The 144,179-nt window shown below is 44.3% G+C and overlaps 2 protein-coding genes and 2 pseudogenes across 2 annotated transcripts; 2 read left to right on the top strand and 2 right to left on the bottom strand.

The window, feature by feature from the left end:
• Positions 1-40,557: 40,557 nt before the first annotated feature.
• STYXL2 (serine/threonine/tyrosine interacting like 2) lies at positions 40,558-75,168 on the bottom strand. The gene is made up of 6 exons (XM_067728525.1): positions 75,035-75,168; positions 74,322-74,447; positions 55,143-55,237; positions 51,781-52,012; positions 49,464-49,681; positions 40,558-43,906 (listed from the first exon to the last, which is right to left on the bottom strand). Exons 2-6 carry the CDS (start codon positions 74,429-74,431, stop codon positions 41,088-41,090), a joined length of 3,474 nt encoding a protein of 1,157 aa, XP_067584626.1. The 5' UTR covers positions 74,432-74,447; positions 75,035-75,168; the 3' UTR covers positions 40,558-41,087.
• Positions 65,585-70,309, bottom strand: LOC137219640 (dnaJ homolog subfamily C member 14 pseudogene; annotated as a pseudogene).
• An 11,272-nt stretch (positions 75,169-86,440) lies between the features above and the next one.
• GPA33 (glycoprotein A33) lies at positions 86,441-124,746 on the top strand. Its single transcript, XM_067710830.1, has 7 exons — positions 86,441-86,537; positions 94,113-94,267; positions 97,705-97,921; positions 106,905-107,057; positions 121,622-121,741; positions 122,467-122,599; positions 123,124-124,746. The coding sequence occupies exons 1-7, from the start codon at positions 86,441-86,443 to the stop codon at positions 123,257-123,259; spliced, it is 1,011 nt and encodes a 336-aa protein (XP_067566931.1). The 3' UTR covers positions 123,260-124,746.
• LOC137209295 (elongation factor 1-alpha 1 pseudogene) lies at positions 123,375-136,418 on the top strand (annotated as a pseudogene).
• The last annotated feature ends 7,761 nt before the right edge of the window (positions 136,419-144,179 follow it).

Here is a 144,179-nt window from a genome sequence, read left to right as displayed (position 1 = left end):
TGAAAAGAAGAGAACCTTGCCATTTGCAACAATATGGATGGACCTTGAGGGCATTGTGCTAAGTGAAATCAGTCAGACAGAGAAAGACAGATACTGTATGATCTCACTTACATGTGGAATCTTAAAAAAAAAACAAAAAAAAAACTGAACTCATCAGAGCTGCAGAGAATAGATTGGTGGTGGCCAGAGGCAGGGTGTAATGGGGTGGGCAAAATGGATGAAGGGGGTCAAAGGTACAAACTTCCAGTTATAAAATAAATAAGTCATGAGAATGTAATGTACAGCATGGTGACTATAGTTAATAATACTATAGCAAGTATATTTGAAAGTCGCTAAGAGAGTAAAAGTTTCACCACAAGAAAAACATTTTTTGTAACTATGTGTGGTAAGGGATGTGAACTAGACTTTGTGGTGATCATTTCACAATGTATATAATATTGAATCATTATGTTGTACACGTGAAACTAATATAATGTTGTATGTCAATTATACCACAAGAAAAAAAAAAGCAGGCAGTATACTTTAATAATTTCCAAGATGTTATACGAATGCCCTAGACAGAGCTGAGATAATCACTGACAAGTTAACAAAAAACAAGACAAAGAGTTTCAGATGTTTCTATTAGTTAAGTGAAATAATCTTATGAAAAATGTTGTTTCTCACAAGATGTTGCTCTTACTTTGCAGTAATTAGTTTTGGAAATGCTTAAGCTTCCTTTTTTTGAAGTTGAACTAAAAATTGATAGCAATGTTTAAAAAAAGAAGAAGAAAAGAAAAAGTCCTTGTGCTGGTGAAGTTTACAGTTCTTTTGAGGGAAGGAAAACAAACCGATAAATATATAATATGGCAGATGGTAATAATTGCTGTGAAGAAAAATAGAACCGGTTAAGCAATTAGAGAGTGATGTAAGGGAGGGGATTTTACGTAAGGACATCAAGGACGAAGCACTGCAAGGTGACATTTGAAGTGAAACGAGAAAGTGAGAACACTGAGGAGAGAGTTTTCGGTAGAGGCAACAAGTACAAAGACCTTTAGGAGCAGTCTTTAATTCTCACAACAACCCTAAAAGTCAGTACTATTGTTATCCCTTTTTTTAACTCTGCTTTTCCAATTTCCTCTTACTCCTCCCCTTTCTCCAATCTCTCCTCCAACTTTTCCTCCTTCCTTTCCGTCCCTGAGTTTCTCCCTCTTGACAGCCTTATCTAGCACTACCTTGGGGTAAGCCCAATCTTGTCCAGAAAATGCTAAATTATTTTTTTAAAATGGGGGAGAAGGGTAGAAAGAGAAAGTCTGTCTCAGTGAGTGACACTCAGTCTACATGTAGCTGCCATGTGACCAGGGCACACTGCTGAGAAAGGTCTTCACTGGTTTGGGGCCACCTGTGGAGCAAACCTCAGCTCTTCAAACCCTGGGGTGAAGACGTTCTGTCAGTTTCTACTGCCAGCTCTGAGGAATATGGACAGCAGGACAGGGGATGGAGAGGAAGGGACTGTAGAAAACACATTTCTCTATCTGTCAGCAGCCAAACTGAAAACTCACCAGGATTTGCCAGGAAAGATGTCCTGTTTCATGAATTAAAATCAGAATGCTGGGCTTCCCTGGTGGCGCAGCGGTTGAGAGTCCGCCTGCCGATGCAGGGGATACAGGTTCGTGCCCCAGTCCGGGAAGATCCCACATGCCGCAGAGCGGCTGGGCCCGTAAGCCATGGCTGCCACTTCTGCAATAGAGGAAATAGAAGCTGTTCAGCTTGTATAAATTTTCAGAACATGCATTATGTTTTTTAAAACAAAGTGAAAAATCTCTCTTAACAATGACATGATTTCCACAAACTCTTCTCTTTAACCTTATACCAAAAGATATGCAATGACTAAATCTCTTGACCTCTGAAGAAAATTCCCATTCATATGTGCCAAGATCAACATTGCCACATATATGAAGTTTAGGATGTCTTTCAAGACTCTTAAGGAGAGAACTGCCTGGTGCAGGTAGTGTCTGCCTCAGACAGAGACTCACGATGGATTGAGAAACAGTCTCTCTCTAATTTGTGTCCTCTTTTCTGTTCTCATATTCCTAAGTTCCTCTCCTCTCTCTCGTCTCCACTGTACAAAACCTACACTGAGGAATGTAAATTGGTGCAGCCACTATGGAAAACAGTATGGAAGTGCCTCAAAAAACTAAAAATAGAGTTGCCCTATGATCCTGCAATCCCACTCCTGGGCTTATATCCAGAGAAAATGGTCATTCAAAAAGACACATGCACCCCAATGTTCACTGCACTATTTACAATAGCCAAGACATGGAAGCAACCTAAATGTCCATCAACAAACGAATGGGTTAAAGATGTGGTACATATATACAATGGAATACTACTCAGCCATAAAAAAGAATGAAATAATGCCATTTGCAGCAACACAGATGGACCTAGAGATTATCATACTAAGCAAAGTAAGTGAGACAGAGAAAAACAGATACCATATGATATCACTTATATGTGGAATCTAAAATATGACACAAGTGAACTTATCTACAAAACAGAAACAGACTCACTGACATAGAGAACAGACTTGTGGTTGCCAAGGATGGTGGCAGGGGAAGGATGGATTGGGAGTTTGGGATTAACAGATGCAAACTATTATATATAGAATGGATAAACAACAAGGTCCTACTGTATAGCACAGGGAACTGTATTCAATATCCTGTGATAAACCATAATGGAAAAGAATATGAAAGAGGATGTATATATATGTGTGTGTGTGTGTGTGTGTGTGTGTATAACTGAATCACTTTGCTGTACAGCAGAAATTAACACAACATTGTAAATCAACTATACTCCAATAAAATAAATTGTAAAAAACCCCACATGCCATTCTTGCTTACAATCTCTCTACTACCTCCTCTGTACCATCTGCACTTTATGTCTCAGCTGTAGTTCTCGCCACGTTGTAGGGTGACAGTTCATTTCCACATGGCCTCCTCTATGAGCCTGCAGACCCCCCTCTGGCAGCCTTCTGGTCTCATTCATCTCTGCATGGTCCAGGCCACTTTGCAGGCACAGGAATATCGTATGAACGGCTGAGCAAGTGAGTGAGCGGGGGCTAAATTCTGAAGAGGATTTGTAGCCCTGCCTGGGTTTTACTCTGACATTGATATTGGAGCCATTGCAACGGCTTTTCTTGAGACTCTTCTGAACCTTGAAGACTACACTTGGTGCTCATGTTCATTCACCTCCTGGCTACATCATGATCCTGTCCTCATCTTTGTGTTTTGTCTGATTTAGATTAAGAGGTCACTGGTTTGATGCATTTCAAATGGCAAAACCCAACTCTGAGTGTATGTAGTCAGTGGCAAGCTGTTAACTCCCAGCATGTGCCAGAATCATCTGCCCAATTTGGAATGATGCCCTGAGAGTCGTAGATTATTTGTATATCATAGAAAAAAAGGGGGGAAGAGTGCGGAGAGGAAGGTAGACAGGGACGAAGGAAGAAATGAAAAAAGAATGGAGACTGTTTAGAAAGGAAAGAGCTGGAAAATGACTTCATTTATTCATTCACTCATTCATGTATTGAATAAGAAAATTTATTGAATAAATGTGTGAACTATTAATTGAGCCCCCATTATTCCAGGCAGTCCTGGCTATAAAAAATACGAGAGTGAACATGGTATATGTGGTTGTAGGCCTCGTTGTGTTTATGGTTTAGCACTCCTGGGGAGCCTGGGGAAATACATGGCCCAGGTCATAGCTGGAATACCTAGCAGCTTCCCCCAGTTGCCATGGAGACCCCAGAGCGAAGAGGAAGGAGGTGCCCTCTAGTATCATCCAGCAGCTTCCAATGTTCTTTCTTCTTGGCCTGAGCCGTGGCCTTTTCTCCAGCTGCAAACACCACCTACACTGGGCCTGGGGGAGAGGGAAAAGGAGAAGCTGACCTCTGGTAGCTTCAGGCTACAGGTGATATACACCATGGAGGAGGAAGAACTTGGGTCTGTCTCAAGGCTGGCCAAGCAGAGCTGCCAATGAAGAAAATTATGAGGTGAATTAAACTTTAATTTGATTTTTATTTGGTTTCAGCAACCAATAATACGACAGCAATTTTCCAAGTTCTGTCACTGGTTGGAGGAATACTTTGAGAACATCTGTTTTACTAACAGCAGCGACAATGAAAAGCCAATCCTATATTTGTCGAGGGGCTGCCTTCTAAGCACTTTCACTGATCTTATGTGCTCTCCCTTCCCGCAGCAGTGCCAGAGAAATGGTGTTGACTGGTAATTAAGCTTCACTGCTGGCCTCTTTTGCAGCTCTCCCCACTGCTGCCTACTCGGCCACCTGCACTGCAGAGAGGAAGACCAGCATGGCTAAGGTAGGAGTGGGGCGAGCGAGCAGAGGGAAAGAGCAGGGGGATAGCATTCATTCATTCATCGTCTTTTGTTCGGCACTGGCTGGGAGCTCAGCACCCAGCTGGCTTAGCACCATGTGCTCTGAGCTTTCAGGGCTTAGGAAAGTATATAGAGAAGTGTAAGCAACAGGAAAAAAAGGGGAAAGCATTTCTGGTTGACAGAGAATTCCATTTTTCTGAAAAAGTAGAAAAATACAGAAATTTCCTATTTTTCCCCAAATCTTTTCCCTCCTTTTTCCCCTTCCTCTTGCTGAGATGCTTAAATTGTTTAAAAAAACAGACAATTTTTTCTAATTACTCGACAGAAAGTATACAATAAAACAAGGTCCAAATTGACTGTATTTTAGGCACTAGAAGTGATGCACTTTAAATTCTAGAGGTCAAATGGAGAAATAAAATACTGAATATCCATGTAATGGAATATTATTCAGCCAGTGAAAGGAATAAAATACTGATACATGCTTTATTATGGGTGAACCTTGAAAACATTATGCTAAGTGAAAAAAGCCAGTCACAAATGACAACACGTTATATGATTTCACTTACATGAAATGTCCAGAATAAGCAAATTCATAGAGACAGAGAGTAGATTAGTGGTTGCCAAGGTCTGGGGGGAGAGGGGAATAGAGAATAACTGCTAATGGATATGGGGTTTCTTTTTATTGAAATTTTTATTGGCGTATAGTTGATTTACAATGTTGTGTTAGTTTCAGGTGTACAGAAAAGTGAATCAGTTATACATATACATATATCTACTCTTTTTTAGATTCTTTTCCCATATAGGCCATTACAGAGTATTGAACTCCCTGTGCTATACAGTAGGTCTGAGGTTTCTTTTTGGAGTGATGAAGGTGTTCTGGAATTAGATAGAGGTGATAGTTGCACAACTTTGTGAATATTCTAAAACCACTCAATTGTGCTTTTTTTTTTTTTTTTTTTTGCGGTACACGGGCCTCTCACTGTTGTGGCCTCTCCCATTGCGGAGCACAGGTTCCGGACACGCAGGCTCCGGACGCGCAGGCTCAGCGGCCATGGCTCACGGGCCCAGCCGCTCCGCGGTATGTGGGATCTTCCCGGACCGGAGCACGAACCGGTGTCCCCTGCATCGGCAGGCGGACTCTCAACCACTGCGCCACCAGGGAAGCCCAACTGTGCATTTTAAATAGGTGAATTTTGTACTATGGGAAATATACCTCAATAAAGCTATAAAAAAATTTTTATAGCCCTGGTAACTGAGTGTGATCTCAGGGTCTGGGTCACCTCACAATTAAATTCCTGACCTTTCACGGTCTATGTAAGTGATTTGAGATGCCTAACTGTCCTCTGAGATAGGAAACAAGAAGTGTTTAATAGAGGCGGTAGGGGAGGGAAGGATTGGGAGTTTGGGATTAGCAGATACAAACTACTATGTATAGAATGGATAAACAACAAGGTCCTACAGTATAGCACAGGGAATTATATTCAATATTCTGTGATAAACCACAATGGAAAAGAATATGAAAAAAGAATGTATACATGTATAACTGAATCACTTTGCTGTACAGCAGAAACTAACAACATTGCAAATCAACTATACTTCAATAAAATAAAATTTTTTTAAAAAGTGTTTAATAATGGGATAAATAATGGGTAAATCTTTAAAACACTGCATTGGGAGGACTTCCCTGGTGGTCCAGTGGTAAAGAGTCCAATGCAAGGGACGCGGGTTCGATCCCTGGTTGGGGAACGAAGATCCCACATACCATGGGGCAGCTAAGCCCGTGTGCCACAACTAGAGAGAGGAAAAACCTGTACACCACAGCTAGAGAGAAGCCCGTGAGCCACAACTAAGACCCAATGCAGCCAAAAATAATAATAAATAAAAATTTTTAAATACTTTATAAAAAATAAATAAAACACTGCATTGGATGAGAAAAGTAAGAGACTGCATGGCATAGAACAGCACTTTGCAAATTGGAAGCACGTTACACACGCATTAGCACTGTGTATGCAGTGTGTGGGCATACATACATATTCCCAGACATGTGGCAAATATGGGTACCTGGAAGCTGGACTGGAATGATGATCAGGTGTAAGGAGATGGGTCTTAAATGGGTTGATGATGATAATAATGTACCAAAATCGAAGGGTTTGATGACTTTCTGCAGTTATTCAAATATTGCAGAAAAGATACTTATAAAAGAAGCTGGGGAGATACATCACCTAAAGAACAATGTAAGGCAAAAACATAACAAAGAGTAATGTGTTGCTCAAGTTATAAGTCAATTGGGAAATTCATTCCCTTTTAAAAATAAAGCAAAATTATCTTCTCCATTAAAGAATGTTATATAAATCAAAAATATGAATAGATGTATTTATTTCTATTGTTTTTAGCTAGCCTTTTTGGGGTTATATTTGAAGTTATTCTCACACCGTAACCCAATATTGTAACCCACTTTTTTCAGTTCATGTCATCAGAAGTATTTATTCATATCATTATAAGTTCTTAATAAACATCATGTAGGTCAGACAACTTTCTGCCTATGTATGTTGTTAGAAGAAAACAGATTCAAAATGACTAACAGTCCAAAGGGGAAGTGGGTTGGGGGAAGGATACCTTAGGAGTTTTGGGGATCAAAATATACATACCACTGTATATAAAATAGGTAACCAACAACGACCTATAGCACAGGGAACTATACTCAATATCTTGTAATAACCTAATGGAAAAGAACCTAAAAAAGAATATGTGTGTGTGTGTGTGTGTGTGTGTGTGTGTATAATGGAATCACTTTGCTGTACACCTGAAACTAACACAACGTTGTACTGAATAAATCACTATATTTCAATAAAAATTTTAAAAAATGACTAACAAAAAATCACCTACACAAAAAGCTAGGCAAATTTTGATTAATCTGAATACTTAGAGAATGAATTCTCATTCATAGAATAAGTCTTTACCTTAAAAACCATGCAGTGTTTTAATGGGGAAAACAGGAAATACAGTTGAAAAGCTCAACAGCCCAAGTTAGAAAGACTAGCTTTTCCCCAGTAGTCTCTTAGCAATGATTTTTTAAAAACTATTCTCAGGATGAGGGCAGATACAGGATGGAATTAAGAGGTCAATTGGATGGTTGAATGGGGTTGTTTTAAACTCATAGCTGAAACAATCGTCTTGAAAGACTAGGTACCAGAAAGTGGAAACGTTTTTTAAATTACAGAAGCTGACTTTGAACATCAAAAGTCAACTCCAGAAGGAAGCTGGGCATAACATTTATCCACAAACCACAGAATAGGGAGGAATGCACCCAAATAAACTACCTCCTGAGAACCGTTTATTACTGAGATAAGGAGCTCATAACAGAATGTAAACCACCTTTATTACTGTGAACACTGTTTAGTTCAGTTGGCACTTTTGTTTTGGGTAGCCAGCCTTTCTTGATGAAGGAAGCAACATGTTGATTTATGTGCTGGCACAATGTCCTTCTCTTGTTGCAAACCAGCACTCTGAAGAGCCCTGACAAAACAGATGGTTTTCTATCCCGAAGGAGGAGGGAAGAGAGAATTGGGAAAGGAGAGCAAGAGAGGGCAACACTGTTGAGCTCCCTTGTGAGAAGATGTAGAGCCCTGGCCACTACCCCTACTCCCCTCTCCTTGGGTTTAATTCCCGCAGCTGAGTGTAGGACAAGATTGACAGAAACCTCAAATAGTTGAGGGGGGAATGGGTCCGGAGATAAGCAGGCCCTTATGCCTTGCTCCCCAAGGTGTAGCCTAGGGGAATGGCATGACTCTTAAAGAGAGAACCCTCCCACCCCCAAAATGTGGCATGGTACCAGCAATGGTCACTGTAGATGAATGAATTACTTAGGGACTACTTCACAGCATCTTAAAGGTCTTGAGGTCCAAATATCTGTGTGGAGGGAGAAGAAATGTCGTGAGATGGCTAGTAGACCACAGAGGCCTTGGTTGGGATGAGTGGGCAAAGTGGTCTATCTGGTGTTCAGAGGTCATGGCAGTACTGGACATCTACTGCAAAGGCCAAGAGGAAAGTCACATGGCTGTGATCGCCTGCAGAGGAGAAGACGACCTTAGGACAAATGTCCCATCCTGTACCTCTTGCTGTAGGGCCCTTAACTACACCTCTTACTCTCTGCATTCCGCAAAACTTAGATGTACTCCTTCCAGCCCCCACTGGACAAGGAAGACAAGGGGCAGACCTAGAGCTGACCAAGTATTCCTTCCTTAAAACGTGGCTGAGGGACTTCCCTGGTGGTCCAGTAGTTAAGACTTTGCCTTCCAATGCAGGGGGTGCGGGTTCAATCACTGGTTGGAGAGCTAAGGTCCCACATGCCTTGCGGCCAAAAAAAACCCAAACCAAAACATAAAACAAAAGCAATATTGTAACAAATTCAATAAAGACTTTTAAAATGGTCCACATCGACAAATTAATCTTTAAAAAAAAAATGGCTGAGCATTCAATTGAAAAGTGGATTGAATGGGCAAGACTAGACTTTTTTTTTTTTTTAAGAGACTTTTTTTTACATTGGTAGAAGTGCGGGCTTGATAAGTTCAGTTAAAGGGAAATAAAGCTATATTTTGTACTCTCTAGGTTGTGAGCGTATCAGTCAGGGTAGGCTAGATTATGCTGCAGCATCAAATAGCCTCCAAATTTCAGGCACACAACACGTCTACCTTGGGTCAGCTGGGTCCTCACATCAGGACCTGTGCTAATGGAGCTGGAGCGTGGCCATTCACGGAAGGGAAGAGAGCCGTGGGGTCTCCCGTCAGTGATTAAAATGCCCTCGTCCACAGGGGACACACATCGCTTCTATTAGTCGCTCTCACAACTCACTGGCCTGAGTCAGTCACAGCGCCCCACCCAACCAGGAGCACCCAGGAAGTATTTTCCTTTTCTGTGTCCCAAAAGTGGGGATCTGAAAATATTTGGTGAACAGCACTAATGACTCCCTTAGCAGGTGTAAAATTCTTACCTACAACATGATTTGGGACTTAAAAAAAACCCAAAGGTGAAAAAAACAACAAAAAACAAGATAAATACAGCATAGCGATTAGATCATAGAACCTGGGGTTGAATTTTGATTCTGCCACTTGAAAACAGTGGTGTGATCTTGGCTAGGCTACTTAACCTCTTTAACACCTAGGTTTCCCTAGGGTTGGTGTACATATTATAGAAAATAACTTCCTGGCACATGGAAGCGACACAATAAATAGCTATAATTTTACTCTTTTAAAAAAATCATTTTGCTTCTTTCTTTTCTTTATAGTTGACAATCCTAACTAAGTAAGAGTTCTAGTTAGTTGGATTCCAACTAACTGAAGTGTTTTATTTTAAGTTCATTTGTTTTTTAAAAATATAGTCAAGGGAAGTTTAGGATTAGCAGATATAAACTACTATATATAAAATAGTTAAACAACAAGGTCCTACTGTATAGCACAGGGAACTATATTCAGTATCTTGTAATGGAATATATATATATATATATATATATATATATGTATAACTGAATCACTTTGCTGTACACCAGAAACTAACACAACATTGTAAATCAACTATACTTCAATTAAAAAAAAAGATAAAAGAATATAGTTGACACTCACATATATACTCACATATATTTACAGTGGCGACTTTCCGGGGGTTACTTTGAATGATGGGTATCTTGACCCCCATTCTGAAATGGCCCGAGATTGTTGGGTAGAAGCAGTGTTCCATGACTGACGTGGTCTGCGTTCAGTTTTGTGTGCTTATGGTTGGTAGTGATTGGAAACGACTGCTTTCCCACCTCTCCCCCACCTCCACCATGACTGACAAATGTGAAATTAAGAAGATAACAATGGGAGACAGATGTGAGGGAAACAGAGCAAGAGAGCAGGCACACACCCATCTCCAGTGTGTGCACCTCAAGCCAGCATCAACATGATTCACATTTAACCCTGTCAGATTAACATGAGTAAATGGTCCTACCATTTCTTTAGAATGAACCCAGAGCATAGGGTCTTATATTCTATGTTTTGGTTTCAGCATGGAAATGTCCCCAACAGAAACCTGGAAATAGCAGAACTCTCTTTTCCTCTTCCTACCTCTCTAAGGAATTTTAGCATCTGCTCTCTACAGAGTAGAGAGAGTGTGAAGTGCTTCTCCCACAGCAGGTGTTTCCATAGCTGTCTCCTCTCCTCTGACTGCTTCCTTCTCCCATCCAACTCCAGACCCCCTCCAGAGAGGTGGAGGAAACACAGGTACCACTCAGAGGTGTGTTCACATATCACTATATACCCTCCCTACTTTTGTCTTTCTCTTCTCAAGGGAGAGGTTCAGGTTTGGGCAGCAATGAAAGGAACACTTTCAGAAGGCACACTTCTCCCAGAGTGTGTGTGTGTGTGTGTGTGTGTGTGTGTGTGTATGTGTGTGTTCTTTTTAATCACTGGGGGACCAAGTACTGCAGTTGAGAGCAAGATGCTAGAGGAACCAGCCAGGTAAATAGGCCTGGCCTGAGGGAGAAGGATTTTTTTATAGCCATGGTTCTTAGCATTTCAGAATATCCACTGTGCACCCTGATTATGTGGTAAATTAAGCTCAGAGAGTGAGAACTCCCTTCGCTTAGTTGTGTTGCCAGGTCACCTATCCCCCAAACAACCCAGGGAATAAAACAAAACAAAGGCCCTGAAAGAATTTTTTTCTGTAGACCAAACAATCCCCAGTGCACATTTTGCAGAGGGAATAAAAAAATGTCCTTCAAGGAAGGACAGCCTCAGAAATTGTGCTCCCTTTTTAAATTAATATTAAAACCCAGTGGCAAGGATGCGGAGAAAATCCCTTAGCATTACCTTACAAAACACAGGATAAGGTCAACCATAAATAGCAGAGTCCCTCTCTTAACTTGGTTTGAAGGAAGGGTGAGACTGAGAGAAAGACACATGGAATAAAGGAAAGATTTCACACGAAAGGGAAAACAGAATGCTGAAATAGATTAGAGGTACCTGCAGAATGAGAATTCAGACTTCCCATAGGACACAGATGTCCTCCGTGAATCCTGTCTGGAAATGATGGTGGAAAGCTGAGATTCCAGGCTGCAGCAGAGCAGAACCAGGGAAAATTCTTTAATTTACAAGGTGAAGCCTGGAGTGAGCAACTTTTAATCAGGAAATCAGCACCAGGGTTGACCAGCAGCCTTGGAAATCACCTGGATGGAGAGCAAAATGTGTGTACGTGTGTATGCTTGTGTGTATGTGCACCTGATCATTTGTAGATACATAATGAGGGAGGGAATGGTTGAAAAATCATTGATCCCAGAAATACAACCTGGGCAGTCCTGGGCAGGACTAATCCCACTGAGGTCCCATTCTGAAGGTGCGGGAAAAGGGACAGGAATGTGGGAAGCTTTACCTGGCCTGGATGGAATGGATGCAACAATTAGGTGGGTCCAGTTAGATATGGTGTCTTTCTACGCCACCTGAAGGGTTTGTTCCCCTGTGACTTTACAGAGACAGCAAAACGATTCACTGAGAGTGACAGTACCCACATTATCGGGACCTCTGACGGCAGTTTGTATCCATGACTGTCATCATCACACTAAGGAAGCGAATGGATTATTTTATTGCAATCATGGTTTGAAATGTTATCTTTTAAAAAAATGATTATAGGGAATTCCCTGGCGGTTCAGTGGTTAGGACTCTGCACTTTTTTTTGTTTTTATTTTTTTTTGAGGTACACGGGCCTCTCACTGCTGTGGTCTCTCCCGTTGCAGAGCACAGGCACCGGACGCTCAGGCTCAGCGGCCATGGCTCACGGGCCCAGCCGCTCCGTGGCATGTGGGATCTTCCCGGACCGGGGCACGAACCCGTGTCCCCTGCATGGGCTGGCAGACTCCCAACCACTGCGCCACCAGGGAAGCCCAGGACTCTGCACTTTGACTGCTGTGGCCCGGGCTCCATCCCTGGTCTGGGAACTAAGATCCCGCAAGCCGTGCAGTGCGACCAAGAAAAAAAAAATGATTACAAAAGTGACCTATGTTCTTCCATGTGGTTTTGATGGTAATTCTTACTTTCATCTCCCTCCAGATTGGGCAGGACAGACCCCATCTCTACCCTGTTGCCAACACTCCACGCCCCCCCCTTCTTTGGTTGGGTGATTCTGCATCGCTTCCCGATTCTCTGCTGCACCTGAGTTTGTTTACATTCCAGTTCTGCATAGCAATGGTCACTCCCTTTTCTAGGTGGGCCTAGGATGGGACTTATCTGGGCCTTATCTCTGTGGACTGTTGTGACAACTCTTTGGAAACAAGAGGCAGGACTGCAGGGTCCTGTGTCCACTGTGACACAGAGGAGAAGAGAGAGATACTCGTCACCCACCCTTCAGTGCAGAAGGTGTCAAGGTGAGGATAGCAGCAAGTTAAGGCCAGCTTCATCACCGGGAGGACCCGGAGTATTCCCACAGCCCTGGCTCCAGATGGGGAAGCAGAAGGAAGAGACCCAGCAGCAGAAGGCTGCCTTTCAGGGCCGGCGCTGGCCCTGGGCTTCACGGGAAAGTACCGGGGCCGCAGATGTAATTGACGGGAGCAGAGCAGAGCGGGGCAATGGCAGAGATAGCTCAGAGGGCCTCTTCATCAGCACACAAGGACCCCTTGGGAGCCCCCCTAAATAACTGGTGGGGCTGTGGGAGGTGCGGGGGGTGAAGCATGGAGAGATGCAAGGCCCACAGTGGTAGGTTGAAGCTAGATCCAGAGAAATGCTGTTTATTTCTGTTAACTTGACCCTGTCTTTGACTCTAGGCTGATGGGACTTTGGATACACAGGCTATCACTTCAGCGTTTTTATATAAAATATATAATAAAAATATTTTCTCCTGTCTACAATGATTTTAAGTCTACTTTTAAAATGTAGAGTCTTCCTGAACTATGTTTTAAAGATTACAGAAACATAAAATAAACCTGCAGAGCCAAGTGGATGAATTCAGAATAGACCTGGCCATTACTCACAGACATTGTGAAAAATTAATCTTGCCAAGGTCCTGGGAGTGATCAGACTCTGTGGCGTTGACCCCCACTTACAAAGCTCATAAAATACAAATGTAAAAACAAAGATGCCCATTTATTAATGCACATTTAGATTTATATCCACCAAGGTGACTAGGTGTTCCTGACCCTTGGCCTACAGATTCTCTCTCTGAAGAAAAACTACTGTGGATGCTCATCTATAATCAGAAACATTCCAGGTGAGTGTGGAATCAGGAAGAATTGGTTATGTGATTCAGCGGATCCTGGCAGCAGGCTGAGCTAGCCTGAGGCGTCTGTCTCCACAGTGGGGATATATGTGCAGGCCAGAATGGAGAATAGGACGTGATCATTAGTGGGCCCTCCCCACACTTGCTTTTGTCACTCTTTTGTTTCCAACTCCCCTTCTGCCTATCACATCAGGTTTTGAGGGAAGCAAACTAACTTTCCAAAAGGCAATATTTCTGTTTATTCAAAAGAAATGTTCTAGGTCATCAATATGTCGAATGACCAACTGACCAAATTCTTGTTTCATCAAAGTGCTGCTTTTGTTAACTACTTATGGAGCTTATAACAGATTTATTGTATGATACTGCTTCAATATTCTTTAAAAAAATTTTTTTATTGGAGTATAGTTGATTTACAATGTTGTGTTAGTTTCAGGTGTACAGCAAAGTGAATCAGTTATACATATATATTTATTCACTCTTTTTTAGATTCTTTTCCCATTTAGGTCATTACAGAGTATTGAGTAGAGTTCCCTGTGCTATACAGTAGGTCCTTGTTAATTATCTATTTCATATACTGTAGTGTGTATATGTCAATCCCAATCTCCCAATTTATCCCTCCCTCCTTTCCCTCCTGGTAACCGTAGTTTGTTTTCTACATCTGTGACTCTATTTCTGCTTTGTAAATAAGTTCATCTGCACCATTTTTTTAAATTCCACATATTCATATGATATTGCTTATATGTGGAAACTTCAATACTCTTTGAAGATTTATTTTTGGTTTTGTTTGGTGCAACTCATGGGAACTGCTTCACCACAGCTCTTTCACTGAGAATTTATCAGGCTAGCTCGGTTGAATGCCTGTTTTATGTTTTTCACCTTTTAGATCCTGTACTTCTCTAACGTACAACATTTTATACGTTAATGGGTGAGCTCACCTTTCAAACAGATTATTGCCTTCTCTAGTTTTGAGTCCTTATGCCTAACTTAGATTTTATAGGCCACATGCCTAAATTTATACATAGACCTCATTTCATGCGAATAATTTTGCCAGATTCCACATTTGTTGTGGATATGTAAAACTAACAAGCAGGTAAAAATCTTTGTTCAAAAGACTGATAAAGTCAGCAAAAATAGGGAAGGGCAAATTGGTATAAAATTGTGTTTAAAGGGCAAACGATTCTTTCATGTATATGACATTAAAGTGAAAGGAGTCTGAAGTCTGAAACATGCACAAAATATTTATTTGATTGAACTTATTCATGAGGCTGTGATTAAGAGTAGTAGGAAAGGAAGTGGGCTAAATGCATTTGCAGAGAAAAACCTACCTTATTATTTATAAAACCCTCGACACTGGATTTGCGCACAATGTGTGAAATTTGAAATACACAAGATCCGCTCATTACTTAATCACAGAGACACAAATACCCTAGAAACTAGCCAGCCTCAGTAACATGACTATAACAAACCAGCTTGTGGTGGGATCCAGACAGTAAACTGTTCTAGACCTGTTTTAAGGTACCAGACTTGGCAGTTTTGGGTGAATTAATCATTCAGCAAATTAATTTTCAACACACTGGCTTTTGGTGAAATGGTCAGTGAGGGACCTGACCTTTGGCAAATTCATCTTTGACCAATTGATTTTCATCAAATTTACCTGAAGTTCTTTGGATCTATTACCACCATCAGTTAGCTTAGCATTAAATCTCCGGTTGTAGGCATTCCCAGCTCACTAAGATGATTTAGTAAATCCCCAGTTGAACCCTAGTGTGTTGATTTTATAGTTTACTCTGAAGGCAAGCATATTTTTGACTTCTTGGAAAACATGTTAGTAACCTATGTCCATGTTTTTGATCAGTATTTAGCTCTCACTTTCTATTATGCTACTGAAATATTCATGCCATACACAGAGTTAGGGTGTGTGATCGTCCCGCAAGTCATTTCCTGGGGGTGTCCCCAGACATTGATTCTCAATGAGGGTAATACCATTGGAAGTATTTTGGAAATTTATAGGGTCAGTTTTGTTTGTCACAATGATTGGAAGGTACAGCTGACTAGGGATGCTATACTTGCTGAAATGCACAAAGTAATTCCCCATAACAGTAGCTGTCTTGGGGTCTCATATGACTTTGGAAAGTTACACTCAACCTTTATGTAGTTGAAAATCCTACAGATAATTATCTGAGCCTAGAGTGTAACTGTGTGAATCAAGGGAAGATAGTATTTTGTTTTTACCAAAAGTTGTTCACAATTTCAGAAACGCATGTTTCTGACAACAATACTTCACATGATATTGAATCACCAATTTAACCCCAACTATATTAATCTGTATTTGTAGCTGTGGCATTCACAATGATTTTAAGTAAAGGTGCAAGCATCTGGCTCTTTGCTATTTCTTCTAGTGTAACTGTGTATTAGTATTCACATATTTAAATTATTTTACCTTATTATGTATTCTTTTCTTTTTATTTTTTCTTTATATTATAGGTAGGACATTATATTGATTTTAAAAATTATATGTGTAAATTGGTTATATTATCTAAAATTTTCATTTCTAGGCAGTAAAGGGATATTACTAAATATTTCTTATAAAAGGGAAGTACTGTGTCTGAGAGGGCTGTCTGAGACTTTCTCCCCGCCCTGCTCCATTTTCAGATCCTGGCGCTCTTCCTTCTGTCTCTCTAATTGTGCTCTGGGAGTGGAAGACACTCTGTAGTCAGCCTTGGCTTTTAGGCAGTAAAGAACAGCCTTCAAGATGAATTGACCTCACAGAGTCCTCAGGGGCTCCGAGGTCATCAACTTCCTGAGACTTCCTGTGTTGCAGCATGAAACGTCTTCCTCCACCCCCACCAAACCTCCCCATCACAACCTGGCAGCCAGAGGTTTCACTGTGAAAACACTTCTCACTCACTGACAAGACAGCAAAGTAGGAATGGTATGCTTTAAGAGAACACCAAAAGCCTGCACGAGGTTAATGTAACTCTACTTTGGACTTCTAGCTAAAATCTACAGCATCTCTCAAAAATTCCTGTCCACTTAGAAACATGTCACCTGCCAGGAGTAGCCTACTATAGCTTCAGTGCATATTACCCGAGATTAGGTTAGCCAGATATTATGCAAGTGAGGGCAGGTCTCTGCAGAAACAGGACCCTGGTGTGGGAAGGGAGAGAGGGTCAGGTCTCGGGTCTGGTTAGCAGCTGGCATGGGCCCTGCAGGTGAAACTGCACACCTCAGATGGGACTTAAACCCATGGGTCGGGACTTGAACCCAGACAAAACTCAGACTGGGACTTGAACCCACTGTCTTTTATTTGAAATCACACACCTGGTCTCAGGACTTAATGAAGCTCAGGTTCTTTATGTCTTGTCACAGAAAGAATTCAGTGAGAGACAAAGTGATAGGTAAGAAGTAGATTTATTGAGAGAAGTACACATTCCATAGACAGAGCATGGGCATTCCCAGAAGGTGAGAGGCCCTGAAATATGGGTGGTTAGTTTTTACAGGCTGGTTAATTTCATAGGCTGACGAGTGGAGGGTTATTCCAACTATTTTGGAGAAGAGGCAGAGATTTCCAGGATATGGGCCACCACCCATTTTTTGGCCTTTTATGGTCAGCCTTGGAACTGTCATAGCACCTGTGGGTGTCACTTAGCATATGCTAATATATTACAATGAACATATAATGAGGCTCAAGGTCCCCTGGAAGTTGAATCTTCTGCCATCTTGCACCTAACTTGTTCTAACCAGTCTTTGTCGTAACCTCAAGAGCTATGTCATTCTTTTAGAGGTGGTGTCCTGCCCCCTTCCCTCCTATTTCACAGGGGTTCCCTGGAGAGGGCAAGGGCACAGATTCTACCAAGGGATTTTCAAAGGCTAGTCTCAAGATATGTCACTGACAGGGAGGAAGAGAGACCGTTTCCCAGGAATATGCCTGGAAAGCCAACATTACTGCTACATAAAGGTGAGGTTTACAATAAGGGTAGCAGGTAGGAAGCAAAACAAATAGTTATCTGTGTGGCTAAAATCACAGGCGATTTTGAGTCTCTTCCTTTTCCGTTTCTATATTTCATAGAAAACAGTGAATAATAGTACCCTGGCTGGAGTCTGGCTCCTCAGTCACACTGGGTGTGACTTCCAGAGCTACCACTTAGGAACTGTGATCTGGGCAAATGAATTAACCTGTATAAGTTTGTTGCCTCAAATGCAAAATGGGCACAATGGTAGAACTGACTTCATAGAGTAGGTCAGGGTATTAATTAGCTAACACACACAGAGAACTGTGGTACTCAGTAGCTAAAATAACTATCGTGACCAATGCTTTGGAAGAGTGGGCTTCTCTGGGGTTGGTCTGGACCAGCCATGAGTAGAGCCTCTGAGACGGTCACTGCCTGGGTCACCTTGGGTCTGACTCTCCCGCGTGAGGGAGCCACAGGCATTTGGTGCCATGGACATCCTGGTCAAGTCCACTTCTGACCTGAATAAACATATTAAGAGGGACCAGACCCGCACTAAGAGAGTCCAGGAGGTGGGGGCAGAAGCAAAGCAGGACAGAATGAAAGCTGGCCTGGAGAGGGGTCATCCAGGAGAGAAATGACAACTGTGGTCAAACCATGGCTTGGACAAACTTGTGACTCAGGGATATTGATCATCAGTGTGCTCTCACTTCCCTTTCAACCCCACCTCCCTCCTTGTTTCTTTCAAAGTGATGATATCATGGGCCAGAGCAACAGAATATCTTTACATGGGATTTTCCCTTACCTTCCATCAACTACCAACACAAATTCCAACTATAAATTGCCTACATTTATTTTAAAATACATTTCCTCAACCTTTTCAACCACGCTTGGAAATTCCAGCCACTTTCACTTTGGTGATTCTTTTTTTTGTCCTCCGTTAATCAACCAATATTTACCAAGCATGGGTTATGCATGCTAGACAACAGTCAAGTCCTAGAACTGACCAGTATGGGCTCTCAGGGTTACTTTAGGCACAACAAAGGCTCGTTTTGGGTGGCAGGATAGGAAACTTGCTTCCCATTGGGAAAGTCATTGGTGGCTGTGTTACCCCAAAACTGGGTTTGCCTCTTGGTTGGTGTCAAGTCAAAAGACACAACCAAGGGCTTCCCTGGTGGCGCAGTGGTTGAGAGTCTGCCTGCCGAAGCAGGGGACACGGGTTCGTGCCCCGGTCCAGGAAGATCCCACATTACGCGGAGCGGCTGGGCCCGTGAGCCATGGCCGCTGAGCCTGCGCGTCCGGAGCCTGTGCTCCACAACAGGAGAGGCCACAACAGTGAGAGGCCCGCGTACCGCAAAAAAAAAAAAAAGACACAACCAAATCAAAGATAAGGAGAAGGAAGGATTTATGACTACTTGCAGCAAGTAAGGAAAACACTGGAAATCTTTCCCAAAGCAGTGTCCCACTGAACAGCAAAATTGGGGAAGTTTTAAGCTAAGGATACATGCATATTCATGAAAGGGCTTGGGCAGAGGAGAATTCAGCATAGAATTGGGGCAAAGGTCGGCAGAATCCAAGCTTTAGTTGACTGAAGTCTGGAGGGTCGACATCATCATTCCCTCTTCCACCTGGGTGGGGGGTCCTTAGTTCCTGCAGAACTCAAAGTATCAGATTGTTATGTACATTCCTTGAGGAGGAACTAGGGCTCCGTTATATTGCTGAACTACTATTTCTTGACTGCTTTTCCTTTTTTCCAGCATTCTCTCATTTCCCCTAAGATCATTAATTACTGAGACCCATCCAAGGGCAAGCGTTGTGGCCAGGCTTAGATCACAAAATGGCTTAGGCCAAAATGGCTTCTCTCCTATCAAGCAAGCCATTCCTGTTTCTCTTTCTCCAGGGACCACTTACCTTATCTGCTTACAGCTGCATTACCAATGCCTGAAACTAGGGACCATGAATGAATTCATGGAACCTAAGGGATGATGATGTCGACCTTATCTGACCCTCATGACCTCAATCAACTAAAGCTTGAACTCTGTTGACCTCCCAAGCCCCTTCATGAATATGCATGTACACTTAGCTCAGAACTTCCCCGATTTTGCTATTCGGAGAGTCTCTGCTTTGGGAAAGATCCCCGATGTTCTCCTTACTTACTGCAAGTAATAAATCCTTCCTCCTCCCACTCTTTGGCTTGGTTGTATCTTTTGGCTCAACACCCACGGAGAGGAGAACCTGGTATTCAGGTAACATTGTCTCATATTTATTCCATGCACCACGGGATCCAGAAATTCAACTTTGTAGTTCACTGGAAACACAGAGGTCTCTGGGAGTTTGTTTCCTACTAACCAAACTTACAGAAGATTGGTGTATAAATCTGTTATCACCAATTTTCCTTTGCAAAGGGAAATACACTTAACCAGGGACATCCCGCCTATCACATAGGGTGTTAGGAATTGTTCCACTGTTAGCAACAGAGCTCTGGAATAACAGTGACTTAAAAAAGATAGAAGTTTATTTTTCTCTCATGTAAATGAAGTTTGGAGGTGGGTAATTCAGGGATGATCTGCTGGCTCTGTCTAGTCATCAATGCTCCTGACTCCTAGAAGCCAAACTTGTTGTGTGGTTACCATTCACAGGTCACTTTAAGGCTACAAGTTGGACATTGCATGTCCAGCCATCGAATCCACAGTTCAGGCAGGAAGGAAAGGAAGGGGAAGGCCAACGGGGACTCCCGACTGATTCAACAGTCCTTTTTAAGGGGCTTTTCCCAAAGGCCCAATGTATTAGAAGCTAGAGCTTAGTCACAGAGTTACTTAATCTCTGTAAGAGAAGCTGGGAAATTCAGGTTTTTGCCTGGGCATTTCATCACTCCCCCTCCTCCCCAAATCAGAATTATGTTATAAAGAAAAAGAGGAGAGAATGAATATTGGGCAGACAGCTAGCAATCTCTGCCATTATTGAGGAAACAAGATTGGACTATATCACAGCAGCTACAGAATCAAAGATTAGCCAATTAGGTAATTTCGAGTGATATTTCATCTGGGCTATGGAAAAGATGCATCCCAGCCCCACCCAGGGTTATTTGTTCCTGGAATGCACTGCCCATTTCCCTTTTGTGGAATTGAATAAACACAGATAGAATCTTAATAACATTCTTCTCCTCATACTGTCCATGCAGACCACACTGCAGTAGCATGGCAGGAAAGAAAGTGGGGCACAAGAGGATGGTCACATCCCAGGGACTCACCTGAGCCTTGGTGAGTCCCTGGGATGGCCGCCAAGTGTGGGTTCTTGGCTTTGTGCAGGAAAGAATTCAAGAGCAAGCCGTAGTAAAGCGAAAGAAGGTTTATTCAGGGAGATACACACTCCATAGAAAGAGTGTGGGCCATCTCAGAAGGCAAGAGGCACCAGGGTATGGGGTTGTCAGTTTTTATAAGGGTGTGTAATTTCATAGGCTAATGAATACAAGGATTATTCCAACTATTTTAGGGAGGGGTGGGATTTCCAGGAATTGGGTCACTGCCCATTTTTTGGTCTCTTGTGGTCAGCCTCAGAACTGTCATGGCTCCTGTGGCTGTGTCATTTAGCTTGCTAATATATTACAATGAGCATACACTGAGGCTCAAGATCTAGTGGAAGTCAATGGTCCACCATCTTGGACCTAGTTGGTTCTAATCAGTTTATGTCGTGTCCTCAAAGGCTGTCATTCTTTTAAAGGTTGTGCTCTGTCCCCTTCCTGTAGGACTGTTCAGCTTACACTGGCATTGCTGCTCAAACATTTCCACTGAAGTACTCATGATGATTATGAGTACAATGTTGAATTTTTTCCTCTCTAGCTAATCATTTCATTCTAGGAAAGGGGAGGAAAAAATCAGAGACTTGTGACTCTCTGAGGAAGTTTTATTCTCTCTTCTCTCTATACCATTTAACTCAGAGACAAGAAGAAAATGGAAGAAAAAAATACCAAGAAGAAGGGAAGGTGCTGGAGAATTCTGGCTTCCTGGGATCAGCTAACAGAAGGAACACTCTCTGTGGTCCTTCGAGATGGAAATTGGGAAGATGCTCAGAGCTTCAGAGCTTTTGTCCCTTCACTTGAGGTGGGTGTGATATAATTGACAGCTATAGGTCCCAGCAGTTTGACCCTGCACCCAGGATGGGGTCCTGTCATTCCTGCCTGTCCTGTGGAGGTTCTCTACCTGCCCTTTCAGTACTCTGAACTCTGCCTTGACATGAAGTTTTTACTTAGTATTAGATCGAATTTTCTTTGGCTTCTATCCAGATTGCCAATTTCTGCTTCAACTGCAGAATGTTTTAAGTTTCATGCTTTCTGGGCCAACCTCTTAGGTATTGAACAGAGAGGAATTGAGTACTTCACACATCCACATAAACACACACTGATAATTATTACAAAGAACATCCTGCTTTTGTACCACAATTCTGCAGCGACTTGCCAAGGCAGTGTGAGTAAAGGAATCCTCCTAGGGGTCTAGGGTGCAGCTTAATTAAACTACTACAATCAAGGATAAAGTTGTTTTATCTCAGAAATGCATACAAATTCTACATTTTACTCCTCGGCATCAATGTATTTACATTTACATTTAATATTTTATTACATTTACATTTAATTACATTTTATTACATTTACATTTAATATTACATTTAACATGTATTTACATTTAATATTTTTAACTTAATAATCATTGCGTAATATTGATATTCCAGAAAGTTGGCAAGTGTGACTTTTCATATTATTTGTGTACTTCCAGGGTATGCATGATCCAATCTGAGCTTTCTTTGGTTACGTTTTAGTATGGAATAATTGTTGCCTGAATTGGATTGAGACGCTTCCCAAGATTTCTTGCAGCAACATACTCACTTCTGTGCTAGTCGATGCTTTCATTGTGTTTTATTTATTTATTAAATTATTTTGTATAGCTGTAATTTATATTCACTTAGAAACAAAAATGTTTTAGTTAAAAGCTATCTTGTTAGTGTTTATACTATACATACTCAGTTCCTCTGTAGAGACTGGCAACCTTTTTCTGTGAAGGGCCAAATAGAAAACATTTTTGGCTTCACAGGACATTCAGTCTGTATCAAAACTAGTCAGCTCTGCAGTTGTAGCATGAAAGCAGCTCTAAACAATGAATAAATGGGCTTGGTATGGATATGTTTCAATAACATTTTATTTACAAAACAGGTAGTGGGTAGGATTTGGCTCTAGTTTGCTGATCCCTACTTCTAACCTATAGACATTGACTGTTTACAAAAACTTTCCCACATATTCAGCCACAAAAAATTAACAAAAAAAATGAACACCCAAACAATGGGAATTTTAAAATACTCTCTTAAGTAATTCCTGGGTCAAAGAGGAAATCAAAATTACAATGCAAAATATTTAGAAAATCATGGTAGTAAGAATAGTAAATGGCAAAACCTATGAGGGGTAGCCAAAGCCATACTCAGAGTAAAGTTTGTGAACTTGAAGTTTATCCTGAAATAAATAGAAATATAAACTAAATGTACTAAGTGTTCTCCTGAAGATGTTAGCAAATGAACAATAGAACAAACCCAAGGAAAGTAGGAATTAATAAAGATAAAAGCAGACATTTATTAATTAGAAAACAAATGGTAAAAACGCAGTTGTTACTTTTGACAAAATGCAAGAGAGTAGAAAATCTACTATCCAATTGAAAACAAAAATGAATAAACAAATATAAAACATTAGGAATGAGAACGAAAGCCTAGCCACAAATATAGAAGAAATGTTAAGATTTACAAAAATATGCTTCATACAATAAACTTGAAAATTTGCATTACATAATTTTCTAAGAAAATAGAAACAATTAAAATTACCTCAGAAAAAGGTAAAAAGTAACAAGCCAAAACTCATGGAAGTTTCAATACTACACAGACTATCTGTAGGCAGGAGATCACCAAGGAAACAGAAAACTTGAACAACACTATAAGCCCATTAGAACTAATGGACAGCTATAGAGAACTATACTGAACAAAAGCAGAATACACATTCTTTTCAAGGGCACATAGGATATCTCCTGGATAGACCACATGCTAAGTCATAAAACAAGACTCAGTAAATTCAAAAAGATCAAAGTCATACAAAATATGCTCTCTGACCAAAGTGGTATTGAATTGGAAATCAATAACAGATGGACAGAGGAAGAAATTAAATGACACATTCTTAAGAAAATAATCCACAGGTCAAAGAAGAAATCACAAGGGATATTAGAAAACACTTTAAGATGGATGAAAATGAAAACACAACATGCCAAAACATAGGATGCAGCTAAAGTAGTACTTAGAGGGAAATTTATAACTGTAAACACCTATATTAAAAAAGAATAACTTCAAATCAATAACCTAACCTTCCACTTTAAGAAACTAAAAATTTAAAAAGTTGAAGAAAGGAAAAAATAAATATCAGAGTAGAAATAAATGAAATACATAAACAAATGAGATGTAATTAAACTTAAAACCTTTTGCACAACAAAGGAAACCATAAACAAAACCAAAAGGCAACCCACCGAATGGGAGAAAATACTTGTAAATGATGTGACCGACAAGGGATTAATCTCCAAAATATACAAACAGCTCATGCAGCTCAATATAAAAAAAAAAAAAACCCAATTAAAAACTGGGCAGAAGGGGCTTCCCTGGTGGTGCAGTGATTGAGAATCCGTCTGCCAATGCAGGGGACACGGATTTGATCCCTGGTCCTGGAAGATCCCACATGCCACGGAATAACTAAGCCCGTGGGCCACAACTACTGAATCTGTGCTCTAGAGCCCGTGAGCCACAACTACTGAGCCCACGTGCCACCACTACTGAAGCCTGCGCGCCTAGAGCCCCTGCTCCGCAATGAGAAGCCACCACAATGAGAAGCCTGCGCACTGCAACGAAGAGTAGCCCCCACTCGCTGCAACTAGAGAAAGCCCGCGTACAGCAGCGAAGACCCAAAACAGCCAAAAAATAAATAAATAAAATGAATAAATTTAAAAAAAAAACTGGGCAGAAGATCTAAATAGACATTTCTCCAAAGAAGACATACAGATGGCCAAAAAGCACATGAAAAGATTCTCAACATCGCTAACAATTAGAGAAATGTAAATCAAAACTACAATGAGGTAACACCTTACACTGGTCAGATGGCCATCATCAAAAAGTCTACAAACAATAAAGGAGAGGGTGTGGAGAAAAGGGAACCCTCCTACACTGTTGGTGGGAATGTAAATTGGTACAGCCATTATGGAGAAGAGTATGGAGGTTCCTTAAAAAACTAAAAACAGAGCTACCATTTGATCCAGCAATCCCACTCCTGGGCATATATTTGAAGAAAACCATAATTTGAAAAGATACATGCACCTCAATGTTCATTGCAGCACTATTTCCAATAGCCAAGACATGGAAGCAACCTAAATGTCCATCAACAGAAGAACGGATAAAGAAGACGTGGTACATATATACAATGGAATATTACTCAGCAATAAAAAAAGAATGAAATAATACCATTTGCAGCAACATGGATGGACATAGAGGTTATCATACTAAGTGAAGTAAGTCAGAGAAAGACAAATATCATGTGATATCACTTATATGTGGAATCTAAAAAAATGCTGCAAGTGAACTTATTTACAGAACAGAAACTGACTTGCAGGCTTAGAGGGCAGACTTGTAGATGCCAAGGGGGAAAGGTGGCAGGGAGGGATGAATTGGGAGGTTGGGATTGACGTATATGTAAAACAGATAAACAACGACCTGCTGTACAGCACAGGGAACTATACTCAATGCTCTGTAATAGCCTATGTGGGAAAAGAATCTAAAAAAGAAGAAATATATGAATATGTATAACTAAATCACTTTGCTGTACACCTGAAACTAACACAATATTGTGACTCAACTATACTCCAATATAAAATTAAAAAATTTTTAAAAATAAATAAATGAAATAGAAAAACAATAGAGAAAATCAATAAAAAGTTGGTTCTTTGAAGAAAACCAACACAAGTGACAAATCTTTAGCTAGACTGAGCAAGACAAAAAAAAAGAAAAAAGACAGAAATTACTAAAGTCAAGAATGAAAAAGGGGACATCATTACCAACCTTCCAAAAATACAGAGGGTTGTGAGGGAATACTATGAAAAACTATATGTATAAATATAAATGGGTATGTATGAACTATTGAATAAGAAAGACTTTTCAAAGCAGAAACTATAAAGAAAAAGACTGAAAAATTTGTATGAAAACATAAAACTTCTATATATCTGGAAAATAGCATTAATAAAACTATAACAAAGGAAATGATTTACAAGACATACGAGTCAAAGTGCATAATAACTGAAGAGTGTATATAAATTAGTCAAAAGATAAACATCCCAAAATAAAAAGATGAGTGATGCAATTTATAAACTATGACAATACCAACAGTTGGTAAAAACATACCGAAAAAAAGTCAAATTCAGCAGTAATAATAAAAATAAAGCAAAACAATGAGATAACATTTTATTATGTGATTTTGGGTAAGTTACTGTTACTTTCTATTCTTTGAAATTTAATTTTTATTTTTTATCAGACTAATGCATGTGTGTTGTTTTACATGTATGTCATTTTTCAAGTTAAACAAAACAATAAAGATAATAACAAAAATCAGCAGCCACCTGCCTCTGCTCTCCTCACTGTGGATTTCTGCCTTCTCTGGGCAACCACCCTCAGCTGTTTCTTCTAGCAAATAGGACATGCGGCCCTGAGGTATGTGATGAGTAAAGGAATAAATAGTCACTGCTTGAGAGGGCTGCCACTGAAGCCGTGTCCTGAATGAAGGTTTCTTTTAAGGCTAGGCAAGGATGGGAGCACCCAGAGAAGAGGGTGGATCTGTAAGGGCGTGTAAGCTGTAAGCTGTTCCTGCAAAAGGAGGGTGTGCAGGTGTAGCCAGGAAGTACAGAGCATCCTGGGGCTAATGCGCAGAGAACCGGTGGCCAGAGTGGCTGACTCGTGAGCATTATCAGATGAAAGAGGGAATCGAAGGTGTTGGGGTTTTAGTTTCCAGTCTTTTTTTTTTTTTTTTTTTTTTTTTTTTTGCGGTACGCGGGCCTCTCACTGTTGTGGTCTCTCCCGTTGCAGAGCACAGGCTCTGGACGCGCAGGCTCAGCGGCCATGGCTCACGGGCCCAGCCCCTCCGCGGCATGTGCGATCTTCCCGGACCGAGGCACGAACCCGCGTCCCTTGCATCGGCAGACGGACTCCCAACCACTGCGCCACCAGGGAAGCCCCTCCAGTCTCTTTGAGAGCAGTGGATAAAGCATAGCCTGGGACTAGAAGGTTGATCTCACTTGGTTGGGCTGATGGAGGACCTAAACATAGCAGACTCACACGAGCTCTTAGTAAGGCATTAGCCCAGCACATGGCAGCAGGAAGCATTTGTTAATGTTAGCTATAATTAGCGTTCAAATTATTTTACTGGCAAAAGTGCGTGTATTTGATAATACCAAGCATAGGTGGGAGTGTGAGAGCTAGGTACTGTTGCTGATACTGAATTAATACAAATTTTCTAGAAGGCAACTTGGCAATATATTACAAAGAGGTTTTGGGTTTTGCTTTTTAGGTATGTATGCATTGAGGTAGTAACTTCATAGGAATTTATTCTAAAGAAACAACTAGATAGATACACAACCAGGTGTGTATAAGGTGATTCATTTCAATGTCGTTTATAATAGGAAAAGCCAGAAAACATAACTAACTAATCAACGATAGAAATTGGTAAAATGAGTCCCAGACCAAAGATAGAAATACTATAAAGTTATTAGAAATGTCTTGTATGGGAAAACTATTAAGTGAAAATTAAGTTTAAAAGTAGTCTGTATAATGTGATCTCAAATATATAAAGTACATATTCATACATGTATAGAAAAATATCAAAAGAGTGATTATCTCCAGGTGGTATGATTTTTTATGTATGTTTTTCTGTATGTTACAGATTTGCTTCACTGAAATTTTCTTTTCTGTTTTTTCCTTTTTTGGTTATGGAGGGAAAAAAACCTCAATAATGTTGAAAAAAGTATAAAGGTCTGTGTCACTCAAGTTTATGCTTCATTATCTACTCTTTTAATTCTTTAATTTATTCTCTAATCGATCAATGAGTATAGTTTTGTCTTTTCCAATCTAGAAACTGTATGTCTTACAGAAAACACTTTTGACATGGAGGAGTTTCCTATTATTCTCAATGTTTCTTTCAGACCAGAGCAATTAACCCCTCTTTAAACAGTGCCTCTACTCTAGTGACAGCAGAAGTCTGCCAAAGTCACTAAACTCACCAATGTCCTATAGCCCCCCATAATTCCATAGTGGAAATACTGATTGTCTGTAATAGATGCAGATCTCTTTTATTGGCACTGTGAAGAGGGTATTTCTGCTTCAGAACGGCATTAACAGGGGCTCCATTTCTCTTCTGTCTTTTTCAGAGTATCTAGAACATAACGTATCAGCAACTTAATTAAGAAAGCTGATAGTGGCATTACTAACAAAGGCCATTCTCACTTTACCAGAATATTCTCAAGCAGTAGGTCTTAATAATGTTTGTGGTGTGAACCAACAAATCTGGGGAAGCACATCGGATACCTACAGCAAACTCAAAGCCAAATGAGAAAATTGTTCCAGAAAATAACAGATGCTCTCAGATCAAATATATCTCCCCAGAGGAAAAAGGAACAAACATAGAAAATAACTCCAGACATGATCAGGACATCCAACTGAGGAAACATCAATATATAGACCATTCAATTAAAAATTATCTGCCCAGGGTTTGTTGTGATATCCGTCTTTGATTTGGAGGTCTGGAAATGATAGATAAAATAAATTAGGAGAATCCGAACAGCCGTTGGGCTTCCAAAATCCTATGCCATACCTGTTAGAGCATTTTGTAATTGGGAAGTCAAGTAAAGTATGGGAGACAGTGTTGGCTTAAGAGTCAAGCAGAAATGTGTTTTAAGGCCAGTTTTGGCAATCTAGATGTGTGAGCTTAGGCAAGTAACTGAATTTCTCTAAATCTACTTCATCTGTAAAATGGGTGTAGATTATCTACCTCATAGGATTGATGTGAATATGAGTAAAACAATTTATAAAAAATGTCTGGTATAGGTCCTGTAGACACTCCACCAATGGTGGCACTGAACATTATTGGTAACATTCTGAAACCAACACACAACACCATATAGAGAAGCAAAACAGACTTTGATAAACAGAAATGATCAAGTGCTTTAAAGAGGCATCCAGTTCTTCACTGGAGAAAATAACAGAACACTTTAGTTTAAGACTAATCATGGGGCTAGCCCACTGAGTGACCATGTGATGTAGCAATATCTAATCAAATGGACATTTACTTGTTTATGGGAATCTTGAGTTAAACTCTTCCATATTAAAGTACACACTCAGAATGTGGCCAAAAGATATCACCACCCCAGAAAAAGTCTTGGGGAAAAAAATGTATTGTCTAGAAATTTTAAAGATACTCTTGAGGAAAACCAGAATTTCATTTAATGAGGAAATTTTAAAAATCACCCCAAGGAAATTGATAATTTTCTAGAAAGTTCCTAGTGGCTAGAGAGTTGGTATGGAAGTGAAAAAATGTGGAAGGTCATATTGCTGACACCTAATGTTAAAAAAAGTCTACGATGTTGTAATAGACACATTTTATTATTACTTTTTATCAAAAATTTGAAATGCCTTCACATCTTGCTTTGGGTCTAGAACAAAAATCTATCAAGGTGCACAGGAGAGAAATCATGGGATCCAGGGTTAGGGTTATAAGATAGGTCCCCTACTCTGTCTTTCCTAGTTGACTGACCTTGAGGGATTTATTTAACTCCTACAGCTGTTTTTCCATCTGTAAAATGGTGATTAAAATGCCTATCTTTGGCTGTTGCTTCATCACTGAGCTTCTGTGGAGTCACACAAGCTGAGATATACTGGCTGTAGTTTACATAAAGTTCTCAGTGAGTCCTGAAAACCTGGATGGAGTCATCTCAAAGGTGAGTTGGGAGATTTTGTGGTAATATGGGAGGAGAGTTTGGGGTACAACCAATACAGCTAAGTCCTTGGGGAAGTCTAGGGGGAAATTTCTGAAAATTGACTTAAAACTTCAGACTTGGGGAAACATAATTTTATTTAACAACAAAAAAGATAAAAGTGTAATGTCTGATGCCATTTTTATTCTAAAATTTTCTTGATCGTTTCTTAACTTCATCATAATGAAATAAACACAGCACGACAGTCATCTTATGTAGATAGATGCACAAGTTAATGAAATGGCATTTTCTGGGCTGAAGGGAAGGATATTTTGAATGTTTCCATGGAATTAAATTGATCTGTTCACATGTTTCCATGGTAAGAACTGCTGGCTTTGCCAGGTATGTTGGACACACTTGGGGGTATTGTGGGAATCTGGTGGCCAACCCAGTCACAGTCATATGGCATTCATCTGGACAGAACTCAGCTTTTTTTGTATAGTTAATTTACAATGTTGTGTTGGTTTCAAGTGTACAGGAAAGTTGGACAGAACTCAGTCTTAAAGCTGAGATTTCGAACCCTCCTACACTATTGGTGGGAATGTAAATTGGTACAGCCACTATGGAGAACAGTATGGAGGTTCCTTAAAAAACTAAAAATAGAACTACCATACGACCCAGCAATCCCACTCCTGGGCATATACCCTGAGAAAACCATAATTCGAAAACATACGTGTACTCCAGTGTTCACTGCAGCCCTAGTTACAATAGCCAGGACATGGAAGCACTCTAAATGTCCATCAACAGAGGAATGGATAAAGAGGACATGGTACATATATACTATGGAATATTACTCAGCCATAAAAAAGAACAAAATAATGCCATTTGCAGCAACATGGATGGGCCTAGAGATTGTCATACTGAATGAAGTAAGTCAGACACAGAAATACAAATATCATATGATATCGCTTATATGTGGAAAAAGGGTACAAATGAACTTATTTACAAAACAGAAGTGGAGTCACAGATGTAGAAAACAAACTATGATTACCAAGGGATGGGGGGGGATAAATTGGGAGATTGGGATTGACATATACACACTACTATATATAAAATAGATAATTAGGACTTCCCTGGTGGTGCAGTGGTTGAGAGTCCGCCTGCCGATGCAGGGGACACAGGTTCGTGCCCCGGTCTGGGAAGATCCCACATGCCGCAGAGCGGCTGGGCCCGTGAGCCATGGCCGCTGAGCCTGCGCGTCCGGAGCCTGTGTTCCGCAACGGGAGAGGCCACAACAGTGAGAGGCCCACGTACCGAAAAAAAAAAAAAAAAAAGATAATTAATAAGAACCTGCTGTATAGCACAGGGAACTCTATTCAATACTCTATGATGGCCTAAATGGGAAAAGAATCCAAAAAAAAAAAAAGAGTGGATATATGTATATGTATAACTGATTCACTTTGCTGTACACCTGAAACTAACACAGCATTGTAAATCAAATATACCCCAATAAAAAAAAGACTGTAGACTCTTAAAAAAAAAAAAAAAGCTGAGATTTCATTGAGGGTCAGGCCTACAAGGCCAGGTTTACAGTGCCTAGTTTATATTGTTTACTGATATGGGGCGGTGAAAATATTTTATAATAGTAAACCCAATTTAAAAAATCATCCAGTTTGCAATCATACTGGAAAAAATATTTTTGTGTCCAGGAAACATTATGACCTAAAATTCCACAATTTTCATCATCAAATAAAAAGCCTTGATCGGCTCGGCTGAACTGCTGAAACACACAGACTTTTAAAAAAAGGAAAATGTTTTTGTAGTGGAGTACCAGTAGGTCGAAAGTGAGCTGTGCTCCATCTTGTAATTCACTGCAGCGTGTGCAGAGATGTGTGTATCTTAAGAGGCGTAAAACAACGGAGAAGAAAGGCAGAAAGGAGGTCCTCTTCTTGATTTGCAAAAGGCCTCATGTTGCCCTTGTTTTTCTACTGACACAATTTATAGGCTCCTGGACCTTTTGATATTCCTCCATCAAAACTTTCTTAGTGTCTGTCTCACTTCAAAGGGACACTAGCTAGTCCATGCCACTGAGTTACCCCTAATTCACAGACATTTTAACTGTAGCTGGTGCTTTAATTCAAAGGAAAGAGTCTAATGCTGGGATTTCAAGCCAAAGTAGCCTCTGGGCTCTAAGTGCCTTTTGTTAAACAATCTGCTAGACTGTATTCAAACTCTTCAGAGAAAGACATCGTGTTTCATGCATCTTTGCATTTCCAGCACCCAGAACAATTCTTGTCCCCTAGTAAGAACTCCATATATGCTCGTTGAATGAAAGAAGGAATGAATGAATGAAACCAACAAGGGAGATCTTTTATAGCAGGTCCCAATTATTGTTGATTAATAAATATAATGTTTGTCTACTGAATAGGTCTAGTATTAAACCTCTTTGGCTGAATTTTGGTCATATTGTTGATCCCAAGTTTGGGTGCCTCACGCACAGTGAGGCCAAACAAACTGAAACATCGGAGTTTGGAGCAGAGAAAGATTTATTGCAAGGGTCAAGCAAGAAGAATGGGCAGCCCCTGCTCAAAAAGCCCAAAATTCCTGATGGTTTTCAGGGAAGAGTTTTTATAGGCAACATTTGGGGGAGAAAGACTGCAGGGTGTGTGACCTTCCTCTGATTGGTTGGTGGTGAGGTAACAGGGTCAAATCTTCAGCCATCTGACCCCAACCAATCTGGGGGTCCAAGTACTTGTGCTCAGCCTGAAGTTACCATCCTCCACCTGGGTGGGTAGCCTTAGTTCCAGTAGAAGAACTCAGAGATATATTGTTACATATACCCCTTCAAGAGGAACCAGGACCCTGCTCTGTGCTGCACTGTTGTTTCCTGAATGCTCCTTTGTTTCTGCATTCCCTCCCTTTCCTAATTAGTAACTGTCTGAATCTGCCCTTTGGAATTCAGAGAAGGTCTAGGAGGCTGAAGACTTTTTCCTACAAACAAGAAACCGGGGACACGGAAAGGCTTTGTATCCTCAGGGTCCTGCTCAGTTTCAATCCTCCCTTTTCTGGTAATCTTCAGTCTGGAGGGGAACAGGTGTTGGAATCATAAACTCAGCCGAGGAACGTGGTTTTAGGGGAACTCAGTTTCAATAATTGAAATCCTTATTCATCTTGACTCCACTGCTATCAAAGAGGGAGCATGTTTCTTCTGTTTGAGGGACCGTGAGGATGAGTGATTTGCCTAATATCTCTGTCTCTGTTTCTCTGCCTCTGTCTCTCTTTCCCTCTGTCTCTGCCTCCCTCTCACACACACACACTCCAGCTCTCTGTCATCTCCCCCAGCAGCCTTTGTAATAAATCAAGAGCTCCACAACTGCCTGTGCTGTGCAGCTTTAAAAAGAGAAAGCTGTCTGAAAGACGCACAGATATTGTGACTCCCTGGAATGAAAGCTTCTCTCCCAGGAGTCGGAAGAGAGTGCGTGTGGAAATCTCAGCCTCTTTGAACATCCCATCCTTTAAGTAAAGCTCCTATTTAAGAGTGGTCCCTGGGGGTTCTGGGCTTGTCATCTTCCTGGCACTCTTTCGCACTGGACTGATTATTAGTGAGACAGCTAACACGCAGGATGGAGGAAGGCCAGCCCGAGCATGGGCTTTGTTCAGGGACTGCATCTTCTGGATGGCCAATCTGTCAGCAGCCTGCAGTCAGATTTCTCTGCAATTGCGGGTTTAATCCCTCCCTGGGCATAGATCTTTTTAAAAGCAAAATGGTGTGGTAGAAAAAAGTAGCTTTAAGATCAGACATATCTAGGTTCAAATCCCTGCTTCCCTACTTACATTGTGATTCTGAGCACATCACTTAATCCCTCTCAGTCTGACTTTTCCTATCTGTAAAATGGGGATATTAACACTGGCTTTGCAGAATTGTTACATCTGCCAGCAGGCTAAATGGAATGTGGCTGAGAGGTGGTCAGCAGGCTTTCCAAATGGGATTCCGTAAGGAAGAGCAACAGAACTCTGGGGCCTCTCTTGGTCTGTGCTCTCCGGGACCACTGGAGTGGGAGCAGGAAGCCATTGCGTTGCTTCCTGTTGGAGCGCTTGTTTGCACGGTCTTCTAGTTTGAGATATGCTAATAAGGCAATGATCCATTTAAGCCACAGGGTCTCAACGTCCAGCAAATGGCAGTGAGTCATGCCTGCTGTCTGCCCTTTTGCCTGTTACAGGGGCCTTCCTTGTTCTGTGTTCCTTTGAGGAATGCCTGCTTCTCTCCAAACAGCTCTTAGCAGCCCCATGTGAACGGGGACAGAGCAGGCTGGTGGCAGCTGGCACAGAGCGGAGGCCAGGAGCGGTTATTACTCTGATGGCTTTCGTTTCCCCTCCCAGCCCCTCCTCCCCAGTAGTCCCTGCTCTGCCTTGGAAAGCATGGACATTTGTCAAAACTGGGCTCTGCTGAAGCACCTGCAGAGTTACTGCGGCTTGGAGAGAAATGCTTCCAGCAACTCCGGTCCAGCAGTCAATGTTGGTGAAGAGGGGTTGCTCTCCCAAGCAGCTGGCTGAACTGCTGTGCCTCCCACAGACACCTGGAATTCCCTCCAACCCTCAGTATCCTGTGACATTCTCTCTCCCATCACCCGCTAAGCATCTTGCCCACTTATTAGAGGGGAAACAAAGAGGAAAGAAAAAGGAAAAGTATCAGTAAACAGAAACAAACTGACTCTCTGGGTCCCAAAAATGATCCATGCTGAATCATTAATTCACTAGCTAATCACTAATTCCATGCTTTTGAAACAAAATTGATTTCAAGACTAACAATCCAGTAGAAGATGTAAAAGATGTTTATTGAGCAATTATTATGCACTAGGCACTGTCCTGAGTACTTTGCAGATGTCACCCACCCTTCAAGGTGTGTGGGCTCTGAAATCAGACTGTCTTAATTTGAATTTTGTCTTTGGCATAGAGTAACCATGTGGCCTTGGCTAATTTATTATTTCACCTCTCTAAGCCTCAGTGTCCCTAACAGTTTCTTTGAAACATCAGAGAGATGTTTCCCTAATCACCCCATCTGAAGTAACACCCCGCTCCCCACCTCCATCTTTCAGAGCACTATTGTTTTTAGCCACAATAAATGTTTGTTGAGAGTCCCCTTTCTCCTAGGCTTGGCTTCTAGTGCTGGGGATACAACAGGGAACAACTACCCCATGGAGCTTACACTCTAGTAGGGGGAGACTGACATATAAGCAAAATAAATATGTAAGTAATATTCTAAATATTCTAAATTCCTTTTTTTACCATCTATCTCCCGCAATAAAATTATTAGCTTCTTGAGGGCAAATTCTCATCTGTCTTGACTTCTGCTGAATTCCCAGTGGCTAGCATAGTGTTTAGCACATCATATGTTTAAAATAATGAAGTAAATAAGGTTAAAAATTTGAAGAAAATAAAGTAGATAATCTATGTCTGAAGCTCTTAGCATAGCGCCTGGAATATGGTAAAAATTTAATAAGTTGGTTATTTTTCAATTAGATTCCAAAGCTGTGTTCTTAAGCATTTTACCACATTGTGTCTGTTATAATAATAACTATAACAATAATGTGTTATTGTAGACTTACATATATCAAATTACAATTTACTTATTAAATTCTACTGGATGCCGTGAACTGCCTAGGCATATTAAAATAATATGTAATTATAACTCCACAATAATCCTAAAAGGTAGACTTTTTTTTTTTTTTTTTTTTGGTGCGGTACACGGGCCTCTCACTGACGCAGCCTCTCCCGTTGCAGAGCACAGGCTCCGGACGCGCAGGCTCAGCGGCCATGGCTCATGGGCCCAGCCACTCCGCGGCATGTAGGATCTTCCCGGACCGGGGCACGAGCCCGTGTCCCCTGCATCGGCAGGCGGACTCTCAACCACTGCGCCACCAGGGGAAGCCCTGACATTCTTAACCTTATGTACCAAATTCCTATAATAAAAGGCAGACTGTGGTAAGTGCCAAAGACAGTTGCAAACAAAATGCTGTGTGATTACAGAGGAGGAAGAAACTCATGCGTCCAGGGTGGCTAAAAGAGGTTTGATAGAGGAGAACCTCGGAGGGCGGGTTGTCTAAGCATGGAGAGGGCAGTGGGGGAGTCCGAGGCAGAGGGGAAAGCCTGAGAAAGGGCACAGAGGAATGTACGAAATGGAGTGCTCTTCCCACAGAGGTGGAAGGTGTGGTACATGAAGGGAATGATGGATAGGGCTGGAAGTGGAGGGGAAGGCGGCCCTTGAATACCAAGGGAAGAAATTTTAGCTTCATTTCATAGGCAATAGGGAGCCATTAAAATTTTTAAGCAGAAGAATATAAAGAACCAGAACTGTGAACCTGAAGATTAATTGGGTTCTAGACTAGATGGAGAGGAAATGAGGCTGCAATTGCCAGGTGCTGAATAAGAGTCCCGGTTTGGAAAGGTGGTGGTGATAACGGAATGAAGAAAGCAAATGCAAAAAGCAGAATCACCTGGCTCAGGTGAGGGACGAGGGAAAGGAGGTGTCAAAGCTGGCTGTGAGCTTTCAAGATTCAGTGGTTGGTGTTCTTCCGATATACCTGGCAGGCTACTAAGCTTGGACCCAGGTACCTTGATAGTTGTCTAACCTGGGCAATTTTTCAAAAATCCTTTCTCATGAGGGACTTAGGACCCTCTCTTACTTGAGATTGTCTCTATCTTCCATTACTTCAGGTAGCATGCTCTCAATAGCATAGTGCCCTGGGGCAGTGTTGGTACAAGACTGACATTCAAGAAATGTTTATCAAACTGAGCTAAATTGAATTGAATTATTGGTTGTGGCCACTTGTCAGAGTTGCCACCAAAGCTGAATCCAGCTTCTGCCTCCAGGAACTTAGAGACACGTGGAGCTGAACCAAGTGGATCTGCCACCCGCTTTGAGACGCCACATCCACCCAGGATCCAGGTGACTGAATGGCTGGCGGTGGGGAGGCTCAGCTGCTGCAGCAGCTGATCTGCGTGCACAGATGCTCACAGATGCTAGCTGGGGCCACGATGTCCAAAAATGACAGTGGTGGCGTTTGGAAGCTATAAAAATAAAACTGATTACCTTCACATGCACATGGATGTATTTATACTAATTTGGCAGGTGTTTGGGCGGGATGGTGTTACTTAAAATACAGATTTTACATGAAATTTCCTCGTGAGTGTGTGTGTGGCGGGGATGGGGAGTTGATTTCTGGTTGGCACCTGAAAGAGATGGCAGGCATCCTGCATAGCGGCAGGAGCTGACGCAGAAAATAGTGCTTTAAAACATGCGCCCTGAACCAAAGCTCATAGGAGTAGATGATCCTAAGAGTAGGTAGAAATGTGCATTCAAGATTCTTCTCACAAAGGCAACCCTGTTTGGCGTGTTTTAGGCAGGTTGTGGCAAGAAGTTATTTCACTGTCATGGGTTAATAACACCAGGGATAAAGGGTTCAGGGAGTCCAGAGAAATTCATATGCCCTCTTCTGGTAATATTCCAATCACTAAAAGCAGAGTCTTTGTAACCCAGTGTCAACAATATACCACAGGATAACTGGTGCCCTGGCTTGAAATTTTGCCCCTGTTATTGCGTATCTTCTGTCTGCCATGCCAGATGCATGGTCCATCCTTCCCCACCCTCCTCTGTGACCTACATGGACTGCAGGCACCAGCTCCCTTCCCTCTGGGTTGTTTTTGGGGACGGCCGGGTGGCGGCAGGAAGCTGGAGGCTGAAGTTCTCTGGCTCCTTTCCTATGGGGTCCTGTCAGCCTGGCTCCCTAGACCAAAGGTCTCAGCTTTTGTGAGACTGACCCCTCTGCACAGGCCCCTCTGTCTCTAGGGGTCTAGTAACAGCTCTTGCCTCTTTAGGCCCAGGGATCTAACCCCTAACCCTGGGGTACACACTATACCTCTCCATCCTGCCCACACCTCTGTAAATGGCTCCTTTACGAGATTCCTTTCTGAATTACCTAATCTGGGTGTGTCTCCTGCTTCCTGCGGGGGTGCTTTGGATCCACCTTATTTTTTTTTCACAGACTCCATGACTTCATTTCCCCTCTAGGGCCTCACCTTGGAGGTTAAAAAAAAATGTGTTCTCTCTCTCTTACTACCAACCTCCGCATCCTGTGCAGGATTTCCACTCTTGTGGGGCCCCTTTCTGTACACTATTCTGCCCCTATCATGGAAGTCTCTTAGTGAGCTTTTCATATAACTCAGAGGTAGATGAAGGCCATTGATTCAGATCTGTCTCCTCCTTTTCTTTCCTGTAAAACAAAATCACTGACTCTATTAGTTGGTTTTGCATAGCTAAAACCACATTCCAGTTGTTAATTAATTCTTAAGAGTGGATCTTGTGTTCAGTGCACATTGTTCCCAGTCATTTAAAACATCATTGGAAAGGCTCTACTGAGATGGCCTTTCCATTTAAATGTATTAACCTCTGTCCTGGTAATTCTCTCTTTGCCCCTCCCAATCCACTTTTTGTTCTCCAGACTACTGGGCTCTCCCACCCGCTGGATTCCAGTTAGGTTTGGCCAATGAAAGTTACTAGCGTGAGATCAATATTTAGGAGGAGAGAGAGGTCGTGGTATTCATTCTCCTCACTCCCCTGCCAGGTTGCCAGGTGGCCCTCCTCCCACGGTTATGGCTCTTGCTAGGTTCTGCAAACAGCTCCGTCACTTTGCCCCCTCAGTCCTAGAGTGGTATCAATATCTCACTATTCTAGTACCTGGGTGCTTTGCTATTCCTTTTTGATCCCTTAACCCTGCCCATGCCTCTGTAAATAGTTCCTCCATTGAACTCTTGTCAGTTACCACTTTGGGTAGCATCTACTGAGATCTTTACTGACACAATGCCTACCTTTTAATGTCATTCAGAGACTAGAAGGCTGAAGTGCAACCTATCATCCTAGGTTAGGTCTAATTCAGAAGTCATAGTTGGGATCTTAATACTTCAAATCCCAGCTATTCCTTCAAGCTCATTATAACTCATATAAAATTTCCACTGATGTGGTTTACCAAGATATAGTCTGGACTCCAGGAATACGCTGAATTCAGAATTCTGAACTCTCAGGCAGACACCTCCCTGAGCACAGGATCCCGAAGGAGCTATCCTTGGAGACACAGTAAGCAAAAGCCTTTCTCTAGGTCTTGACCCTGACCCCTCTTGGGTTTCCTTCTTTGAGCTAGTCCACATATGGACCATGTGGACCAAGTGTTGCCCTTCTAGCCTATGAACTCAAGTAAAAGCAGACTAGGTGGTCTCCTTGGTCTGTTTCCACCAGGCTCAAATTCAGCTCTGGAGAACAACAGGGTGACTCTTCAAACCAAGATGCTTCACATGTTTGTTCAACTTCCATTCAGTGGGCTATTAGTTAGGATTGACTAGGAATTTTTTTTAAATTTCTTGACATGATTCAGATTAATTTATTTATTTTCCAGTTAGGTTAGAAAAAAAGACATATGTAGAGAGCTGTGTTAATTGGATCCTTATGTATGGGCACTGGGGGCAGCTGCTTAGCTGGCCTGTCAGTTAATTTGGTCCCTGAACTTGGCTCTCTAAATATTGATGGTCAAATTGCAAGATAATTCAAGGTAAGAAAATCAGGAAAAGAAAAAGAGAGCTGTTGTCCCAGGGATATTCTCAATCCTCTCTCCAGAAGATCAACCTTCTAGAATAGATGCTCAAGTGATTGTCTGTGCCTGTATCAGAAACTTCCCTGTAGGGATGAAATGAGAGAGGAAGACTTGAGCTCACCCAGAAGATAAAACAGGCCACAACCAGCCTTTTTGCAGTGGGCCTATGAGGATAGCGCCATCTTGAATGATGAGAATGACTTGTTGAGCATGGAAACTAGGGACTAAGGCTGACTAAAGTAAAATGAGCAAAGGAAGAAGCAAAGGGGCAAATGGGACAAAGGCTGAGCAGTGTTTTTTTTAAGGCCTCAGCCTTAAAGGCCTTAAACACTTAAAGCAGTGTTTTTTTTAAAGGCCTCAGCCAGTGCAGGGGAGATGAGTTCCATCAACAACTGAACTTCAGGCTGAAGTGTTAGAGGGAAGGTGAGCAAATTAATTCAGTTACTTGGACAGCAGCTAATGTTCAGGTCTGGGTTTGAGCTCAAGTCTGCTCCTTTTGTCTTGGTATCTTTGTGCTCATTGCAATGTGTATGTTAACTAATCCACATAGAAACGATGCATCATCTCCATGTCCCATGAAACTAAGGTTTTAGTGATCACATACAATTCATCCCATTGGTGGATTCCTCCTTATCTCCTGCCCTTCCAACTTTGTCTCATGAATTAGATTTTTTGACTGATCAAGACGTCTTGGACCCCTGCATGGCATGTGCCTGTTTTCGAATCCTGCAAGATGCTGCAGCTTGAAAGGAACTATAGAAATGAGTCCATCAGTGTTTGAGGTAGGTGCCCAAAATATGCCTCTTGCTTCGGCAATTCAACCTGTGTTTGGAGGGGTGGAAACCCTTGAGAACAAAAGGTAAGGAAATCTCACCAACTTAGCCCATCCAGAGTGCAGGGAAGGGTCAAGTTGACTGCCCACTGCATTGTCCAATGATCCTCCAGGGAATGAAGAGCAAGGATGACCACAAGATTTCATAAAGATACATCTCCATCTCCCTGTACTGGGCTTCTTTTCTTGTCTCCCTCATGGTTTGCTTTTTTTTCCTGCCATTCCAGAGGGACTCTCTACCTTTAGCTTGCCACTCTCACCTGTTCTCTCTTTCTCGAGTTCCCTCTGTTACTCTCAAGGGTCCCCCTAGTGTCTTCCCACTGCACTGTATCCTAAACTAAATACTTGGTTATTATTTTTCATAATAAGGTGATAACGGTATTTTCTGGAGACACAGCTTTTGCAGCACAAGGTGAGGCTGGCTCATGGTAACACATCTGTCTCTTAAATTGGGTTTCTGCTAATATCCAAAGAGCTAAAAGTGACCAGAATGAAGAAGAAATATTTGACAACATATCAATTTAATGGAGATACAAAACATTCAAAAGAAACAACCGGAACTCAGCATTGCTGGGAGAGGTGAGACGTGCCACAGGATAGGTTTCCTGGGCCTCATAATAGAACCTCTACATATAGAACCATGTCACGTATTCACAGCCTCCCTGGATGTAAGCTGGAGTCTCCAACAAACTACAGTGCCTTTGCAAGCTCATCTTTCTAGTCTGTGATGAACAAAATCAAATATATAAGTAAAGCACCAAAGCTTAGAGGACACTGGGCAACAGAAATGGTGTCAGCTTGTCCCTCATTTGGACCTTACATTTATGTCTCTTCTCCTCCTTCTCTGCTTCCTCCCTACACCACATCCAGTGCCCTTCTGCCTGGTACCTCTCATTTCACTTCTGCCCCTCCATATGATCCTCTCCACAACCTTGTCCCTTGATGGGCTGTGGCAATGTATGCCCTGAGCCCTGTGCTAAGCCGTATGGCCTCTCCCTGTGTTCTCAGTCTCTCCCAGATCCACTTTGCCCAGCTTAATCCTCCCTCCTTCTCTGCAGCTTAGTCCTGGTTTCTTCTTGCCGGCGTCTCCAGGCAGCAATGATGGCTTCATCGTCCATTTCTTCCTCCTCCTCCCTGTCAGTGCTTCTCCGATACTGGAACCGCCGCCCTGAAGCAAACCTCCCTTCCTCTCTCTTTTCCGTCCTCTCCTTCTCTCCCTCCTCTTCAGACCTCATGAAGCTCTGGGTGAATTTCCTCTTGGCTCCAAATTCAGAAAAATCTGACTTGGATGACTCTTCCACATCTTCCCAGTCCCTGGGTCTGGCCCAATTCGGACGCCGTGGTTCTGGGGACTCATCCCCTTCAGAGGGCTCAGGGGTCCGGCGGAAAAAGTAGGGCTCTGGGCTTTCCTCTCGGGAGCTTGAGGTCTCACTGAACATGGACCTGGAGAACGTGTGCATCTCTCTGCCCTCCCTGGTGGAGGAAGCAGAGAACCGTGAAGTGCTTCTTACGGAGTTGCCATTGGCCTCATGGTAGGAGGAGGTGTCTTGCTCCTCTGACCGGGATTTGGAGAACTTGTAACTGGAGGACTTAGACTCCGTCTCCCGGAGCAGGGAAGATCTGGTGCACTTCCCCCTGGAGGTTCCAGACCAATCACTTTGGGGAGGAGACTTTTCCTCTGTCCTGAGGCCACTGAGCCACTTATTAATACTGCTCTCCATCTCTTTTCCAGCTCTGCTGCCACTTCCATAACTATCAGAGACAGCCAGGGAGGAGGAGGTGTCTGTTTCGGGTTTCTGGGAATCACTGCGGGAAGAATACCGGAAGCTCCCTATGGCACTGTCAGTGTCCTCATCCCTATCACCCACGTCATCATCCTCATCTTCCTTGACCTTCTTCTTCTTGAAAAGAGAGCTGCGTTTGTTGTCAGAGGCCAGCTTCTCCATTTTGTACTCAGACATCTTCTCCCTCAGCTCTGTTTGCATCTCCTTCTCCTTCCGGCCAAGCTCCTTTAGGTCAACACTGTCAGCAAAGAGGCTACAGATGGGCTTGCTGGTCCCCCTCACTTTGCTCCCAGTACCTTCAGCTCTTGAGCTCCGTGTGATGTGGGTGGACAGCATGGACTGCGTGTCGGAGCTGGGTCTTGCCTGGCTTTGAGGGAGCAGGCAGCCGCCCAGGGAGGAGTTGCTCTGGCCACTAAGCATGGAGACTTGGTCATCCCCCAGGCAGCTGGCTGCTGGTGCCACCTTCATGCTTGCAACAGATGGTGAGCGGGACAACAGCAGCCCTTCATTTTGCTTCTGGGTGAGAGTTTCGCTGACTACGTTGACAATCCAGTTCTGAATGCTGGCAATGGAAATGGTGTCTCCGGGCCCCACTGGCAGGTTAGGTAGAGGTGTGGTGGGGGCGGAGGCCGAGCATCCCCCTGCATTGCTTAGGGCCTGACAGGGATGGGAGCTGTGGCTTTGGGCACTGAGCACCGACCCTGTGTCCCCACCAGCACTGACTGAGGGGGCTGCGGACCAGAATGCAGACAGGGGGATGCTTCCGCTGGCAGCCGAGCTATCTGCCTCCCAGCTTCCCATGGACTGGCTCTCCTCCAGTGTCTGCCTGCTCCTCTCCAGCAGCTCCAGCCTCCGTTGCCTCTTCTTGGCCAAGGCCGAGTCTTCTCCCTTGCTGAGCTCCAGCACCTCCTCCTTGTTCTCACTGCCCACCTTCTGGTGCTTCAGCTTCCAGGCCTGGTAGGCGGATAGGTTGACGTCAGAGAGGTTCTTCTTCTCCCCCTCGGCCTCCTCTGCACGTTGCTCACTGCTGCCGTCTCCTGCCTCCGAGTCTTTCTTGTGAAATCCAAATTGGATTCTCTTGATCTTCCACCTTTCCAGGGCAGTGAGCTTGTCCTTGTTCCTGTGGCAGAAGTTATAGAAGGAGCTGGCCTCAGAGGACACACTCTCCTCGTCATCCTCCCGTGCCCCGCTCCCCACCTCCGGGCTGGCGTCTCCTTCCTCTCTCTTGCTCCTGGAGTGGTACCTCCGCGAAGCCTCCTTCTCAATCTCCAGTAGCCTCTGGTTCCACGTGTCCCAGGTGCTCTCCGTGGACACCGAGTCAGAGCGGCGTCTCCCGCCTCGGTTCAGGCTCATCTCCAGCTGCTGCTTCAGGACCCGGATGTCGTGGCTGCTCACACTGTCGGAGGTGCTGCTCTCATTCGTCGCGTGCCTCCGTCTTCTGCTCACAAAGGAGCCGTCGTCACCCTCCTCCTCCTCTTCCTCCTCCCTACTCCACTTCCGGTGCCCCTCTGCCTGGTACCTCTCATTTCGGCTCTGCCACTCCCTGACGATTCTCTCCACATCCTCATTCTCGGGCTCCTGCTCACTCTGGCCGGAGGAGGCTGAGCGCCTGTCGTCCCCGCCCTGGGGGACCTTGCCTGTGGGGAGACCCTGCCCCTTCTTCCACGCCTCGTAGAGTTTCTCCTCCTCTTCTTCATCGATGAGGGTGAGGGGCTTGGAGGCTCGGCTGGCCTCCCCCAAGGAGGAGCTACTCAGGTGACTGGTGGCGTCATCCTCCTCTTCCACGGTGAGGGCGTGCACTCTGGCCCCAACCGTGCTCCCTGCGTCCTCGCCCTCCTCCGCCTCCTCTTCTCCACCCTCCCTGCCGAAGTCCTCTTCTCTCTCCTCCATCAGCTTCTCGTTGAGCTCCCGGAGCTGCTTCAGGAAGCCGTCGTTGGGGTAGATGGCCCGCTTCTTGCGCACGGTCATCAAGGCCTCCAGGATGGTCATATTGTGGAAGATCATCAGGTAGGCGACCACCAGCACTGCTGAGCGGCTGATGCCCATTTCACTGCTGACCAGGACTTTCCCTGAGAAGAAAACACAAGAGATAGTGATGTAACGGCACTTGTATTTTTTTTAAGAGCTGTTTTGATGTGCTGGATTTAATATGTTTCCTTGGCATCTCATCTTCATCCATGCTTAAGTCCCATGAGGCACAGGAATCATTGTCCCCATATTACAGATGTCACACAGAGCACTGACACTGCCCTGTGCTTGAGGAAACATTTTCCGCATTTTCTGAACACAGCAGGGAGTGGGGAGTGGGTGGGGAAAAAAGGAACTAACCACTGTCCCCATTCTTGAAACACTGGAGTGCACTTTCTCTCCACCAGACTGAGCATCAGAAGGAGGAAAAATAAAAGAATAGAGAAGAAAAGGAATGAGCCTAGGATGAATGAATCATAGAGAAGTAGAATCTCAGTGCTGGAAAGGACCACAAGTCCCTTGAGAATTCCTTTGACAACTTCCTTGATGCTGGATAACCCATCATCCAGACTCTGCCAGATGCTTCCAGGGACAGAGAGCTCAGTATCTTAGACAGATAGACAGACAGACAGACACACACACACCCCTCTCATTCCATATTTATGTCATTCTAATTTTTTGAAAATTCTTTCACATGTTAGGGCAAAGGATAACTTTCTGTAACAGGCACCCAGTGTTCCTGCTTTGACATACAAAGGTAAATAATAAATATATCTGTATGAATCAGATCTTTAATACAAAAATCTTTTTTTTTTTTTTCGCGGTACGCGGGCCTCTCACTGCTGTGGCCTCTCCCGTTGTGGAGCACAGGCTCCGGACGCGCAGGCTCAGCGGCCATGGCTCACGGGCCCAGCCGCTCCGCGGCATGTGGGATCTTCCCGGATCGGGGCACAAACCCGTGTCCCCTGCATCGGCAGGCGGACTCTCAACCGCTGCGCCACCAGGGAATCTCAATACAAAAATCTTTAAGAAAATCACGATCATATTCTTCACTAGAGTTTTTTTTTTTTTCTTTTTCTTTTTTCTTTTCCTCGCTATTCTAGGTCTTTCAATCATTAGTCAAACATTTTTTCATGTTCCATTACTATACTTGCCACTCTCTTTAGGTCAAACTTGAATTTAACAGTTTTATTCCTAAGGAAGTTGTGTCAGTACGGAGCAAGATATTTCAGGTTTGGACTGACCCATACAGAGTAGAGTGGGCCCCTCGCCACTCTTTTTCTGGGCACTGGGTCTTCACTGATGCCATCTGAGCTTGCAATGTGGGTGGATATATCACACAGTGAACTCAAATTATCTTTTTTATCAATTGAAACCTATAAAGCCTTCTAAAAAAACTGCTATCAAGCCATGTCTCTCTTATCTTGCAGCATTCTTAAAACATAAAGATAACTCTACAAATTCCTATTGATGTTTTTGGTAGTTATAGCCTGTTCTTATAGGCTAACAGAAGCTTTTGCCAGTCTCAATTCTACCATTCAATAGATCAGTTATTCCCCAGCCTCCCCCTCTGCTTTGCATCCTTCATAAACATGACAAACATGCCTTCATTCTATGACTGTTTAAAATGCACACTGGGACCGCTAGAGATCTCCCTCCAGGCTGTCATCAATCTATTTGTCAACAGTCTTCGGGGATATTTGTTAAATCAGTTAAGAGTCCTATTTTACAATATGGGCTGGGGGTGACTTCTATTATTATATCTTAGTACCAGTTAAGACCATGTCTTTGTCACATAGAAGGCCAGAGACCAAGGCAAGACTTGAGGGCCCTGAGGTCCAATAATGCTGAAAGGCCTTAATGCCAAGGGCCAGCAGCCACTAGGGGGAGGTAAGCAAGCAGAATCAAAGCCACTAAAAGAGCATCTACAGATTCAATGTCTTATCCCCTCCCTCCTCCAGCTCAGGGCTCAGCTGTCCCTCAGCAAGGATTCCCCTTTTAACTGGCCGACCAGGTCACAATTTACTACAATTAGTACCAAGGTCTCATTCACGTCTTCTGGAGGTGGTTACTAGGCCAGCTCACTTCAGGACACTTCAGGACACAGGTAGCTAGGCTTCCTCATAAGGGCATCAAATACAATTAGACTCAGTCTGGTGGAGGCCAGGTTGGGGTGCCATGCTTTTCCGTGCTATGTTCCTTACACCTGGGATTCCTCTGAAGAATGTCAGGGGCAGCCTGAGGGACAGGGGAGAGCTGGGTGGGTCAGACTTGGGGCCCCCCCCCAATGCACCCAGAGCAACGAAAGGATTTTTTTATTTTCTCTGTTAGGCACAAGGCCACCCTAATGTATAGCTTATGCTTGACACAACTCGAGGGGACGCCTTTAACTTTGAAGTCAAAGTTGATTTGTTTGGTTATGATGAAAACTCCCCAGCAGTAAAATGGCTTGAGGAAGGTGGTCTTTTTTCTAATTTGCAGTTGCCATCTTGATTAGCAGCAGGGCTGATGGCGGGGGGGACGTGGGGGTGGTGGTCTGTGCTTAAAGATTTGAAGAGTACAGCTAGTGGAGAGAGCCCTGGACTTGAGTAAGGCCGGGTTCCAGTTCTCTCACACTCTCAGTATGCCTTTATATGGCAGGCATTTGTTTTGTATCCTCCCAATTCATAATTCTGCTTTTCCTGAGAACTTTCCCCCTCTCTGCACCCTGGGAAAATGAGAAGTACTTGCCCAGAAGCCACCCCCCTTGCCACTGTGGATAGAATTTAGGGTAGACAAAGGACCAGAATCTGACACACAAATTTTCTCTCCAGGGAACGTGGAAATGGAACTGAGGCAGGAAGTTAGCAGTTATTGTCAGGCCTGTGGTGGGCCATGCTCTCTGAGGTAGAAAGCAGTGATGGAACCAAGAGTCCTGAGGCTGTCCAGTCCTTGTTCCAGACCATCCTGGGGCCACCTTCCTGTCTTTGGATTTCTCCTTGTATTGCTGTAATTAATGCTTTTGTTGCATTTTGTTAAGTAGTTTCAGATGCTTTCTACTTACTGGCGATCAAAGGAATCTTAATTATTTCATGGTGGCCATCACTTAACCTGATGAGCGGGATTTCCCAATTTGCAAAATGTAAATACCTTCTCAAGGGGTCATTGTGATTATTATGTAAAATGCTCAGAGCCAGGGGTATGTTTTGCCTTCCTCCTTGTTAAGAACTGACTCGGAAGCGTCCTAGAGTGGAGAAAAACCACAGAAACTAAGGCTCAGGAGATTAATTCCAGAGATGGTGACAGCTGTCTAACCCGGGGTAGGAAGTGCCCACAAAGGCTACAACCACTGTAAAGTATATGCCGTCCTTTCCCTGCCTCGCAGGGGTGCGGAGACTAGGGAGGGTGAGCCTGAAGGCAGCTGATAGCAGCAAGGGAAGAGGAGATGGTCTGCTGAACGCACCGGCCGGGCAGGTGATGAGGACCACCCGATCGACCCGGCAGAGCTGCTGCGCTCGCCCGCAGGCCCTGCGGCACCGCTTTGGGTCGCGGGGAGAACCTGCCCTGGAGGGAGTGCTGCCGTCTCCCTCTCCCCGAGACAGGACACTTGCCTGCTCCGGCCTCGCAGCTCTTGGACGCCCAGCCCGCCGCCTCCCTGCCACGCCGCCACCCTCCGGGCAGCTTCGCCCGCTTCTGGGGATGCGTTTCGGCTCTGCGAGCCGCCTCACTCGCCCGGGATGCTGCTCGAGCCCCGCCGGCCGGTTGCCGCGGCTATGGCTTCCCTCGTTCGGCCGAGAAGTGGCCGCCAGCACCCGGCAAAGCAGCGGAAGAAATCCCGTCTCCCACAGACCCTTGGCAGATACGCCGAAGTCCACTTTTGTCAGAAGAAATACGTTCTTAAAAGTAGGTTTTTTAAACATTGAAAAGGGGAGAAAATCATTTTATATAGATATATAATTATTATATACATAACATTTATAAATTATAATTTAATAAAAATGTATACATATATAAAAATATTTCCCCTCTCTGTCTCTCTCCTTCTTTTTTTTTTCCTCTCTCTCTCTCTCTCTCTATATATATATATGTATCCATTAAAAATTACCCTTCCTGGCCATTGGTGATGATAGGAAATGTCCTTCGCAGGAATAGTTAATAACATTCATTATAGTAATGGCTGTAACTTTCTTTTTGCTGTACGCGGGCCTCTCACTGTTGTGGTCTCTCCCGTTGCGGAGCACAGACTCCGGACGCGCAGGCTCAGCGGCCATGGCTCACGGACCCAGCCGCTCCGCGGCATGTGGGATCTTCCCAGACCGGGGCACGAACCCGTGTCCCCTGCATCGGCATCAACCACTGTGCCACCAGGGAAGCCCTGTAACTTTTTAAACATTTATTATTTACCCAGTTCTATGCGAAGTAAGCCCTTATATGCATTTTTACAATTTTAATCCTCACAGCAATTTTAGCAAAATTAGGTCTATTTGTTCTATAGATAAGGAAACGGCGGTTCCTTGTATAGAGAAAACATAGCAAATCCTGGGCTGAAGCGTGGGTTTTTGGGCACCAGATCCTGAACTCCCACCCGCTCTCACTGCATTGGTTTCAGCCTCTCCTCATTGAGATCCTCATTGAGATGGATGTCCCATCAACTCTCTAGATAGTCTCCTATCATCCCACTTAGACTACAGTGACAGCCTCAGCACTGCTCTCCTCACTCCCACTCTCCCCTCCCCTCCCACCGGGTCTTGTCTTCAAAGCCCAGGGAGTGAGTTTTCCATAATGCAGATCAGATCAAGGTGCCTTTCAACTCCCTTACCTTGGTCCTCAACTTCCTGCACGATGGACCCCTGCCACCCTTATCTACCAGGCTAACCCACACTCGCCTTGTGATTCCTGAATACACCAAGCTTATTCCACCTTAGGAATTTTGCACTGGCACGTCCCTTGGCCAGGAATGTTCTTCTTCCAATTTTTCCATGGCTAGTTCGTTCTTATCACTCAGCGTAAATGCCCCCTTCTCCCGAGAGGCCTTCTCAACCACTCTTTTTTTTTCTTCTGTTTATTTATTTATTTATTTACATCTTTATTGGAGTATAATTGCTTTACAATGGTGTGTTAGTTTCTGCTGTATAACAAAGTGAATCAGTTATACATATGCATATGTTCCCATATCTCCTCCCTCTTGCATCTCCCTCCCTCCCACCCTCCCTATCCCACCCCTCCAGGCGGTCACAAAGCCCCGAGCTGATCTCCCTGTGCTATGCGGCTGCTTCCCGCTAGCTATCTACCTGAGGGAGCTAGCCAGACACTCCAACATATCATTCCAGTTCTCATCTCTGCCTCACACTGATCAGTATCTGACATTTTTCTTTTTCTTTCTCTTTTCTTTCTAATTTTTTCTGCCTTCACTACAATGTAAGTATCAAAGGCCAGAAGCTTTATCTGTATCTTTCACCACAATGCCTAGAATAGCACCTGGCACATGTTGGGCCCTTAATAATTACTTATTGGATGAATGATGGTCCATTCCTTTCCCCTTGTACTAGAATGAGACAACAACTGTCTTAAGACAGATGACCTCCGGACAGCAGATAACCTGGAGGTTTTCATAACATTCCTTTTGTCCTTCCTCCCCCTGTGGAATTCCAGCAGCCTGGAGCAGACAGACCGCCTCACCTCTATAGGTCAGCAGGGCTTCATCCAGGAACTCGGCTGCCTTCCGGAAATGCTGGGAGATGTTCACCTCAGGGAAGTCATCGACCTCCACACCCAGGTACTGGATCTCCAGGCCAGTGTAGAATTCAGGCCCAGTGTAGACGCCGGTGCCATGAGCAGCATTCAGGATGTGGGTAATTCCCAGCCTCTTCAGCCTCCCCTTGTTCACAGCCACGCTCCTGAACGGAAAGAGGCAGAGGCATTTTTTGCCAGAGTCAGAACTAGAAAGGTGCCTTACCACTGAGATTGGAAGCCTGCTTCAGCCAGGTCAGGAGGGCCACAGCTGGGTGAATACCTCCTTCTCTGCTCACCCATGTGTCTGGGGCTCACTGGAAATATTATTTTAAAAAGGGACCGGTGACTTAGCTGTGGCGAGAGAGAGAAGGGACGGGGAGCTGGGCAAGGGAGGACAGGAGAAAGAAGAGAACAAGACTGATGTGTAAGGAAAGCTTTGATTGGCCCAGAGACCTCTAGGCTAAAATTCCATGCCTTTGGGATGCACAGTTATCAAGACACAGAAGTGGCAGGCAAAAATAATAATAAAATGTGTGCTTCACACTGATATGGCATGCTATATTTTTCAAAGTGCTTTCATATGCATTAGTTTATTTTATCCTAATAATAAACTTAAGAGGTAGACAGCACAACTATTCTTTTTGTTTTATAGGTATTATTATTCCCTCCCATTTTTATAAATTGGGGTATAGTCGCTTAACAATGTTGTGTTAGTTTCTGCTGTACAGTGAAGTGAATCAGCTATATGTATCCATATATCCCCTTCCCATTTGAAGATTGTAAAAATGAATCAGATAGCTTTTATGACTTGTTCAAAGAAAAAGACTCTGAATAAGAACTGGGGTTCAGGGTTTCTAGTTCAGAGCTTTTTTTTTTTTTTTTTTTTTTGCGGTACGCGGGCCTCTCACTGTTGTGGCCTCTCCCATTGCGGAGCACAGGCTCCGGACGCGCAGGCTCAGTGGCCATGGCTCACGGGCCCAGCCGCTCTGTGCCATGTGGGATCTTCCCGGACCGGGGCACGAACCCGCGTCCCCTACATCGGCAGGCGGACTCTCAACCACTGCGCCACCAGGGAAGCCCCCAGAGCTCTTTTTACTGCAGTGGAATAAATAGAGCTTAGTTTAAAGAGGCCCTGACGACAGTTGCCCAATAAGGAGCAGAAGCCTTGAGCTGGTGATATCTGGAGATGCCCAGGGTCCCTGTTGATCACAATGTGAATGTTTCTGCATCTACAGAGCTAATTAGGGATCACTCAGGACTTGGTGCTCAGCTCTGGGAATCAGGTCCTGGGCAACCAATTACACCACAGTGGAGTACAAGACCCAATGTCCAAAGCTATTTTCCCTACTGCCTTCCCTGGGGACCCCAGATTCCCTCCCTTGCATCTAGGTATGTGGGTAATTACACTGGGAAAAGATCTTATTAAGTAGCCGATAGATCAGCAAAACGAATTTCACAAACCAGCCTATTGCTACCAATTATGCACTGGCAAGACCACAACAAAAGCACCAGGATGTGAGTGAGCTGTTTTGGGTTTTGTTCTGGAAACCACTGATAAACTTTTGAAGAATAACATTTTTTTCTTATTATAAAAATAACACATGTTTACTGTAGGAAATCTGTACAATTCAAAAGAAACCTAAAGAAGAAAATGGAAATCACTTACAGAACCACCTCCTAGAGAGAAGTACTATAAACTTTTTATCACATTTGTTTCCAATTTGTTGTCTATGTAAAAAGCACATACACACACAGACATACACACATACTATATATATTACTCAGTTAGCATCATATTATATGTATTTGTTTTATAACCTCTTTATCCTCTCAATATATTGTGGACACTTTCATAAGTTGGTAAATATATATAAAATCAATATTGTCAATGGCTCCAAATGTCCCATTATGTGGTTGTTATGGATGTCATGGGATGATGGTGATAGGGAGGCGTGTGTTGGCAAGGTTCTGGGCAGGAAGGGAGGCCCAGAAAAGGCACCTGGAGGAGCCAGGCTATGATAGTGAGCCCTGGCAGAAGGTTGGAGGATAAGCAATCATGCCAGCATTTTTGCCCGGGGATCTCCGTGTGCAGGTGGGTGGGTGGGGCCATTCTCCAAGTTCAGGGCTGGGAAAGTAGTCAGGCAGCATCAATTTGCTGGAGGGAGCTATTGAGCCTTTGGTCAAAGTTGGGGGACCTTCATCTCAGGCACTACCCAGAGTGGTAGGACAAAGGATCATGGTCCTCCCCAGACATCAGACTCACTTCTCGGCTATAAAGACGTTGGGCCAGACCTCATCCACCTCATTCCAGGGAGCCTCTTGGCGGTCTTGGGCCAAGGCCCGCTGTAGGTCCAGGATGCAGGGAGTGTTGTACAGGCTGGTGTCATCCATCTTTTCCCTGACACGGTTGTACAGGTCCTCCACAAGCAGCTGCTCGGCAGACTCCAGCATGCCTGGACACTTTGTCTCAGCTTTGACCCCCCGCGGCTTGAGTTCTAGGAGGACAAGGAAGCATTCTCATCAAAGAGGAGGAACACCAGGGCCTTCCCTGCTCCTTGGGAGAACCCGTTCTTGGCCCATTTGCTGCCAGGACTCTGCGTATGGGCTGAATTCATTTCAGATCCAGCAGGATCTGATCTGCCAGGAAGGACTTAATGGGGACCCAGGAGGAGCCTGCATTGGCCTGGACACTTGTGGTCAGGGTCAGCAGCGTAGGTGTACTGGGGTGGGAGAAGGGACATCAGTTTCCCTCATTTCCTCCCATATTTCTCTAAAGCTGGCTGATAATTTCTTAGACCGAGGTCCTTAAGTAGCTGGTGTATGCCCAATTTATACTTGTAAATCCCACAGTGACCCACACAAATTAGATGCTTCGAAGCATTTACCAAATGAATACATGGCGTTCTTTAGTAACATAATTCATTCGATTAGTTTGACTCCTTTACACATGGAAGGCAAATAACTCTGGGAAAAGTGAAACTTTCAGCAGTCACTTATGCTAGGTCACCTTCTAATACACCTTTAATTTACTTATTTAATTTATTGTCTGTTTCCCCCACTAAAGTGTGGGCGCCTGTGGTCCTCAGCCTCCCAGCTCTCTGACAGGTGGCAAAAGTTTCCTAGGAGCTCTGATGCCAGTCACAAAACATCACTCGGGGCCTTTCTGACAACAGCCCAGAAAAGCTCAAATTTCGAATGAATTCAAATTCTATTCACCTGCCTCTCGAGTGAAACTTTATCTTCTCCTCCTAATGTATTTGCTCCCAAATTATCAAATTCGGAGGAAGGTAAGATCTTTCCTTTCTCTAAGAAGGTATACAAGAGAGCAAAACTTTTCCTTTCATTTCGTAGCCCAAAAATACTGAGTAGAGAGAGGGGAAAAGAAGGTACGTAGGAAAGGAGTGTCCTCTGTGCTGGCCATACCCTCTTGCTGGCATCACCTCCTTCCCTCGTGGGTGAAGAGTGCAGCCACGTTTGGCAATAGACGTGGCCCCACCCTTCACAGAATGAGCAGGTGTCTGTAAGCCGTGCTGCTCAAGTCTGCGGATCCAGGAGTCCTGGGTTCTGCCCAGGGCTGGCAACTTCATTTCCCTAAAGCTTCCCTCTCCTCTCCACCCTCGTCTAAACCGCCTGATGTGCACCCACATCCCTGCCCAGGTCTCAGCTCTAAATGTTCTTTGATATCCGTTTCAAAAGCAGGAAGAAGAAAACCTCTGCAATCCCAGTGCTCTATTTTGCTTAAAAATAGATGAAGCGTTCCTATTTTCTCCACCACTCTTGGCTCTCCTGGGGTCTTACATGGCAAATGTAAAAACCCCTCTCTTTCCCTCCCCTACTTAGATATCTTTCCTCTACTACATGGAAAAAAAAAAAAAACTCCCCACTGCCTCATTAAAATACACAGCAATGTCTTCCTCGGCTATTTATATAGCAGGTTATTGTTTTGATTTCTTCCCCTTCCAATTGAAAAACAAATGTCCCAGCCCCTTATCCCCACTGGGAGCTCCTACTTTCCCTAGGTCTCTGCTCCACGCTTCAGCCGCATCAATCCCTCCCATTTATTTCTATTCGCTGAGGCTTCTTCAGAAGAGAGTAAAGCCCAGACATTTCTCTTTTGCACTCTGTCAGATGTGTGGCGTATGCAGACTTTCCTGAAATTGGAGGGTTCTTCGACATCCATTTTTACCCCTCTGATCACTACTGAGTAGGGCAATGTGTTGAAGTATCACTTGGTACATTTTCCTTTTTTCTGTAATTTATTCTTTTTTTCTTCCCCCACCATCCTTCAGCCACTCGGACTAATGAAACTTAGGCTTAATGCCTAGAAAGGCTTAGGGTAAAAAAAAGGGCATTGCTCAGCTTCAGGTCACAGTATAAATGCTGAAAGTCCCTAGCATCCCATAGACCTGAAAGTGAAGCTTTCGGAGAGAGGACATGGTCTTCTCACAACCCCTAAACCTGGACTTTTACTTATCAAGAGCCAAAGCCTGGAGAGTTGTCCAGAGAGTGAAGCACAACGCAAGGGTGTTGCAAGATGGAAGGTTAGGGAAATTCCCAACACACAGGCGGGAAAAAGAACTTCCAGAGTTAGGGTGGTGCTGGGAGCAATTTAGAAAGAACTAGCCTGGGATCAAGACACCTTGGCCTGACTTGGAGCAAGGTAACAGTGACCCCAGGTAGGGTGATAAAAGAAAACAGAAAAAAGTAGTTACTTGAGAAGATGGGGCCTCCTAGGGTTCCCAGATCAACAAGCAACATCTGTAAAATATCTCACTGCTCAGGAGATCCAGATGTCCTCAGGGACCCTGGTGGGGACACAAAGGGCCTAGGGACTAAGCAAGACCTGGGGCTGCATGGAGGAGTAGCATGTTTGGTTCTCATCACTAGGGAAGTGATCACCGCCACCAGCTGTGGATGCCAGATTAAGCCCAAAGGCCAGGTGGGCCCTGTGTAATTAACAGGACTGCCTTATCTCACCCCACCCATCCGGAGTGAGAGAGACACCAAGTGCAAAGGGAGGAGGAGAAAGGAGAGGAACGAAACTGTGAAAGATTATTTGCCCAAAATTGATTAGGAAAAAAAAAATCCATCCAATTGGAATGAGTATCCTTGAATGAAATGTAGTACGTTTTCTGCTCTAAATATTTTTGTGTAAATATTAACATCTTTTGCCACCCCACCTTTCCTTACCTCCTCCCCATTCATATTTCAGTTTAAAAACCATCTTTAAGCACTAGTGGAAATGCAGATTTAAATCTAGACATCCCTTTGAACAGAACTCTCTGGATGCCATTTCTTAGGCTCTCAGGTCTGCATCTCTGGCATAAGCCATCGCAGGGCCCCTGAGGTTAACTGAAAAACTGAATGAGGGGCCCTAGGGGCAGATTGGAGCTGCCTCCCAGTCTGTTGCCTAGAGAACTGTGCACACTGAGGCATAATAATTTCCACCTCTGTCCCATGAATGTTGATGAGGAGGGCTTGGAGGAACTGCCTTCTTTGGATCCGCTCCTCTTAATGTGATGGGAAGCGTGTGAGAAGCACATTGACACCTTCCAATGGCCCCCCTCCGAGAGTCTCCAGATGACCCTTGGACTCTCCCTCCTCCCACCCATCCGATGGCATCACCTTCATTGATGATCTGTTTAGCTGCAACAGCCGAGGAGAGGTGAATGGGCTCCATGAAAATGCTTTCTGTTTCTGCATCTGAGACCATTGAGTACCTAAAAGAGGAGGATATTCACGTGAGATGACTCTGGGCAGCATCTGAATGGGAGGCAATCTTTTCAGATAAGAAACCTAGGTCCGATTATAGCCACGAGTGGAAAACAATGAGATAAAGGGAATGCCTTCCTAAGTTTAGGGAACCTAAGAATGCAGAGCACTGGGTATGCTATGGCTTAGTCGCCTAGTTATTTTTAGACCAGAGTTGTAACCTTGATGTTTAATGACGTGGTAGCCTGGGTTGTGGAGGGAAGAGATTGGGGAGAACTCACGCTGATGTGGCTTCACTTTCTTTGTGTGTTCCTACCCTTGGATGTACTGCTGCTCCCTTTTCTTTTCTTGTCCCTGCTCCTCTGTTATCAATACTGTAGGATGTCCCTAACTGGGCTTCCAGCAGGGTCCTGCTGGATTGGTGGACTGGGTAGGCTGCCACCATTCCTTCCATGCCCCGTATCTTCTCCCTGCTTAAAGGGCATGGGCTGATGATGATGAAGGGCTGACACAGCACCGAGGGAAACATAAAGATGCGCTCAACTGCACGGTCCTGATTTTGAACACAAGAAATCCAGGATCAGCCTAAGCCCAGGGATGCAATAGAGTAATTTAGGTAAATGTCAATTTCCCGGAAAGAATTCAGCAGAGGTGTCCAAAGGGATCTTTGAGGATCATGGTGAATCAAGGGCAAAACCAAGGGTTAGGACCATACTACAGTGGTGGGTACCCTCCTCCCCAGTGGGTTCTCCTCTTTTCCAGGTGTTGTGGTGAGCTTTGGGTCTTTTTTGCTTAGTCTTTCCTTTATGTCCAGAGAGGATTAAAAAAAGGCGAGAGGACTTAATGGATACTTTTTTTTTTTCCAAACAATTCCATCATGCCCCATTCGTTTTATAGTCAAAACTTCCCTGCACCTCATCCCCTAGGAATCACTGATCTGTTTTCTTTCCCTATAGTATGGCCTTTTCCAGAAGGTTAAATAAATGAAATAATACAGTAGTCTTTTGGATCTGGCTTATTTCACTTAGCAAAATGCATCTAAGAGTCATCTCTTCTATTGCATGTTCTTATTGCTGAATAATATTTCATAATTATAAAATAATAAAATTATAAATATAATCATAATCTTATAAATTTATAATTTTATTAACAGATTATTATTTAATAAATTAAATAATAATTTTATATTTTATAATAATAAATATAAAATTATAAATATAATCATAATTTTATAAATTTATAATCATTTTATTAATAGATTATTATTTAATAAATTAAATAATAATTTTATATTTTATAATAATAAAATATAAAATTATACAATAATAATTTGTTCCTTCTTATTGCTGAATAATATTTCATTTCTTAGGCACCTCACGCTATTGCTGCCATCATTGTCACATTGCCTTGAGTCAAGATTGTGTATTCCAGAGGAAAACATGACACACACACTGCTGATTTGGTAGTAGTTTGGATGCTGGTTTTCTTCCTCAATCTGCCTGAAACTATTTACTTTTCAGAGTCCTCAAACAGCTGCTGTAGCCTTCTGTCCAGATTTTATAAGGGCAATCCATGCGAGAGTCAAGGTGGAGGGTGTGTTTGCCATCTTACCCAGAACTAGAAACTTGTCCATTATCGTTTTGCTTTTAAAAGTTGTAAGTCAATGTGTTTCCTGACCCTTGTAATTGTCCTATTTTATCTCTGTAGAAACCTGTAGGATCTTCTTTGGTTTGCAGTGTTTAGAAATTTCCCAGTGATGTTCCTTGGTCTGTGTTCTTCCACTGTGTTGGGTATGGATACCATTTTTTTTTCTTATAAATTTATTTATTTTATTTATTTTTGGCTGCGTTGGATCTTCGTTGCCGCGCGCGGGCTTTCTCCAGTTGTGGCGAGCAGAGGCTGCTCTTCGTTGTGGTGCGCAGGCTTCTCATTGCGGTGGCTTCTCTTGTTGCAGAGCACGGGCTCTAGGCGCATGGGCTTCAGTAGTTGTGGTTCACGGGCTTAGCTGCTCCGCGGCATGTGGGATCTTCCCGGACCAGGGCTCAAATCCATTTCCCCTGCATTGACAGGTGGATGCTTAACCACTGTGCCACCAGGGAAGTCCAGGATACCATTTTTTTAAAAGATTTTTTTTTATGTGGACCATTTTTAAAGTCTTTATTGAATTTGTTACAATATTACTTCTGTTGTATGTTCTGGTTTTTTGGCCACAAGGCATGTGGGGTCTTAGCGCCCCGACTACAGATCGAACCCACATCCCCTGCATTGGAAGGCAAAGTCTTCACCACTGAACCGCCAGGGAAATCCCTGGATACCATTTTTGAGTGCCTTTTATAAATTTAATCCTCACAAAACTCCCATAAAGTAGGTATTATTATTCCTGCTTTAAGGTGAGGAAACTGTGGCTCAGAGAGGTTAACAAAATTGCCCGAGGCAGTAATTAAGTGGCAGGGCTAAGTTGCAAAAATAGAGCAGTGCTGTCTGAGTCCAGTCTTCTCTCCACACAATACACTGATACCATTTCGATTGGAAAGGGGAGGTGAGTTGGTTGGTGGAAGAAACCCCAGCTGGATCCCCAGGCCCAACATAGACTTTGACAGAAAAGTACTTAAAGAATACTTGTTGGAAGCATAGATGGGTGGATGGATGGATTGGGTTGAGTTGAGTTGAGTCCAGCTGAACTGAATGGAGCTGACTTGGAATTCGATAAGTTTAGTTGAATTGATTAGCAGAATAATTCCCTTGCAGTAGGCATCCACATCAGATTTCCCCTTGGGAAAATGATGTGATCAGAGCCAGCAAGGCTATGAAAAAAGAAATGTCTTTGACAGAAAAAAGGAGTAGCCTATGACTCTAACCAGGACGTGGCTAGACCTGCCCAGGCAGGTCAGCACAATGTTGTATCATCATTGGTAGTTCCTGAGGGATTTCCAAGAGCAGTTGTGTCAGATCATTCCCGATCTAGCCCAAGTACTCCTTGTGACCAGAAGATGCATTTTCAAAAGCATGACCGGGGAGTGAGGGTGAATTAAGGGTGAGGTTTGTGAGATAATATCCTTGGATACTAAAACTAGAGAGCTTTTTAGAGGTCTGGTTGCTTGGGAAAGGTAATAAAGAATAGAACACCTGGTTGGGGTGTACACAAGTTCTATAAAGGTACAGCTTAGGTAGTCTTATTTATCCCTGTACCTCCAGCATATGGAAGGTGAGTAACCAGGCAGGTTTTGATGACTGAGTGAAATGTGAGTGGACAGATGGGTATATGGATGAACAGATAGATGGCTGGATGAATGGACAGAATTCTAGGTGCCAGGCAATGTGTCCATATATCACCTTGGGGATCAAACTTGATGGTCTCCAAGGCCCTGCAGTCTCTGGCCCCTTTCTACTCTCCAGCCTCAGCTTGCACTGGCTTCCCTCGGGCTCACTCCTTTCCAGTATACTGGTCTTCTTCGGCTTCCCATCCCCACCAAGCTTCCTTTTGCCCAGGCACTTTGCAGAAGTCCATTTCCGCTGCCTGGATGGTCAGTCCTCCTCTGCCTCACCGATCATTCAGATCTTACTTAGTTCAATCATCATTTCTTTAGGGAAGTCTTCCCTGATCTCCACCTCTCATTGCACCATACACCTTTCCTTTTTTTTTTTTTTTGTGGTACGCGGGCCTCTCACTGCTGTGGCCTCTCCCGTTGCGCAGCACAGGCTCCGGACGCGCAGGCTCAGCGTCCATGGCTCACGGGCCCAGCCGCTCCGTGGCATGTGGGATCTTCCCGGACCGGGGCACGAACCCGCGTTCCCTGCATCGGCAGGCGGACTCCCAACCACTGCGCCACCAGGGAAGCCCCATACACCTTTCCTTTATGGCACTTCTATTCGATGTAACTTTACATTTGTTTATGAAATAATTTGATAAATTCTGTTTCCTATGCAAGACTATACCCTCTATGAGGCAGAGACCACACCTTCTTTATTAGACTCATTAAACCACATCTGTGGCAAAATAGTCTTAGGACTTTTAGGGTATTTTGTGAGCTGTTGGGTTCCCAGAACCTAGCTTAATGTCTGCTTAATAGATATTTTCTGATTCACTGACTGAATTTGTCCTCAGTACAGTACCACATTTAAGGGAATGTGGCAGGTACACTAATTACAACACAACGGTATTTATCAAGTATTTGCTACTGGCTCATCATCTTACCGGGCTGCCAGTAGCAAACCCAGGAGCAAATCCAGGGTCCTGGCTATGTTCTGTCCATGCTCACTCTCTGCCCTTCTGAGGCAAAGATGTATACAATCTCGGAGGCCTATATTGGCAATTAGGAATTTTTTCTTATGGTAGCCCCACATCTTTGACACTCCTCGAATAGTAGTCTATGTCCATTTCCCTTGAATCTGAGTGGTCTCTGTGACTGCTCTCACACAACAGAATATGATGGGAGTGACACAGCCAGTGTCTGAACCTGAGCCTTAAGGGCAGCTCCCTGCTTCTGGCTCTCAGTGCTCTCTTCGGAAGCCCTAAGCTGCCATATTAGAAGTCAGACGACACCAACCACCCCAAGGCCACCAAGCTGGAAAGGCTGTTGGTCAACACTCCCTGCCAAGCTCCCAGCCAACAGTCAGCCATGCGGGTGAGCCTCTTAGAGTGTCATCCTTCACCCCTTGGGCCCCTCCAGCTGACACTACGTGAAACACAGACAAGCTGCCCCGTCCTGTCCAAATTCCTACCTATAAAAAGGGGAGCAAAATAAAATTATAGTCTTAAGTCATTACGTTTTGGGGTAACTTGTTACGCAGCAGTAGATGACAGCAGCAACACTATTCTAAGTGAATTCTGAGCAAATGCTAAGGCACTCTTCTCCCTGATAGTAATACAGAACCTAGTAAATAATCAGTGACAGACCTCAATTTGTTGCAATTGGGAGGTAACAACAAAATAATACCAATATGAATGTAAGTCCCGACAATAGTGTCGGGATAGTGTCAGACCCTGGGGATATTCTGGGCCCAGGATTCAGGGCAGTCTCGGCTTTAAAATATCAACATTTCATAACACTAGAGTCAGAGCCTGAAATTTTATATAAATGTGAGCCACACTTCCATTTCAACAATATTTATTAAGGGAGTTTTATTCTTTGATTTATTAATAATTAATATTATTTATACTATCATTAATAAAAATAATTATTTTGTTTCTTAAGGGTCATTTAAAAATGAGGTTTGGCAGGGGGAATCAAAACAAAACCCTGAAAGGGTAATTAACCAAGAACTCTCATGTAACTATGGGGATGATAAGGGCTTCCTCCTGGCATGGCCCCTCACTTCTCGCAGAGGTCAGTTTTCTTTGTTCCTCTGCAGGCCTCCAGGGCTCTCCCCTGGAGGAAGTTACAGGCACAGACTGAAGAGAGATAGAGAAGTCCTCACCTGTCAGGTGCACAGAAAGACCCGAGCCAGAAGTCAGCAGATGGTGTCCCCTGGGGTCCCCATCTGGTTCTGTCCTTCTGTGAGCCTTTGATCCTGCCATTTTCCCCAAACAGCATCGACTTCAGATTGTGTGGATTTGGTTTCACATGACAAATACCGGGAACTGATAACCTGTCCTGAATATACCTAAACTCTGAGGCTGTAAGTTTGATAGGGGAGAAGACGAAATTAAAATCTGAAAATAAAAATGGTGGGGAAACATCCTTCCTCCTTGTTGGTGGTAAAGACTGAACCCCAGCTCATGGGTCAGTGGATCTGAGAAATCACATTTGAAGACCACCCAGTACACTTTTGAGAAGTTGGAGGTTTTCATTCTTTTTTTTTTTTTTTCTTTTTTTTTTGCGGTATGTGGGCCTCTCACTGTTGTGGCCTCTCCCGTTGCGGAGCACAGGCTCCTGACGCGCAGGCTCAGCGGCCATGGCTCACGGGCCTAGCCGCTCCGCGGCATGTGGGATCTTCCCGGACCGGGGCACGAACCCGCGTTCCCTGCATCGGCAGGCGGACTCCCACCCACTGTGCCACCAGGGAAGCCCCAGAAGTTGGAGTTTTTAAGATTGAGAAAAGAGGGTGGGTTAAGATCATATGCCCTCCGCAATCCCACACTGCATCTGTTTTGGCTGCTGATGCAAAAATGCGAGCAACAGTAAACTCAGCTCAGCATCCTCCAGTGTTGAAGGTAGGATGTAAATTCTGAGCGCTTTTATGAGTTAACCTGTTATGAGAGGAGGAGATGTAAACCTGATAGTCCTAAGACTGTTTTGCCAGAGACATGGTTTACTGAGTCTAATATAGAAGGTGTGGGGATAGGACCTGAAAGGACCCGAGTGGACAGCAATGTCCCAGCGGCACTGAGAAGCTGCTCTTGTTTTCCACCGAGAAGCAGAATTGCAGAGAAAGAGAGGAGGCAGGAGGGTAAGATCTGGACAAGTGGGCCTGTTTATATTTGCAAGGTCAGTGAGACAGTGGCCCTAGAGGTTTTGATTTATGACCGTGTCTGTGCTTCCACCCGCATGCCTGAGATGGCGTGTGATGACACACCGTGATTGGAAAGCAGAAAGGACTGGCTGTTCAAAAAGACCGGCAGGGAAAGAAAGGCTCTAGGATCGATATATACTTCATCATAGGATCATGAAGCAGCAGCTAAAAAGCCTTGAGGGTGAATTGAAGAGAAACAATAAAGCAGAGTTTGATGGACTTCCTAACCAAGAGCAGAGACGGGGGCAGCTTTCTTTAAACCTGTGTTTTTCAAAATTGCAGACTGTGACCGATTAGCGTATCATAAAATCAATGGGTCGCGCCTAGCATCTGGCAAAAAAAAAAAGAAAAAAAAAAAGAAAAAAAATAGAATAGAGAATAGCACCATCATTGTAAAGATAGGTATAATTTTGTGAAACCTTTTAAAAATTTACACATACCTATACGCGTATGCTCTGAGTAAATGGTATGTCCCACTGTGAACTACAGTTGACAAAGTTTGAAAGCCAGTTCTTTAAACCAGTTGCCAGGTGGTCAAGACCCAGAATGGAGTGGAATTGGGGTCCTTCAACCCAGCCGCCCTGACAGCCAATCACTTCCTTTCAATGAGTCCCTTGGAAATGAAATGGAGGCAGTGGCCCAGGAGGGGGTGTCTTTCTTGATTTGGCTTTTGCAAAAAAGGGACAGGTTTCTGAGCTTCAGTAAAAGTGACCACACAGGCAAAGTTCAGGCTCCAAGGAAGGAGAGAAGTCAGTTAAGCAAATCGATTTTTAGCAAGCTGCTTCCAGCAGGCTCCATGAAAGAGCTAAGGCAGAAAAATTTTCACGGAAAAAGAAATATAAAAGAGAAAGGGTGTGTGGGAGGAGCCATTTTCCAAGGACATACAGTGAGGACACACAGACCTGACACTACATGCCCCCATCTCCTGCCCCACTGCCACCATCAGGCACGCAGACCTTGTGAGAAGAAAGGCAAGCAGAGCACAGCTAAGGATCTTTGCTGAAGGTGGAAGGGAAAATGCTCTCAAGAGAGGTGGCCTCCCCAGATCACCAAGGCAGCTTGAAAAGTTCAGATCTGAAGCCAGAGCAAGAAATGGATTTTTGACTTGGAAAAAATTAAAGGAAAACAGAAAAACATTCTTCACACCAGAAAAAGAGAAGATAAAGAAGTTTGATCCTTTATTTGCAGAGGAAGAGAAAACTGGTCGTAGCTGAGGAGGAAGAGAAGAGGCAGAGGTACGTTTCAGACCAGCTGCATGGGAGGGCTTGTGGGGCAGAGGCTTCCTATAAGGGAGGGAGGCCTGTCTGGAGGCTGGTTTGCATCACAAGCACACTGACACTTTAAACTGTGCTCATCTGGGTTACTGGGGAGGTCTGATGGAGGTTAAGTGGCCCCACTGGATAGGGGGTTTTACACTTTAATGTTAACTCATGAATTACCTTGGGAAATTTGCCTCCTTGGGAGATGGATGAATCTCTAGCTGCGGGTGTTCCTCCAGAGAGAGTGACTCACAGCAGCTAGGTTTGAATTTAAGGTGTTTGAGGTCAGTGCCTAAGTCAGGCAAAAATGAAGACTTGACACCGCTATCCACTGTCTACACCCCTTTCTCAGGTCCTTAATTCACCCTAGGATGAGATTTACAGATGACGCTGGAAATGTTAAGACTCCCTGCCAGGACAGCAAACACACTTCATCCCCTGACTAACTCTGGTTGATTGGCAGTGGCTGTTTGTAGCACTGGGTGGACTTTTGCAAGGCCCTATCCTGGTTCCACGGAAAAGAATACAGGGCTGGGTCTAAAGTTATAGTGATTGAATGGTGGCCCTGTCAAAGATATGTCTCCCAGAACCTGTGAGTGCAAGCTTATTTGGAATAAGGATATTTCCAGATGTAATTAAGTCAAGGACATTGAGAAGAGATAATCGTGGATAGACCATAAATCCAGTGCCAAATGTGACTTCAGGAAGACACAAGAGGGAGGGAGACACAAGAGGGAGGAGATATGGGAACGTATGTATGTGTATGGCTGGTTCACTTTGTTACAAAGCAGAAGCTAACACACCATTGTAAAGCAATTATACTCCAATAAAGATGTTAAAAAAAAAAAAAGACACAAGAGGAAACAGAGAAGAGATGGCCACATGAAGACAGAGGCAGAGGTTGGTGTTACGCCGTCACAAGCCAAGAAACTCCCAGAGCCAATAGAAGCTGAGACACAAGGACAGAGTCTTCCCTGGAGCCTTTGGAGGGAGGGCGTCCCTGCCAACACCTGGATCTCAGACTTCTGGCCTCCAAAACTGCGAGAGAATATATTTCTATTGTTTTTAAGCCACTCAATTTGTGCTACTTTGCTACCGTAGCCCTAAGAAGCTAGAACTGAGAGTCTGCTGGTGGGATATTTGCTGACTCAGTGCATAATTCAATTTTAAAAAGGCTCAAGCCTTTAGCTAAAGAGATAAAACAAGAAGGATGGAATTTCAGGCACTTACTAAGTACAGGGAGGACTGTTCAGGCTTGGGTAATGATCAATTGCTCAGAATACAGTATTTGCTTGTGGCAGAATTAGAGAAACATGATGTTTGAACTACAGTGTGTGGGACTCTGGTGAAATAAAAATTTCTTCATGAATTACCGAAAAAAAATCGTTGTCAAATATCTTTCTCTGGAAGGAAAAGGGGAGAGAGTCACCATTTATTAAATACCTACTATGCCTATATATATGTTATATTATAATAATGTATGTTATATTTTTATGTAATATATATTATAAATAATATATGTTATCTTATATTGTTTTATTTCTACTACTGGGTAAAACTGGTATTCCAATTTTATGACTAACTTATGTAAACTCTCATGGCTAGTAAGTGGGAGAGCAGAGCTGACCTTGATTTCGGCCTCAATTACACCATTTACATTCTTCCCACGTCACATCACCATACTGCCTCCTAGAAGAGAGTTTTATTTCTCTTTTCATACTTTAAAAAACCCCACAGCTTTATTTGAGGTATAATTGTTATACATGCAGCACATATTTAAAATATGCAGATTGGTAAGGTTTGACATAAGTATCCACCTGTGAAACCATCACCACCATCAAGATTGTGATAGCCATCATCCCCCCAGAGTTGCCTCATGTCCCTTTGTGAGACCTCCCTCTACCCACTCCCTGCCTTGTACTCCTTAGTACAACCGCTGATCTGCTTTCTGTCACTACAGAGATTCATTTGCATTTTCTAGAATTTTCTGTAAATTGAATCATATGTCCTCTTTTTTGTCTGACTGCTTTCATTGAGTGTAATTATTTTGAGATTCATCCATGTTGTTGTACGAATCAATAATTCATTCCTTTTTATGGCTGAATAATATTCCAGTGAGTAAATACACCACAGTATATTTATCCATTCACTTGTTGATGGACATTTGGGTTGTTTCAGGCTACTACAAATAAAGCTGCTATGAACATTCATGTACAAGTCTTTATATGGACATAGGCTTTCATTTCTCTTGGGTAAATACCTAGGAGTAGAATGACTGAATCATATAGATATAGGTGTGTGTTTAGGGAGCTGTATGTTTAACTATTAAAGAAACTAACAGTTTATAAAATGGTTGAACGATTTTACATTCCCACCAGCAGTGGGATTGTTCCAAGTACTCCACATTCTCACTAATGTTTTTTTTTTGTTTGTTTGTTTTGTTTTTACGGTGTGCGGGCCTCTCACTGTTGTGGCCTCTCCCGTTGCGGAGCACAGGCTCCGGACGCTCAGGCTCAGCGGCCATGTCGCACGGGCCAAGCCGCTCCGCGGCATGTGGGATCTCCCAGACCGGGGCACGAACCCTTGTCCCCTGCATCGGCAGGCGGACTCTCAACCACTGCGCCACCAGGGAAGCCCCTCACTAATGTTTGATATGGTCAGTCTTTTTACTTTTATATATTCTAATAAGTATGTATGTACCTCAAGGTGGTTTTCATTTGCATTTCCCTAATGACAAAGACTTTTGAGCATCTTTTCATGTGTTTATTTGCCTTCCATGTATCTTCTTTGGTGAAGTATCTGTTCAAATCTTTTGTCCTTTTTTTTTTTTTTTTTTTTTTTTTGCAGTACGCAGGCCTCTCACTGTTGTGGCCTCTCCCGTTGCGGAGCACAGGTTCTGGACGTGCAGGCTCAGCGGCCATGGCTCTCAGGCCCAGCCGCTCCACGGCACGTGGGATCCTCCCGGACCGGGGCACGAACCCACGTCCCCTGCATCGGCAGGTGGACTCTCAACCACTGCGCCACCAGGGAAACCCCGAGATTTTTTTTTTTAATGTATATTTTGGATACGAATTCTTTATCAGATATGTGATTTGCGATTTTTTTTCTCCCAGCCTGTGGGTTATCTTTTCATTTTTAAAGATACTGTAGACTCAATCATCTGGGCTGGCTTAAGCCTGGTTCTGTGTAATGCAGTGGGATTGATTGGATGATGACTCAAAAGTCAATGCAACTGTTTATACCTCAGATTTTATGATGATAATTGCAGGAAGGGATAGTCCATGAAGTGTTACTGTGTGTTTGCCTTCCTTAAAAATTTCTGAAAAGGACTAGCCAATTTGGGATCAGCTTCTAAAAACAAGTTGCTAAGGAGTATACTGTACACAAACCGAGAAGGACATCAAAACCGATAGGATTCAGGAAGAGTCACTGGGAACCCAGAGAAAATTTGATCTGTATGTGGGACCATGCTTTTAGGCAGCTCAGCATGTAAGTGGGGCTTTCGGGTTGAGCCTGTTTTTGTCTAGGAAGGGGACTGGCAGCTGGAAGGGCTAAGGACTGAATGCTATTAGAAAGTCTCTATTAATAAATGCTTTCCTTCTTTGGCAGGCTCACTTTACATGCAACTCTGACGCCAGCAGAATTGGTCGTCCTGCAGTGACCCGCCTTCCACCTTCACAGCCGGCTCTCACTCACTGAGTGCCCTCCCCAACCAATAATCTGAGCAGCTCGATCACATTGAAGTGATAGGCACTTAATAAAATGCCTATTCCCTAGGGCAATGTTCAAATCATATACCAGACTTTATCTAGTCTATTGTTAATTGGACAGTTTATCATGTTGTTTAAACATTCTATATTCTTTTTTTTTTTTAAGAGGGGGCAAAGTGTCATCTGCTGTAGAAGCAAAAGACAAGACAAAGGCATACAGACCCCAGGGAAATGCCCAGTTTCCACACTACTGTGGGAGAGGTCCTCCAGCACAGGTCCTGGCCCTAGGTTCTTTGTTCTAGCCACCCCCTATTTCTCTGGTATTGTCAGAAGACAAGGTTCAGTTCCCAGGTGCTGGTAGAAGAGAGAGAGAGGTTCCAGAGCTTCCTGTAAGTACTGAGTGAACAATCTGAGCTTAAAATTTTCCCTTTTTTAAATATTTAAAAATAAATCAAACTCCATCCTGTGCTGTACACAGCCCTTTCGACTCCCTGACATTGATTTGAGGAAACAGAAGGGGTGTCAGCGCTGGAAGGGCCTCGTCACTTTCTCCCGCCATTTCGGTTTGGCTTCTCCCTTGGGTACTGTGCTGTTGGGCTTGGAGGCTGCAGTGGCCCCAGAGCCCGGCTGAGGAGCTGCAAAGAAGTTCCCTTTGGACATCTGGCCTGAGGGTACTTGAAAGATCCAGCTCAAGAAATCCTGAAGGTCAGCAGGACGGGCATCTGGGGTAGCTCCCTGCCTCCCACTGGTGCCTGGCATCCGTGAACCAAATGAGATGTGATAGGGGACTCTGCGGGTATCTGGGGAGAGTCCCACACGCTGGCATCCAGCCCACTCTGTGATGTCATACACATTTCCATCCATCAGCGCAAAGTAGGCGATATCGAGGCCCAACATGCCCCAAAGCCTCCTTCCTCAGCAGGATGCAGCCTGTTACACTCAGCACGGTATCTGGCACTCTCAGGTTCCTGGTCCATTTCAAACTCCTATGCTCTCCCTGGCAGCGGCTGCACATCATAGTATTCATTGCTTCTTTGAGGTCATCCTGAAGCTTGGACAGAAACTCATTCACTGACCGGCTCAGCTCATTCTCTGCCATTCGCCTCATCTCATATTCCTTCCGTCTTTCAGGGTTGCTGACAATGTCCCAAGCTGCCCGCAAAACCTTGACGGCCTCCTCAGCCCGGGGATGATTATTTTTGTCAGGATGAACCATCACTGCCGGCTGCCTATAGGCCTTCTTCAGTTCAACATCCGAGGCTGTGGCTTCAACCCCCAACACATGAAAAGGGTTTAGCTCATCCTCAGGAAGCCCAGCCATGGTCAACAGTCGAGCCACTTCCTCTTCAGGCTGGCAGTAGCGACCACTAGCTACAGGTGTATTCTCCTGCCTATTGGTCCTCTGCTTGACCCAAGGCAACTCCAGCCAACCCCACTGACCTATTCTTACCAGCTGCTGTCACGACCTGCTATCTCTCAGTAGAATCAGGCTCCACTGCCAGGTGGGAGAAGCCAGCCAAGAGAAGAGGCTTTACCCCTCCAGCCTAACTGGTCACTCGGTCCTACCAGAAACCACCAGCCCAACTGTAGACAGCCCAACAAAAGGGCGAAAGCACCCAGTAGCCTAAGAAAATGGGTGAATAGCGCTGCCCCATAGGAAAACCCTTGGCTCAGAAACTGGAACATCACCTGGCCCCCACCCCCCAGCCGCCCTGCCCAGACTCCCACCCAGACCCAAAATAGGTCCAGATCACTGCCTTTCAGCTGCCTGCATGCATAGATGAGATGGCCACAAGTTCCCACGTACTCCCCACTAATACCAGCAGTTCGATCGGCCACCAGAAGCCTGCCTGTCCAAGCTGACGCAGATCCTCTGCCCCCCACAATTCCAGTCCTCTGCGCTTATCTGTCCGACTCCATTTCCAACCCAGCTGATGTCGACCAGGGGACCTGGGATCGCTGTGTCCACCCTCCCGAGTATCCTCCATGGCTGGAACGCGGTGCCGTTGTCTCCGGGGTGCAGGTTTCTTTCCACTGGGCACACGTGAAAAATCACTGGGAAACTTAAGAGGTTCCTCTTCCAACTCTTCGTCTTCCCCCAAAGCTGGAGAGGTACAACGCTGGCAAAAGTTGCTAGAAGAGCTATCTCCTCCCTCAGAGTAAGGCCCTTCGGGGGTTCCCTGGCAGTTACAAGCAGGTGGAATGGAAAGAAAAGAAGGGTTCCCATCCTCCTGGTACCCAGCCTCATTCTCTCTTGAGAGTTCCTGGTCCACTCCTGACTCTTCTGAAGATGCCGCACTCTGATCAGGGTCCTCTCCATCCCTAGGGGGTCCTGGACCCCTTGGAGGGCATGGCTTGGATCTGACCAGTGGGCTGGATTTGGGAGCTGTGTGTACTCAGGACTAGAGTGCGCTGTGAGGCAGCGGGTACCATTAGGGGCAGGCCCAGCTGAGTCCCTGAGTCCTGAGAATGCAAGTATTTCTGGGTCCACAGAGGATCCTAAAGTCCTGAGGGAGACACCACCACCGTGGTGGGCTCCACACAACCCTCCTTCTCCGGGGTGCTTCTGGGCCATGACCCCAGGGCTTCCTGAGGATTTTAGGTCACAGCTATTATGGTAAGCTCTGATGCCGAAGAGCAGGGGCGGCTACAAGAGCAGCTCCCCCGGCTCCGCCTCCCGTTCACTCTCTCTAAACATTCTATATTCTTAATGACTGTTAGCTGCTAAAACATTCTAGTATTAGTACTTCTCTTCTGGTGCACATATGTACTTACTTCTGTTAGGTATGTATCAGGAGTGAGCCTGCTGGGTCATAGGACAAGGATGTGTTTAGATACTATGAAATAGTTTTCCAAATGGTTATACTAATTTACACTCTTACCATCAATGAACAGGAGAGTCCTGATTGTTTCACATCCTCGTTAATGTTTGCTCTCGTTGGTCTTTAAATTTTAGGCAGTCTGACGAGTATGGAGTAGTATTGAACTGTGGTAAATAGCATTAGTATCAAATAATAGTATAGTATCAAATTAAATAGTATTTAATTTGAATTTCTGCTATCCATATATTTCAATATATCCCATCCAACTTTCTCTCTTTAGAGTGTCACCTTGATACTTCTCCAATAGAGTGGTGGAGCGGCCTATGCTGCCTCCTTTTGGACTTTTGTGGTCCTTCATGTGACTTCTAAAGTTAGGTCATGAAAATCAATGCACTTCCGTCCTTCTCTCTTGGATGCAAACTCTTGGAATTTCTACTGTATATTTTTGTTTTTAGTGATTTCTAGCTTAATTCTGCAAAGGTCAGAAAACACTTTTTGTATGATTTCAAGCATTAAAAATTTGTTGATATATGTATGGCCCAGCGCATGATCTTTTTGGTAAAAATTCCAAGTACACGTGATAAGAATCTATATCCTGCAGTTGCTGGGTACATGTTCTATAAATGCCAATTAGGTTAATTTTGTTTATTGTTTTGTTTACATATCATATTCTTGATGATTTTTTTTTTTGCCTCATTTTATCAGTTGCTGAGGTTATGTTTTTAAAAATGTACATTTGGGCTTCCCTGGTGGCACAGTGGTTGAGAGTCCGCCTGCTGATGCAGGGGACACGGGTTCGTGCCCCGGTCCGGGAAGATCCCACATGCTGCGGAGCGGCTGGGCCCGTGAGCCACGGCCGCTGAGCCTGCACATCCGGAGCCTGTGCTCCGCAACGGGAGAGACCACAACAGTGAGAGGCCCGCGTACCGCAAAAAAATAAATAAATGTACATTTGACTAAGATTGTGAATTCTAATTTTTTCTTCAGTTCTGTCAATTTTTTGCTTTACGTATTTTGAGGCTACTTTATCAGATCGTAGAAATTTAAAATGAATATATCTATTATATGGTGAATTGAACCTTAAGTTATTAGGAAACATCCTTCTTTGTCCCCAGTAGTGCTTACCCTAAAGTTTTCTTTGTCTTATACCAATAAATCACTTCACTGGCTTGCTTTCCTTTAGCATTTGAGATTATGGCGGCTGATACTTTCCAAAGTTGGCCACAATGGATCCCATCCCATGTGCTCTCTTTACTCTGTGACCTTGATACTCCTTCAGTGGAATGGTGGAGACTATGTTGCCTCCTTTTGAACCTTTGTGGTCCTTCATGTGACTTCTGAGGCTGGATCATGAAAATCAATGCACTTCTGTCCTGTTTTCTTGGAATTTAGCTCCCAGGCTCTGAGAAAGCCCACACTGGCCCACGCGGAGAGTTCATATGGAAGGACCATGTTAGGTGTTCAGGCCAATTGCCTAGCTGAGGTCCTGACGCGAAGTGCCAAATATATGAGGATACCTCTATGACACCAGTCCCCAGCTGCTGAGTCACCCCCAGTCTCCAAGTCTTTCCAGCTGAGGCCCCAGACATCTTGAAGCAAACAAGCCACAGTACTGTGCCTTGTCCAGGTTCCAGACTGTGAACATAATACAATGGTTGTTTTATGCCACTAAGTTTTGAAGTTATGAGTAATAGTAACCAGAACAGTGTAGTATAAGTTTTCTATCCTTTGTTAACCTTTGTACATCTTTATTTTTAAGGTGAATCTCTTGTAAAAAGTGTGTAGGCTTGTAAAAAAAAATTGTCTGACAATTTTTTTCTTTTAATTGCAATATTAAGTCTATTTATGCTTAATGTAATTACTTATATATTGGGGTTTAAATCTTCCAACCTTCTATTTTCTTATTATTTGTTATTCTTTTTCTATATTATTTTTTTCTCTCCTCTCTTGACTTCTTCTGGATTGATTATATATTGTATTATTGCATCCTCCCCTCATTAGCTGGTTGGCTGTACATTCTAAATAACTTTTAACAATTATACTAGAAATTACAAATGCATCCTGAACTTCCCTCTCAAATGTAAAGGTTCAGATAATCTCTCAAGATAGCTGTCATTAAACTGAGAGTGAAACATGTAGACAAGAAAGCAAAGAAATAAATTAGGATTGAAGATGATATCTACGGGAAAGAACTATGGGTGTGGTTTCTGGCACATGGAGTTGTCTGGTCTCTGTAGATCAGAAACCAATTAAGTTTTTGAAGAGATCACATTTTCCAAGAAACCATGAGACTTAAAAAGCCTTTTAAAAAAAAAAAAAGGCCTTTGGGTGGTATAAACCTTAAAACAGCCCTTGGACCCCCAAGTTTCCATAAGCAGGACAAGTCTGTAAAAGCTATACAGCCTTCAAGGAAGACACCCTCTCCAACCTCGCTTCAGATGTGGCTGTGGAGAATAACAGACAAGGAAAAAGCCTCAGGGGATGAAGCTGGAAGCCCCAGAGAACAGCAGACAAAGGAATTCCACCCCAAGGGCCACATCAAAGTCACAGCTAGGAGGTCTCCCCACTTCTGGGGCAAAGACACTCAACAGCCTCATTAATTATATGGGCCGATGGCTGCTGTATCTCCCACTCCTCCTTTGATCCTATGGGAGTTTTGTTTTTGTTTGTTTCTTTGCAGTCATCCTGGTCAGACCAAGAGGAGCTGCATTCAGCCCTGTGAGGGAGGAGGCATACCCTCCAGAGAACCTAGCCTTTGAACTTTGCAGAAGTTGGTAAATGGGATTTGGGGCTGTCTCCCTGGGGAGGCAATAAGCGTGCTCTATGAGTGGGATTAAAGGAAACACGAATATTAACTGCCTAAAAGGGTTACTGGGGCTGCGACTGATGTGTGTTAACAAACCCACTTCTTTTCCCTGGGCTCAGGGACCTCATTTCCCGTCCTCCCTTACAAGAAAGCATGGCCTTGCTGAGGTCCAGCCAATGGAATACGAGCGGAAGCAAAATGGCCGTTTTCAGCCCTGGCCCATAAAATCCTCCCGAGAGATTTTTCGTGCACTTCCCCATTTTGTCTTGGTGCTGACGAACACAGTGAATTTAGAAGTCGGGCCTTAGAATGGAGGATCTATAAGATAGAAGGAGCCTCAGTTCCTGAACCACTGCTCGGGTACCTGTTCTGAAATGTGTTTGAGTGAGAAAGAAATGTCCATTTGCTATTACAGCTGGCGTTACCCTAACTACTACACGAAGCCATCGCCTACCCTGACTGACCGCACACTACCTCTGCCTTGTCTGGGAGTGTAGAGAGGGAAGGGCTACATTTTAAATCTCTCTATCCGGGGCTTCCCTGGTGGCACAGTGGTTGAGAGTCCACCTGCCGATGCAGGGGACACGGGTTCGTGCCCCGGTCCGGGAAGATCCCACATGCCGCGGAGCGGCTGGGCCCGTGAGCCATTGCTGCTGAGCCTGTGCATCCGGAGCCTGTGCTCCGCAACGGGAGAGGCCACAACAGTGAGAGGCCCGCTTACCAAAAGGAAAAGAAAAAAAAAAAAAAAAAAGGTTTAAATCTCTCAATCCTAACAGTTTTTCTAAGTAGAACATAAGGCTCAATTTTAAAGTAAAAGTCCCCAAGCTCCATTTGGACAAAGTGCCTTGGCCCCTGGGTGATGAGCAGCCTTTGCTCCCACTTCACTCCAAAGGGGAAGCCTGTTTGAGTCCTGAGAAACAGGAGCCAGCAAGACCCCAGGAGACATGAGGCAAAGGAAAGTCAAGCAGAAACAGAGCTACTCTGATGTAACCTTACGTTGAGATATTCTGAGTCTTCGCTTCCCTTTTTCTAGGTAAGGAGGCATAGACTCAGAATTAAAGTGGTTCTTCACATAAATTTAGTGACAGAGCTAAGATTGGAAGTCAGATCCCCTACTATTATTTATGGCAGAAGAAAAAGCATAGGCACATACACGACTGCTTTCGCAGGCAATTAAGCATTTCTTTGACGCCTTACGATTTTTCTTAAAATTTTACACAAATTTTTCATTCTACGTCATCATATATCCTCAATGATTTTATGTAAAAGAAACTTTAAAATTACTTGTCACAGAATAAAAAGGACCCTCCAGGAAGATGCATGTGGTCATCTACCGCTGGGCACACTGCCACTTACCCCCAGGCATGCACAAATCCCAGTTTGAAAGACACAGCTTGATCACAGATACAAAATTATCTTAGTACTACGATCTGATGTCTTAGGGTCCTCTTCCTGTCCTGATGCGTTCTCTTATCTATGATCTATGGTCTACCCTTCCCTGCTGGTCCAGTGGTTAAGACTCCGTGCATGGGTTCGATCCCTGGTTGGGGAACTAAGGACCCACATGCCGCAAACAAACAAACAAACAAAAAACAGAAAAAATAAAGCAACTATGATCTGTGGTCTACCATCCCCATTTCCAACCTCAGTTCTAGGAACTCAAGCACTATCGTCCAGGGAGAACTGCCAGACTCCTACTCATCCTTTGAGGTTCAAGTCCAGCATCACCTCCTCCAGGAAGCCTCCTATGACAATTCCAAGCCCAGGTGCTCCTTTCCCTGCCTGCCCCCACTCACCCCCACCCCACCACTAGACCCTAGGCATGCTAATCCTAGCACTTACCATGCCATGTTGCAGTGTGTTTGTGTGCATGTTTGCTTCCTCCAGAAAGTATGACACATAAAAAGTACTCAACAATGTTTGCTGAATGAGTGAATTTAAGGTGGTGGCTGCAGGCTCCCTGGGGCCCACTTGTCATCATGCTCCCTAGCCCACTCCCGCCATGGTTGGAGGGGTGCAGAACTCAGCAAGTGCACACTTACTGGCTGGGGGAGGGGCTCCGGAGGTACCGAGCCTGCACGGCTCTCATATTGGCTTCGTCCTCTTCACTTGGGACTACCTGCTCCTCTTCTGGGTCCCCACTTGTTGCCATGACAGCCTGTCAGCCCCTGTAGGTTTGGCATGAAAAGGGCAGTTAGAAAACCGGATTCTGGAGGTTTTGTTGGGGGAAAGGGTGTGTCAGTGATGTCACCTCAGTGGAACTAGGAATGGGAAAGTCTCCACATGTTAATAGCCTAGTGGGGAGATCACCCATGAGGAAAACCCAGTCAGACTTGATCCAGCTACTGTTATCAGGACACCAAGATGCACACCCCGGCCGTGTAAACAGCCCACCTTGGAGTCGCAAGATTTAAGAAGTGACAACTTGGCTCCTTCCACAGATGCCAGCAAGAAAGCAGTGAGGCGAACCAGAAATTTGCCTCTCTCTCTCCCTCTCTCTCTCTCATACACACACACACACACACACACATCTTTTGTCTTTACCGGGAAGATGCCTTCTTCAGCGTCTCTAACCAAGGCCACAGGAGCCACTACCTTTGGCTCAGGCGCCATCCCACAGCCTATTAAGGAATATGAGATCCCCCAGGACCTGGTCCCCGGCATGGCTGGGCCCTGACACTCAGGGCAGAGCTGCCGCCCCTTTGTTTGTAAGTCCTGGGCTCACAGGACAAAATGAAGGGAGAAGCACACTCACCGCTGATCTGCCTGTATCTCCACACCAAGGGGCAGCCACCCAAAGGCTGAGGGACCCAGACGAAATGGCCAGAAGCTCCGACCAGTGAGAAGGACCGACCTCCCCTCTCCCGTGTTCCTTCTCTGAGGGGCAGGACAGCTGTTCACAGGAAACCCTAGCCAGCTTCTAAATTTAGCTTCTGGTCCCACAGCCTGGCAGATCTCTGGGAGGAAGGAATGCAGGCTCAGGACCCAGACCCGAAAGCAGGCCCCACTTAACTCTTTCCCTCCTGCCTGATTTTCTGGACACTGACATGAGCAGCAGAGTTGGGAGAGGTTCATTCTTCGTAGACAGAGAGGCCTAAAGAAGAAGTTTGATTTGGGCTCTCTCTCCATGCCTTCCAGCCTGGGGCCGCTATTCAAAATCTGAAGATAATCTAAAGCCAAAGATCTAGGAGAATACGTTTAAATTGTACTTTAACCCCATGTCAGCACAGAAGGGGTTGGAAAAAAAAAAATAAGATATATGGAATGGGGAGGGTCCTCTGATAGATGTTGGGAGAGCAGCGTGGTGAGACTAAAGGGTAGTCATTTCTTGTGACCAGGGCTCCATTTCTTTGGACAGAGATGACTCTGGATACTGAACCGGACAGCTGTGCTCCCCTTCCACAACCCCTGCCCCACATTCACCTCCCATGGTGATGGTCAATTGGCAACCCCGGGTGATATAAACTTTCCATAAGCTTCTCAAACTTCAAATGTGCTCATAGCCCACCCTACTCCACTACACCAATTCCCACCATCATTCCGATCAAAGCAAAGTCCAATAACCCAATAGTTCACTCCCTCACCCCGCACATTCTCTAATGACCCCATTCCTCCATCCATCCATTCAGCCATTTGTCTACCCATTCACAAGTATCCACTGATATCTCTTTGCATCAGGCTCCATACTTGATCAAAGTTAGTAAGACACACAATTACAGGCTTAAAATGGTGCTTCTTCCCAGCCAGGTGGAATAACGCTTGGCACAATGACAATTGGCTGAATAAATGAATGAGCTCACAGTTTATTAGGAGGGATGAGACACAGACCAAAAATAACTCAGGCAGAAGGCAGAATGTAGTTAGTTAGTATCCCAAGAGAGATCCAGGGTGCCGTGTGAGTTCAAAGGAGGGAGAGAGCCCTTTTGGCTGAAGAAGTCAGGAAAGGCTTCATGAAAGAACAGATAATATATGAGCTGGGCTTTAAAGCACATGTTGGATTACAACAGCAGATATGGTGGGGGGAAGGAATTCCAGAGGGGTTGGCATGGAAAAAGTTTTGGGGTAGCAAAACTTAGTTTCATATAGTGGTTAGAGCTTTGAAGAAAGAAAACAGGGTTGTGCGCAGAAACTTGGCAAAGCTGGGTTGGGGGCTCCTTTGGGTAGAGTGGTCCAGGAAGGCATCTCTGAGGAGGCACGTGGCATCACCAATGGCCAAACCCCTGTCCTGGGTGTCACATAGGGCCTCAGTGAGTGTCTGTTGAAGAGTGGAAGAATGACCACAACTGAGTAACCATGGGAGTTCAATTCACCTCCAGCCTTCAAGGTTCCATGAAGATGAAAGGTGGTATGAGAAAGAGGTGAGATGAAGGAGGGAGGGATGGAGAGTGGATGGGAATGGGGCAGGGGACTGAAGGGTGGCATCAGTCAGGGCGAGGCTTAAGACGACAGACCCTCAGGATAGGGAAGAAGAAGGTGGGTGGGAGGTGGGGGAAAGATGGAGAGCCAGCACACCTAAGAGAGGCAGCAGATAAAGAGGGGACCACATAGGAGGAGAGAGGACGGAGGGCTTCTGTCTGCTTTATACCCTTTAAACCCTTACTCACCACCCCGGAACTCACAGAGGGTGACATCTGGGTCCCTAGCCTGGTGGACTAGAAATCAGAAAACCACTTCTTAGCTATGTGACCTTGGAGAACCCATTTAACTTCTTTGAGACTTAGAAGCCTGTTTGTAAAATAGAGAATCATAATACTCATTTTGTTCTGATCACCCAGGTCTAAGGTGGAACCCCTTCCACTGCCTCAGTTTCATTATCTATGTCATTTCCCAGGTAATGCTCCCCATAGCACTGGCACTCTTTTTTTTTTTTGCGGTACGCGGGCCTCTCACTGTTGTGGCCTCTCCCGTTGCGGAGCACAGGCTCCGGACGCGCAGGCTCAGTGGCCATGGTTCACGGGCCCAGCCGCTCCGCGGCATGTGGGATCTTCCCGGACCGGGGCACAAACCCGTGTCCCCTGCATCGGCAGGCGGACTCTCAACCACTGCGCCACCAGGGAAGCCCCTGGCAGTCTTTAAGTAGGGTGACCAGCCATCCCAGTTTGCCTGGGATGGAGACATTCCTGGGACATAGGACCTTCTGTTTTAAAACTGGGAGAGTTTCAAGCAAACTGAGACAAACTGGTCACTGTATTTCTGACTATCTTGGTTGCTTGTATACTATCTTCCTCCCTGACCAGATTAATAGTTCTCTGGGGGGTAGAGATTTCCAGTCTTCCTCATGACTGTGTCTCTAGCGTGGTGGTGAGGTAGACCAGAAGGGAAGTAGATTAACAGATCGTAATATGCCTTGAAGTATTTCAGCAATTGTGACTAACACCCTTTTTTTATTGGCTTTGAAACCCTTCCTCTGAGATCATTTCCCTTCATATTACGAGGCGGCAACTTCCTGTCTCTTATAGGTGAAGCCCACGTGATAGTGAGAAGCTCAGGACTTTGCCCACCTGCTAGGTGGAGAGAAGGCAGGAGAGGTAACTGAGAAGGTGGAGAACGTTCCTTTTGGGGCCTTTGGTGAAGTGGGTGGAGCAGTCCAGTCCCACAGGTGAGCTCACCTGTCAGTCCAGCCGAGGGGTGGGCCATGGGGGCCAGGCTGGGCAAAGGTAGACAGGAAGGGAGAAACCACAGGGATCGAAGTCTGGACTGGGCCAGAGGCTGTCGTAGCTTTAACCAGTCAGCCCACACTGGTTAAAGTCAGGGGCCCACCAGCGCCAGGCTGGACTCGGGGCAGAGAGGACGCAAGACCATGGAGGGGAAGATGCAGCCCGTGCTGTGGGTGCTCTGTGCAGGTGAGTAGTGCCCAGGGGTGGGCGAGACAGGGGCTGAATGCTGAGGGTCTCCCAGAGTTCCCCCAGGGAGGGCCTCCAATGACACAGTTGTATTCCTGCTGGGCAGAATGACACGTCTGTCGTTCAAAAAGCGGGTTCCGGGCCAGCGCCCAGAATCAGAATGTTTTTTATTCTCATATTAGTAAATAAAATTTCAGCCCATTTCTGGAATTCATAATACTCTCAAAACGATATTTTCTGATCCCAGATCAGATCATCAGATCAGACATAAGATCTGACAATTGGGACAAAAATATTTAAAATCAGGGTTGTCCCAGAAAAGCCAGGATGTGTGGATCCAGGATTTGTGTTCACTACCTGAGATTTTAATCATTGCCTTAAAACCAGAGAGAGAGGCAATGGTAAGAGTGATAACATCTGTTATCACATATAGGAAAACTGAGGCAGAGAAAGGCTGCAACTTACCCAATATCATCTACAGAGCAAGAGAAGACTCAAACCCTTCGAAAAACAGCCAGTTAGAAATAGAACGACCCTTTCCAAAGGCCAAAGCCCTTTAGCTCTCTTGATACTCTGGTCATTGAAAACTCAAAACATGGGGAAACCCCATGGAAACCCCACAAAATAAAAACCAGACATTCGCTGATATAATGGTAGACTCCAAATCAAGTGCTAAATAGCAAAGTCATTGTGTGAGGACCCACAGAGTGCTAAGGGTTAGGATGGAGGTCTTGGTGTTAGAGTCCTGGGCACCGACAGGAAGTAGAATGAGCAAGGAAGTTGAGAGATGGGGGTTGGGGGGATTTTAGGACTATCTTTTTTTTTTTTTTTTTTTTCCTTTGCGGTACGCAGGCCTCTCACTGTTGTGGCCTCTCCCGTTGCGGAGCACAGGCTCCGGACGCGCAGGCCCAGCGGCCATGGCTCACGGGCCCAGCCGCTCCGCGGCATGTGGGATCTTCCCGGACCAGGGCACGACCCGTGTCCCCTGCATCGGCAGGCGGACTCTCAACCACTGCGCCACCAGGGAAGCCCTAGGACTATCTTTAATTCAGTGTATTTGAACATGCTGAGAATCTCATCAGCTTGCAATTTATTTATTTATTTTAAAATTCAGCCACATTTTACATCTAAACAGATTATTTCTCATTGAATGAAAGATTCTTTAAATTCTGTAGTGCTTTACAACGGGCAAACTTTCACACACACGATTTCATATAATCCCATAATAACCCTTTTTTTTTCTCCTACTCCAATCTTGCCCCTCTCCTCTTCCTTCACCCCACTGGTAACCACTAGTTTGTCCTCTATGTCTGTGCGTCAGCTTCGTTTTTGTTTTATTCACTAGTTTGTTGTATTTTTTAGATTCCACATGTAAGTGATATTATACAGTACTTGTCTTTCTCTGTGTCAGCTTGCAATTAGAAATTGTTGTGGGCTTCAGGGATCTGGGAAAACTGGGGCATGTCGACTCCAAGTTCGTGTGCCCCATGCACAGTGAAGCCAAACAAACCGAAATGTCGGGGTTTGGAGCCGAGAAGGGCAATGCAGAGAGAACAGGTGGCTTATGCTCAGAAGAACCAAACTCCCCAATAGGTTTCAGGGAAGCATTTTTAAAGGCAAGGTGAGGGAGGGGAGTCACAGGGTATGTGAACAGCGGGTGCACATTTCTCTGATTGGTTGATGGTGAGGTAACAGGATGGTGTCACAGGGGTTAACATCACCAATCCTCAGGCTCCAATAGGTCTGGGAGCTGCATACTTATGGTCATCCAGTACTTAACTTCTTCCATTTTCTGGGGGTTTTAGCAACTGTAAAACAACTCAGGAAATGTGCATCAGATACTGCTATCTAGGTACTTCAGGGAGGAACTAAACATTCTGTGACTGCAGGATGGATGATTTACTATTTAAATTCTTACCAGTTCTCCTGGCCCAACTGCTATTTTTGCATTAATTCCTGATCCAGATTTTTGTGACTCAGGGGAGATGTGGGAGATGAAAGCTTTTCTACAAACAAGAGACAGGCAGAGGACATGGGGAGAGGAGTCTGTCCTGGGAAGTCCCCATGGAATCCTGCTTGGTTACAGGAAGAGGTGAAGAGTTCTACCAGGAAACTTGGGAGCCCCCAGGGCTGGGAAGCAGAATGGAGGAGGGTCTGAGTTAGAGCTCACTTTTCAGCTCCTACAGGCAAGCCCCAGGCCAGCTGGCCTGCCAGCCCAGGGTGGTTCTCCTAAACCCCCAGGCTCCCCCTCCTGCCCCATCTCTCAAAACACGACCTTGGAGCTCTTGGCTGGAGAATAGCCCAGTACTGGGGAAGGGTTGGGTCAAACTCAAAGGCCCTGCCAGGAGGCCCATCTAACTGGGGCAGAGGGGCCCTCGTCATCAGGTTAGAGGGCATACTTGGTTCATTCCTTCATTCACACAGCTCTTTACTGAGCACATAGTTTGTGCAGGCACCACAGGAGTGAGGGGTCTGGAATGACTGCAGTCATGAGGGACCTGTCTCAGCCATCAGATTCAGACTGCAAGGATGTGCTTCAAGCCCAGAGGGTAGGAGGCTGAAAGGAAATGACCACCCTTTCTGGGCTGGGCCAGTGACCTCTGATCCTCTTTTATAGGGCCTAGAAGTCTCCCCCCTGCCCCGCCTCCTCCCCTACCCCAGTACACACCCTTGCATCTGTAGTCTGGCTGCAACCCAAAACCCATGCATGAATCAAAAGAGGGGATTTGGACTTGGGAAAAAAACAAAGCAGAACAAAACAAAATGTGCACCCAGCTTAGATTGAAATGTGGACTTAACTGTGAACTGCCTGGAGCAGTACATTTCACCTCTTCCTGTGAGAAGGCATGTGACCCCTGGGTGAACTCATCCGGCTCAACCAGCTCTTGGGTTTGTGTTCAGACACACTGATAAAGTGTGTCTTCTGCCTCCACCCCCTTCCCTCCACCCTCCCAGCCTGCCCTGCCTCGCACCACAGGCTCATCACCTTTGCCTCCATACTTTACACTAAGGGGAAGGGGCTGGAGCAGTGGGGCCGGGGAAGCTGGGCTTGGTGGCTAGCTCCTGGCATGTGTTTGCCAAGTGGAAATGTTTGGGGTGAAATAGTCATCGCTATGTACAAGTGAGCAATGAAGGCCTTCAAAGGTCAGATGTAAAAGCAGCTGGGTGGCCCTCCCCACCATGGCTCGGGAGAGGACGCCAGAGGAAGAGCAGGGAAATTAGGGAGGACTTCCTGGAGGAGGTGGAGTTTAAGTTTAAGTTGGGTTCCAGAAGTCATACTGGCTTTCCCCCTACTTCCGTTCTTCATCTGAACTTGCCCAGTAACAACTTAAATTTTGCTGATGTCCCGGGCAGAGTAACATAACAAAGTTGATGAAAAGAGACCCCAGGACTCATCGGATTTTGGGGAGTCAGAATCAAATCACATAAGGTCATATGAAGGGGACACAAACAGAAGGTGGTGCATTTGAGCATTTAAAAACAGTACTTAAATGGAATAAAAGTCAGCCTGACAATTCCAAGCAATGTCAGTGACACAATACCTCTCCCTCCCTGGCAGATGCTCCCACACCCTCCCCCTCAGACAGCACTTGAGAAGGGCAGGCCCTCTTTCTTAACTGACTTTAGCGTGGGGCAAATTAGCTGACCTCGATAAATCTCTATTTCCTAATTTGTGAAATGGAGAAGGTAACCTATAATGTGCCAAAATGCACACTGTACCTCATTCGGTTATTAGGGATCATAAATGAGTTTGTCAACGTAAAGACCCTGGAACAGTGCCTGCCACATAATAAGCACTCAGTAAATGCCACTTATTTATTATTATTGTTGTTGTTATTAGTGTGGGCAAGTGTAAATTATAGGAAAGTAACTAGACTTTGGTGATCAATTGTCTGATCACTCTGATCTGGTAGACATCTCCCAAGAGAATGAGAGTCACTGAGGATGAGGGATTCTGTCACCCCTCCCAAAGGCTGCTAGAGAAAACACCCCAGCTAGTGTACAGGACCAAGGCTCTTCCACTCTGGGAATTTTTTCAGCCGCCAGAGTCCATGAAAGATTTCATGTGATGGAAGGTACAGCTGCGGGAAAAGAGATACATAAAGAGGATCCCACCAGGGGGAAAAAGTCTCTGAGAAGCTCTGCCCAGAGTCACTAAAATCTTTGAAGACTTGATGAAAAGTACAAACAAACAACAACAACAAAAAAGCCCCATCTTCCTACAGCTAGAGGAAACCTCGAAGCTTAAATTTGAAAAACTTAGGAAAGTACTGCTTTTCACTGAGAAAAAGGGAATCCATCATCCCAAAATATTCCAGATGAGAAAAAAAAATTTTTTTCTCCCCCATCTAGAAGTTTCAGTAAGCTCATGGTTGCTTCATCCATGGTGGGGTTTTGATGGGAACTAAGTTTCCAAGCTCTTGTCCTTTTGAGGTTGATCGTGCCATTTTAGAATCCCTCCCCTGGGGCCTTTGTTAGAGCCACAGTCCCCAGCGGGATAATTTTCCCTACATTCCTTAGACTTGTCCACTCTGCAGTGCCATGATCCTGTTTGTCACACAGGCTCGGGGAGCTCCCTGGTATCTTCCCTCTCAGAGTGTGACCCAGTGTCACTTGCACGTCTAAGTCCACGCAGTGACCTGGCCCAGGCTGTGAGGGTTACAGGGCTCAGCCTCAGACATGTACATCTGATGAGAATCAGAGAAGAGAGTGGCCTTGTGCCCAGTTCATCTTGACCCCGAGAGGGTGGTATTCAGGCCAGAGCCAGAGTGGTATCAGCCGTTAAGTGCACTACAAGATGGGCAGCCTGGCCTTTCATCTGCTCCATGGTTGTGAGCCCCGTTGCCGCACCAGTCCCCAGGACCTGGCTCCCACCTGGAGCCTGGGCATGACCTGCTGGTGCCTGAGCACGACTCAGAAGCCAGTGCTCACAGGAGGGCTCATATGCCTGTGGAATCACACTGTCTTCCTGTCAGAGCTGAAATCAGGATTAAAATGCTCCAGTTCCAGCTCCAGCCTTGAAGTGGGAAGGACGTAATGCATGGTCAGCTTAAGAGGGGTATGTGTGCATAGGGGGAGGAGTGATGGTTTAGGGCATGGCTGGCAACCCAGACTGCCCATCACAGTCACCTGGGGAGTAAAAGTACAAATGCCCAGCTTCCCCCAGACCTTCTGAATCAGAATACAGAGGGGCAGAATCTGGGCATCTCTCTGATTCTGAAAAGTTGCCCAGGTGACTCTGATGTGAAAGTCTAGGTTCAGAGTTGCCTATAGGACCTTGAGGAAAGATAGGCTTAATGAACAGCCATCTCTGTGACTAGGGCTGATTCTCTGCATGCGACTTGCAGCTCAGTTTTGCACCTTCTCACTGCTTCCCTGAGTTAATGCCCAGCCTCTACATTGGTGTGTTAACTTCTCACATTTTCGTGTGCATAGAAGTCATCTGGGGATCTTGTCAAAATACAGACTGACTCAGTAGGTCCCGAGATTATGCATTTCTAGCAAGCTCCCGAGTGATGCTGCTCCAGGGACTAGTTTGAGAAACAAGGCTCCGGGAAAGAACTGGTTCATGGGCATGGCTGTGGTCCTCACCTGGCCTTTTTGCCCTCCAGAGTCCCATCCCAGGGCTTCTTGGTGACCCAGCGACGCTGTTTACTGTGATGCTGGTCAGCAGGAAGGAAGCCTGGGGGAAAGTGCGCCTGGCTCAGCAGATGCTTGTACCCCTGGCAGTTCCTCACCCTACTAATCTCTCCTTCTTTCCCGAAACACTCTATTCTGTCAGTTCCCATGAGTCCCCCTCTCCTGGTTCTGCCCCGACATCCCTGGCCCAACCCTTTCATGTCTTCTTTGCAGCTTCACGCTCCTCAGCCCACCATGAAACGGCAGAGCTCCCTGCACTCAGACCCCCTTCTACATCCACATCCACATCTCTAGCTGACACCCATTTCAAGTGACTCACAAATTTCTGTCTTCAAACCCAACCTCTGTCTTGAGCCATAGAACCATAAATCCAACAGTCCGCATGACATCTCGACTTAGACATCTCAGAATCAGTTCAAACTCACAAGCTGAAAACCAAACTCATGGTCTTTGACCCCATATCTGGGTCTTTGTCAGTGACCTCTACATCAATAGATGCCACGCCATCCATCCAGGAATGAAAGCCACAAACCCAACAGTCATCCATTACAGTTTTCTATTCCTCTGTAATAAACTACCCCTTAACTTAGTGGTAACTTAGTAACTTAAGATAATAATAAAAAACATTTATTTTGCTCACAGATCTGCAACTTGGATGGGGCTTGGCAGGGACAGCTTGTCCCTGTTCCCTGCACTATCAACTGGAGTGACTTGACTGGGGTTGGGGGACCCACTTCCAAAATGCTGGCTCACTGGCTGGCAAGTTGGTGGTAACTCCAGTTCCTCTCTTTGTGGACTTCTCCACGGGGAAGTTTGGGCTTCCTCACAGCATGGTGGCTAGATTATAAGAGCAAACATCTAGAGAGACAGAAGGTAGAAGCTGCCAGTATCTTAAAGTCTGGGCCCAGATACTGATCCAGCATCTATTACCATACTTCCACCACATTCTATCGATCAAGCAATCACAGAACCCAGACTCAAGGGAGTGGATATGAGTCCTATTTATTTATTAATGTATTTATTTAGTTTTAAATTTTTATTGGGGTATAGTTGATTTACAATGTTGTGTTAGTTTCAGCTGTACAGCAAAGTGAATCTGTTATACATATACATTCATCCATTTTTTAAGATTCTTTTCCCATATAGGCCATTACAGAGTATTGAGTAGAGTTCCCTGTGCTATACAGTAGGTCCTTATTATCCATTTTATACATAGTAGTGTGTATATGTCAATCCCAATCTTCCAATTTATCCCTCCCCCCACCCTTACCCCCTGGTAACCAGAGGAATTTCAAAGTATTTTGGGACCATATTTTGATGCCACCATATCACCCTTAACAGCTCCTTCTCCTTCAGCTACAAATTCAAGTCATCAGTATGTCCTGATGATTTTAGCCCTCCAACATCTCTTGAGTCTGTTCATCTTTCTCTGTTTCCTCTGCCACCTCACCGATGTAAGCTGCCTCTCCTAAGCTACTTCCATAGCCTCCAGCTGGCTTTGGGAGCCTGTTTTATCCCTTCTCCTATCTGCTGTCCACCCTGAAGCCAAACTGAGCTTTTCAAATGAAATTATGACCATGTCACTACCCCTACTTAAAGCTCTTCATTGATTTCCCATTACTATTAGGATAAGACTTATATCGCGAGGATAGATTCTCCTAAGTCACGTTTAGGCTCTATAAACCACTGAAACGTTCCCCCAAATCCCAATATTTCAGCACCTAGACTGCCTCCTATACCTTTACACCTTGAACATTACAAAAATGTTTGTCATATCACATCCTGAACTTCTTGGTCTGGAAAAATATTATCATCAGACCTACCTGTCGTGTCAACACCTTCCTTTCTCTCTAACCTTAAAAAATCACAAGTCCTTTCTCTCCATATAGCCTTCCTAGGTAACTTTGGGCCCCAGTGATTTCTTCCTGATTTGAATTTGAAGTCTCAGCCACTTTTTTTGACCCTCTGTTATACTGCCATTTAAGCTTTCACCCACTTTGGGACTTGTTTTCCTAAGTAGCTTGGGGATAAGAACTACTGCTTATGCTTTTTTTTTTTTTTTTTTTTCCCTTGGTATCATAGTTTCCAGAACAAGGGCTCACAGTATATGTTTGGTTTTCTACTATCAAGTTATAACTTTCCGGTCCTCTTTTCCTCTCCGACTCTTTTCATTGAGTTCTCTCCTCAAATCTAAAACTCCCTTTAATCCAACTAGGGCATCCATCTTACCAAGCATTCTCAGATACTACTATTGACCTTTAAATTATGAGACTCTACAACGTGTGCTAAACATAAACAACTAGATTCTTGTCCTTGGTGGTTGGTTTTTGGGGGCTGTTCTGCCCAGTTATCTCCTTTATAAATTTCCTTTCTCTCCCCTCCAAATCTAAGTTAACTTTCTATCTGGACAAGTTCCCCAAATAAGGCTTCTTTCCAACCAACACCTGGCCTCTAATCAGCCCCACTGCCTCCCCCAGTGCCCATTTCTAAGCCCTGGTTCTCTTTTCTAAAACGGCCTCCAAAAAGCCCAGGGAAGGCAGCCCAAGTCTCACTCCCGCAAGGTCACTAGCATTCTGGGGGCCAGAGGAGGATGGACTAAAAGAGGATGGGCCCGCGGAGGGGGGCACTGAGGTGTGGGAAGGGCTGGAGAAGGGGGCCCATGGAGTGTGGCGACCACGATGCCCACAGCCAAGCCCCTAGTCCCACGCTGTGACCAGAACCGAGACTGCCGGGCACAGGAAGTGGGGACCCTGCCCCCAACATCAGGGACCGGAAGTGAGCGTTGCTGGGACACGGCTGTGGGGCGAAGGCTACTGGGGAGGGATCCGTGTTTGGAGCGTGCCCTTGGATTCGCCTCCTTCATTTCCAAACTGGAAGAAACTGACAAATTGTGCTGATGTTGCAAATTGGCTACCTGTCCCTTTCACCATATTCCTTGGGCTGAAATCAATCATCATACTCAAATTGTGACGACAAAAGTTGTATTGAGCAGGATGTTGTCAACCAAACCAGGAAACTTAGACAAGAGGCTGGCTGAGAGCACTTGGCAGTGCCCTCCTTGCGATGAAGACTGGGATAAAGATTTGTGGAAACGCACCAGCACCCCATTTCTCTGGGGCACAGCCATCTAGTATAGTAACAATAGCCCTGCAAGCAACATAGTTATGGAATGTAAGCCTAATCTGGCTTCAGGTACCTGCGTTCCCAAGTCTCTGCCGTATGTTCTGCCTGGGGAAAAACAGTGGAAATCCACAGCAACTGAGTATCTAGCTCACTAAATGCCAGACTCTAGAGGACTCTTGCTTTTTCCTGCTACCAGTGGGTTCTTCATTTTTCTCCTAATTTAATTATGGAAAGATAGACATCAGTGATTTTCTAACTGACAAGTACCTTTTGTCTCTCCCTCCTTTGAGTGTTCGCTCATTTGATGCGAGAACTCTCCGTATATGTAAAGCTGATTCACTTTGTTATAAAGCAGGAACTAAAACACCGTTGTAAAGCAATTATACTCCAATAAAGATGTTAAAAAATAAATAAAGTGTATCCCTTATAGAAAGTCCAAAAAAAAGAACCCTCATACTCAAAAGAACTGCTTGAAATAAATCATAGATGGTAGATAGCAAAAAAAAAAAAAAGATTCAAATTGCTGTCATGGCCTCGCAGACTTGGGCCCATCCCATATTTCTGGCTGCGCTGGGAGTGGTATAACTTCGGAATTGCTTTGTAGGAGAATCTTGAGGGGTGAAGTTTGTCCTAAACTTCCCCGATGGCACAAGTATGATGTTTGTACTTGGCCTCTGTGTTTATTTGGAGTCATCATGGGAGGCTAAAGGATATCACACAGGGGGAATCACAACCCCCCAAACCACCCCTTTGGTTCCATCTCTACTCACTGGCTTGTTTTAGTTTCTGGAACGTGGCCCACCTTCTCCTGTGCCCTGATCTCTGCACAGTGCAGTTCTCTCCCCCACTCACCTCTTCCCCCATTTTCTTTTTTTTTCTTTTTTAACATCTTTATTGGAGTATAATTGCTTTACAATGGTGTGTTAGTTTCTGCTTTATAACAAAGTGAATCAGTTATACATATACACATGTTCCCATATCTCTTCCCTCCTGCGTCTCCCTCCCTCCCACCCTCCCTATTCCACCCCTCCAGGATGTCACAACCCCCATTTTCTTGTGGTTCCCTCCTGTTCATTCTCCAATGTCAACTCAGAAGGCCCTTCCTAAGGACAACCTCTCCTCATGCCCCAATCCTCTGTTATATCCTGTCATTGCATGTGTACCACTTGTTACCATGGTGGCTTTACATTGGCCTCTGTGATTCTGTATTTATTATCATTTGACTCATGCAGAGGATCAGACACCATGAACGCAGGAACTGTGTCTGTCTCTGCTTGCCATTTTGTCCCCAGAGTCTGTCAGTGTCCCTGGAACAGCCATTTGCTGGGTGGGTGTTAATGAATGAGTACCTACCCTTTTGATCCTCACCAGGCAGCAAAGCTGGTTTACTCTCAGCATCTCTTATCCTGTCTCTCTTCCCTTCCTTCTTACTCTGTCCTGCTTCTCTCCAAGCCTCAATTTCCTAATTGCGTTTGTTTCTATCAACGTTACCCATCGTTTCTAGGGATGGATGGATGAGAGGGGCTAATTAAGGAAATGGATTTGCCCTGCGTGTTAAAGGAAGAGAGTCACTTCACCGTGTCTTCCCTCCCTCCCAGAGGGCACTTGTGTTTTAGCAGGGGCTTCAGCGCCTTCACTCAGCAGTGGGCATTTCAGTACTGAGACAGCCAGTGGAGGACATATTTGACTTGGAGGTAAAGTTTAGTTGCTTCTCAAACTACCCCACCTTGGCAGCACTCCGGTTTTGTTTTTTGTTTGTTTTTTTGCGGTACGGGGGCCTTTCACTGTTGTGGCCTCTCGCATTGCGGAGCACAGGCTCCGGATGCGCAGGCTCAGCGGCCATGGCTCACGGGCCCAGCCGCTCCGCGGCATGTGGGATCTTCCCGGACCGGGGCACGAACCCGTGCCCCCTGCATCGGCAGGCTGACTCCCAACCACTGCACCACCAGGGAAACCCAGCACTCAGGTTCTGTGTCCATGTCCTCCCTGCCTGCTGGGCTTGTCTTTGCTCCTAGATCATTCTGTCCCTGGAGCAGCCCTCTCTGTCCAGGGCACCAACTCCTTATCATTTGCACTTAACACTTAACACCACCTCCTTCCTGAGGTACCTTCCTCCCCTGCCACCAAGGGACCTTTGGGCTGCTTCCTCGTTCTCTGCCCTGGTGAGTCAGGGATGCCATAAACACCTGGCATGGGCAGAACATGGTGACAGACAGACGCTCCCACTTAGGACTGTCACAAAGTTCCCTGGGAGAGAGGCATAAAATGTGGAGGACAGGGCCCGCCGTCAGAGCTCACTTCCCCACACCTGCCCACCAACTTCTCTATCTCTGTACACATGGGAACAGGTGACTCTTGCTGTGGGCAAGGCTAGTCCTCCACCTATGCCCTCCCCCACCCAGCCGGGGGTCTTGCTCCGTCTGGCTTCTCCTCTATTTTCAGTCTCTTCCTTTCTGGGAGTTCCATCCCTATAACCTAGGAGCCTGCTTAAATCTCTCCATCTTCCATCCCAGAGGGGACGAAAGAAACCTTCTCAAGACCTTTCATGGCCCTCTGGCTCCAGCTTTCCCATCTCTTGTGTTACGTGAGCTCCTTGACAAAATAGGCTGCCCTCACCTCTCTACTTCTTCACTTCCTGCTTGACATATAAAACTGTAACACGGCTTTATGGTTACAAGAGTACCGCATGTCTGTTGCAGGACATCTGGAAAATAAAAATACACAAAGAAGAAACCCATCATCCCAGAATCCAGAGATAACTGGTATTAATTCTGTACCTGGTATATTTTCTTCTAAGAATTTGCTTCCCCTCTGTGACTTTGTGGAAGTAGGATACTGTTGCATGTACAGTTTTGCATCCTGCTTTACTCTCTTCTACGCACAAGTTCAACATAGTGAATTGAATCCCTTGGGGGCTATTTCAAGTCCCACCTCCTCAATAAGGCTTTCCATTAAAATCCTTCTTCCAGGTCCCTCCCCTCTCCAACCCCCCCCCCCAACCCCTACACTTCACTCCTTATCATTTGCACTTAACACTTAATTAGGCTCTATTAGGATGCTGGCTGACAGTGATGCTGGCTAACTGCTTCCTAGGCAGGGACTGTTTCATGAACCCCTCAATCAGTAAAGTCTTCTTAGCCCCCAGCTCTGTGTACATACCTTGGGGTGGGAACTAGCAAGCAATGGGTACAAGAGAAGTCTGAGACACAGACCCTGCTGGAAGGAGCTGCCCTATGATGAGGAGAGACGGCCCGCACACATAGACCCACACTGACATGAGAATGACGTGTGCGTGGGGTGCATGCTCCCTGAAGCGCTTCAGCGAAGCCAGTAAGGGCTGGGATGGTCCAGGTGGATTCCTGGAGGAGGTGGGGCATGAAGATGCCTCTGATCATTTTCCCAGGGCCTTGCACTAAACTAGGGCCTTAGGAAAAATTCATTAAATGGACCAGAATTCATAGATTCCTAAAGATCCATGTTGAACAAAGAGTTCCTCAAACATCCATGGAGTTCTAACCCCCCTCCCCACCTCTCCATCCCTCCTCCCCCATCTGCCAGTCTGAGAGCCTCCAGGAGTCATTCCCACCTTGCGGGGGCGGGCAGAACAAACCAACATGCACTTGCGTGTGAGAGCTGCACCCCTTTCCCTAGAGACCAGCGCTTTCTCAATGTCAGAGCATGTATCTAGTCCTGGGGTGCGATGGGCCCTTTCTGGCCTCGGGCACCTCCTCCCTAACTAAGAATGTGGTTTCTCTGAGCAAATGGATTTCGCTAAGTGGAGGCATTCCTGCCAGTTTCCCAAGGGTTCCCATAATGTGCCTAAAGCCGCCAGTCTGTGGAGCATTTTATTATTCTCCTTGGATGTATTGCTTTCTGGTTAGCTCTCAAGAGACACTTTATTATCTTCTTAACAAGCCTTAATTATTCACAAGCAATCCTGGAGGCTTCAAGCTGTCTCTTCACACCCCGCCCACTTAGGGAGGTTAAATGACCTTTCCCATTTCCATCTGGGGCCACTTGCAGACTTGGCATCCCCTCCCTGGGCTCCTTTTGTTCTTAATTTAATTTTTTTTTTTTTACATTTTCTAGCAATGTGTAAGGTAAGTTCTTCAACCAAGTTTCTCTGGTTGCAAATCCTACCCATCTTTTAAACTTAAGTTCTCTAGAACTCATTCAGTTTGCTGTCCAAGAGCACTTATTTGAGCATCTCCTAAGTGTTAGGCAGTTTTCTGAGCCCTGAGGATATGAAAAGGAAGGAAAAACAGTGTGGCAGAGGAGAAGGATGTGACAATATGGAATGCTGGCATAGTTCTTGCTTATGTGCCAGGATGAAGGTTGTGCATGCTAAATATGTTTTCATCCAACCCTCACAACAACCTGGAGTTAGGTAATATTATTATCCTCATTTTATAGTCGAGGAAACTGAGGCACAGAGAAGTTAATTAAGTTGTGCAAGGTTACACAGCTAGGAAAACTAAGAATGAGGATGACAGCCTGGGCAGTTTGGCTCCAGCGTTTGTGCTCTTGGCCACTCTGCCATATGTAAAAAACTCTCATGAGAGAGTGCTAGGATGAAGGTACTCCTGGGTGGTACCCATGGCACAAAGGACAGAGTCATCTACTCTGCTTGAGAGCCTTTGGGCATTTTCACTAGGACAATGCATGTGGTTAAAATGTCTTCCTCAGCAAACCCCTATTGTGCTGTGAGATTTTGATTCCTTCCCTGCAGGTGAGAGCACCCCCTCCTCCCATTCGTATACCCTTGGGAAGGTTAACACATCACTGAATGATTTGTTTTTAACACCTTATAATGAATTAGCTTATCAGATGGATGGTCTTCGTGAATATCAGAAGAACTCAGCCTTGAGAAAAAAACGAGAGTGGGGAGGGAGCAGGAAAGGAAGAATACCTCTGGAACATGAGGGACACAGCTGTCGGCAGCAACAGGATGGGAGAGCTGCAACTACTGGGGAGAGGGTGGGTTCTGGCAACTGGAAAGAAGATACCCAATATAGATCTGTACAAACAAGTAGAAAGGGAGGGTGTTGGAGGGCTCTAGAAGCAAACTTCTGCACTTCCTAGTTTTCTGATGGTGGATTAGATGTCCCACCTGGTACTTTTGTCTCATCCACTGAGTAGGATGCAGATTCCACAGAACCGAAAAACGAGGGCCACAGAGCTAATAAACAATAAGCCTATAGAAAGAGGTGAAAGGAACTGGGTTTATTACAGTTTATTACAGAACTGTGGGTGAGAAAGTTGGTGATTGCAAACGTCAGAATCCTCTGAGTTCATGATGGGAAATTATTGAGAAGTTAAGCCAGATGTCTTTGCTGCCAGTGATGTCAGAAAAAGAGGATACTAACTGAATCAGTGAGAAGGATTTGATTAGCTGTGGAGGATTTCCAGTGATGGCTGTTGGCGTGAAGGTCTTAAACACAGGATAAATTCTCATCTAGGATTATGGAAAATGTAAGTGTGTCTCAGGGCACCAGATCAGCCTTTAAAGATCCTTCTCAGGTTTACAAATAGCATTTAAATAGTGCTCTATACTTGTTCAAGATTTTTTCCTTTTCTTTATGAGTTCTTTCTCATCCGTTCATTTCAATCTCTTCCCTCACAAATTAACATAAAATGACTTTGACTCGCTTTTGTAGTGGTCTCTAAAATTGATCTATTCTTTAGTTATAATCATTAGTAATTATTATTCCTTTATGATAGTTCACCCGTGGTGGTGGTAGGTGGTTATCTCTCGTGATTAACTTCTAACTAAGGTGGTGCCTCAACGAAAGACTATGGGATGAGAAGTGGAAGTTATTCGATATGAATATATAGAGAGAGAATATATTGAACACACATATACATAATGTAACTGTCATATGTTGAGCACTGATTATGGGTCAGGAGTCATTCTAAACAAAGTACACATTTCATGTTATTTAGTCTCCAAACAACCCATTTTTCAAGTGAGGACCCTGGCACAGAGAGCTTATGTAAACTCCTCAAGGTTATACATTTAGTAGATAAAGGAATTGGGATTCCAGTGGACGCCTTCTAGCTCTGGAGCCTGTGCATTTACACTCAATGCTATGCTACTTTCTGAAATGGCCATAGAGAAGTTGTGTATTTAATATGGACTGGTACAGGAGTGGCCCAAAATGGCTGCATAGAAAGACGCTGAGCTCACCTCCTCCCACAGACACACCGAATCTATACCTACATATAGAGCAATTCCTCCTGGGGAAAATCTGAGGGCTGATTAAACAGCTACTGCACATAGAAGGACAACATAGAAATGGGTAGGAAAGGCAGAGATGTTGTATCCATGGGAACCCAATCCCCAACACAGCAACCTGCAGTAAGGAGGGATATTGCTGACGGGCCTGAGTACGAAATTGCCCACCCTGGGAAACAGCATAAAAATCAGCAGTTTCAAGGGTATCCAGACTATATAGGAAGGAAATCCATTTACTAGAGCTTCTGCCTAATGGGCGTCACTCACACTGTAGTCCTAGGTCCCCCCAGATTCAAGGGGTGGGAACATGGACCCTGCCTCTTGATGGAGGAGAGTCAAAGTCACATGGCAAGAAGAATGTATGTGATGGGAGATACTGATGTGGCCACACTCTTTTTCTCATCTTTTTTCTGATAAACTTATACAGAATAAATTCCCCTCGGAGAACCCTCTCTCTCTTTACCTGACTTAATCTTATTCATCACCTTTCTTACCACATTTAAGCACTCCATAAATATTTGCTAAATAAGTGAATAAATCATCATCATCATCACAACAAAAAAGACGGTGGGAAGTATTTATTGAGAGCGTTCTATGTGCCAGGCATTAAGCAAAGCATTTATACGCATTATCTTGTTTAATTCTCCCAAGAGCTCTGAGAATACTAGTGTCCCTTTTTATGGAGAACTGAGGCTGACAAAAGTTTACACAGTGTGTAAGAGGTGGGGCTGGGGCGCAGAGCCAGGCTTTTTACCCATCACACAACGCAATTAACTTTGTTGAGATGCCGTGGGATGGGGACAGGGTGAACCAAGGTACACGTGTTTGTCTTCACCCCGGGCCTGGTGGAGAACAGCTGGTGTGCCATGGCCGAGATCTCAGTTGTAGTGTGTCTAGCTGTGGCTGGAAGAGCATCACTGGCCGTTCCCTCAGAGGTCCGGTGGAGAATGAGTATGAATGCCCATGTCAGTTACTTCCCACTTTCTTTCCAGTCTGGGTGACTGTCCACGCCATCTCTGTGGAAACCCCAAAGGATGTTCTTCGGGCTGCTCGGGGAAAGAGCGTTACCCTTCCATGCACCTACCAAACTTCCTCCCTCAACCGAGATGGATTTATCCAATGGGACAAGCTTCTAAGGACTCATACGGTAAGGATCTTTAAAAAGTTGGGAGCGTCATGGGTACCGCCTGACCATGACCTCTTGGAGGCTAAGCACTACAAAGCCATTCAATAAATGTTAGGCAGAATAAACCTAGTTAGCGCCCAGGCTGGGATGGGTGGGGAGGGAGCAGTGAATGTTGGACCCAGGGAGGGCCATATTATGCCACCTCTAGTGTGAAAGAGTCACCTTCCCCAAAACATCTTTCTGTTGGTCAGTCTCAAATGACCTAAACTGTATAATTCCTTTTGATTAGCATAGCACTCTCCCTTGAAGCCAAATTTTATTATAGTTTTTTCCTGTTTGGGTTCTTTTGGGGACTATGGGAAGATTTTATTTTCTATTTTGGACTAGATCCCATGGCTCAAAAATGAAAACATCCTGAAAGTGTACATGGAGAAGTCTCATTCCTATCCCTGCCCCTCTTGTCCTATCTACCCAGTTTCCACACCCTAATCCTTCTATCTCTCCGTCCTCCCCAGCAAGGCTAATTTTCACTGGTACTGGTTCTTTGGGGCCAGCATTGCTTCTGATTGATTGGTAACTCTGCTACAATCATTCAGTATCGTGAATATCACTTTTGGCTAAGATTTAGTTTCTTGTGTATCCTTCCAATGATTCTTTACGCCAATTCAAGAAAATGTGAATGTATATATTCACACGCATGAAAATACATCTACTTTTGACCCTAGAATCCCAGTCCCCTATTCCCCTCACCAAAGGCAACCACTATTACCAGATTTGGGGATGACTTCTATAGATGCTCCACATGTATACCATACACACACAAACATAGACATATATTTACATATACGTATATGAATATGTATGTTTATATAAACTACATGCATACTGTCCTCCACTTGGCTTTTCTTCCTCTTAATATACCTTGGAACTCTTTCCATATGTCAGTACATTTATATCTATCTCATTCTTTTTAAAATATTTTCATTAAGTATCACATTTTATGAATGCTCTATACGTACCAATGATGGACATTTGGTTTGTTTTCTATATTTTGCTGCTACAAATAATGCTGCGATAAACATCCTTATGTAGATGTCTCTAGGTATATTTTAAATATTATTATTATTTATAAATATATATTTATATATAAGATAAATTATTAAAAATGAACTTCTGGGTCAAAGGCTATGTGAATTTAAAATTTGGATAAAGAATGTCAAATTGCTTTCATTGGATGTCAGACCAATCTTCATGTTCACCAACAACAGTGTAGGCCCCTATTTCTCTAACAGAGTAGTCTCAAACTATTTGATATTCGCCAATTTGATGAGTGAAAAAGTATCTCATTATTGATCAAATTCACATTTCTTTAACTGTAAGAAGAGGAACATCTATTCATAATATATATATATATATATATATATTTTTTTTTTTTTTTTTTTGGACCACGTGTGCAGCACGTGGGATCTTAGTTCCCCCCAGGGGGATGGAACCCATGCCCCATGCAGTGGAAGCATGGAGTCTTAGCCACTGGACTGCCAGGGAGGTCCTTATTCATAATTTTTAAAGTGAGTTCTACTTTTAAAATGCACACATGCCTGGCATTAGATCCCCAACTACTCAGAGTGAAAGCATTTAGCTTTTTCCCTGACAGAAAAGAAAGGGGAACCCAGGACACCCAAGTCCTAGAGCAGCAGCATGAGAAAGGAGAGCAAATCTTGGCCTGAGGCACCTTATTGTCTGTTGCCCAAGGCACCCTGATGGGACAGAGCACATGTCCTATCTGTTTCCAGAACCCCAGGAAAAAACCTAGAGAGGGCAGCTGCTGCCTTTAGCTTGTAGAAACTGAAGACACATTCTTTCACCGTCACATGTATTCAGCACACAAGACGTTAGGTCTCTGGTAGGCACGCTTCTGAGTGCTGAGATAAACACTAAAGATCTTTTGTTGACTGATGGATCCCTTACTTTCTAAAGGATTTGAGGCAACCCCCTTGAGAGCAAGCAAGGCTGCAGAGCAAGGGATTTAACCTGTGCCCTCAAGGAGATTATTGTGACAGGTCCTAGCAAGGGTTGGGGGGGTGACTCGGGGGAGATCCCAGGAGGGGGAAGCCTTAGGATCGCTGTGATTGGGAGGAGGGTTGGGGCATGAAGAGTCCTTGGCAGAGCCAGTAGGTCAGAAAAGAACTGACCTGGGAAAGGCCAGCATCCACAGACGGGTCCACAGCCCAAGACAGGTCCTCATCTCCCACCGTGTTGCTCCTCCCCTTCTCAGCCAAGCTTCCTGAGTTATCTGCCCCTACCAGGGCTGTTGTATGTGGTTGGGCAGAGTATGCACTTGGGGACCCAGCCCAGGGCGCCTGACCGCCATTAGCTTGGCAAAGGTGTGTCTGTCCAACAGCTAGAGCACCTTTTCCTGATTTGCGTAAAGAGCATGCCCAGGCATCAGACCTGATGCTATGTCTCCACACTCTCTTCCCTACCCGGCATGGTCAGCCTTCCTCCCCTAATGCTCCACCGCAATCACCAGCAGCTTCTCTTTTGTTAAATTCAGCGTGCTGATTCAGTCCTCATCTTATTTCATTTCTCCCTAGCTTTTCCAACTATCAAGCACTTTCCTATCTTGGAATCTCCCTCCCTTGGCTTTCTGGTAGCCTCGTCTTGACTTTTGCTCGTATCTCTCTGACCTCTCTCTGACCTTTCCAAATGAAGTAACTTGGGGACTTGCCATTTCTCTACTCATTTACCCGAGGTGGCTTCAGCAAGCCCATGGCTTGATGCCATCTGCTTTGCATATATTTTCTACTTTAACTCTCACAAAAATCCTATGATACAAGTGTTCTTATCATTATCTCCACTTTGTAGATGAAGAAGTGGAGTCATAGAGAGGTCAGCATTTTGCTCAAGGTCATAGAACTAGTAAGTGGCAGAACTGGGATTTGAACTGAGGCAGTCTGGTTCAAAAGTAGTGATCTTAGCTAGTACTATGTTCTGTTTGATAAATGATAAGTATACTAATGAATAAACAAATTCCAAAGGCGAGAGTCAAATAAATAAAGGGGGCTTGGAAGCCAAGGATGGCTACCTAGCACAATGCCTGCACATAGTAGGTGTTCAATAAATATTGGTTGGCTGTCTGAAAACAGACAATGAACTAAAATGGAATGGATAAGAGGTACCAGAGGTTACGAGAGGTGAAAGCCTCACTTACTCACACGTGCTCCTCTGGTATGAACTGCCTACCTGCCCTGGGCTTTCAATATTTTCACTAAAAACATATAAATACATCATAAGAGGAATCCACAAATGGACACCACGTACAGAGCTCTTTGTTCTGCAGGGTTGGTGTGTCAGTACACCTGGGCCTGGGAATGGTGGGTGAGGGTAGTCAGGGCAGGCTGGAGCATCATGCCAGGGCCTTAGGCTGAAGACCAAGTGGTATTTCTTCTTCCTCACAGGAAACGGTGCTCATCTGGACATTTTCGACCCAAAACTACATCTACGGTGAACTTTATCAGAACCGCGTCAATGTATCAGGCAACGTCCAGCAGTCAGATGCCTCCATCACCATTGACCGGTTGACCATGGATGACAACGGCACATACGAGTGCTCTGTCTCACTGCTGAGGGACCTGGGTGGCGTCTCCAAGTCACGCGTCCGCCTCTTGGTGCTGGGTGAGCGTCTCCTTCTCCCTCCTGGGGTGGTAGGAAGAGGGGCGGTGAGAGGAGCGGGGTACCCTGCCGGTAAGGTAAAGCCAGGGAGCAATGCCTGACCAGGAGCTAAGACTCCTCCCCTCGCCCCATCTGTCTCAGGGGTTGGGGTGCTTCTCCTACCCTGGAACCAAATACTCTTCTGTCTGGGCAGACAGCTCCCCAGGGCCAAGGTCAGGGCTGATTTGGAGTGGCCCCTGGGGGTCAGCCTTGGAGATTCTGTACCTGCTCTGTCCACTGCTCTTTCCCTCACACCAGCTTCTCTCTTTTTCATGCCAAACTTACTAAACAGAAGAAAAGGGGAAATCCTAGATCCTACTCTAAAGACTCTCACTGCCCTGCTTTGATGCTGGGGGCCAAATAATGACTCTCTTACAGGTCAGGCATCTTTCCCAGCCCTAAATTCAGCTCATCAGTAGAAGCCCTTCACACCACCATCTCCCCACCCCTCGGCTCCAACACACCATTGATCAGGTTCTACTGCTTCTGAAATATGTCCCATGATAACATTCTTTCTACACAAATAGCTTCTTATTGGAGTTTATAGCTTTGGACTAATTGAACAATCACCTACTCTTAGGATCTCCATTTTGCAGATGGGGCCAAGAGAAAGTAGACGCCTGACTCAACGTCAAACAGTTATTGGAAAAACTTTAGGGAGCACCCAGCCTGTGTCTACTCTAAGAAATGGCCCCCACCGTGGGAGGTAGCAATACTTTCAACCAAAGCAATGGATCATGTTTCCTTCATTTTGTCCCCTTTACACTACATAGTGGGATTTTATTTTTAATTACATAAGGTGGCTGCCTGGGTTTCTGAATCATTGTAGTGAGTCAAACCATAAAGCCCTGAATAAAGAAGAACCATCTCCTCCTTGCATCCTCCTACTAACAAGGTGGCCAAGGCTAGTACTTGTGTGTATTCTTCCACACTCTTCTCCATGTCCTTTCAACACACACACACACACACACACTTTCTTTTTGTTTCTTTACTTTTCTTTAAAAAAAAGAGATCACATTATAAAGATTATTCTGTAACTTTTTCTTAATGTTTCATGAACATTTCTCCAGATCAATGTATACAAATCTACCTATTAATAGAATACATTCCCGTGCATGGATTTACTATTATTCCAGTGCCCCATACTTATGAGCATTCTCAGGCTGTTGCCATTTTTTTTTTTGTACCAACAACACTGACTCTCTCTCTCTCTCTCTATATATATATATATACACATATATATGTATATATATGTGTGTGTGTGTATTCTTTCACTGTGTTATATTTGTTTCTATTGGATAGATTCTTTTTTTTTTTTTTTTTTTGCAGTACGCGGGCCTCTCACTGTTGTGGCCTCCCCCGTTGTGGAGCACAGGCTCCGGACGCACAGGCTCAGCGGCCATGGCTCACAGGCCCAGCCGCTCCGCGGCATGTGGGATCTTCCCGGACCGGGGCACGAACCCGCGTCCCCTGCATCGGCAGGCGGACTCTCAACCACTGCGCCACCAGGGAAGCCCTGGATAGAATCTTAAAAGAAGGATTTCTATTGCTTAACATCATTAGGCATCAAGGAAATACAAATTTAAAAAAGTAGAATTTCTAGGTCAAGGACTGTGCCTTCATTAAACGTTACTCCATACCTGCAAATTACTTTTCCCCAAAGCAACTACCACTGCCATGAGCATTATGTGATCATGTCTGTTTTCCTATATTCTTACCAGGACTGAATATTATCAATCTTTTTCAGTTTTGTAAATTTTGTTAATTTGCTAGGTGAAAAAAAAGCCGGTTCAGTCCAAGTCAGTATTTTAATTTAACATCCAATAAGCTTCACACCTTTCCTTAACTTTGTGCTGACCCCCTAAATCTTGGGGACCAGCAGTGGCATAAGGGCTGGGTCTGTTTTCTTACTCTCCTTGGTCCACCTCCTCCCACCCCGACTTCTGGCTCCTCTGAGGTCATGGCCAAGGGAGGGAGTGTTAAAGGGAAAAAGGCAAGGCCATGTTCACCTAGCCAGGCCACTTACCATTTTCTCTTGGCTGGCCCCAATCATAGCAGATATCCCACTACTGCTTCTTTTGTGGGGTGCATTAGTGGGTTCTTCAGCACCCCCCAGGGATCCACCTGACACAGGTAGTGTGTGCACCCGCTGGCCAGACTCTCACATTCACCACCCTTTTCCACCCTCCCCTGCTTATGGCAACTCACTCCTGCTCTCTGCTGTCCACTCTGGGCTCCCATTGATCCAGCAAGCAGCTCTCTGGGACTGAGTCCCTTCAGTATGACAAGAATCAGCCTCCATCATTACCCTCCTAAACCCACCATCGCAGTCTGCTCCAGCCAGCTTCTCTGGGCAAGGGGCACGCACCATAGTCTGACCTCAGATGGGTCCTCAGATACCCAGGGACACCTATAAAGCCCTTCCATCTTCATGCTCCAGGAGTAGCACTGCAGGGACTTACCGATTTCTGTCCCTCAGCAAACCTCAGCCAGGAGTGAGGGATGCCAGCTCTCGACAGTAGACAACCCCATTCTCCATGCGGGATTCTATTGGTTCCTCCCTGGCTGGGCCTGAGTTGAGGGGAAATACCTCCTTCCCTTCACCTAAGAGAAGGGGGGACATGCTCATGGATCCCTATTCCTGAGAATCCTCTTTAAAGAAATCTCCTCCCGGGCTTCCCTGGTGGCGCAGTGGTTGAGAGTCCGCCTGCCGATGCAGGGGACACGGGTTCGTGCCCCGGTTCGGGAGGATCCCACATGCCGCTGAGCGGCTGGGCCCGTGAGCCGTGGCCGCTGAGCCTGCGCGTCCGGAGCCTGTGCTCCGCAACGGGAGAGGCCACAACAGTGAGAGGCTCGCGTACCGCAAAAAAAAAAAAGAAAAAAAAAAAAAAAGAAATCTCCTCCCAGATGAATCTCTAGCCTTCTGGGTGAGGGTAACTGTTAATCATAGGATTTGCTCTTGGGAAGGTCATTGGGATGTTTCTCATGCCTCTCCTCAGTACTGAGGACACTTACCACTCAGAGCCTCAACCTGAAGGTTTTAGTGGAAATTCTGAGACACAGGAGAAGTCCCCTCTGTATCCTGCTGATGCTTTCTGTTATGGATTTAGGGTCTCTTGTCTTGCACAAGGTCTCCCACTACCACCTTTGAGGTCACAAAAATGAACTTAATGTTTTTTCTTATGTCTGTAAGTCTTATTTTTTATCCTTAGATTTTGTTTTGTCTGGAATTTATTTTTGAACGTAGGATTCTAACGGTCTTTGTTTTCTTCCAAATGGATAGCCAATTACATCAGCATCGTTTATTATAGCAAAGAAACAACTACTTTCCCACTGGAATCCCAGCTTTGTCACATATTAAGTTCTTACACGTACATGGCTGTTTTTTACTCCTTGTTTTATTCATTTACCTTTTGATTATTCCTATGCCAATATCATTTGCTTTTGATTACAGTATGTCTGTTGTCTGTAGTCAGTGTTGAGATCCACAGACATACAGACGCACGGACACACAGACACATACATATTTAGAGTTATCAGTCTTTGTGTAGTTGGCTTTTAAGGTCTGGCGCTGGGTAATATCTTCTCTTACTAAACTTTTCCAAAAATTTTTGTCAGTTTTTACACTTTTATTCTTTCATATTAATTTTAAAATCACTTTGCTTAGTTAAAAAAAGTTGGTTGGAATTATATTCAATTTGCATTTTAATTTGCAAAGGAATGACATTTTAAGGATATTAAGGAAGATGGTATATGAGATTTTCTGACCTTCAAAATTGGTGAATCTCTAATGATAGAATTCCAGACTTTCTGTGGCCAAATGAGGATTAAGGTGTTTACTTAGTTGTAGAGGAGGAGGGCAGGAAACTGCACCCATTCCATGTAACCAAATACCCAATCTCTCTGTGTCTTCCTGCTCTGAAAACCAGAGGGATCCCTCTTAAATGGAGGGAAAACTACCATCAACTTCCAATGACCTTTGCCTGTATAAAGTTGTTATAGATAACACAAATTCACAATCATAACAGCTATCATTTATTGAGGGCCTGCTATGTGCCAGGCATCTCACTAAGTGCTTTATGGATACGATCTCATTGAACCTTTGCAATACATCTGTGAAAGTGGGTATTAACACTCATATTTAATAGAAGGGAACACTGAGACTTGAGAGGTTAAACGACCACTAGAAGGTGTCCAAGCTTTGATGGAAATTAAATCCAAAGCCCTTCACCGTTCCACCCTGTAAGTTTGCCATTCCCAACCAGCAGCCCTTCCAATTCTGGATGAGTCCCAAACTCTTCTAGGCTTACTTATCGGTATACTCTCTCTTTCACTCTATGGCAGATGTAGACTTGCCAATATGTTTTATCATGTCACAGCATTAACTTGTATTTTTCCCTTCTTGAGCCCATGCCAGTGAAAGAAGGTTGAAGGGGCAGAGCAATGCCAGCCCTGGATGTGCCCATTGCCTTCATTTGTCCACAGGACATACCCATCTTGGAAACATCACTCATTGAAAACTGAGATTCTGTAATTGCTCTTCCGCACTGAAGGTCTCAGCATAGGGTCTGGGACACTGAAGCCCTGCCACCCTGTGAGTGCATGGATGTTTATTTCAGGGTTTTCATGGGGAGCTCTGATGCTCTTAGAGCTTTGGGAACATCCTCCCCTAATCTCATGGACAAGGCTGACACCACCACATTTTATCATCTTATAGCATTTTTACAGCTGTGTTTTAGTTGCCCCAGACTAGGTGGAGTGCCATGATGTGTTTTTCTACCGGCTCCATTGAATCAGGGGATTCTACCTATTTGTGGAGGGCTCCTTATGTCAAAATATCTAATGCACAGAAGGTTGTTAGAAAGAAGCCTGTTTCTGCTCTGCTGTCCTGTTCTTATTCCCTGGCTACAACCACCTTAGTCCAAACACAAATAAACAAATAGCTGTGTTTGGTGATCCCTTGCCCCTTTAAAAAACTAATTTAAAAAAAGAAGAAGAAACAAGAAAAGAAAGACATTCACCTATATCACTGGGTTTTATATTTCTCCATGTTTTCTTCCAGATCCTATCCACATGCTTATTTATGTACGTAACTGAATTTGTAGCTTAACGACTGGCACTTTTCTCTTTTCATTCCACATCACCTAACACTTCTTGCTATCTTAGCACTTACTGTTCTTTAAGCTTCATGCCACTCCAGCAAGCGGACGCAGAGTCCCTCTGTCCCTGGACCGGACACTCAGGCTGTTTCCAATTTAAGCTATTGTAATTAATGTTGCATCAAACCGTTTTGCGTGCATAGCGGTTAATTTTATTTGCATTAGCTCCTGGGGGAGATACTACCCAGCCAAGAAAATGAGCAATTTTCTCCTGTTTCTCTTCTGTATTCTGCACTGTCCCGTCACCCACCCCACTCCCATCCCTCCCCTTGCCCTGATTCACCCGCAGCTGAGTCCCTCACTTTGACCCACCTGGTCCTTCTCGGGCTAATTCTGTCTCTTTCTGGCTTCCCTTAAATAGCTCCTACTTTCTTCTGGCAGCAAGCTAGTTTCGGGGAAGGCAGCGGGAACCCACTCAGGTGCGAATATCCCGATTTCCCCTCCCCTCTCAGGGCCAGCTGCATTTTAAGAGAGGAATTAGTTAACTCGAAGGGCAAAGGCTACAAATTTAATCTGAAATTATGCAACTCGGTGAAAAGAATGTTTTGCTTTAAAAAAAAGATAATTTGGTATTATATGTTAAGAAACCCAGTAAAAATCCTTTTTTTTTTAAGTTTTCTTTCCGAATGGCTTTGCTGCTGGGCTAACTTTAGGGAGAAGGGCTTTAATTATGTGGGTCCACCCACTCGTGCTGCGTGACCTCACAGTAAACTGGCGCGAACACGGAGCTTCCGGACCGAGGCGGGGCGCGCGCCCTCTTGGTCACCGCGGGGAAACCACCTGGCCCGGGTACCGGGGACCTGGCGCCGCCGGGCAGGATAGGTCGTCTCCCCGGCCTCTGGCGCCCCCTGACGTCTGCGACGGGAGTCGCAGGCTTTGGAGAGGCCTGGGAACCCACAGGGTCCCCGATCCCTCCCTTCACTCCGCCCTCTATAAGTATTCAGGTGGTATCTGCATTCGGTTTTGGGAGATGGGACGCACCAACTGAGAATCCGAGACCCACAAGAGTCCCCGCGGGTCTCACACCCCCCCGCAGCGGGTAGAAGGGCAGTCTGAACTAGATCTGTCTGATTCAAGGTCCTAGCTGTTCTTGACGGTGGGGACTGAGAAGGGGAGCTTCAGGGAGGGGTCTGAACTGAGCGAGGGCTGGGGGTGCCTAGGATGAGGTGAGTCGGGAAGGCAGTTTGGGGGCCGAGGTTAAGGGCCCTGGGAAAGGACCCTGATACGTTCCTCCATAAGGTGGGTCTCTTAGGGGATGGTTGGTCCTTGTTTGCCATTATCTCTACTGCTGCCTGGGAGTGGATTAAGGGTTTGCTTTTGATAATTTTTCCTCAGCAAATGGTGGTATAAGAAAGCTAGTCTTGGGACTTCCCTGGTGGTCCAGTGGCTAAGACTCCGTGCTCCCGATGCAGAGGGCCAGGGTTTGATCCCTGGTCAGGGAACTAGATCCCACAGGCCACAACCAAGTTTGCATGCCGGCAACTAGCACGCCGCAACTGAGACCCCGTGCAGCCAAATAAATAAATAAATATTAAAAACAAAACAAAACAAAAAAACCACTGCCTACTGGCAAATGGCAGCTGTTGGCATTAAAAAAAGAAAGCTAGTCTTCGGATATGTTCAGCATGGTTTTCTGTGTTTCTCTGGGTGCTCATTTGCTCCAGTCCCTTCTCTCTCCTTTTTGCTTGTATTACAAAGAAACCTGGTCGTGGAAAGGCTTGGCTACCAGGCATGCGCATTGAGCATGACTCTGAGCCAATGTGAGACTTTGAAGGTGGTATTACATTTGTGGCCGGCTCTCTTTTTGTGGAATCAAGGCTTAGCTTCCTGGTAAAGGCGTACCTGGAAACAAAGGTGACGGTTTTGATCGGTGGGGAGGGATATTCCTGTCCCTCTGGAGAGCTCAAGAGATAAAGCTTGACTTAGCAACCCTGACCTGGTTCGGGTCTCCTCGGAAGTGATGCTCACTTTCTCTGTCCACCAGGTGCCTGCTTGCTGGGTCAGCAGGGAGGACGGGAGGGCAGCTTGTGAGAGTGGCCTGCGGGTAGCAGCCTCTCCCTTCCCAGGCTGCTTCAGTCCTGTGGGTCTGGGCCTGGATACCTGAGTCCTGTCCTTGAACCTGGGGCCTTTTAGGTTTAGGGACTGTCCGATTGGGGGTGGCAGTAGGAAATGCCTCTGATTTGCCCCATGCTCACCCCATGCCTGGCTGGCCCTCACTAAGATAGCAGGAGACGTGGGGCACACCCAGCCACCACCACCAGTGTCAGAGAGGAAATCTCATGGGCTGTGGCGCTAGAGGGGAGAGATGTGTCCTGGGTGGCTTCTCCTGGCAACTCTGGGCCAAACAGAGATTGGAATTCACCCGCCATGCCCAGTGACCATGCACCTGTGCAGTCTAGATTGTAGAAAGGGCAGCGCTATTTACTGGGGCAAGCAAGCCATCCAAGGGGGCACATAAAGAAAGAAGCAGAGGGGACAAGCCTGCCACTGGGGAATTCCAGTAATAGTCCTCTCTACCGGGTGTCGTCCTCTTCCCACCCTCAAGGACACGACCTGAAGTCCCAGGCATACTCGATGCTTCTTTGCACAGGCTGCTCCCTTTGCCTGGAGTGCCCTCCCCTCTCTTTCTCTGCCCGCCCCCCTCCGCCAGTCACGTCTACTATTGGCTTTGTGATTGGGTCAGTGTCCCTTGTTGTGCCTGTCCTGTCTCAGCATCCTTGCCTCCTGCCTGGTCCTTGTTTGATTACTTGTCTATTGCCCCCACTGGACTCCTTGAACATGAAAACTCACTCACTATGTCATCCCCACGCCCAGCAATGACAGGCATACTGTAGGTGCCTGATAGGTTTTGTAGAACAAACCACTCTACACAACAGTATGTTAACTAACAGTGCTGAGTGAAAGACCCTGGCTTAAGGTCTTCAGGAATTCTGGGAGATCAGGTTAGGCTTGTGAGTTGAGGGTCGTCAGTTGGTTTTGGTAACCTTCTTTCTTTCTTTCTTTCTTTTTTGTTAATAAATTTTATTTTATTTGTTTATGATTTTTGGCTGCGTTGGGTCTTCGTTGCTGTACGTAGGCTTTCTCTAGTTGCGGTGAGTGGGGGCTACTCTTCGTTGGGGAGCATGGGCTTCTCATTGAGGTGTCTTCTCTTGTTGTGGAGCCCAGGCTCCAGGCGCGTGGGCTTCAGTAGTTGTGGCTCACAGTCTCTAGGGCGCAGGCTCAGTAGTTGTGGTGCATGGGCTTAGTTGCTCCGTGGCATGTGGGATCTTCCCGGACCAGGGCTTGAACCTGAGTTCCCTGCATTGGCAGGTGGATTCTTAACCACTGCGCCACCAGGGCAGTACCGTAACCTTCTTTCTGTGGGCTTTCCTTTTCTTGTGTCTGTTCCTTCCGGCCCCTCCATCCCCTCAACCCTCATTCTCCACCCCGCACGTAACCCTGCTGCCACCAGGGGTCTCTCCTATCACCCAGTCACTTGTGGCAATTGCATTTTACCAGCAAAGCACGGCAAGACGGTAATGCTTAAGTGAAGGTAACATTCCTAAGAAGTTAGCATTGAAGGGCTTCAGAGAGAGAGGCTTTCGTTGAAACCAAGGATAGGCAAACTACAGCCAAATCCAGGCTTCAGACTGTTTGATATGGCCTGTGAGCTAAGAATGGTCTCCACATTTCTCTGCCTGTGAACAAACAAGGCAGTATTTCGTTTGTGTGTGTGTTTGGGGTGGGGGGGTGGCTATCACCAAGCGCCAACTAATTCATGGCTTCTCTTTGGCCCCTCCCCTACACAGTGCCACCCTCCAAGCCAGACTGCAGCATCGAGGGAGAGACTGTGATTGGGAGCAACATCCAGCTGACCTGCCAATCCAAGGAGGGCTCCCCAGCCCCTCAGTACAGCTGGAAAAGTTATGACGTCCTGCACCAGGAGCGTCCAGTCGCACCAGGTAACGGGGTCAGCAAGGAAGGCCAGCCCACCCCCCCAACCCCGAAGGCTGCCCCTTTCCCCCACCCTGCATTTGGCACTGCAATATCTTGGACCATCTCTCTAAGCAGCATTTTCTCTTAATAGCACCTGCCTCATAGGTTGTTTTGAGAAATAATAACGTAGTAAATGTTAACTTGTTTTCTTTATTCCCCATAACTGAATTCTCTTGAGTAAGCAAGTATCAATAACCAGTCGGTGCAAAAGCGCTAGGTAGGATTTTAGTGTTGATTATGATTATGTCCTAAAGTATACATATAAGGCCTCAAGTCTAATTCTATGACTCCACCTAAGGGTGGGGAATTTCCTATTCCCATCCCCTACCCAGGCAGGTCCATCTCAGACTCCCCTGGGGATCCCCATCCCCCAAACTCACCCAACTACAGGACCAGGTGTGCGTTAAGGGTCCCACATTCTCAGGGAAGGAAATGGTAGGTTCTTCTATGGTTGTCAGGGGACCGGTTTTGTACAGGGCAGCTTGGTATTTGACCTTTTGGTCAGGAAACAAACTGAAAAAAAAAAGAAAAAGAAAGGGGAAAAAAAAGAGCTGTATAAACATCCCACTGTCATTATCTTAGAGCCAAGTGATGTGGGAAAGCCCCGGTGGAATCCCTGGGCCCCTGTGCACACTGGCTGCCTGGCCAGCTGCACTCACCGCTCCTGAAGATCAAGAAAGACAAGGCCTGGAAGGTCCCATTGGATTAACTTCTGGGAGGACTTTCTGTCCAGTGTGGGTGGAAAGGAAGTGGGAGGCAGAGCAGTGGATGTAGACAACGGTTCTGAGGAGATGGGACAGGAGAGCGAGCCTTGCCGGGTGAATGCACAGACAGGGGCTCCGGTCAAACCAGGGTGAACTTCCCCACTCTACTGTTCATTTGTTTGGGAGCAAAACAAGAACTTCTTAAAAGTAAAAAAGGAATTAGTAGAACCCACTCTATTCAATGTAAAATAGAAGATATATTGTGGATTTCGACAAGCTTCTGGTTTTGTTTACATATTTCTGGTTGGCAAGTTTTATTGAATGTGTCAAAACCATGTGGCAGCTCTCCTCTGGCCTGTGAACAGCCCAGGGACTCCAGCAATGGTCGCAGAAGGTCAGCCATGGACAGTGGTTGGTCTGACCTTCCAGCAAAGTGTGTACAGGTGAGCCCAAAGCTGAGGGTTACAAGGTGGTAAATGCTGCAATAGTTTGTATCCAGTGGTGCTGGAACCCAGAATATGCATAAAGGGGTCAAAGAAGGTTTCTTCAAGGTGGGGGCCCTTGAGCTGGCAGGAGATCATGTTGGTTAGGAGCACGGCGTGGGCTTGAATCCTGGCCCTGCCACTTGTTAGCTGTGTGACCTTGGCAAGTTACTTAGCCTCTCCGTGCCTTCATTTGTACATCTATAAAAAGGGCATGAAACTAGTATTTACTTCATAGAGATGTTGTGAAGATTAAATAAAAGTATGTATAAAGTGCTGAGACCAGGGCCTGGTAGAATTATTAGCTGTTATCTGGACTGGGTCCTCAAGGATGAGTAGGCCAAGCTTGGAGAACAGCACAGGAACCACACATGTGGAAAGGATGGGAGGTACCGCCGTAAGAAAAGCGGCGATGAGAGATCGCGCAGGGCCTGTGCATCAGGCTAGGGAGGCTGGCCTCTGCCCTGTAGGAAACGGGCACCCAACTCACAGCTCTCCTGCCTCCATCAGGAAAGACTCCTCTGCTTGTTAGAAACCAAAGCTTAGTTTTTCAGTGATCCAAAAGAGGAGAAACCTGAGGGCATGAAAGTAGGTTAAAGGGAGATGCACTTAGTTACTTTGGAAAAGATTTATCTTGCCTCTAGATAAGATTTACTCAGAGTCAGAACTGGGACCTGGGAGTGACCCAGAAAAGCATGGTTAATGGTAATAACAACACAAGCTTGCATCTGGTTGGTGCTGTGAGGTGGGAGTGGTTCTCAAAGCCTTTGGCTCCGCCTACCTCACGGGGCCCTAGAGCGTCTGTTGTGTCTTCTTCTTCTGTGGGTCAGTCCAAACCCCTTTCTGACCTTTAAGACATTTTAAAAGTCCACAGTGGGCAATTTGGGGAGCAGAGTTCCTCAACCCTCCTACATCTAAAGACAGAATTCTCAGCATTAGAGATTGCTTCCTTTGACTTGGATCAGTGGAGGCAAGCCAGCAGAAAAAAGAACAGGGAATCTGGAATCAGCACACAAGGATTTGAGTCCCGAATTCTCCACTTTGTAGCTTAAGTCACTCACAACCTCTCTGATGCTTAATATCTTCATGTGAAATCCTGGGACTATCATTATACTGCCTTCCCGAAAGGCTACGAAAAGAGTAAGAGGAGATCACATATGTGATAGCTCTGAACTGTCCCAGTCAGCTGAGATTCATGTACTGAAGGAGTAGTAATCTGGATGTCAAGAAAGGAGGGTGGGGGGCAGGAAAGTTAAATCTTGTCAATTTGACATCAGTGTCTCTGGCAGACCAGGGCTTCTCTGGAGGTAAACCTCTCCCCAGCTGGAGCAGAAGGAATGTGGGAGCCCTATTGTCCTGTGCATTTCCCTTCTTGACCACAAGGTGTCGCCACTGCAGCGGAAACATTCATTGTAGCAAGATTTCAGGAACTATTGGGTCCTTTCCAAAAAGAAAAGGGGCTTGAGAGCCCCAGATCAGAATCAAAGCAGGTCTTGTGGCCATGTGTGTGCACTGGTTAATCCAAAAGTAGCTTATAATGTCCATTGTTCGTTTTGAGAAACTGGGGCAGGATAGTGCTGACTCTGGCCTAGGATGCCACATGTTCCCACATCTTAAACAAGGCCAGGAGCTCCAAGCTGGGCTCTGATAATTGGGAAGGTCCTGGAGGAGTCTGAGGTCTTCTGCCTTCTATCTGTCTGCAGTGTGCTGTGTACATTTAACACATAGACTGAGTTTCACGTGCTAAAATAGTGGGACTCTGATAAGAGCTATACACCCCTGAAACATTGCCCAGGGTCATAGAGCATTTCCCAGAATGCTCTTGTGTTCCTTCAAGATGCCTCTTAAAAATACAAAAATCCAATTGGTTTAGAAAATGAGACCATTAATATCGAAACCCCCTGTTGGAGATGCCCAGTGCTCGTTAGCACATCGGAAGCTCTAACTCAATGATTTCTAAACTTGCTTTGGTCGTAGACCACTTTCTCAGTAACATATATTAACATCACATGTAAGCAGTATTCCAGAAAATGCACCAAGGTATGGAATTCTAGGATAGAAAGGGTAGCATTTTATAGAAAATGAGTATCCAGAGAATAGCATGCTGGGTTTCAAGGGAAGAATCTGAAGAAAGTGTATGTGAAGAAGATTGGAAGAAAATAACTTCAAATCAAAGTGCTGTTATTTACAGCAGGTGATATTACAGATGATTTTTATTTTATTCTCTGCTCTTCATAGAGGCTTTCCCTGACCCTTCAAGTGAGATTAAGATCAAATTGCACTTCCATTTTGAACTCTATAAAACACCCTGTAATCACCATTGTTTCATGTCTGTCTTGTCTTACATACTGGAAACGCCAAGAGGACAGGGACCCTCATCATCTTGTTTTGAGCTGATGTGATGAGCATATAAACATTGGACTGAATTGAAGTAATAGTTTTATGTCATAAATTCTTGTATAATATGTATATATTTTTGTAATGAGTGTAATGTAATACATGTATAAATTCTTGTAATGAGCATCCAGTACTTTTATAATTTTTTTCTTTCCTTTTAAAAAATTTTTATTTTCTATTATAGTTGTTTTACAATATTGTGTTAGTTTCAGGTGTACAGCAAAGTGATTCAGTTTTACATATACATATATCTATTCTTTTTCAGATTCTTTTCCCATTTAGGTTATTATAGAATATTGAGTAGAGTTCCCTGTTCTATACAGTAGGTCCTTGTTGATTATCATTTTTATGTATAGTAGTGTGTATATGTTAATCCCAAACTCCAAATTTATCCCTCCCCCACCCCAACTTTTCCCCTTTGGTAACCATAAGTTTTTCTGTCTGTGAGTCTGTTTCTGTTTTGTAAATACGTTCATTTGTATCATTTTTTTAGGTTCCACTTATAAGTGATATCACATACTATTTGTCTTTGTCTGACTTACTTCACCTAGTATGATAATCTCTAGGTTCATCCATGTTACTACAAATGGCATTATTTCATTCTTTTTTATGGCTGAGTAATATTCCATTGTATATATGTAATGTACTACATCTTCTTTATCCATTCATCTGTTGATGGACATTTAGGTTGCTTCCATGTATTGGCTGTTGTAAATAGTGCTGCAATGGACACTGGGGTGCATGTAACTTCTCAAAGTATGTTTTTCTTCAGATATATGCCCAGGAGTGGTATTGCTGGATCATATGGTAGCTCTATTTTCAGGTTTTTAAGGAACCTCCATTACTGTTCTCCCTAGTAGCTGTACCAATTTACATTCCCACAAACAGTGTAGGAGGGTTCCATTTTCTCCACACCCTCTCCAGCATTTATGGTTTGTAGATTTTTTGATGATGGCCATTCTGACTGGAGTGAGGTGATACCTCATTGTAGCTATGATTTGCATTTCTTTGATAATTAGTGACATGGAGCATCTTTTCATGTGCTTTTTGGCCATCTGTATGTCTTCTTTGGAGAAATGTCTATTTAGATCTTCTGCCAATTTTTTTGATTGGGTTGTTTGTTTTTTTACATAGAGCTGCATGAGCTGTTTGTATATTTTGGAGATTAATACATCGGCTGCTTCTTTTGCAAATATTTTCTCCCACTCTGTGGGTTGTCTCTTCATTTTGTTTATGGTTCTCTTTGCTGTGCAAAATCTTTTAAGTTTAATTAGGTCCCATTTGTTTATTTTTGGTTTTATTTTCATTACTCTAGGAGGTGGATCCAAAAAAATATTTCTGTGATTTATGTCGAACACAGTTCTGCCTATATTTTCCTCTAAGAGTTTTATAGTGTCCAGTCTTACATTGAGGTCTTTAATCCATCCTGAGTTTATTTTTGTGTATGGTGTTAGAGAATGTTATGATTTCATTCTTTTACATGTGGCTGTCCAGTTTTTCCAGAACCACTTATTGAAGAGATTGTCTTTTCTCCATTGTATGTTCTTGCCTCCTTTGTCATAGATTAATTGACCATAGATGAGTGGGTTTATTTCTGGGCGTTGTGTCCTGTTCCATCGATCTAAAAGTCTGTCTTTGTGCCAGTACCATACTATTTTGATTACTGTAGCTTTGTAGTCTAAAGTCAGGGAGCCTGATTCCTCCAGCTCTGTTTTTCATTCTGAGGATTGCTTTGGCTATTTGGGGTCTTTTGTGTTTCCATACAAACTTTAAGATTTTTGTTCTAGATCTGCAAAAAATGTTATTGGTAATTTGATAGGCTTTACGTTGAATCTGTAGATTGCCTTGGGGAGTATAGTTATTTTGACAATATTGATTCTTCCAGCCCAGGAACATGGTATATCTTTCCATCTGTTTGTGTCATCTTCAATTTTTTCAACAGTGTCTTATTGTTTTCAGAATGCAGGTCTTTTGCCTCCTGAGGTAGGTTTATTCCTAGGTATTTTATTCTTTTTGATGCAATGGTAAATGGTACTGTTCCTTAATTTCTCTTTTGGGTCTTTCATTGTTAGTGTATAGGAATGCAAGAGATTCCTCTGTGTTAATTTTGTATCCTGTAACTTTACTGAATTCATTGATGAGCTCTAGTAATTTTCTGGTAGCATCTTTAGGATTTTCTTTCTTTCTTTTTTAGCAGCATCTCAAAATTCAAAAGGTTTATTACTCATCTATTAATTCCATTACACTTATTTATTCAGTTTTATTGTTTTAAAATATATCAAAATAAATAGAGAAATTTATATATCTTATCTATATATGGAAGAACAGCTGGTCCCCAAGGTGGCACCAACAATCCTAGCAGCTCTTACTTTACATATCCAGAGTAGTCAGCAATTTCCATTTCTTTTTCCGTCTCAATGAAAAATTGCAGTTTCCCCAAAGAGGTGTATTTGGCAGCATTCTCACGTTCTTGTTGAGCCCGCCTCTTCATGGCCTCCCGCTCTGGCCTCTGCTCTTGTTCAATGGGCTTTTTTTTTTTTTTTTTAAACATCTTTTTTGGGGTATAATTGCTTTACAATGGTGTGTTAGTTTTCTGCTTTATAACAAAGTGAATCAGTTATACATATACATATGTTCCCATATCTCTTCCCTCTTGCATCTCCCTCCCTCCCACCCTCCCTATCCCACCCCTCTAGGTGGTCACAAACGACGGAGCTGATCTCCCTGTGATATGCGACTGCTTCCCACTAGCTATCTATTTTATGTTTGGTAGTGTATATATGTCCATGCCACTCTCGCACTTTGTCACAGCTTACCCTCCCCCCCCCATATCCTCAAGTCCATTCTCTAGTAGGTCTGTGTCTTTATTCCTGTCTTACCCCTAGGTTCTTCAAGACCTTTTTTTTTTTCTTAGATTCCATATATATGTGTTAGCATACGGTATTTGTCTTTCTCTTTCTGACTTACTTCACTCTGTAGGTACATCCACCTCACTACAAATAACTCAATTTCGTTTCTTTTTATGGCTGAGTAATATTCCATTGTATATATATGCCACATCTTTATCCATTCATCTGTCAATGGACACTTAGGTTGCTTCTGTGTACTGGCTATTGTAAATAGAGCTGCAATGAACATTGTGGTACATGACTGATGACTCTTTGAATTATGTAAACAATGCTTTTTTTTTTTTTTTTTTTTTTGCGGTACGCGGGCCTCTCACTGCTGTGAGCTCTCCCACTGAGGAGCACAGGCTCCAGACGCACAGGCTCAGGGGCCATGGCTCACGGGCCCAGCTGCTCCGCGGCATGTGGGATCTTCCTGGACCGGGGCATGAACCCATGTCCCCTGCATCGGCAGGTGGGCTCTCAACCACTGCGCCACCAGGGAAGCCCTCATTGTAGTTTTGATTTGCATTTCTCTAATGATTAATGATGTTGAGCATTCTTTCATGTGTTTGTGGGCAATCTGTATATCTTCTTTGTAGAAATGTCTATTTAGGTCTTCTGCCCATTTTTGGATTGGGTTGTTTGCTTCTTTGGTGTTATTGAGCTGCATGAGCTGCTTGTATATTTTGGAGATTAATCCTTTGTCAGTTGCTTCATTTGCAAATATTTTCTCCCATTCTGAGGGTTGTCTTTTGGTCTTGTTGATGGCTTCCTTTACTGTGCAAAAGCTTTGAAGTTTCATGAGGTCCCATTTGTCTATTTTTGTTTTTATTTCCATTTCTCTGGGAGGTGGGTCAAAAAGGATCTTGCTGTGATTTATGTCATAGAGTGTTCTGCCTATGTTTTCCTCTAAGAGTTTGATAATTTCTGGCCTTACATTTAGATCTTTAATCCATTTTGAGCTTATTTTTGTGTATGGTGTTAGGGAGTGTTCTAATCTCATACTTTTACATGTACCTGTCCAGTTTTCCCAGCACCACTTATTGAAGAGGCTGTCTTTTCTCCACTGTATATTCTTGCCTCCTTCATCAAAGATAAGGTGTCTGTATGTGCGTGGGTTTATCTCTGGGTTTTCTATCCTGTTCTATTGATCTATATTTCTGTTTTTGTGCCAGTACCATACTCTCTTGATTACTGTAGCTTTGTAGTATAGTCTGAATTCAGGGAGCCTGATTCCTCCAGCTCCGTTTTTCGTTCTCAGGATTCCTTTGGCTATTTGGGGTCTTTTGTGTTTCCATACAAATTGTGAAATTTTTTGTTCTAGTTCTGTGAAAAATGCCAGTGGTAGTTTGATAGAGATTGCATTGAATCTGTAGATTGCTTTCGGTAGTAGACTCATTTTCACAATGTTGATTCTTCCAATCCAGGAACATGGTATATCTCTCCATCTATTTGTATCATCTTTAATTTCTTTCATCAGTGTCTTATTATTTTCTGCATACAGGTCTTTTGTCTCCTTAGGTAGGTTTATTCTTAGATATTTTATTCTTTTTGTTGCCATGGTAAATGGGAGTGTTTCCTTAATTTCATTTTCAGATTTTTCATCATTAGTGTATAGGAATGCCAGAGATTTCTGTGCATTAATTTTGTATCCTGCTACTTTACCAAATTCATTGATTAGCTCTAGTAGTTTTCTGATAGCATCTTTGGGATTCTCTATGTATAGTATCATGTCATCTGCAAACAGTGACAGCTTTACTTCTTCTTTTCCGATTTGGATTCCTTTTCTTCTCTGATTACCGTGGCTTCCAAAACTATGTTGAATAAAAGTGGCAAGAGCAGACATCCTTGTCTTGTTCTTCATCTTAGAGGAAATGATTTCAGGTTTTCACCATTGAGTATGATGTCAGCTGTGGGTTTATTATATATGGTCTTTATTATGTTGAGGTATGTTTCCTCTATGCCCACTTTCTGGAGTTTTTATTGTAAATTGGTGTTGAATTTTGTCAAAAGCTTTTTCTGCATCTATCGGGATGATCATATAGTTTTTATTTTTCAATTTGTCAATGTGGTGTATCACACTGACTGATTTGTGGATACTGAAAAATCCTTGCATCCCTGGGATAAATCTCACTTGATCATGGTGTATGATCCTTTTAATGTATTATTGGATTTGGTTTGCTAGTATTTTCTTGAGGATTTTTGCACCTATGATTATCAGTGATATTGGCCTGTAATTTTCTTTTTCTGTGGTATCTTTGACTGGTTTTGGTATCAGGGTGATGGTGGCCTCATAGAATGAGTTTGGGAATATTCCTTCCTCTGCCATTTTTTGGAAGAGTTTCAGAAGGATAGGTGTTAACTCTTCTCTAAATGTTTGATAGAATTCACCTGTGAAGCCCTCTGGTACTGGAATTTTGTTTGTTGAGAGTGTTTTAATCATAGTTTCAATTTCAGTCTTGTGATTGGTCTGTTCATATTTTCTATTTCTTCCTGGTTCAGTCTTGGGAGGTTGTGCTTTTCTAAGAATTTGTCCATTTCTTCCAGGTTGTCCATTTCTTCTAGGTTGTCCATTTTATTGGCATATAGCTGCTTGTAGTAATTTCTCATGATCCTTTGTATTTCTGCAGTGTCAGTTGTTACTTCTTTTTCATTTCTAATTTTATTGATTTGAGCCCTCTCCTTTTTTTTTCTTGATGAGTCTGGCTAAAGGTTTATCATTTTTTTTTATATTTTCAAAGAACCAGCTTTTAGTTTCACTGTTCTTTTCTATTGTTTTCTTCATCTCTATTTCATTTATTTCTGCTCTAATCGTTATGATTTATTTCCTTCTACTAAGTTTAGGTTTTTTTCATTCTTCTTTCTCTAGTTGTTTTAGGTGTAAGGTTAGGTGGTTTATCTGAGATTTTTCTTGTTTCCTGAGGTAAGATTGTATTGCTATAAACTTCTCTCTTAGAACTGGTTTCGCTGTGTCCCATAGGTTTTGAAACATCATGTTTTCATTTTCACTTGTCTCTAGGTATTTTTGATTTCCTCAGTGATCCATTGGCTGTTTAGTAGCATATTGTTTAGCCTCCATGTGTTTTTGTTCTTTACAGTTTTTTTCTTATAGTTGATTTCTAATCTCGTAGTGTTGTGGTCAGAAAAGATACTTAATATGATTTTAATTTTCTTAAATTTACTGAGGCTGTCTTTGTGGCCCAGCATGTGATCTATCCTGGAGAATGTTCCATGTGCACTTGAGAAGAAGGTGTATTCTGTTGCTTTTGGATGGAATGATCTATAAATATCAATTAAGCCTATCTGGTCTAATGTGACATTTGAGGCCTGTGTCTCGTTATTGATTTTCTGTCTGGATGATCTGTCCATTGATGTAAGTATGATGTTAAAGTTCCCTACTATTATTGTGTTACTGTTGATTTCTCCTTTTATGGCTGTTAACATTTGCCTTATGTATTGAGGTGCTCCTATGTTGGGTGGATATATATTTACAATTGTTATAGCTCCTTCTTGGATTGATCCCTTGATCATTATGTAGTGTCCTTTGTCCCTTGTAACAGTCTTTATTTTAAAGTCTATGTCGTCTGATATGAGTATTGCTACTCCAGCTCTCTTTTGATTTCCATTTGCATGGAATATCTTTTTCCATCCCCTCACTTTCAGTCTGTATGTGTCTCTAGATCTGAAGTGTGTCTTTTGTAGACAGCATATATACGGGTCTTGTTTTTATATCCATTCAGCCAGTCTATGTCTTTTGCTTGGAGCATTTAATCCATATATGTTTAAGGTATTTATTGATATTATGTTCTCATTGCCATTTTGTTAATTGTTTTGGATTTGTTTTTGTAGGTCTTTTCTTCCTCCTTAGTCTTTTGTTCACTTCTCTTGTGATTTGATAACTCACTTTAGTGTTCTGTTTGGATTCCTTTTTCTTTTTTGTGTGTGTATCTATTGTAGATTTTCAGTTTGCAGTTATCAGGAGGTTATTTTTAAAGTTTTTTTTGTTTTTTGATGTGGACCATTTCTAAAGCCTTCATTGAATATGTCACAACACTGTGTCTATTCTATGCCTTAGCCTTTTGGCCGTGAGGCATGTGCGATCCCAGTTCTCCCACTAGGGACCAAACCCACACCCCCTGCATTGGAAGGCAAAGTCCCAACCACTGGACCACCAGGGAAGTCCCTATCATGAGGTTTTGATATAGCAGACTATACATATACAAGATTGTTTTAAGTTGCTGGTCTTTTGATTTCAAATGTATTTCCAATATCCTGCATTTGTACTCTTCTCTTCTCATGATTAGTGATTTTGATATCATATTTGTGTATGGATGATTTCCTGCCTTTAATCTATGTTTACCTTTACTGGTGAGTTTTTCCATTTGTAATTTTCTTGTTTCTAGTTATGGTCTTTTCTTTTCTGCCCAGAGAAGTTCCTTTAGCTTTGTTGTAAACCTGGTTTGGTGGTGCTGAATTCTCTTAGCTTTTGCTTGTCTGCAAGGCTTTTGATTTCTCTGTCAAATCTGAACAAGAGCCTTGCTGGGTAGAGTATTCTAGTTTGTAGGTGTTCCCTTTTCATCACTTTAAATATATTATGCCACTCCCTTCTGGCCTGCGGAATTTTGGCTAAAAAATCAGCTGAAAACCTTATGGAGATTCCCTTGTATGTTACCTGTTGCTCTTCCCTTGTTGCTTTTAGTATTTTCTCTTTGTCTATAATTTTTGTCAGTTTGATTAATATGTGTCTTGACATGTTCCTTCTTGGGTTTATCCTGTATGGGACTCTCTGCACTTCCTGGACTTGGTTAACTGTTTCCTTTCCCATTTTAGGGTAGTTTTCAGCTATTATCTCTTCAAATAGTTTTTATGGCCCTTTCTCTCTCTCTTCTCCTTCTGGGACCCCTCTAATGCAAATGTTGGTGTTTCTAATGTTGTCCCAGAGGTCTCTTAAACTGTCCTCATTTCTTTTCATTCTTTTTTCTTTATTCTGTTCCATGGCAGAGATTTCCACCATTCTGTCTTCCAGCTCACTTATCTGTTCTCTGCCTCAATTATTCTATTATTAATCCCTTCTAGTGTATTTTTCATTTCAGTTATTGCATTATTCATGTCTGTTTGTTTGTTCTGTATATCTTCTAGCTCTTTGTTAATCATTTCTTGTATCTTCTTGGTCTGTGCCTCCATTCTTTTTCTGAGATCTTGGATTGTCTTCACTCTCATTATTCAAAGTTCTTTTTCAGGTAGACCTCCTATTTCTACTTTACTTAGTTGTTCTTCTGGGGTTTTATCTTGTTCCTTCATCTGAAACATATTCCTTTGCCATTTCCATTCCCTAGGCTGCGTTGTTGTAGTTCTTTTTGCTTCCAGTGTCTGCCCACTGGTGGGTGAGGATGTTCTAGAGGTTTGTTCAGGCTTCCTGGTGGGAGGGACTGGTTCCTGCCCACTGGTGAGTGGAACTGTGTCTTGTCCCTCTGGTGAGCAAGGCTGTGTCAAGGGGTGTGTTTAGAGGTTGCTGTGGGCTCAGGAAGATTTTTAGGAAGCCTGTGTGCTGATGGGTGGAGCTGTGTGCCTGCCCTGTTGGTTGTTTGGTCTGAGGTGTCCCAGCACTGGAGCCTACATGCTGTTGGGTGGGGCTGGGTCTAGGTGGCAAAATGGCGACCTCCAGGAGAGCTCATACCAATGAGTACTCCCCAGTACCTCTGCCACCAGTGCTTGTCCCCACAGTGAGCCAGTTCCACCCCCACCTTCCCAGGAGACGCCCCCCCCCCCATCAAGACCAGCAGGTATGTCTGGTCCAGGCTTCTATGAAATCACTGCTTTTTCCCTGGGTCCCAGTTCACACGAGACCTGTGCACACCCTCCAAGAGTGGCATTTCTATCTCCCCCAGTCCTATGGAGTTCCTGCAATCAAACCCCACTGGCCTTCAAAGCCAAGTGCTCTGGGGCCTACTCCTCCTGATGCCAGACCCCCAGGCTGGGAAGCATGATGTGGGGCTCAGAACTCACTCCTGTGGGAGAATCTCATCTTGTTGTGGCTTCTTCTTTGCCTCTGGTTGTAGAATATCTTTTTTGGTAAGTTCCAGTCTTTTTTGTTGATGGTTATTCAGAAATTAGTTGTGATTTTGGTGTTTTTGTGAGAGAAGTTGAGCTCAAATCCGTCTACTCTGCCATCTTGTCTCCAACCAGAAGCCCAATTTCGTTCATACTATAGATGTGGATATGTGGATAAGCACACCTTTGGGTGTGCCTTCTCAGACCAATTCCCATAAAATGTGAGTCTGTACTTGGCAGTTCCACAGGCTCAGCAGTGTTAAGATAGGTTTGTTTGTCACCCCATCAAATATGGAATTTTGTTCACAAAGTTTCTTGGTTAGGGAGCCCTCATCTTGAAAATAAATGATGTGTTTCTGTACGATGCTAGCCTTTAAAATCACACAGCCTGTTCCTGCAGGTGGTGCTGCAGGACACCTGGATCCACGTCCTCTTCTGTGGTGTGCTTTTGGCGACCACAACAGGGCACTTACTCATCTATGATCTGGAAGGTCCTGGAATGCTCTTCTCCTTATCACCCTCTCTGTTCTCTCTTCTATAATTTTTTTTAAAGTAAATTGTCAACTTCTCCAGGGAGTTCTAGACCTAAAATGGAATTTTTGTTACTGTTTTGTCATTTCTTAATTTTGTGACCTTGGGCAAGTCACTTGACTTTTCTAAGCCTCCAGTTACCACTATGATATTGGAGATAGAAATATTTGTTCCATCTACCATACAAGATTGTTGGAAGAATCAGAGGACATTGTATTTGAGGAAGCACATCCAGACAAGAAAAATCCACACCGAGATACAATCTTGCAACAGAGTGGAATTGGGCAGGGAAAGGATTGGACACCAGGCGAACTGGCAAGAGGTTAAGCTGGAGTGATTTCCAGGGCCAGATCTGTAATGTCACATCCATATTAAGAAGCCTGGACTTGTTATTGAAGACGATGGGCTGCCTCTGAAATGTCTGAACAGGGCAGTGGCTGGATCCTATTTTCAGTTTAGAACATCTCCTCTGGATGAAGTGTAACCACCTGTTGATAGTGGGGTAGGCAGGCTCTGCAGCAAATTAGAGGACAAAGGTCTCTAACTCTTCTCTCCAAACAGCAGTTATGACAGAGCATCTTTGAGGACAGGACATAAAAATTTGTCTAAGCATAAAGCTCTCCATTTCAAGGTGGAGAAATCCATGGGATCATAGATTTAGCAGGAAGGTTTCGCATGAGGGCGTCTGGACCATTGCCCTGAATTCAGGAGAATCAGGTGCTTTCCCTCCCACTTCCAGATGAGGCAGCTATGACTCACAGAAGTTAAATGGCTTAATTAAGTGGTGGAAGAGGAAGAGGAAGAGTCTAGACCGGCAGGCTGCCTCCTCCCTGCCTCACCACCCACACACCCCCCCACACACACCCCCACACACACACACACACCCATACAAATACCACATACACTCACACACACCACTCATGGCAGAGAAATCCAGAGGTCAGAGTTCTTGAAGTTCTAAAGTCTTCCTTCACATGAGTCCAAGCTAAGGAATTCTATTTCTGAAGATTATGAAAGTGGTTATAATTATATGGTCTAATTAGAAAGCAATTCCACGCAATGTATAATGTATATTACGTTTCCTGAAGACTTACTATACATCAGCCATTTGGTTGTGGGTTTGTATTTGTTAGTACTTCATTTTATGTTCACAATTACTCTGTGAGGCAGGCACTATTATTATTTTATTTATACATAAAGAAACAGGTTCAATGAAGCTAAGTTCCTTGCCCAAAGTCAATAAGTGGCAGAACCAGGCTTCAAACCCAGGGTGCCTGCCTGAATTCTAAGCACTTTAGAATTGTGCAGCCTGCCTGGTTTAATCTTCCTGCAGCCCTAGAGGTAGATATTTTCTCCATATTACAGATGAGGCTTGGACACGTTCAGTGGCGGTGCTTGTATCTGCCTAGGATTTCCCTAGCCGTTTCGCTCTACTCTGGTGGCCCGTCTCCTCAGCCTGACTCTTCTCCCTTCTCAGTCACAGGACAGATCTTCTCTCTGAAGAACATCTCCACAGAAATGTCGGGCTACTACATCTGCACCTCCAGCAATGATGTAGGGATGGAGTCCTGCAACATCACTGTGGCTGTCAGACCTCGTAAGAGCAGTCTGGGGGGGAAGGGAGGACGAATGCCAGAGGTGACAGGCTGGTAGTCCAGAGTCAGCTGACAGGGACCAACATGGAGGTGAACTGGGCAGCCTCTTTGGGGGTCTCCCATTGGCAGGGTGGCTGAGGTGACGGCCAGATGATCCTGTCCCAGGCTCCCCTCATCTAGAGGCCAGTCCAGTTCCCTGGGTTCTTTGGAAATAGTGCCTTAGGCTGGCTTCTGGAGACCTGCTCGGTCCTGCCTGCCCTTGGGGTCGCTCAGGGGGCAAGGGGGAAGTGCCCAGACTGGGCTGCCACAGAGTCAGAACCCCATCCTTTCAGGGTGGGATACCCTGATGATCTTGGGGATGAACTAGAGTAGGAGCTGGCATGACTGACACCCGAGGACTTTTTTGGAGCCTGTTGGCTCCAAATCTGTTGGCCATCTGTCCTTGTCAACGCTTCCATCCTGAAGAGTGTCCCCCTTGTCTGGTCACATTCCCACGAGGCTGTGACTTTCATGGAATGCTACCAGAAGCAGGCAGCGCGGCCACCTGGGCTGGGAGGATGACTGGGGCCGCTCAGAGCCTGGGAGGGACCACCTCCCGCCTCCCAGACGCCTGCTGCTGTGGTTCCTCATCCCCGGCGTGCTCACCACCCGGAGCCTCGGCTCGTGCTGGGGGCTCGCGCTGGGGACTGGGGTTGGGGTTCAGGACGTGCGGCTCTGTTTCTCTCAGCCTCCATGAATGTGGCCCTGTACGCGGGCATCGCGGGGGGCGTGGCCGCGGCACTCATCGTCATCGGCGTCATCGTCTACTGCTGCTGCTGCCGGGAGACTGGCAAGGCTGAGGTTGCGGACGTCACGCGACCGTGAGTGTCGGGGGTGGGCAGCCCGTCGGCAAGGGTCTCAGCACATTGGGAAGATGCACCCCAGCTCTTCCACTCATAACACCCCAGGGGGCAGCTGGTAACAGTAAAAAATAACTTTTATCAGCCCCGTTTTATAGCTGAAAAAAGAGTAAATGATTCGCGCAAATCCTAAAGTGGCGCTGCAGTCCGGAACTCGACTCCAAGGCCCGTAGTTCTCCAGTCTCTGATCTCAGGGTGGGGCTTCCGGTGGGTGCCCAGGGCAGGGGTAGGGGGGTGCGGAGGCTCCATAACAGGCCGCTCCCTGCTCCCCTCGCAGAGCCAGCCTGTTCCCATAATGCCCTCAGCTCAAGTCCGTGCCACCCTGCTTCTGCTCTGAGCTCAGCCGTTCAGCCCAGTGTCCCTTTGCCGCTGGACGGGTGGGGATGGGGGATCTGATGGCTGTCCCGTGGGGAGCACTAAGCTCAGCTCCCTCAGGTCTGAGTGGGTGAGGGCAAACCCTTCCCCTCTGTCCTCACTGCCTGCAGGAATCGGGCGGGCTACCAGCCACCAGAGCAGCTGACAGAGCTTTCCAGAAGACAGGAAGAGGAGGGTGAGGCTGACTACAGGAATGAAGACCGGAGGGGCCCCAGCCGAGGGTCCCTTGACCAGGCTGGCCGATGACCAGGGCCTGCTGCAGGAGGGGGTCAGGGGGAGCATTAGGGGGTCATCCCCCTGCCTCCATGCCTCCCCTGTCCTTTCCAAGCCCCACTTTTCTGACCCTTGGTCCCAGTCATGGATGGGATGCTTCTTCCCCCATGTCGGCTGCTGGAGGACCTGGCTTGGCCTGGCCAAGGAGATCTCACTTGTGACTGAGCTTGTCAAGGGCGCTCACCTTCGAAGCTACCCTCCCATTGCTGCACCCGGCTCAGGGCCCAACCCTCACCCTGGACTAGGCAGTGGCCTCTCCCTCCCCATGGCGCTCCTGTCCCGCTCTGTGGGGGTGACACCAGCCTCCGGAGGGCCGGAGTTGCCCTCTCCACCTGTGCGCCTAGCACCCAGGGGAACGACTCCTGGCAGAGGTTTTGTGCACAATACATTTTTGTTGAATGAATGAAAGAATAAATGAGTATGTAAAGGAGTCCCTTCATTTGTGCAACTTTGGCGCTTTGGACCCACGTTGGCCTCAAGCTCCCTTTCCAGCCGCATCTCCCGCAACTTTCCTGAACATTCCAGATGCTCCCTGCGAGGGCCACCCCAGCTCCCACTGCACACTCCCTCGTGGGGCTTTGCTTTCTCTGTTTGGCTGGGAATGCCTACGCAACTCCCATCTCTGCCTATCAAATCCTACCTGTCCCTCCAGGCCCATCTCAGATCCCAGCGAATTCTATAACCCCATCATAATCTCCCACACAGATGGGGACAATCTTGTTACTTTGTCCCACGCCCATCACGGGCCACATGACACAGTTGTCTGAGCATGTCTCTCCCCCTGTGTTACAGTGTGAGCTCCAGGGGGCAGGACATGGGCCTCACTCCCTCTGCTTTCCCTGGAGTCCTCGCAGCCGGCAGCCCTCCTAGCACTCCTAGCGGGTGCTCAATCCAGCTTAATTGGGGAAACTGCTTTGGTAGGTTGGGCCTTCCGCTCTCTGGTCTCCCTGATGGGATTGTGGACACAAAGATGGCTCCCACCCAAACCCACTTGCTAGTTTCATGATTTAAGTGGGAGATAATTTAAATGAACACACACCCATGTGAGCACACACAGAGGAGCTAGTTTGCAGCCGGTCCTGGCTTCTCAGATCATAGTGATTCCTCTCAAGACCAGAGTAACTGACGTGTCCACCTCTGTTTCCTGATACCAAACCCCTGCCCTGACCTTGCCCGTTCCTGACTTGGCTGGGCTGCCGCCTCTGCTTTGCTGGCTGGGCTGTCCTGCTGCCCCTTCCACAGCCTCTCCCCTGTTGGTCGACTATTTCTTCTGCTCCTAAGAGCTCAGGCAGTGTCCTGGCTGCTTGGGTCTTGTGACCCAGTGGCCGGTCTTACACAAATGCAATTTACTAGTAAGTAAACACTGTCATTTTTTCCTGGATGATTATAAAAGCAATCCTGTAAATCTGTTGTCCATCTGTGATTTTTTTAAATATATTTTTTATATATTTTGTTAAATTCTTTGCTTCAATAAGAAATGCCGTCAGTAGTAATACAATTGTCAGTGGAGATTCTTATTTCTTTTTTAAGGTGGGTTTTATTTTTTTAACATCTTTATTGGAGTATAATTGCTTTACAATGGTGTGTTAGTTTCTGCTTTATAACAAAGCAAATCAGTTATACATATACGTATGTTCCCATATCTCTTCCCTCTTGCATCTCCCTCCCTCCCACCCTCCCTATCCCACCCCTCCAGGTGGTCGCAAAGCACCGAGCTGATCTCCCTGTGCTATGCGGCTGCTTCCCACTAGCTATCTATTTTACGTTTGGTAGTGTATATATGTCCATGCCACTCTCTCACTTTGTCCCAGCTTACCCTCCCCCCTCCCTGTGTCCTCAAGTCCATTAAGGTGGGTTTTATTCATACCAAGGTAGAGCTTATGTCTCGTGGGCTTATGTTGACCAACCGTGGGCCTCTTGGGCTTCCTAGGAGAGGTGAGGTGAGGGACAGAGTCGAGCGAGAGGAATAGAGGGTCAGATCCTGTGGGTCCCATAGACTGTGGCCACTATAGGGTCAGGCAGTGTCGCTAGTGATTGCCGGGGGCGGGACAGAGCCTGTCTGTTTGTGGAAGAACATTCCGAGTGCCTGGGAGTCAGGCATATGCTTCAAGGAAGATGCTGGGGAGGCCCCTGCCAGTTACACCCCAAAAAGCGCCCCTCCTGAGAGAGGGGAGGAAGCAGCGTCACCTCCATCCCGCTCCAGCTGTCAGAGACCTGGTGACTCCTCCCCGAGCAGCTTGCCCCACAGTCAGCGCTCAGCTCTGCCACCCTCTCCTGCCATATGTTCAAGGTCCTCTCCTCCATGTTCTTCCCGTGGTGCCCTGTGCTCCCCCCATCCCAGCACCTGTCCCACGGTACTGTCATAACCACAGTCTGTGTCTGCCTAAGCCTGTGAGATTCATGAGAATAGGAACTGAATCTTACTCATGGCCTAGCACATGTTGACACAAAACCTGATACCTGTTTGTTGAGTGAATAAAGTTTCGTGTCACTGTATCCTGCCCAAGGCCATCTCCTCGTCCTCTAGATACTTTGGGTGCCTTCCAGCCCTCCTGGTGCAAGGTTCTACACACATATTCTTGAGGTAGCTGTGGAAGGGAGGCACCCACCTCCCCCCATCCTGGCCTGGCTCACCTCTCTGCCTCTGGAAGGGCTCTGAAGGTTCACCCACCTTACCTCCAGGCTTAGGCAAGAAAACGAGGGAAATCGGGACCAACTGCATTCATTCAGCTACAAATATTTTGTGAGCACCTACTATGTGCCAAGCACAGTGCTGGCTGCTGGGGATATAAAGGTCACTATGACGTCACTACTCGGGAGGAGCTACATTCCAATGGAGGTGACAGACGGAAACATGATTATGTGAAATGGAGAAGATGTCACAAGAACGCAGTGGCGGGAGGCTGGAGTAACTCAGCCGGAGGGGTTCGGGAAAGCTTCAAAGAGGAGGTGATGTGTGGGCTGCATCTTGAAGGAAAACGAGGAGTTTCACAAGTGGAATGGGGGTGGCGCTGACCCTTCTGTCCTCCATTTCAGGTCTCTCTTACTTGGGTCCAAATCACATTATCAGTTGGTAACACTACACTCTCCTGCTGAATTTATTTCAATCTAGAAGCTCAATGAGAATCAGATTATTGTAGGTTTTCTTACAGTCAACATTAGCTCACCAGTACAGCCTCCTTCCCAATTCAGGGTTTCCAGCTGACAGTTCAAAGTCTTAACGGTGTTTGAGAAGAGAGTCCGAGGCTGCCATTGTCTGAGGGAAGATTGTTTGCTAGACACTTGTTAAGCCAGTTTTTCGTGCAATCCTCGCTTGTACTTTCAAATATTAAGACATATGGCAAGGTCAGGCATGCATATCATTACCCAAAGAAGGACTCTAGCTGCCCAGAGAGCTCCCTACCAGGCAATATGTACCTTGGTAAATTAGCCGCAGTTCAGGGTCTTGTTCTTAAGTTGTTTTTGTGCACTCTGACAGGGCATTGGCTTTCAAAGGCAGAGTCACATTAACCAGACTCACAGAGCCTGATGTACAATACTAACAGCAAGCACTTAGATAGCAGGTGCTCTGAGCCAGCCACTGTTTCAAGCACTTTCCATAGAACATCTCATAATCCTCACCACAGCTCTATGAGATAAATCCTATTATTGTGCCCGTATTACAAATGAGGAAGCTGAGGTACAGTGAATTTTAACATTTGGGATAAACACAGAGTGTCAATTTGCTATTTACAGTTGTCAAGTAGAATGGACTTCTGTCCACCTGACCCAGGCATTCTTACCCTATGGGCACCATGTGCTCAGTTGCTTACTGGGCATGGAATCATAACAAAGGAAGTTGGTTGTCTTCAAGGAGCCCTCCCCCTCTCTGGAGTGTGTACAACCAATCATGTCATCTGTGGTGAACCTTCTCTGGCCTTGACCCTATTCCTGGAGGTTCTGGTTTAGGGCCCTGGGCATCTGCAGAGGTGATGCCTGGTCCCTACTGGAAAGTGCAGTTCCCAGGAAAGGCCTCTTCATGGACACTTGGCTATTGGCTATTGAGTTTGGTCACCGAGATTACCTCTCCTGTGGCCAGTTTCCAGAAAAGCTTGTCTACTGTCTCTATTTTATGGGTGAGGAAACTGAGGCTCAGGGAGATAATGTCACCTGAGTTAACATAGCAAGTCAGTATCAGAGTAAGGATTAGATTCAGTTCTGTCTGATTCTGAAGACCACACTCTTCCCATTGACCATATTTCCTCTTGACCCCATGTATATGTACAGGATGACTGAATAGGGAAAAAGTGGGAGTGGAGATGGAGTTAGGGGGTCTTGTTAGTTTGTTTTAAAATTGGCAGTTACCTACTATAATACAGGTATTTCAGATATAACGTTATATGTGCACTTCTAAAAAACCTTGCATTCTGCAAAATCACAAGCTAAAAATAATAGGGCTTAAAAGAAAATTAGTATTAGAAGCACACCAATAAAGCTTTGTAACCTGATCACTTTTATTTTGTTTATTTTTTAAATTTAATTAATTAATTAATTAATTTTACTTATTAGGCTGCGCTGGGTCTTAGTTGCGGCATGAGGGATCTTCGTTGCTGCACGCGGGATCTTTAGTAGCGGCTTGCGGGATCTTTAGATGCAGCATGCAAACTCTTTGTTGTGGCATGTGGGATCTGGTTCCCTGACCAGGGATCAAACCTGGGCCCCCTGCATTGGGAGCGCAGCATCGTAGCAACTGGACCACCCGGGAAGTCCCCTGATCACTTTTAAACATTAATAATCCTAGTGAAAATACAAGTGGTGTTAAGTCCATGCTGTTAGTACCAAGTTTCATAGTTATCAACCTCAAACCCTCAGGCCCCATGCGTATCCATTTCTGTAGAGACCTACTCATCAAAATTTAAAAATGATCCAGGCAGCCTCACCGTAGTGTTGCTGGTGGGGGCGGGGTCTCTCTATTAAAATTTTGATTTTTATCACATGTGCTGGTTTTAGGCTATGTGCATATCTTTGTACCTGAGTTTTCTTGTTAGTACAGTTGAACCTTGAACAACATGGTTTTGAATTGCACAGGTCCACTTGTATGCAGTTTTTTTTTCAATAAGTGTATTGGCAAAATTTTTGGAGATCTGCAACAATTTGAAAAACTCGCAGACAAACCGCATAGCCTAGAAATATCAAAAAAATTAAAAAAAAGATAGGTATATCATGAACGCATAAAGTATATGTAGGTACTAATCTATTTAATCATTCACTATCATAAAATATACACAAATATGTTATAAAAAAGATAAAATTTATCAAAACTTATGCACACAAACCATACATGGTGCCAGTAGAGGGAAATTTAAACAAGTGTAAAGATACAGTATTAAATCATAATGGCATAAAATTAACTATGGCACATACTGTACTAACGTATATAATCTCATAGCCACCGCCTGTTGCTATTGTGATGAGCGAGTGTCCACCATGCTGTGGGATGCTAATCAGCTAATCATGATGTGAGCAGTTTATCTCTCCAGGAAATTGCATGTCACAGCAAAAAGCGATCTCAAGGTTCTTGTGTATTTTCCATCGTGTTTAGTGCAATACCATAGACCTTGAATAACACCACGGGACCCATACAAAGTATCACTAGTGATGCTGGAAGTTCTCCCAGGAAGCAGAGAAAAGTCATGACATGACAAGAAAGTGTTAAATGGCTTGATAGGTACCATAGAATGAGGTCTGCAGCTGCGGTTGCCCACCATTTCAAGATAATAAATCCAGCATAAGGACCACTGTAGAAAAAGAAAAGGAAATTCGTGACGTCATTGCTGCAGCTACTCCAGCAGGCTCGAAAACTTTGCACTTTTTGCAAAACACCTTTTAATCTAGTATTGAAAGTGCAGCTTTTATGTGTGTGCAGGATTGCTATCAGAAAGGCAATACCTGTAGACTCTAATGTGATTCGACAAAAAGTGAAGTCATTATATGATAACTTAAAGCAAAAGGAAAGTGAAGGATCTAAAGCTGGAGAATTTAATACCAGCAAAGGATGGTTTCTAATTTTAGAAAGAGGCGTGGCTTAAAAAATATCAAGATAAGAGGAGAAGCAGCTTCTGCTGACCAAGAGGCAGCAGACGAGTTCCCAGATGCCATTAAGAAAATCACTGAGGAGAGAAGAAATCTGCCTGAAAACGTTTTTAATGCAGATGGAAGTGCCCTGTTCTGGAAGAAAAATTCCACAAAGGCCATTTATTAGAAGGAAGAAAAACAAGCACCAGGATTTAAAGCAGAAAGGGATAGGCTAACTCTACTATTCTGTGCAAATGTAGTGGGATTTATGATCAGGACTGCCCTTATCTATAAAGCTGTTAACCCTCCAGCCTTGACAGGAAAATATAAACACCAGCTGCCAGTCTCTTGGCTGTACAAGAAGAAGACCTGGACAATAAGGACCCTTTTTGTGGATTGGTTCCTTCAATGCTTTGTCCCTGAAATCATGAAGTTCCTTGCCAGTAAGGGACTGCCTTTTAAAGTTCTTTGGATATTGGACAATGCCCCTGGTCACCCAGAACCTCATGATTGCAACACAAGGCATCGAAGTGCTCTATGGAAATGATTGCCAATGCTATGGAAGAGAACCCCAGTAGGGAGAACATCATGAAATTCTGGGAGGTTTACACCGTTCAAGATGCCATTGTTGTTATAGAAAAAGCCATGAAAGCCATGGAGCCTGAAACAATAAATCCCTGCTGGAGAAGACTGTGTCCAGATGTTGTGCGTGACTTCACAGGATTTACAACAGATCCTATCAAGGATGTCATGAAAAAACTGTGGATATGGAAAAAAAAAAAAGTTGGGGAGTGAAGGTTTTCAAGATTAAGATCTTGGAGAAATTCAAAAGCTAACAGACTTCACACCAGAGGAATTAAAAGGATTGGCATACCATATAGAAACATTTTTAGAGAAATGAAAAAGCAAAAAAGTCAGACAGAAATTACAGTGTATTTCCATAAAGTTACACCAAATGTGCCTGTCACTCCAGCCTCCGCTTCTATCTCCTCCACCTCTTCTGCCTCTGTCCCCTCAGCCCACTCAATGTGAAGATGATGAGGAGACCTTTATGATGACCCACTTCCCCTTGATGAATAGTAAATAATCATCATGCCCTACTGTCAATAGATTTATCTGTTGTGTTTGTGTGTGTGTCTTCGTGTGAAAATCTAAAAACTGCACAGCAAGAATTGTATGAGAAGTTTTTGTGTCATCATCGTCATCATTGCTTAAGTATTCATCGTGTAGAACATCATGTGTAAGACTTGTACTGAAGTGGGTAGCCCATCCTTACATAGGCAGAAGGTGAGTGATATTTACAGTAATATAAAATTAATAATGTTTCAGTTTTCTTACTTTGTTTGCAAAGAATTACATTACCATGTAGTATGCCTCTCCCTCTCTCATAATTGGAGAAACTGCCTACTAGCCTATCATCACAGGTAAGTGTGGGTTTTTTAAAAATGTAACAATGTTTCCAATACTGTACTATGAATTTGACTGTAATATTGGATACCATAAACATTTTTTTTACTTACCATTTCTCTATTGCGATTTCTTTTTTGTTTTCTCATTAAACTTATATTTTCCTTTTAATCTTTTTTTTAAACTTTTAATTTTATATTGGAGTATAGGAGATTAACAATGTTGTGATAATTTCAGGTGCACAGCAAAGTGACTCAGTCATACATATACGTGTATCCATTCTCCCCCAAACTCCCCTCCCATGCAGGCTGCCACATAGCACTGAGGAGAGTTCCCTGTGCTATACAGTAGGTCCTTGTTGGTTATCCGTTTTAAATATAGCAGTGTGTACATGTCATTTTAATGATTCATTCACTAGTGTATAGGTTAGGCTACCATGAAGCACTTGTAAACATTACACCAACAACAGTAAAGCAATCATATTGCTGCTTCTTCATTATCAAAACATGATTCATTATACTTGTAAATAAATATGAATTTCTCTTTCACATTGTCTTTTCATTTTTGATGTTTGGTGTTAGTAACATGTACATATAACATCTACAGCGTTTGTATCATATAAGATGATATTGATGTAGGTACTGTCAGATGAGTTATCCTGTAAACAGACAATGTAAAGTTATGGTATTAATAAATACAGTACAATACTGTAAATGTATTTTCTCTTATGCTTTTCTTAACAATATTTTCTTTTCTCTAGTTTACTGTATTGTTATGTTAACGGTAAGGCTTCCAGTCAACAGTAGGCTAATAGTAGTTAAGTTTTTAGGGAGTTAAAAGTTATATGCAGATATTTGACTGCACAGGGATTGGACCCCTATCCCCATGTTATTCAAGGGTCAACTGTATATAGATATACCTGCCTTTGCCACTTGTGGGAAAGGGCCACAATATATTGCAGGACCTTTAAAAAGATCCTCTTTTTAAAAATTACACAAGGGAAGTGTCTTTTGTTATCAACCAGCTTAAGCCAAGCTATGCTACGGTAACAACATAAAATCTCAGTGGTTCACAATAACAAAGGGTTATTTCTTGCTCATATAACATGCCGTCTCAGGTCAGCTCAGCCTTGTTCCACATCTTCCTCCTTCTGGGACCCAAGCTGAAGATCAACCTGTAAGAGGGAAGAAACTTTTTATTCTATTACAAGTTAATCAGTAAAGAGATATTCCCTATAAGCTTAAATGATACATAAGAGCTCATTTCTGGGAACCCTGCCTCCCAGGTAATGAGCATTAAGCTAAAATACCCTTGTTTAGTTCTCAGAAAACATCCTGACCAGTTCCACCTGTGAATGACTGCAGTGAGGAAGAAATTAACACCGCCCCTCCGGAGGCTGACCGGAACAAGGAAATGTTTGACGTCACTTCCTCCGCTTTTAGTATAAATGAAGCCTGAGTTCTAACTCAGGCAAGACGGTGTTTTGGGGGACGAGTCTACCGTCTTCTCAGCTTGCTGGCTTTCTGAATAAAGCCATTATTCCTTGGCCCAACGACTCCTCTCTTGATTTATTGGCCTGTCGTGCAGCGAGCAGTTTGAGCTTGGACTTGATAACAAGTTTAGGCACTGCCAGCCAGGAGCCTTGCTGCTCGTGGCTGCCCACCCCGGTTGGGAAATGTTCAGGTGAGGGCCAGGACCACTTGTCTTAAGGATCTTCCCTTCAAAATTCCCCAAAGCAGCACTGGCTGCTCCCGCGCTTGGCTGTAGGAGCAAGGAATCAACATTTGGAAGCTGACGAGCTCTGTACGGTAGGGTAAGTCGCTCCAGTGTGTGTACCACTGGAAACTTTACTCCTCTCCATTTGGGGCTTTTTCTCTGGAATAAGCCAATTTGTTTTGCGTTTGAGTGGGGTACCCTGTTGGAGAGAGGAAAGAGTTGTTAGACTTTTACCCGATGTGTGTACTAGTTCATTTGTTTCTTTGGATGTGAAGTTTGTGTTTTGTCTTGAATTGGTCTCTAAAAATGGGGACTATTTCAGCTATCCCTAAAGTCCTGTGAGGCGCATTTTGGATAAGTGATCTGATTACAGCTGTGAACCCATGGGTGAGAGAAAGATGATATTTTATTGTAACAACGTGTGGCCACAGTATCTGTTAGGATCTCCACAAGGGGTTTAGCAGGGTTATCTCGGAACCCCATGCACCATGTACTGCTACGCTTGCTGTGTTAATTACGTTATTTATGGTCTCCTGTGTCATTGGTATATGTAAAACCCCCAAGACCCAACTTGAGGGTTCGTTTAGAATTTTCTGTTTGTCCTTTGGGTTTTTTCTTTCATTTTGTTTGGTACTGTTTCTCCATTTACAGCCAAATCAGTTCTGTGATATTTAAAACTTTTACTGATGTCAAATGGAAGAAAGGAACAGGAAAAAAAAGCTGTCTGTTCTTGTCCAAGAGTGGGACATTCCCAGGAAGGAGAGAAAGTTTCCACTTGGTTCCTAAAATCACCAAAAGCTACAAATAGAAGTGTCTTTTCCATAAATATTAGTAAAAAGGGTTTAGTCATCTAGACAGGTGACCTTGATTTGTCCCACCTGCCAGAAATGCAATTTGAATCCAACCTCTTCTGTAACTGTTGGGTTTTATATTGCTGTACCTGATTCATGGCTGAAATTTTGGAATGAGAATTATGAGGTCTCTGTTTGTGTTTGTACTTGTTATAGATGTGTGGCATTGCCGAAACTAACTTGTAAAAGAACTATTTAATTGGCTTAAAGGAAATTAAGTGCTTATATAAATACTCAAATATAAAAGAAACTGGCCAGAATGAATTTCAGGTTCATGTGATCTAGGAAATATTCAGTATTGAATTAATATCTGGTATTAAAGTTAACTTAATCTTGTTGCTTTGATTAATACAGACATGTCTTTAGACTCATCAACATTAATTATAGTACTTCTATTGTCCCTAGGTTTACTAGAAATCAAATAAGACGTTATTCCTGTTACAAAGTTTGTCAGCAAGAAAAATAACAATTCGACAAAGCTTTTAAGTAAATAAAACAGAGGTAAATGAGGTAAGAGTTTTAGGTAAACTCCATAGGAATAATTATGCTTTGAGAATGTATATATAAAACAGTGTTTCCAGATTTTCGTAACTTGAAACTAAACTAAGTTAAATGAAGAGAATTTGTTGACTATCTGGGTCATTTCAAATAGGATAGAATATTAATTGCTGGCCAGGTCTAAGTTTACCTACTTTTGCCTTCTTAGGAGAGGAAGACTAAAGCATAAGTTTGTCAATCAGGAAATGCTGATATGACAAACAGTTTACAATTACTTCTTGGTTTTCACTAGAGATTAAGGTTTTAAGGTTAAGAATCACAAGGGAAACATTTCAGTATGCAAAGATGTAGGATGTGTGTTTTTCAGCACAGAAGGTATGAGGAATGAAAATCCCTTTCGTTAAAGGGAAAAAGGTGACATGATCAGTATTGGCTAAGATAAGAACTGAACTTAATTAAGAAAATGAATGTTAAATGTAAAGTGGTACAAAACCTGAATCGGTTTCCTAAGAGGACAAAGTTTTCTTAAAATATTGAACTGCTTTTAGTAATTGTGAGTTATTTGTTTAAGCGATCTGTATTTGCCATTGAGATCTTATTATCACTGGTTAAAACTTTTTGATATTTTGATAAACTTGCCCCAAATCAAATTCTGGGTGAGGTTCGTTTGACCTCTAGCTAACTTTGAAGTTTTCCAAAGGATCCCTGGAACACCTCAAACTATTTGTTTTCTCTCCATCTCAGAGAGAGGAATACTCAACTAATTGGGCTTACTCAGTATGTTGAATTGGGAAGCACTGTCAAATAAGTTGTGATAAAACTCTTTGGACTGTATCATGTGGGTAAACATTATTGTACATATTCTGGACATTATATGGAACTCCTAAAATTCTGGTGTATCCTGGTAGATGATATCAGTCATAATATTAGTAATTATCTTAAGTTGTTTGTCACAGCAGTAACCAAGTTTCTTTTCAATTGCATTGTAATCCCAGTTGGTTGATACTGAAGCAAAATGGTTAGGGATAATCAATTGCTAGTTATAGCTTTACAGTGGCTTTTGAATGACTATAGCTATTTTGTGAAGAAGCAGAGAATGATGAAATCCTTTATGTGCAAGCACTTGTGCTCTTACATCAGGGAAAACAAGAAAAGCAAGGGAATGAGAGTGAGGATATGTTGCTTCAAACCTTAACTCCTTCCAGCTGAGCTAGGTATCCCAGCTGCACTGGCTATTATGCCAATATATCCACCCCTTCCTCCACCTTCCATTCTTTTCCACCTTCCATTCTTTTCTAGCCCCAATTCCTGACCCTGGGGCTCAGGACTTTCCCTTCTTCTAGGGGTCAATTAGAAAATCCTGTTAGTTTCTGGGCCACAGGGACTTGGTCTGGTATCACCATCTAAGAACCAAAAGGGCACTCCGTTTGGGCCAGGAGCCACTCCCAGGGCAGGACAATTTCAATTGCTGTTATCTCACATAGGGGGCTAAATGCAAATAACTAGCCAGCTGGGTTTATATATTAATTGGAAAGATCACCACCTTCCTTTATAGGGATAATCCTCTACACCTGAAGCCCACTTGGCAGTACCCACAGACGAACCAAACTGAGATCCCAGTGAGGGAGGAATGCTGGAATTAGAGCAATACTTAGTGCATCTTGGCAGGCCTTTGAAAAGGGGAACCAAAGAAAAAGTTTAAACAGAACTCAAGAAATTTGGCAAAAAATAAAAATCCCAGGAAAGGAGACAGAGCCTCCCCCCACACCCTACCCCTTGAAGTCTACGAAAAGTTAAGATCAGAAGTGTGTGCTCACAGCACCCCAGCGAAGGCCAGTAACACATGGCCAATACTAATCCTATTAAGAAGGGATGTCAGGACACCTAATCTAAAGCAATATCCTTTGAGGCAAGAGGATCACTTCTCCCATAGACTGACTTGTCAAGATACCAGCCAGTGTATTCCTTGCATCTGTCCCTCCAGGACATATACAAAATTGGTGGTATTGGTACTGTCCATGCGGGTCCAGTGGAAACAGTTCTGGCATGGTGGTCACCTTTGCTCCAGTCAACATTACAACTGAAGTAAAGTCTGTTGAAATGCACTATGAAGCTTTGAGTAAAGCCCTTCCTGGGAACAATGTGGGCTTCAAGGTCAAGAACGTGTCTGTCAAAAATGTTCGTCGTGGCAATGCAGCTGGTGACAGCAAAAATGACCCGCCAATGGAAGCCGCTGGCTTCGCAGCTCAAGGGATCACCTTGGACCATCCAGGCCAAGTCAGTACTGGATATGCACCTGCTGGATAGTCACACAGCTCACATTGCTTGCAAGTCTGCTGGGATGAAGGAGAAGATTGATCATCATTCTGGGAAAGAGCTGGAAGATGGCTCCATATTCCTGAAATCTGGTGATGGTTGTGACCATTGATATGGTTCCTGGTAAGCCCATGTGTGTTGAGCTTCTCTGACTATCCTCCTCTGGGCCATTTTGCTGTTCATGACATGACAGATGGTTGTTGTGGGTGTCATCAAAGCAGTGGACAAGAAGGGCAGTGGGAACTGGCAAGGTCACCAAGTCTGCCCAGAAAGTTCAGAAGGCTAAATGAATGTTATCCCCAATACCTGCCACCCCAGTCTTAATCAGCGGAAGAATGGTGTCAGAACCGTTTGTCTCAATTGTCCCAATTGGCCATTTAAGTTATAGTAAGACTGGTTAATGATAACTGCATCATAAAACCTTCAGAAGGAGAGGAGAAAGTTTTGTGAACCATTTGTTTTGTATGTGGAAGTTCTACGTTTTTAGTTTTTAAAATCAGTAGCTTCTAATTAGTTAAAACCCTCCTTAAGAAAATTATTCCCTGATTTGGATTAAGGCATTGGAACTACATTCATCCTGGAGGCTGCAATCAACAGGAAAAACCAAGAAAATGAATACTAATTTCACTTGGGATAAGGCCTTGCCAGTTGGCCCGCTACAGATCAGTGGCTCCCAGAAGCAGGCTTAAATTAAACCCCCTTTGAAGTATGGTATGGTAGGCCACTCCAGGTGTCTGCCCAGGTGAGAGAATCTGTAAATACTTTAAAAGACCTAGCAGTTGCCAATTATGTTAAAACTTTGGACACTCTACCAACCTCTGTTCATGTGTTTGCCTCCAGCAGGTCTGCCCATCCAACTGAAGTAGATGGTAGTTTCATTGTAGCTGGAAAAGGGTCAACCAATTTGTTTACTTTTGTTCAAATAACTAGCACAGGAATTGAGTATATGTCTTGGGAACTGGAACCCAAATCCCAAGTTCAAGTACAAATTAGACAACAAAGTGTTAAGGGGTTTCATCAGGTTCAAATAGTGGTAGATAAAAAAGGACTGACCAAAGATTCTAAGGAATATTCATCACCTCCAGAAGTAGCCAGAACACTTGTCCCTTTTTCCACAAGATTGTGGGATGGATATTGACAGTGGGGAATTGTAAGAGGGAAGAATCTTTGTATTCTATTACAAGTTGATCACTAAAGGGATGTTGCCTGTAAGCTTAAACGATACATAATGGCCCATCTCTGGGAACCCTGCCTCCCAGGTAATGAGCGTTAAGCTAAAATTCTTTTTTTTAGCTCACAGGAAACATCCTGAACAGTCCCACCTGCGAAAGACTGAAGGGAGGAAGAAATTAATATGTCCCCTCTGGAGGTTGACTGGAACCGGGAAAAGTTTGACTTTACTCCCTCCGCTAATTCGGGCAAGATGGTTCTTGGGCACACAAGTCCACCATCTTGGTTCACTGGCTTTCTGAATAAAGTCACTATGCCTTGCCCCAACAACTTGTCTCTTGATTTATCGGCCTATCATACGATAAGTAGTATGAGCTTGAACTCGGTAACAAACTCAGCTCTCAGGACAATTCTGGTCTCACGGCAAAGGAAAAAGAAAAATGAGAGACTCACAAGATGAGTTAGAGGCACTATCCCTTCTGCTCCCATTTCATTGTCCAGAGACAGTCACATGTCATAGGGCAGGGGATCGTCCTCCTCAGGGAGACACAGTGAAGATACTGAACAATCATACCATCTACTCCACGGTCCCTTCCCTGTACGCAGTTTCCCCATATAGCTTAATATAAAGGAAAGTGAATCAGTTCTTAAAATTACTTAACTTGAAGCTACTTTTGGAAGGAAATGTAGCCACTTGTGCAGAATATTTAGCTTCTTTATTAAGTCCATCATATATCGCTTAGGTTTTGTCTTTCATTGCAGGAAACTAGTTCTTTATTGCTGGGAAAGCCATCACCTCCCCAAGGCCTGAAAGGACCAGGGGAGAGAAGGGGGTGAACCCTTCCAGAACCCAGCAAGAGCTAGAAGCACAGAGGAGGGTTTCCAGCAGCTGGTGGAATCATGGAGAGATGCCGCCACCACCACAGCAGCAGCGCCAGTGCAGAGAGTGGGCAGAGGAGGAAACACTATGGCCCATTTCTCCTCCCACTCTCCCATCCTGCCCACCCCTCGTTGGCAGAACCCAAGTAGAAACTAGATGGCAAGAGATCAGGCTGTGCCCTCCTGGAGTACAAAGTAAAGAAGAAAGGGAACGAGAATGGATTTGGGGGAAAGGAGGAAGGTGCAAATGAAGAATAATCAACACAGCTGCCTTCGCCTATAACCAACTGGGAGTATTCTATTTTTACCAGGAACTAGATCTCTTCATCCTCCTCAGTCTCACCCCTGCACCTTCTTGAGGGGGTGGAGAGAGACTCATTCTGCCTTCTAAAAGAGTTATAGCTCATTCAGAGGTGACCCAGTCTATGTTCCAAAAAAAGGAATTTCAGAAATACTCATACTGTATTCTGAAGGCCTAAAGAACAAGCACCATTCGATGTCTTTCCAGTTCCAGAAAATGGGGGATTGATTCCTCATATGGCTGGTCCTGCAACCATGTCGTAGCTGGCTGGGGGAGGCTGTAGGGTAGCACATATGTATATGCCAAACATACACAGGAAGGTGGTGTGATCCTATAGCACCTCTCCACTAGACTTTTCCCCCTTGCAATATTTTCCTTGAAATAATCTCAAACTTGCAAAAAAATAAGTATTATATAAAAGACTTTTCCTGAATCATTTGAGAATAAGTTGCCTGCACAATGTCCCATCACCCTATATATGTATGTTTAATATATGTTTTCTTCCCGTAAGGATATTCTCCTGCCTAACTACAGTAGAGCCATCAAAATCAGGAAATCAGCATCAATATCCTCAGACCTCATTCAAGTTTCCCCAGTTTCCCCAGGAATATCCATTTGAGGAGAAGACTCTAGTTCAGAATTACTCATTGCATTTAGATATGTATATTTAGTCTCCTTCACTCTGGAACAATTCCTCGGTCTTTCCCTGATTTTCATGATTTTGACACTTCTGATGACTACAAGCCAGTTATTTTGTAGAATGTCTCTCAGTTTGGGTTTGTCTGATGTTTCTTCGTGATTAAATTCTTGCGTCTTCGACAAGCATATCACAGAAATGAAACTGTGTTCTTCTCTTTGCGTCCTATTTATTACGTGGCACAGGATTTCAGTTTTCCTGTTATTGATGATGTTAACTTTGATCACAGGATGAAGGTGGTGGCTGCAAAGTTTCTCCACTCTAAAGTTACTTGTTTTCCCATTGCAATTAAAAAGTGTTTCCTTGAGAGGTTTTTAGAGACTATGGAAACATCCCATTTCTCATTAAACTTTTAGTTTATTCATCAACTTATTAAGTTTCTATAGACTCTAGCATTTCTATTTTACCCACTGGGCTAGGACCCATTGCTATCATTCTTTATTTTGACATTTAATGGTCCCAGATTTGACAGTGGGAGCCCCTCTCAGCAGTGAAAAGATATAGTGAATGAAATATATTTATTCCACACACACATTATCTTCTACTTTACCTCTGTATTGATCTATATTCACCTCTCTATACTGAAGGCCATTAGTTCACACCAATGCCACCAATTCTAATCCAACACACCACATGGTTCATTCGAGTTTTCTCCCTTTCCATATTGGTATATTCCTCTTCCAGCAGTGAAAATTCAGACTCCAATTTTCTTTCATTTATTTCCTTATTTGATCAATTTCCCTGGCTGTGACCAAACTCCCTTTACTCCACCTATGCTCTCAGCATACACATTTAGATATTTGATTCTTCTCATATTAATATTTGAGTGTGTTATGAGGTCGGGGTTGAAGTTTAAGTTTGTTGAAACATTTATCCATTTATTGAAAAGACTTTTTCAATAAATTTATTGAAAAGATTTTTCTTTCCCCCTTGCCTTGGTACCTTTGCAAAAAATTAATTGACCATATATGTCTGGGTCCATTTCTTTTTTTTTTTTTGCTACACAATAATACGTTTTTATTTTGAGCACAGCAGCATGGCCTGAGCTAATTATACATTTTCTAATTTACAAAGTGCACGCAGGTAGCATTAAACAGAAAAAAACCCAAAAACAACATTAACACAAATCTCTATCTCTAGCTTTTTTTTTTTATTTTTTATTTTTTTTATTTTTTAACATCTTTATTGGAGTATAATTGCTTTACAATGGTGTGTTAGTTTCTGCTTTATAACAAAGTGAATCAGTTATACATATACATATGTTCCCATATCTCTTCCCTCTTGCGTCTCCCTCCCTCCAACCCTCCCTATCCCACCCCTCTAGTTAGTCAAACCAACGAGCTGATCTCCCTGTGCTATGCGGCTGCTTCCCACTAGCTATCTATTTTACGTTTGGTAGTGTATATATGTCCATGCCACTCTCTCATTTCGTCCCAGCTTACCCTTCCCCCTCCCCATATCCTCAAGTCCATTCTTTAGTAGGTCTGTGTCTTTATTACTGTCTTGCTCCTAGGTTCTTCATGACCTTTTTTTTTTTTTCCCCCTTAGAGTCCACATATATGTGTTAGCATACAGTATTTCTTTTTCTCTTTCTGATTTACTTCACTCTGTATGACACACTCTAGGTCCATCGACCTCACTACAAATAACTCAATTTTGTTTCTTTTATGGCTGAGTAATATTCCATTGTATATATGTGCCACATCTTCTTTACCCATTCATCTGATGATGGACACTTAGGTTTTTTCCATCTCCGGCCTATTGTAAATAGAGCTGCAATGAACATTTTGGTACATGACTCTTTCTGAATTATGGTTTTCTTAGGGTATATGCCCAGTAGTGGGATTGTTGGGTCCTATGGTAGTTCTATATTTAGTTTTTTAAGAAACCTCCATACTGTTCTCCATAGTGGCTGTATCAATTTACATTCCCACCAACAGTGCAAGAGGGTTCCCTTTTCTCCACACCCTCTCCAGCATTTTTTGTTTCTAGATATTTTGATGATGCCCATTCTGACCAGTGTGAGATGATATCTAATTGTAGTGGTGATTTGCATTTCTCTAATGATTAATGATGTTGCAGATTCTTTCATATATTTGTTGGCAATCTGTATATCTTCTTTGGAGAAATGTCTATTTAGGTCTATTTAGGTCTATTTATTGGATTGGGTTGTTTGTTTTTCTGACATTGAACTGCATGAGCTGCTTGTAAATTTTGTATCCATTCAGCCAATCTGTGTCTTTTGGTGGGAGCATTTAGTCCATTTACATTTAAGGTAATTATCGATATGTGTGTTCCCATTCCCATTTTCTTAATTGTTTTGGGTTTGTTATTGTAGGTCTTTTCCTTCTTTTGTGTTTCTTGCCTAGAGAAGTTCCTTTAGCAGTTGTTGTAGAGCTGGTTTGGTGGTGCTGAACTCTCTCAGCTTTTGCTTGTCTCTAAAGGTTTTAATTTCTCCATCAAATCTGAATGAGATCCTTGCTGGGTAGAGTAATCTTGGTTGCAGGTTTTTCTCCTTCATCACTTTAAATATGTCCTGCCACTCCCTTCTGGCTTGCAGAGTTTCTGCTGAAAGATCAGCTGTTAACCTTATGGGGATTCCCTTGTGTGTTATTTGTTGTTTTTCCCTTGCTGCTTTTAATATGTTTTCTTTGTATTTAATTTTTGACAGTTTGATTAATATGTGTCTTGGCGTATTTCTCCTTGGATTTATCCTGTATGGGACTCTCTGTGCTTCCTGGACTTGATTAATGATTTCCTTTCCCATATTAGGGAAGTTTTCAACTATAATCTCTTCAAATATTTTCTCAGTCCCTTTCTTTTTCTCTTCTTCTTCTGGAACCCCTATCATTCGAATGTTGGTACGTTTAATGTTGTCCCAGAGGTCTCTGAGACTGTCCTCAGTTCTTTTCATTCTTTTTTCTTTATTCTGCTCTGCAGTAGTTATTTCCACTATTTTATCTTCCAGGTCACTTATCCGTTCTTCTGCCTCAGTTATTCTGCTATTGATCCCATCTAGAGTACTTTTAATTTCATTTATTGTGTTGTTCATCGTTGCTTGTTTCATCTTTAGTTCTTCTAGGTCCTTGTTAACTGATTCTTGCATTTTGTCCATTCTATTGTCCATTCTATCTCCAAGATTTCGGGTCAACCTTACTATCATTATTCTGAATTCTTTTTCAGGTAGACTGCCTATTTCCTCTTCATTTGTTAGGTCTGATGGGTTTTTATCTTGCTCCTTCATCTGCGGTGTGTTTTTCTGTCTTTTCATTTTGCTTATCTTACTGTGTTTGGGGTCTCCTTTTTTTGCAGGCTGAAGGTTCGTAGTTCCTGTTGTTTTTTGTGTCTGTCCCCAGTGGCTAAGGTTGGTTCAGTGGGTTGTGTAGGCTTCCTGGTGGAGGGTACTAGTGCCTGTGTTCTGGTGGATGAGGCTAGATCTTGTCTTTCTGGTGTGCAGGTCCACGTCTGGTGGTGTGTTTTGGGGTGTCTGTAGACTTATTATGATTTTGGGCCGCCTCTCTGCTAATGGGTGGGGTTGTGTTCCTGTCTTGCTAGTTGTTTGGCATAGGATGTCCAGCACTGTAGCTTGCTGGTCGTTGAGTGAAGCTGGGTGCTGGCGTTGAGATGGAGATCTCTCGGAAATTTTTGCTGTTTGATATTATGTGCAGCTGGGAGGTCTCTTGTGGATCAGTGTCCTGAAGTTGGCTCTCCCACCTCAGAGGCACAGCACTGACTCCTGGCTGCAGCCCCAAGAGCCTTTCATCCACAGGGCTCCTTAATTTGGGATGATTGGTTGTCTATTCAGGTATTCCACAGATGCAGGGTATATCAAGTTGATTGTGGAGCTTTAATCCGCTGCTTCTGAGGCTGCTGGGAGAGATTTCCCTTTCTCTTCTTTGTTCTCACAGCTCCCAGGGGCTCAGCTTTGGATTTAGCCCCGCCTGTGCGTGTAGGTCGCCGGAGGGCGTCTGTTCTTTGCTCAGACAGGACGGGGTTAAAGGAGCCGCTGATTCGGAGGCTCTGGGTCACTCAGGCCCGGGGGTAGGGAGGGGCACGGAGTGTGGGGTGGGCCTGCGGCTGCAGAGGCCGGCGAGACGTTGCAGCCTGAGGCGTGCCTGTGCGTTCTCCCGGGGGAGTTGTCCCTGGATCCCGGGACCCCAGCAGTGGCGGGCTGCACAGGCTCCCCGGAAGGGCGCGTGGCTAGTGACCTGTGTTCGCACACAGGCCTCCCGGTGGCGGCAGCAGCGGCCCTAGCCGCTCTGGGCGGCCCTAGCCACGTCCGTCTCTGGGCTCCGCACCCCTAGCCACGGCTCGCGCCCGTCCCTGGAGCTCTCTCAAGCAGCGTTCTTAATCCCCTCTCCTCGTGCACCAGGAAACAAAGAGGGACGTAAAAGTCTCTTGCCTCTTCGGCAGTTCCAGACTTCCCCCCGGACTCTCTCCCGGCCAGCCGCGGTGCACCAACGCCCCGCAGGCTGTGTTCACGCCGCCAACCTCAGTCCTCTCCCGGCGCTCCGACAAAAGCCGGAGCCTCAGCTCCCAGTCCCGCCCGCCCCGGCGGGCGAGCAGACAAGCCTCTCGGCTGGCAAGTTCCGGTCGGCCCGATCCTCTGCGCTGGAATCTCTCCGCTTTGCCCTCCGCACCCCTGTTGCTGTGCTCTCCTCCGCGGCTCCCAAGCTCCCCCACTCCGCCTCCCGAAGTCTCCACCCGCGAAGGGGCTTCCTAGTGTGTGGACACTTTTCCTCCTCCACAGCTCTCTCCCGCTGGTGCAGGACCCGTCCCTATCCTTTTGTCTCTGTTTAGTTTTTTCTTTTGCCCTACCCAGGTACGTGGGGGGTTTCTTGCCTTTTGGGAGGTCTGAGGTCCTCTGCCAGCGTTCAGTAGATGCTCTGTAGGAGTTGTTCCACGCGTAGATGCATTTCTGGTGTATCTGTGGGGAGGAACGTGATCTCCGCGTCTTACTCTTCCGCCATCTTCCCGGAAGTCTGGGTCCATTTCTGGACTCTG

The sequence above is a fragment of the Pseudorca crassidens genome, chromosome 2, assembly GCF_039906515.1.
Source record: "Pseudorca crassidens isolate mPseCra1 chromosome 2, mPseCra1.hap1, whole genome shotgun sequence".
In the NCBI taxonomy this organism is placed as follows: domain Eukaryota; kingdom Metazoa; phylum Chordata; class Mammalia; order Artiodactyla; family Delphinidae; genus Pseudorca; species Pseudorca crassidens.
Note: the sequence above shows the minus strand (reverse complement) of the source record. Positions and strands in the feature narration are given on the sequence as shown.

What these genes read in the sequence shown, in the direction of transcription:
- STYXL2 (XM_067728525.1), bottom strand. Translation starts at nt 74,431, where the DNA reads ATGGCAACAAGTGGGGACCCAGAAGAGGAGCAGGTAGTCCCAAGTGAA. An exon ending in TAAACAGATCATCAATGAAG is followed by an intron (nt 52,013 to 55,142) that starts GTGATGCCATCG and finishes TTGTCCTCCTAG; the next exon opens with AACTCAAGCCGCGGGGGGTC. An exon ending in AGCCCTGCTGACCTATAGAG is followed by an intron (nt 43,907 to 49,463) that starts GTGAGGCGGTCT and finishes TTTTCTTCTCAG; the next exon opens with GGAAAGTCCTGGTCAGCAGT.
- GPA33 (XM_067710830.1), top strand. Translation starts at nt 86,441, where the DNA reads ATGCCCACAGCCAAGCCCCTAGTCCCACGCTGTGACCAGAACCGAGAC. An exon ending in CCCAACATCAGGGACCGGAA is followed by an intron (nt 86,538 to 94,112) that starts GTGAGCGTTGCT and finishes CTTTCTTTCCAG; the next exon opens with TCTGGGTGACTGTCCACGCC. An exon ending in CGTCCGCCTCTTGGTGCTGG is followed by an intron (nt 97,922 to 106,904) that starts GTGAGCGTCTCC and finishes TCCCCTACACAG; the next exon opens with TGCCACCCTCCAAGCCAGAC.